This window comes from Camarhynchus parvulus, chromosome 3 (assembly GCF_901933205.1).
Source record: "Camarhynchus parvulus chromosome 3, STF_HiC, whole genome shotgun sequence".
Lineage (NCBI taxonomy): Eukaryota > Metazoa > Chordata > Aves > Passeriformes > Thraupidae > Camarhynchus > Camarhynchus parvulus.
This window is the reverse complement of record NC_044573.1, coordinates 109294466-109433483: the sequence shown is the minus strand read 5'-3', so window position 1 is coordinate 109433483 and position 139018 is coordinate 109294466. Positions and strand designations below refer to the sequence as shown.

The 139018-nt window shown below is 49.8% G+C and overlaps 7 protein-coding genes across 9 annotated transcripts; 4 read left to right on the top strand and 3 right to left on the bottom strand.

The window, feature by feature from the left end:
- Positions 1–24211: 24211 nt before the first annotated feature.
- Positions 24212–26068, bottom strand: LOC115901818 (gallinacin-4-like). Its single transcript, XM_030944786.1, has 2 exons — positions 26011–26068; positions 24212–24348 (listed from the first exon to the last, which is right to left on the bottom strand). Exons 1-2 carry the CDS (start codon positions 26066–26068, stop codon positions 24212–24214), a joined length of 195 nt encoding a protein of 64 aa, XP_030800646.1.
- Positions 26069–30718: 4650 nt separating this feature from the next.
- On the top strand, positions 30719–38133 carry XKR5 (XK related 5). Of its 2 annotated transcripts, XM_030945534.1 has the most exons (7): positions 30719–30823; positions 31613–31796; positions 31898–32073; positions 33092–33301; positions 34038–34207; positions 34736–34847; positions 35559–38133. In XM_030945534.1, the coding sequence occupies exons 1-7, from the start codon at positions 30766–30768 to the stop codon at positions 36611–36613; spliced, it is 1965 nt and encodes a 654-aa protein (XP_030801394.1). In that variant the 5' UTR covers positions 30719–30765; the 3' UTR covers positions 36614–38133. The 2 variants fall into 2 exon arrangements, with proteins under 2 accessions (XP_030801394.1, XP_030801393.1); XM_030945533.1 differs by lacking the exon at positions 30719–30823 and having other exon boundaries at positions 31516–31796.
- A 4883-nt stretch (positions 38134–43016) lies between these two features.
- On the top strand, positions 43017–63218 carry TRAM2 (translocation associated membrane protein 2). Its single transcript, XM_030945692.1, has 11 exons — positions 43017–43220; positions 50475–50538; positions 52692–52801; positions 53020–53136; positions 54682–54740; positions 55290–55374; positions 55458–55528; positions 56201–56305; positions 56432–56590; positions 57989–58161; positions 58783–63218. The coding sequence occupies exons 1-11, from the start codon at positions 43101–43103 to the stop codon at positions 58854–58856; spliced, it is 1137 nt and encodes a 378-aa protein (XP_030801552.1). The 5' UTR covers positions 43017–43100; the 3' UTR covers positions 58857–63218.
- Positions 63219–64820: 1602 nt separating this feature from the next.
- Positions 64821–81949, bottom strand: EFHC1 (EF-hand domain containing 1). The gene is made up of 11 exons (XM_030945805.1): positions 81827–81949; positions 76544–76765; positions 74631–74918; positions 72747–72896; positions 71510–71702; positions 71058–71278; positions 70210–70350; positions 68842–69055; positions 68359–68506; positions 67336–67537; positions 64821–64946 (listed from the first exon to the last, which is right to left on the bottom strand). The coding sequence occupies exons 1-11, from the start codon at positions 81947–81949 to the stop codon at positions 64821–64823; spliced, it is 2028 nt and encodes a 675-aa protein (XP_030801665.1).
- Positions 81950–87085: 5136 nt separating this feature from the next.
- On the bottom strand, positions 87086–102214 carry PAQR8 (progestin and adipoQ receptor family member 8). 2 transcript variants are annotated; one of them, XM_030946574.1, is made up of 2 exons: positions 102152–102214; positions 87086–91863 (listed from the first exon to the last, which is right to left on the bottom strand). In XM_030946574.1, the coding sequence occupies exon 2, from the start codon at positions 91825–91827 to the stop codon at positions 90769–90771; it is 1059 nt and encodes a 352-aa protein (XP_030802434.1). In that variant the 5' UTR covers positions 91828–91863; positions 102152–102214; the 3' UTR covers positions 87086–90768. The 2 variants fall into 2 exon arrangements, with proteins under 2 accessions (XP_030802434.1, XP_030802436.1); XM_030946576.1 differs by having other exon boundaries at positions 87086–91967; positions 102152–102168.
- An 8409-nt stretch (positions 102215–110623) lies between these two features.
- MCM3 (minichromosome maintenance complex component 3) lies at positions 110624–122269 on the top strand. Its single transcript, XM_030946319.1, has 17 exons — positions 110624–110924; positions 111505–111617; positions 112176–112384; positions 112949–113079; positions 113271–113509; positions 114215–114323; positions 114926–115079; positions 116156–116287; positions 117344–117552; positions 118467–118641; positions 118739–118865; positions 119760–119910; positions 120039–120179; positions 120395–120501; positions 120863–120945; positions 121473–121548; positions 121771–122269. Exons 1-17 carry the CDS (start codon positions 110844–110846, stop codon positions 121967–121969), a joined length of 2436 nt encoding a protein of 811 aa, XP_030802179.1. The 5' UTR covers positions 110624–110843; the 3' UTR covers positions 121970–122269.
- A 5134-nt stretch (positions 122270–127403) lies between these two features.
- Positions 127404–130961, top strand: LOC115901817 (interleukin-17F-like). The gene is made up of 3 exons (XM_030944784.1): positions 127404–127427; positions 128330–128550; positions 130724–130961. Exons 1-3 carry the CDS (start codon positions 127404–127406, stop codon positions 130959–130961), a joined length of 483 nt encoding a protein of 160 aa, XP_030800644.1.
- Positions 130962–139018: the final 8057 nt, after the last annotated feature.

Sequence of the window (139018 nt, the reverse complement as noted above, 5' to 3'; positions counted from 1 at the left end):
ATTATTAAGAGTAGAACTTCCTAATATCTTCCTCAATACATTTTTCTGAAGCTTAGGAAGTTATTCTAGCCAAGCATTAATACACAGACAATTGTTATATTTGTCCTTCCTAATTCTCATATAACTTTTCAGCTGAGAACTCTTATGGCGACTGCTTAGCTGTAATTTTAGTTCTCCTGTACCTGAGGACTGCTTTTTACAGCTTTCCCAAAACCCTCTAAATTTAAGGATTCCCACATTGTCAAGATAGAAGGTAGTAACATATATTTCTGAGGAAAAAAAGAGGAAAATATTAATTCAGCCAAGGATCTGGGTCTTTTCTTCTGCAGCACACAAGGCTTCGTGAGCTCTTCCCACTAAACGTGTACCTCAAGGGCAAGAACACTTATAGCAGAATCCCCTCTGTAGTCACCTGCACACAAGTGCATTGCCTGTTCCCATGGGGAAAGACACAGGACACAATTAAAGTAATACCCTGAGAGGTCAGACTGTGCTTATAGACAGGCTGATGCACCCTGGTGCTGGTGCATTTCAGACCAAGAGAAGGGTTTGGATCCCATCCCCCCACAGCCACATCTCCAATTGCAATGTGTCTCACCTGGAAGGTCTCTGTCCCCCTAAACTGGAGGCACAGCAGAGCAGAGAGTAGAAAGGACCAGTGTGAGGTTGAGGAGGAGCCAGGCTGGCTGCCAGCTGCATTCCCACTTCTGCCTGGACCAGCAGAGCTGGCAGACTGGGATTCATCACATTCCACATCCCTGACCCAAAGAATAAGCCAGGATTCTGTTTCCATGGGCTCTGTCCACCCCAAATCAGTGTCCATCTGGAAACTCACTCAGTAAAACCCTTTGACCTCAGTCCCCTGTTACCTTCTCATCATTCCCACAAACACAGTCACTTCCAGGGACACTCAATTCCCACTTCTGGGTGCTCACACTTTCCCCATTTCCTCTCTTCCCCTCTCACCTGCAGCACCCTGGACCAACAGGAGGATCAGGGGGAAGAGCAGGAACAGGATCTTCATGGCTGCTGCTCCTCCTGGGTCTTCACAGAGCTGCAGAGGGGACACCAAGGCAATGGGGGCAGGCAGCACCCTGAGGGGGCAGAATTCCACAGAGAGACCCCACACTCACCTGCCTGAGCAAGGCTTTGGTGTTGAGGCAGCAGCAAAGCCAAGAGGAATGGCTGTGTGCAGATGGCCTTGGGGCCAGGCAATGCTGCAGTGCCCCAAGCAGGCTGGGTTTATAGTGGTGCTGGTGGGTGGGACAAGCCCCAGTTGCTGCTGGCACAAGTGGCCTGGGCCAAGGCGGGAGTGCCCCATGGCTGTGGGGGTGCTGGGGCTGGCCCTGCTCCCTCCCTGCTGCAGGGCCAGAGGCTGAGGGGCCTCCTGGGGCTGTTGCAATCAATGGCACCGTTGTCCCTATGCAACACGTCTTGTGACACCCATGGCACAGCGGCACCGGGCTGTGGGGCCAGCAGGGAAATCATTGGGATGGGCACAGGAACTGGTGGGTGAAGACACCAGGCACGTGTGGGACTGGCAGGAGCAGCACAGGGATCCCAGTTCCTCAGAGGGAACATTTGCAGGGCAGCCCCAGAACAGGCAGCCCAGCCAGCCTGGCCCAGCAGGCAGTGCCAGGCTCAGCGTCCCCAAAGCACGACCAGGCAGGAGCATCCCCAGGGTCACAGGCACTGCTCAGCCCCAGCTCCATGCCCAGGGCCTTCTGCTGCCACCAAGGCAGTGGCAGCCCCAGGGGCAGCAGGCACAGCAGCCCTGCAGCAGCAGGACACACAGACACGGCCCAGCCCTGCAATGCCAAAGTGCTCATCTTTATTCAAGGCAGGAAAAGCAGCCCCTGCCCCAAAGCCAGCGGGGCTGGCACCACAGGGCTGCAGCCCAGCAGCACCCAGCAGGAGCAGCTGCCACTGCTGCTGCCAGCCCAGGTGGGCACGGCACAGCCACTGAGGGCAGGGGACATCAGCAAATGGGGACAGCAGCACATGGGGACATCAGCAGATGGGTCCAGCAGCCAAAAGCCAGTGGCTATGTCCTGCTTGGGAATTTCAGGTTTTCAACCCCAGAGTCTGTAGGAAGAAAGGATGCAAGCACATCAGCTGGTGTAACTTTCCCTGCCACTCTCTCCCCTGCCCTGCAATGGCCACGGTGAGGTGCAGCAGAGTCAGGCTCAGGGGAGGTGAGGTGCAGTCCTTAGTGCAGCCAGGTTGGACCTGGGCTATGTCAGTGCTGGCTGCCCTGGCTCCAGGGCTGTGCAGATGCAGCCAGATCTGGGACATGTTCCTGGTGCTGCCAAAAGATAGGGAATGTTTCCCTCTTTGGTGGCTTTGGTGAGTGGAGAGGCCCTGGCTGACCTGGGCCTGCTGCAGCCAAACTCAGGGCAGCTCCAAACCCATCAAGGACTTTTCCCCTTTTTTTTTTTGGCATTTTTCACAAAGCATAAATGCGGGAGAGTATTTTCAGCTGTTGACAAGAAAGAAATTTGTAATAAATCTTTCTAGGGAAAAAGAAGGAAACTTTCCCCAGCCAGGGTTGCGGAGCTTACCCTCTGCAGCAGATGGTCTGTCCTGTACATCTACCAATGGGCCTTGCAGGGGGGACACATCTCCCAAAGGAACAGTATCCTCTCTGCTGTTTGCATCGAAGTGCACTTCCTATTTCCACAAGGAAAGGCACACATGGAACAATTAAAGCAACAATCAGGGAGAGCAGTGTTGTTATAGTCAGGCTGATGCTCCCCATGCATTTCAGGCCAAGGGCTCAGCTCCAATCCCCCCACAGTCACATCTCCAATTGCAATGTGTCTCACCCTGAAGGTCCCTTTGACCCTAAACTGGAGACACAGTGGAACAGAGAGTGGAAAGGACCAGTGTGAGGTTGAGGAAGAGCCGTGTTGGCTCCAGCTGTGCTCCCACCTCTGCCTGGACCAGCACAGCTGCCAGGCAGGAAGGGACTCCTCACATCCCACATCCCTGTCCTGCCTGTGCCATGATTTGTGTGACCTCTGATATAAAGTCCTTGTCCAACCTTTACAGGGATCATCCCTTGGGGCAATGAGGATTTGGGACACAGTGGATGAACCCCTGGGTAAAAAATGTCACCTCTGTACCCCAGAAAAACCCCCTGTCCAAACATCCCATGGGGCCCTCTGCCATCCCTGTGCAGGGCAAGAGAGCATCCAGAGAGTTCCAAACAGGAACAGCTGGGTGCAGGCTTGGAGCGTGAAACCAAACCCCTTCTCAACCCACAGAACAAGCCAGGATTCTGTCTTCATGGGCTCTCTCCAACCCAAAGTGGTGTCTAGCTGGAAATTAACTTGGAAAACCCCTTTGATCTCAATCCCGTTACCTTCTCATCACCCCCACAAACACAGTCACTTCCAGGGATATTGAATTATCCTGGTGGGTACTCACACTTTCCCCCATTTCCTCTCTTCCCATCTCACCTGCAGCACCCTGGACCAGCAGGAGGATCAGGGGGAAGAGCAGGAACAGGATCTTCATGGCTGCTGCCTCTCCTGGGTCTGCACAGGGCTGCAGAGGGGACACCAATGCAATGGGGTCATGCAGGATCCTGAGTGGGGCAGGAGCCTGTGGCTCAGCAAAGTGCAGAGGGGCGGCCTCCAGCCACATCTGATCATGTTTCCTTTGCTTTTCTCTTTAAAAATGATTCTCACACACAGGGTGTGTGCCTGCCTTCAAACCTTGGGAGTATTCCACTGTCTCAGTCTCTGGGAAATCAATAACCTTCCTCAAATTCAATTACCTTCCTCACAGATCTTCTCAACCCTTTTCCCAGAGCACAGACTGCCAATCTGGCACCCACTGTTGCTGACAAAATCAAAATAAATGGCCAGTGAAATTTGGGAAATGCAGAGATAAAATTGCCATTGAAAGTTATGGCAATACATGGCTGTTCCTCCTTTGGGCTTTATGTGTCAAACACATGCCCCAAACACCCTGACCAATCCCCTCTGCTTCCCTGGGATCACAAAAGTCCTCCCAGCTCAGCTTGGCAATGCCCATCCCCAGTTCCAGAGCATTCTCAGGATTCCTGGCAAGGACATTCCCCAGCCCCCCTCTTGCTGCCCCTGCCCTGGGCAGCACAGACCCAGGGAGCAGCCAGAGGGCAGGGAAATGCCCAGAAATGGGAACAGAAATCAACCTTTGCAGCTACTGAAAGCCTGCAATGGTGGGAAATCTTTGTACTGATTTGGGAGAAGTGCCTTCTCTGTTTTGCTAAGGAAGTCCCCATCCTCCCAACAATGATCTCATCTCCTTCTTGCAGCACAGGCTCCAACCAAGTCTCTCCTGCACTCAGGAAACCAAAATTTATCTTTCCACAAGTTCTGGACTCATAGACTTCTATTAAGACTTATATTCTCTTTCCCAAGCATCTCTGATGGCCAAGTTTTACAACTGGATACTTCCAGCAGTTTGGGCATCAGGAGATTCTGCTCTGCTGGGCTTTGAGCTGAGACCCAGAGTGGGCAGAATTCCAGGGAGAGACCCCACATTCACCTACCTGGAGAAGGTCTGGGTGTTGAGGCAGCAGCAAAGGCAAGAGGAATGGCTGTGTGCAGATGGCCTTGGGGCCAGGCAATGCTGCAGTGCCCCAAGCAGGCTGGGTTTATAGCAGTGCTGGTGGGTGGGACAGGCCCCAGTTGCTGCTGGCACAAGTGGCCTGGGCCAAGGCAGGAGTGCCCCATGGCTGTGGGGGTGCTGGGGCTGGCCCTGCTCCCTCCCTGCTGCAGGGCCAGAGGCTGAGGGGCCTCCTGGGGCTGTTGCAATCAATGGCACCGTTGTCCCCATGCAACACCTCTTGTGACACCCGCGGCACAGCGGCACCGGGCTGTGGGGCCAGCAGGGAAATCCTTGGGATGGGCACAGGCACTGGTGGCTGCAGGCACAGGAACCAGTGCAGTCCTGGGAGAGCAGAATCCTTCTTTCATGGGCTTACAGGATCAACTCTGCAATAGTTTGGTTTGGAAGGTACCTGAAAGATCACCTCCTTCCACTCCCTGCCATGGGCAGGGACACCTCCCACTATCCCAGTTTTCTCCATGCCCCATCCAACCTTGAACAGTTACAGGGATGAGGCAGCCAGAACGTCTCTGGCCAAACTGTGCCTGGGACCATCCACCCTCACAGGGAAGAATTTCTTCCCAATATCCCATCTAACCCTACTCCCTGTCTTTGTGAAACCATTCCCTATTCTCCTGTCCTCTTCCTGTGTTTCTCCTCCTCTGATTGAAGAACCAATTGGCGTGGGATGTGCAAAAACTCACACAATATGGAAAATAACTTTGGACACTGCAAGAACATCTGATTAGACAACAGGTCTGTGCACCTGCCATGTCAGGGGGATAAGCAGGGTGCTCTCTAGTTACTCTTCAGATAAAATGAGAGAAACCCCAGGATAGATGACAAGTTCTGTAAATCAAGGTGATCCAACAAAACTGTGCATATTCCTAATGCCAAGGTCACTGATGGTGGCTTTACTGGGAGGGTTTCTTGAAGGGACTCAGAAAAGTTTCCATTCTATGCCAAAGCAGCAGATTGGTGCTGGTTTGCAGTGAGCAGGGTCTGTGTCTGTGTCCCTGGATGTGTCCCTGTGTCCCTGCATGTGCCCATCAAACCACAGCACCTCAGGGTCCTCACACAAGGCAGGATGACAAAATGCCCTGGGTTGGGAATTCTTGTCTGAGGTGTCACAAGAGGAAACCAAAGCCTCCTTTTCTCTGGTGCAGGGGGAGAAATGGGAAAAGGAACTGTTGGGCTACTGGTGACTCTGGCCTGGCTTCTGTGCTCTTCCCCGCCTGTTGCTGCAAGGAGCAGCAGGAAGAATAAGCATTTCTATCATCAAAAGTATAGAAAGAAGCGGGATTTAAATGATGCTTCAGTGAAACTTTGCTGTGGATACTGAGTATTCCATATGGACATAATACAGATGAAAGAGGACAAAGGAAACCTAGTGGTTCAGGTAATTATTTTACCCCTACCATGCTTGTGAATCACGGGTGCGTTCTCTGTAGGTCTATGTTGTCTTCAGTGACATCCCTCAACACCACATCCTTACTAAGGAATGGCTCCTGCTGCAGGTTTTGCAGCTGGGACTGGAGCTGGGACCTTGGAACAAAGCTGTGTAAATTTTAGGGATGAGGTTTTGCCACTGTGACCACAGTTCCCAGTGCATGTTGTTCTGCCATGGGAGTAGGGTCCAGAGAACAGAATGATATCTGGGCCTATAAACACCAGGACAATGTTCCTGTTCCCCAGAGGGAGCATCTGCAGGGCAGCCCCAGCACAGGCAGCCCAGCCAGCCTGGCCCAACAGGCAGTGCCAAGCTCAGCGTCCCCAAAGCACGGCCAGGCAGGCGCATCCCCCGGGACACGGGCGCTGCTCAGCCCCAGCTCCATGCCCAGGGCCTTCTGCTGCCACCAAGGCAGTGGCAGCCCCAGGGGCAGCAGGCACAGCAGCCCTGCAGCAGCAGGACACACAGACACGGCCCAGCCCTGCAATGCCAAAGTGCTCGTCTTTATTCAAGGCAGGAAAAGCAGCCCCTGTCCCAAAGCCACTGGGGCTGGCACCACAGGGCTGCAGCCCAGCAGCACCCAGCAGGAGCAGCTGCCACTGCTGCTGCCAGCCCAGCTGGGCACGGGACAGGAATGGATGGCACGGGACATCAGGAGAGAGGGACATCAGCAGATGGGGACATCAGCACATGGGTCCAGCAGCCACAAGAGAGGGCCATGTCATGCTTGGCAATTTCAGGGTTTCAAACCAAGTCACTGTAAGGAGAAAGCAAACAAGCACATCAGCTGGTGTAACTTTCCCTGCCACTGTCTCCCCTGCCCTGCAATGGCCAGGGTGAGGTGCAGCAGAGTCAGGCTTAGGGGAGGTGAGGTGCAGTCCTTAGTGCAGCCAGGTTGGGCCTGGGCTATGTCAGTGCTGGCTGCCCTGGCTCCAGGGCTGTGCAGATGCAGCCAGACCTGGATCATGTCCTTAGTGCTGCCCAGGGACAGGGAATGTTTCCCTCTTTGGTGGCTTTGGTGAGTTGGGGATGCCTTGGCTGTACTTTTTCCCCTTCAGCCCCACTCAGGGCAGCTCCAAACCCTCAAAGAAAAGACTTTTCCCTTCCTTCTTGAACATGTCTCTCAAAGCATAAATGCAGGACAATATTTATCATGAATTGTCAAGAAAGAAATATTAAACAGATTCTTCTGTGGGAAAAAGGGAAAACTCTCCTCCGCCAGGAAATCCATATCTCACCTTCTGCAGCACACGGCCATGTCTGAACATCTTCCAATAGTTCTTAGAGGGGGGCGACATCTTACAGAAGAACAAAATCCTCCTCTCTCTTTGCATTGAATTCTACTCCCTGTTTCCATGTGGAAAGACACACACAGAATAATTACAGCAATAATCTGGCAGAGCAGGATGTGCTTACAGTCCTGCCTGTGCCATGATTCATGGGGCCTCTGATGTGTAGTCCTTGTCCAGCCCTTGCAGGGATCATCCCTTGGGGAAATGAGGATTTGGCACACTCAGTGAATCAGCCACCGGATAAGAAGAGTCACTTCTGTGGCCCCCAGAGGACCCCATGGGGCCCTCTGCCATCCCTATGCAGGGCAAGAGACTCCTAAAGAGGAATAGCTGGGTGCAGGCTTGGAGCCTCAAACCAAACCCCTTCTCAACCCACAGAACAAGCCAGGTTTTTTTCCCATGGGGTCTCTCCACCCCATATCAGTGTCCAGTTGAGAACTCACTCAAAAAGAAGCTTTCACCTTGATACCCCATTGCCTTCTCATCTCCCCCACAAACTCAGTCACTTCCAGGGACACTCAATTCCCACTGGTACAGGCTCACACTTTCCCCCATTTCCCCTCTTCCCATCTCACCTGCAGCACCCCGGACCAACAGGAGGAGCAGGGGGAAGAGCAGGAACAGGATCTTCATGGCTGCTGCCTCTCCTGGGTCTTCAGAGAACTGCAGAGGGAACACCAAGGCAATGGGGACAGGCAGGAGCCTGAGCAGGGCAGAAACCTAGGCTCTGTGATTCAACAAACTGTGGCTGCTTCCAGCCACAGCAGATGACATTTCCTCTACCTTTGTCTTTAAACAATTCTTAGGTCTGTGCCACCCTTCAGTACCTGGGGTATTACACTATGTCTTGGTCTATAGGAAATCAATGACCTAAGAGCATTCATTCCCATGACCCTCCTCAGAGTTCTTCCAAAGACCTTTCCCTAAAGCATAGACCTGAGGTCAACAGTTGCCAATTCAAACCAAATAAATGACCAGTGAAATTTGGGAGAGGCAAATAAAATTGCTTTTGGAATTGCTGAAAGCCTGAAATTATGGGAAATCTCTCTACTGCTGTGGGAATAGAATCTCTTTCGTTTCCAAGGGAAAGTCCCCATTCCCCGAGCAATGATTTTGTCTCTCTCTTGCACCATCAAGCCACTATTCCAGTCTCTCCTGTACTTAGGAGACTTCAGGTTCGCTTCCCACAACTTTTGGCCTCTTAGACTCACCTGAAAGCTTTTATTCTCTTTCCAGCGTCACGGTTTAACGAGGTCTGGTTTTCAGTTGGGGCGCGGTCCGTAGGCCACGGGGGTGGTTTCCTGTGGGGACACAGCAGAGCCAATCAGCTGGCTGGTTTTGAAGATTGACATCCAGTTCAACCACTTAAAAGAATTGAACACACCTCCTTGGAGACACATTTTAAAAATGAACAAAGTCCTGGAAAGCTGTTTTGGCTTCCGGCCTTTGAACAGGAAACTGGGCAGGCCTCGTGTGGGGCTGGCCCCATGTGGCCAGGCAGGCTCGGCCCACAGCAGGACGGGGCACAGCTGAGATATCTGCCCTCTGAGGGACGGTGAGTGGCTGCTGAGATTTCTGCCCTCTGAGGGGCGGTGAGCAGGCTGAGATTTCTGCCCTCTGAGGGGCGGTGAGCAGCCTGCTGAGCCCCTCACCAGGGAGCCCTCCAGGCCCTGTCCTGATGGGGCAGCTCAGGCCCCTTCCTAGCGGGGTTGGGCCTCTTTCCCAGTGGTGAAAAACGCCAATCACTTGGTTTTAAAATTTTAAAAGATTGATAGTAATAAAATGGTTATGAAAATAGTAATATAAACAGAGTAATAATAATTTGGACAATTTGGATTAGGACAATATGAGACAATAGAAACAAAGGGTTATGGATGTCTGGGTACCTTTTTTCTGAGCAACATAAGCCCAAAAAAGGACACATATTAACAGAGGATTAACCCTTAAAAACAACAGTCTGTTGCATATTCATACACCTCATACATGATGCATAAATTCCATTCAAACAAAGGATTCTGTCTGGTCAGTGTCAGCTTCTTCCTCTTAATCCTGACAGCATCTTCATGGCTCAGCGAGGCAGGAAGAAATTAGTTTCTTCTTATAAGAGAGCAATAAATTCTCTTTCTTTGAAAGATTTTGGTGTCCTGTGGCTGCTACCTCGCTGTGAGTCCTTTCTTTAAAAAAAAATCTTACATAGAATAGTTTCTATTTTAACATTATGTTATAACCTAAAACTATATTTAACACACTACTTAAGAAAATTAATACTGCATAACTTTCTAACATAACACATATAATATTCATTTGAATATTTGTAAAAAGCTAATCAAAAAATACACATTATTCACACCAGTGGAGCCCCCAGGTCCTTTTTTCCAGCAGCACTGCTGGGCCATGATGGGTGGGGCCTATTGTGGCATTCACATTCTCTGGAAAAATCCTTTCACCCAAGATTTTTCTCCTGGGAAGCTGAGAAGCCTCAGAGAAAATGGAAACAATTCTTATGTCATTTGCTTCTCTTGTGTTGTGCTCACATGTGGAATGTGTTTGGAGATTGTTTACCCACAGGTGATTGTTTCATTGGATTCTGGTGAGTTGTTTTCACTCATTGGCCAATCAGTGCCAATCTGTGTCGGGACTGTGGAGAGAGTCAGGGGGTTTCATTATTATCTTTTTAGCATTCATTCAGTATCCCTTCTGTATTCTTTAGTATAGTATAGTTTAGTATTCTTTAATATAATATAGTATCATAAAGTAATAAATTAGCCTTCTGAGAACATGGAGTCAGATTCATCCTTCCTTCCTTCGTCGGGGATCCCGGCAAATACAAATATAGCAGATAAGCTATACCAGCACTGGGAGCAACCATGCAGCCAGGACTAGCACCTGTAGGGGAATAGAATATAAGTAAATAAAGGTAGTATAGAAAGTAATCTTATCCCCTAAAGAGTTGCAGCTGGGTTAATTATTAAAGATTAGGAGCAGGCCTGACTTTAACAGGCTGCAGCTGTAGCCAATAAGAAGAGTGTTATAAAAGAGTGGATTGGTTGGCTAAGGGGGAGCTGGAGTCAGTTGGCTACTGCAAGAAGAAGGAGGGGTCAGTGCCTAGAGGAGTTGCCTGTGAGAAACATCAAGGAGGTACGAAACTCTAGCAATATGGAACCTTTGCAATATAATGACAACGAGCACCGGCTGCTGTCAGCACTGGGGGCAGCCCCGATGCCAGGCAGAACCAGGACTGGCCACGTATCCACTGCCATCCTGGACTGGTAGCAGCCACATGGCCAGGACTGTGTGGCTAAAATTGGCACAACCAGGACAATGGTGCATGGGCTGTGGCTGCCTCGGCATGGCTCCCAATGAACTTTGTTTAGCTGCTTTTAGCCAACCATGCTGCAGACAGAAGGACTCCTGGAGTCTCTGTGGTCAAGATGACCCGAAGGTGTTAGAAAGTCTCTTTGTCCCAGCCCCGAGATCAATGAAGGAGTCAGGATTCTTCAGCTGTGGTTTTCAAGGTTGTTTATTTTCTGTTATCTGGAACACTCTTTTTCTGACCTGCTGAGGTCTGTATAGCAAGTTGGTCTGTGGCACACTGACCGCCTTCAGGCTGGTGTTATCTTTTCATACTAAAAACTATGTGTACATTATTTACAGTAATTTTCAAATACCTATCACCTATGTTAGGCAGTCGATTTCTACTCTAAACCAATCCAAAAGTTCCACCATCACTCAGAAGACGGAGACTAAGAAGAAAGACAAAGGACAAGGCATGTCCAAATCCCTCCATCTTGGCTTCTGAACCGCCATTCTAAAAACTCCAAAATTTTACTTTTTCCCTCTGTGACAAACTATCATTCTATTTAAACCCTTGTGGCTTGTAAATCTTCACATAAAGTTGGTAATTTTCTCCATGGGTTAAAATCAAAGGCACAGGTGTCTTTGGCCCTGTGCCAATGTTTCTGAGCCCCCGGCCAGGGGCTTGAGCCCTCCAGGGCAGCCAGGGGGATGTATTGGGTTCTTAAAAAGGCCAAAACCGGCAGCAGCAGCTTTTCTTGTTTTTGACATCTCACATGAAGAAAAGCTGAGTAGAGCTGGTGGCCAGCAGGTTCCCAGGGTGTTGGCAGAGACCTCGTGACCAACAGCGAGAGGCACTGTGAGCAATTTCCCCAGTGCAGAGCCTGGATGGGATCAACATTTCAGCGCTGCAGAACTCTATAAAAACTGTTTCAATTGATAAAGCTTGAGAACAAATAAGCCTACGAACACCATTTCTCTGCTGAATCAGGAAAAGGAAAGGGTGAAGACACATTGAGAGAACAATATGAGACACTGAGGTCAGTGAGGAAGGCATTGAATTCTAGATGGAAGGGGACTGAGGAGATGCCTTAGTTTTTGGGCTGAAATTCTCTTGTGGGGCTGTGGTGAAGATATAAATGATATATCAGACTTTGTTTTTTCCCTGTAATTCATGGAATGCACTGGGGAGATGTACCATTCTAACTACAGCTGTGAGCAGAACCACCAGTGTTGAAATAAGCAGATGTTGCAGTAGTTGTGATCCAATGAAAAGCTTCAACAGACACAGATGAGAGAGATGAGAAATCTTGCCCCAGAAATAAAAGAAGAAAACCTCTGTTTTCCCAGAGATGGAGGAAGAGAACTTTTGCTTTTATACTAGAACAGCTCATCCTTAAAATATCACCCCAATAAGTTGACATAGCCTATGAAAGCAGCTGTGGGAGAGCTGCAAGACATTGGGAAGGACTTTCCCACCTTTTCTGGGTGGCTGATTCACTCTGACATTGAAGCCACGAGTGAACTGTTTCTTGTGGAAAGATCTCCATGGCACGGCAAGACAGACTCCTCTCCCTAAGAGAACTGAAGAAAGACTATTTTAGAGGTGGTGAACTGACTGAAGGTCCTGGGTTTTGTCTCGTTACAATGTCACAGGGAAAGAAAAGAAGGTGTGGGGGGAGGAGAAGGGTTCTGAAGTTCTTTTCTGATTTCTTCTTATTTCTTTTAATTCCGTTAATAAATTTTTCTTTATATCTTTTTAAGTTTTAGCAGCAGAAAATGAATAAATAATTCTAGTGGGTGCATGGGCATTTGGCCAGCATTAGACCCACTGTGCCCAGTCACCTCTGATAGCCAAATATTCCACCTGGATGCTTCCAACACTTCATCTTTTCAGAGACTCTGTGGTGCTGGGCTTTGAGCTGAGACCCTGAGTGGAGCAGGATTCCAGAGAGAGACCCCACACTCACCTTGGTGACAAAGGCTTTGGTGTTGAGGCAGCAGCAAAGGCAAGAGGAATGGCTGTGTGCAGATGGCCTTGGGGCCAGGCAATGCTGCAGTGCCCCAAGCAGGCTGGGTTTATAGCAGTGCTGGTGGGTGGGACAGGCCCCAGTTGCTGCTGGCACAAGTGGCCTGGGCCAAGGCAGGAGTGCCCCATGGCTGTGGGGGTGCTGGGGCTGGGCCTGCTCCCTCCCTGCTGCAGGGCCAGAGGCTGAGGGGCCTCCTGGGGCTGTTGCAATCAATGGCACCGTTGTCCCCATGCAACACCTCTTGTGACACCCACAGCACAGCGGCGCCGGGCTGGGATGGCATGGAACAGATCTGCACTGCAGAGGTGAGGGGAGCTTTGGGTGACTGCTGCAGGGTCAGTGCCAGGACAGGTGAGCACAGGGGGAGGAAGGGCCATGGCAGGCAGGGATGGTCTGAACATCCCTCATCAAAATGTCCACTTCTGGAAAATAATGGCAGTGGAAGCCCTTTGAGGGTTTGTGTCTTCTCTAAAGTCACAGTCGAGACCACCCGAGGAAATGGCTCAATTAGCACTAGGGAAGGTTTAGACTGGATATTAGGAACAATTTCTTGGCAGAAAGGGAGGTCAGACACTGGGTCAGGCTGCCCAGGGCACTGAAGGAGTAACCATTGCTGGTAGGATTTAACAGCCATGTAGATGTGGCACTTGGGGACGTGTTAGTGCTGGGGGAACAGTGGGACCCAATGATCTCTAAGGGTTTTCCAAAATTAGTAATAAAAAAACATTATAATACACTACATTACATTAAAATACTTAACATTAAAAAAACATTATAATACAAACATTAGTAGTAAAAAATTCCCCACAGCTCTTGGGAGGGAAAGTCTTCACTGCAACAGGCAGGGACACAAGTTGCTCCCATTAGCATGTGCACCTGGACACACACAGGTATTGAGCCACTCAAATCCTAATGCCTGAGGTTGGCTTTGCAGACATGGACAAGTCACTGCTTTCAATGGAGCAGTGTTGTCACCCCAGACAGCCTGAGATGCGCAGAGAAAATACAACACATTTATTACCTGTGTGTACAATTTTGGACATTTCCGGGCCATGCTCAATTTGGAGCCATTTCACAGGTCACCCTAACCCATGAGCTACAGGAGCTACATGGCCTCCTCCTCCTGCCTGGTGGCATGGGGTGTAGAGCAGCACAGCCACAGCAGGGAGGGCTGTGTCACAGGAACAGGACAAGGCGGAGCAGCAGGGACAGCTCCTGTGGGGCACCATGGCCATGCCCACTCAAAGGACACAGACCCCAGCACAGCTCTGCGCATGGAGCTGAGGCAGCCAGGCACAAGGGACACCCATAACCAGCAGGATCAGGATAAGGATCCTCTCCCCAGAAGGAGCATCTGCAGGGCAGCCCCAGCACAGGCAGCCCAGCCAGCCTGGCCCAGCAGGCAGTGCCAGGCTCAGCGTCCCCAAAGCACGACCAGGCAGGAGCATCCCCAGGGACACAGACGCTGCTCAGCCCCAGCTCCATGCCCAGGGCCTTCTGCTGCCACCAAGGCAGTGGCAGCCCCAGGGGCTGCAGCCCTGCAACAGCAGGACACACAGACACGGCCCAGCCCTGCAATGCCAAAGTGCTCGTCTTTATTCAAGGCGGGAAAAGCAACCCCTGCCCCAAAGCCACTGGGGCTGGCACCACAGGGCTCCAGCCCAGCAGCACCCAGCAGGAGTAGCTGCCACTGCTGCTGTCAGCCCAGCTGGGCACGGCACAGCCACCGAGGGCAGGGGACATCAGCAGATGGGGACATCAGCACATGGGGACATCAGCAGATGGGGACATCAGCACATGGGTCCAGCAGCCACAAGCAAGGGCCATGTCATGCTTGGGAATTTTCAGGGTTTCAGCCCCAGGGCCTGTAAGAAGATAACAGAGAAGAACATCAGCTATTATGACATTCCCTTCCACTCTCTCCCCTGCCCTGCAATGGCCAGGGTGAGGTGCAGCAGAGTCAGGCTCAGGGGAGGTGAGGTGCAATCTTAGTGCATCCAGGTTGGACCTGGGCTATGTCAGTGCCCTGGCTCCAGGCCTGTGCAGATGCAGCCAGACGTGGATCATGTCCTTGGTGCTGCCAAAGGACAGGCAATGTTTCCCTCTTTGGTGGCTTTGGTGAGTTGGGGAGGCCCTGGCTGACGTGAGGCTTCTGCAGTCTGACTCCTAGGGCAGTTCCAAAACCCACAAAGGCTTTTCCCCTCCCTTCTTTGGCATCTCTCCCACAAGGAATAGATAAGGAGTTTATATAGCAGACATTCATAGGAAATACATTTGCTCCATATTTCATTGTGGACAAAAGAGGGAACTGTGCTCAGGCAGGATTCCAGACCTTATCTCTTGCAGCACACACTGTACAGTGTGCATCTTCCAATGGGTCTCGCAGGGAAGTTGCATCTCCCATAAGTGCAGTATCCCCCTCTTCGCCTGCATCCAGCTGTGTTTTGGGTTTCCGTGGGGAAAGAAACATACAGAACAGTTAAAGCAGTCATCTGTAAGAGCAGTGTGTGGTTGCAAAAGGCTGGTGGTGTTTGTGCATTTCTGGCCAGTGGAGGGATTCAGCTCCAACCTCCCCACAGTAAAGGTTACACACAGGGAAAAACAACATTCAGAGGCACCCAAAGAGAAACAGCTGGGTTCAGTGTGGAATTCTGAAACCAAACCCCTTCCTGACCCACCAAAGAAGCCAGTATTCTATTTCCATATGCTCTTCCCACCCCAAGTCTGTGTCCTGTAGAACTATCACTGGAGAAACACCTTTGTCCTCAATCCCCCTTTACCTTTGCATCACTCCCACTAAAGTGGTCACTTCCCAGGACATGGAAAACCCCAGTAATGGAAGATCAGACCTCTCCCCATCTCCCCACTTTGCCTCTCACCTGAAGCCCCCTGGACCAACAGGAGGATCAGAGGGAAGAGCAGGAACAGGATCTTCATGGCTGCTGCCTCTCCTGGGTCTTCACAGAGCTGCAGAGGGGACACCAAGGCTTTGGGGACAGGCAGGACCACAGGTGGGGCAGGAGCCTGGGCTCTGTGGTTCTCCAAACTGCAAAGGTGCTGCCTCCAGCTACAGCAGATGATGTTTCCTCTACTTTCCTCTTATAAACAATTCTTAGTTTTGTGCCACCCTGACAACCTCAGGAGCATTTAATGATGTTTCAGTCTCTGGGAAATCCATTACCTCATCTGATCCTTTTCCAGGAGACCCCACAGCCACCTACCTGATGAAGGTCTGGGTGTTCAGGCAGCCACAAACCCAACAAAAATCGCTGTGTCCAGCAGCCCTTGAGTTCAAGGAGCACTTTTTTTGGTCAAAATACTCTGATTTTATATTGTTGCAAGCCGTGGGGACATTCACTGATTTTTGCTGACGCATCTTCCCTTGGCCAATCATAAAGCCACCCATCCATGTGGTGCTTGTGCTTGGGCTTCTCCTTTTCCCTCTCTGATGCAACAGCAGAGGCTGAGGGGCCTCCTGGGGCTGTTGCAATCAATGTCACCGTTGTCCTCATGCAACACCTCTTGTGACACCCGCGGCACAGAGGCACCCAGGCTGTGGTGGCATGGCATGAACTGCCTGGGATGGACAAAAAACAGGCTTGTGGGTGCAGGCAGAAGTAGGATCCAGTCCCAACCAGTCTCTCCTGTGAGGGTAGTGAGGCCCTGGAGCAGCTTGCCCAGAGTTTGCTGCCTCATCCTGGGAAGTGTCCAAGGCCAGGTTGGACAGGGCTTGGAGCAACCTGGGATAGTGGAAGGTGTCCCTGATCATAGTGGGAGTTGGAACTGGATGACCTTAAAAGCCCCTTCTTCCCCAAACCATTCTGAGATTCTTTGATAAAATAAGTGTTTCTTCCTGTCCTGTCAGCGTGCTTAGGGAGCTGGTGCTGTGTGACACACAGGAACATTCAAAAAATTTTCTTTTCCTTCTCTTTTAACATCACAAGAACAGCTTCATCCTTGCCAAGGTGACCTGCATTCCACCTGCCAGGAAGTGATAAGCCTAAGGATGCCTTTCTGATGTCTACTCAAATAGTCAAGCAGTGCAAAGAGGAAATGCACTCAGGGGAGACCACACCTCAACTCATTCAGTCTGAATCCACTGCTTCTGAAATGCCCTACTTGGTACAAAATCTACAAATGTGGTTCAACAGCAGCAAAATGCTGTATAAAAATGGGCAATCTATGGGACATTAGTGAAGGAAGATGCATAGGGCCTTATCAGGCCTTAGAGGTGTGGACTTGATCGGGAGAATTTATAGGAATTCTGTGGTATTTCAGAAAGATAAAGATCAAGGTGGCTCAAGGAGATCAAGGAGGAAAGAGAAAGAAGCAATGTATCTGTGGCTGCTTCCTGGCCACGCCCCACATCCATCTTATTGCTGGTCCTACATTCCGTGTGAACTTTATTTGTAATCCTTTTTTGTACAGTCTGTGCTGTTTGTACAAAAACAACAGTTTGTGCTGTGTCTCCAGGGTGCTGGTCCATTGCTCAGAGACACCAAAGCTCCTGGAGCTGGATCCTGGAGAGGAGAATGGGGATTGAGGTTGGATACATCAGGGACACAGGGGCTGGTGTCATCTCTCAGAGAGATGCACGGAATCGTGGAATGCTTTGGGTTGGAAGGAACTTTAGAATTCATCTCGTTCCAACCCCTTCCACTATCCCAGGATGCTCCAAGCCCCATCCAACCTGGCCTTGATGCATGATGGGGACATTCCTCAAGCATCAATCTGTAGAAGTAGGACTGGCTGTCTGTTGCTGGGTCCTTGGAATATCCTTGTTCCTGGAGGTTGGAACCAGACTCAGGACCAGCCCAGAGCCAACACAGCCAGGGATTGCTGCTTATGGTGTGGAAATGACTTCTGTAATCCCCACTGCAGGGAGGCCATGGCTGGGGCCAGCCCCTGCCCTGGGAAGCAGGTCTGACCTGGCAATCTTGTGCTCAACCCCATCAGAGCTTCATCTTGGCCTTGCTGATCCAGACCCAGACTTGTACCCACAGCTGGCACCCTGAACTGACCTTCCCTGTACCCACAGCAATGCCCAATACCCCGGGAGAGGCTGCTCCCATTCCTGGCTGCCCTGCTCCATGGAGGGGAGCACTGGGCGTCCCCAGCATCCCCATGGTCACTGCCCCATGACCGTGCAGGGGCCACCCCCATGGCCCCCCTACACTGAGCATCCTGGATCTGCACACCAGTCATCCACAAAGACACACCTGGGCTCCTAACTGAGCCCCCAGGCCTTGAAACCCTCCCAGCACTGACCCCCAACTCCATCCCAAGCTCCTGAGAAGCCCCATGGCACAGCCATCCCTATTTCCTCTGGAGCAGAATGACTTCTCCCACCTCCCAGACACCCCTGGACCCCACAACACCCCCCAGTGCCCCACAACTGGGGATGGATCCAAGGGCACCAGGGCAGTGTGTGTCCCATGGAACAGCCCCACAAGGACCCCTGACCCAGCCTGGGCGCCTGTGGACAGCCAGCAGGTCTCCACTGAAATTAGGGTGGTCACAGCCACCCCTCCACCCTTGTGTGAGAGGTGCTGGGGTCCCCTTGCTGAGCCACAAGACTGGCATTGGAGTGAGTGTCATCGGTGTCCCCACTCCCACCACGGGTGGAGATGCTGGTGTGGCTGAGGACACCATGGAGAGAGGGAGGATGGTGGGACAGTGTTTGTGTGTCCACGTCTGTCAGGAATTCACCCCATCCTCTCTGCCCTTCCCTATGCACAGAGGAAAGAGATGCACACCCAGGATACACATCTTGGCAGTGGCAATGACCACCACCTTGTATTGGGGACGCTGGGGGCTGGGATTCTCATGGGATACAGGTCTGGCTGTGCGGGGTTGCTCCGGGAAGCATCGTCCCAACGGGCTGGTGTCCTGCTCGGAGATCCAGGAGCCCATCAGGGATACCAGCGCCTGTGGGATGGAAAGGTCTGGCAGTGCCTGTCCCACCAGGGCAGCAGTGAGGCTCAGCAGTGCCCTGTACCCTCGGGCTGCACATTCCCCGTTTTTTTCCCCAACAGCCTCACCCCGAACCCCAACAGCAGCAGCAGCCCTGAACTCACATCCGACAGCAGAATTCCCGCTCGGAGCAGAGGCCGATGCGCCCGATCCCCGGCGGGCAGGAGCGGTGGGAGCAGAACCCCCCGCGGCGCTCGCACTCCTGGGCTGATGCTCCAACCGGGGACAGCCCTGCGGGGCACGGAGAGAGGAGACTTTCAGCCGAGATGCTGAGCACAGCCCAGCCCTGCTTGTCCCCTGCCACAGGTGCTGAGCAGGTGCCTGCAGCAGAAATCCTGGTGAGTTTGTGGCACTTGGATGGGAGACAGTCACTACAGTCCTAAGCAGGCTCTGGGCGAGGTCTCCATCGTGCCTGCTGTCTCCTTCCTGGAGCAAGGGAGAACTCCAAGGGTAGAAACAGGATGTCCCTTCCTCCCCCCTCCTCCTCCTCCTCTTCAGCAGGGCTGCTGTGCCCAGTGCTGCTGCCTCAGAAAGGAAAGGTCAGGAGACACGGAGAGGGGTTAAATCCCAGGTTTGGAAGGATGAGAGTTTTAATACAATGCCCCACCTCTGGTCCCAACAGCACAACCTGCAGCTGGAGTCTTTCCTTGAAGGTGTGGGGTCAGAGGAACCCCGGCGGGGATGGCACAGCCACCAGGAGAACTCACACCTGACTCATCAGCTCAGGCAACAAATCCTCCCTAAAAAATCACCGACAGAGGACAAACCCTCCACATTTCTTACCTGTCACTCCCTGGAGCATCAGGAGGAGCAGAGCACAGAGGACGGGCAGGATCCGCATGCCTGGGAGTCGCCAGCAGAGTCGCAGCTCTGTGGAGAAGAGAAAGGAGGCAGAGGTGAGTGGGGCGGTCCCTTCCTACAGGTCGTGCAGCACCTGCCGGGGACTGAACCGAGCAGAGGGGATGTGACCAGTCACTGGTGGGAGGATGCACTCGGCAGCCCGGGATTCAGAGCTTCCTGACACCAACAGCAGCAGTTTGGTCTCTCCACGTGTCACAATATCCCCTGGGATGGCTGAGTCCTCCAAATGTCCAGCCCCAAAGCTCCTTTTTCTGTCCCTTGCCCCGACAGAGAAAAACAAGCAGAGCATGCCTCATCTGACACCTGAGAAGGATTCCCAGGCCTCCAGCCCAGGATCTTGCGTCATCCTGCCTTGCATAAGGGCTGCTCAGTGCTGTGGTTTGCTGGACAGCTCTGGGGACACACACACAGAGCATCGCTGTTCGTTGGGCCTTGGCAAACACTCAGCTTTCACCACACAAAGGAGCTCTGTCCTCCCCCCCACCGCGGGAAGCGAGCTCTCTATGCTTCGCTTGAAAATAACTGGGAAGACGCCACTTGGCATGACATCCACAGACCTAGGAAGGACAAGTTTTAATTGTGGCTTTGTTTGGGGGAGTTTGCTGTGTGTAACCCTTTGCTGTTTGATGGAGCATCTTCATAAACGTTTTCAGCCTTGCTGCAGTTTCATCGAGTGCTATTGTCGGGGTCTCTAGCTGGTCAGAGTGACCCCGAGAAAAGTTAGAAAATCTCTTTTCCCAGTCTGGCGCTTGAAGAAGGAGTCAGGGCTCTTCATTTCTCGGTCTCAAGGTTGTGTATTGTATCTTATCTGTAAAATTCTTTCTCCTGTCCAGCCGAGGTCCACTCAGCAAGACAGTAAGAGGCATTGTGCCTGCCCCCAGGGTGGTGTTATGTCTTTATACTAAAAACTATGTATACAATGTTTACAATTACTGTCCAATACCTATCACCTATGTTAGACAGTGAGCTTCTACTCTAAACCAATCTAAAAGTGCCAACATCACAGCAGAAGATGGAGGCCAAGAAGAAGAAGAAGAAAAAAGGCTGGACATGCCCAGATTCCTCCATCTTGCCCCCCTGAATCCCCATTCTAAAAACCCCAAAATCTACTTTTTCACCTTGTGATAAATTCACTGTCATTCTACTTAATTTGTCAGGGCTTGCAGATTCTTCATCTAAGGTTGGTAAATTGCTCCACGGGTCATAATCAAAACCACAGGCATTTTGGGCTCTATGCCAGGGTCTCTGAGACCCCTTGTGGGGGTCTTGGTCGTCCTGGACAGCCAGAGGGATGTCTTGAATTCCGACATGCTACGTGTGTGGGGATGGATGTTAAAAACACACTCATGAGCGCTTACATGAATCATGGAATCACGAATCATGGAATCACACAATTATTTGGTTTGGAAGGGACCAGGAGTTTCCAGCCAGCTGCCATGGGCAGGGATGCCTTCCAGTAGGTGCTCCAAGCCCCATCCAACCTGTCTTTGAACACTTCCAGGGATGGGGCTGTCGCCACATCTCTCTTCACAGAGAAAAGCAAAGCACAACTTCCCAAAAATATTCTGAGATTCATATTCTCTGGACCTCAGAGAAAAAAACCCCAATCCTTATCACATTTGCTTCGCCTGTGTTGTTCACAAGTAAAATACATTTTAGAAAATTGTTAACCTAAAAAAAATTAGTAATTAAATTCTAGTGTGAGTGTTTTAATTCACAAACCAATTAAATCCAAGTATGTGTGTGATGGGACTGTCAGCTGACAGTCACGAGATACTGTGCAGTTGAGTGCAGTTAAATACTTAACAAATTCAATTTAAATATAATGTAACACAGTGTAATACAGTAAAAACTGTATAATATAATATAATATAATATAATATAATATAATATAATATAATATAATATAATATAATATAATATAATATAATATAATATAATATAATATAATATAATATAATATAATATAATATAATATAATATAATATAATATAAATAACAATTAACCTTCTGATCAAATAGAGTCTTCCTCATCATTCCTTCCTTCATTGGAAATATTTTATTTCTGATATAGGGCAGCCACAGCTCCTCTGGACAATACATTAATATGCCTTTGATCCAAACAACTCACCGTATTTCATTGTTTTGTCACTCCCCAGTGAGAGACATTGTACAAACTATTTGCAGATCTCTACCCAGGGAGATCACTACTACTCTGCCCTGGTAGTCAGAGCACTCAGGACAGCTTGTTATTTCCTTCACCCCTGAAGGAAATCCTGATCCTACAGCTGCAGCCAGAAAAAGGGAAAAGGCCATGGCCCATTTTTTTTTTTTTTATATCTGCTGAGCTGTCTTGGCATCAAAACCCCGGGAATGAAAGGAGTGGGAGCAGCGTGTCCAGTAGTCAGGTTCTTTACAGGGCTTCATTAAGGGGGCAATTAGCTGCATCTCTGTGCTGTTGCTCTTTAGCACAGGCACCAGCTTAATCCCTGGAAGTGTCGAAGGCCAGGCTGGACAGGGCTTGGAGCAATCTGGGATAGTGGAATGTGCTCCTGATCATGGTGGGAGGGTTGGTTCTGTATGATTTTAAGGCCCCTTCCAGCCCAAACCATTTTATGATTCTCTGATTGTATGAGTTTGAATGTGTAGAGTGCTGGGGGGATGGGACTGGGATAAGAAGCAGGGAGGAGATGTGCAGCATGGGTCCTAGCAGGTTTCAGCCTGTTTCACTCCAAACTGGCTCTTGAAGCCATTCCCCATCCATAAAGGCAAGGACAGCTCTTTGTGGTGGTGAGTTAAAGCATGATGGGACTGGATTGTGCATGATGGTGGCTACGGCTAATCTAAGATTACAGGGGCTGAACCCTCCCTGCAAAGCCCTCTGTCCTTGAGCAAAAATCTTGTGCCATTCCAGTTTGTGAAACATTCACCTAGTGTGGATTGTGCAAAAATCTCTTAGGACATCAACTGTAAATTGCTGGTTTGGCTCTACTTGGCAACTTCCTCAGGTTTCCATCCAGGGAGATCCCTTGGAGGAGGCTGTTGGCCCAGCTTCCTGCCCTGCACAAGGCTGTGGTTTCAATGGTGCCAGAAGGCATTTGCAGAAATACCTGCTTTGAACAGGCCAGAGAGTGAGGAGCTGGGCCTGTTCAGTCTGGAGAATACTGAGAGGGGATCTCAACAATCCATATAAATATCTCCAAGGGTGTCAGAGGATGGTGACTCTCTTCAGTGGTGCCCAGCCACAGGATGAGGAGCAATGGCCATAAACTGAAACACAAGAAATTCCACCTCTTCTTGAAAAAAAACTTCTTTATGTTGAGGGTGGCAGAACACTGAACAGCTGCCCAGGGAGGGTGTGGAGTTTCCTCTTTGGAGATTCCAAACCCACCTGGATATGTTCTTGTGCCACCTGCTCCAGGTGACCCTGCCTTGGCAGGGGGGTTGGACTGGATGATCTCCAGGGGCGCCTTCCAACCCTAAAAATTCTGTGGTTCTGTGAAGGGTGGGCAAATGCTTTGCAACAAATGGGCAGCTCAGGGTTTCCAGTCAGTCCCTTGCACTTGGGTTGGTTGCTTCCCTTAAAAACTCAGCCACTACTGCTCCTTCCTTCACAGAAACACAGAATGGTTTGGATTGGAAGGGACCTTAAAGATCATCTCATTCCAACTCCCTGCCATGGGCAGGGACACCTCCCACTATCCGAGGTTGTTCCAAGTCCCATCCAACCTGGCCTTGGACACTTCCAGGGATGGGGCAGCCAGGGTTTCTCTGGGCACCAAGGATTCCTTGTCAGCACAAGGATATTCCTGACTGTGCAGAGACAGGAGCTCTCTGAGCAGCCTGCACCTTCTAGGTTTTCTGTTGTGGTTCAGGGCAGTTCAGGTTGAATCTCTTGGAAGTGAAGGGATCAGAAGCACAGTGGGATTGGCCCCTCACACATTTCTATAATTGCCTCAAGCAATGTCACAGGTCTAACTCTGATCTCCTGATTTGCAACTGCAGCCAATATAAATTTTGCAGATTCAATCCAAATTTATGGCAGACAGAAATGGCAAGGGTAAAATCAGACTTCAGATTACTAATTTGTCCTGCTCAGTGTGACTTTAGTTCCCATAATAAAACAATATACTGTTCCCAGCTCTGAAAGCTCTGGATCAACAGGTGGAAACCCAAAATTTTCAGAGCAGAAGTGCTGTGAAGTGTCACACTGGAGAAGACTTTTGTGCTCCCAGTGGAAATGGTGATTGATGTCAGTCATGACAGAGAATTCCCTAGCAGGCATGTGTGGAGAACTTGCCAGCACTCACTCAATCAGCAGCCCAAGAGGGGTAAATATTTTGGTGAACTACACATTCCTGGCAGGTTTAGATTAATTTCAGAATTCTTGTTTAAAATTCTTAATGGAAATACGACATGGGAAATCAATTACTTTTGGAAATTAATGACAACACCACACAGGGCAGCCATGCAACCTCCCCACATCTTGCTTTTATTGAAAGGAGAATGACAAATCCTTTGTGGCTGCTGCAACAATTCCTTGAATCCAACGATGCCAAAAGCGATCACTCCTGAAGATTCTCCACAATTAGCCACACTACAACCTACAGAAAGGAAAGAATCTTCAGAATTATGATTATGAGGAAAATCCTGCTGCTTGGGATTCAAAAGATGATTTGGGAAATCATCTTTGCCCCAGACAAATCCTAAACTTACCACCTACAGCAACTGTACCCAGAGCGACAGGAGCCCAGGTAATCATTGCCATGAGGGCATTTCCCCCTGTGGCAGAAGGTCCCACGATACCCACACTCCATGTAAGGTCTCCTGGGTCTTGTCAAGCTTCTACCTTAAAAAAGAACAAATAAACAAAGATGGGAGATGTTTTATTTCCAATTTCCTGCAGGGATTTGCATTTTGCTTAACCCCTGTGAGTTGACAAGGACGTGACAGTTCAGTCCTGAGAGGAGGAGGTCTGTGGGCACAACGACCAAGCAAACACTCTAATTCCTTCTTCCCTGCCAAAATAGGATACCCACATTCAAACTGCCTTTTGGGAACAGCCACCAGCCTGTGCTACTCCCAGAACAGGTTTTATCCATGAAGATGCTAATTGTCAGGGATCAAAACAACCCCAGGGAGCAGACCAGCAATTAAGCAGGAGGTTGCCTGGCCCTGTTTGGTCGATTAATAAAGATGCAGCCTGACAGCTGAAATGTTCTGGATGCATCTGACTGAGTGCACATGAACCAATTAATTCCAGTTTCCAGCTCACCCATGGAACATTGCAAAGTATTCAGAGAGAGGGGAGCTTGTTCCAGCAAACAGGGAATAGATATTAAATATGGACAGTGCATCCAGCACATCCCTGGTGGGCTGGATTCCCAGCATGTGAGTAAAGTGATACATACACACCCAGAAAGTCCCAGGGAGTAATAAAGGAGGGGTTTAAAGGGTGAATAAAACACTCCTGGTCTCAAACTAGCAGCCTGTGAGGCATTGTGAGCAGTCTGAGCTCTCAGGAACACTTTTCTTCCCAGATACAGATAAATTTCTGGCTTTAATGTACCCAGAAGGTCCTACTGAAAACAGGCCAAACATCCCCTGTGTGTTAAAAAAGGGCATAAAACAGACCAAAGGAACTCTTTGCCTCTGGGACCTGGCACAGGCAGAGGCCCAGGTGAGAATAACACCAGACAACCACATAAAATCATAGAATCACAGACTCCTTTAGGTTAGAAAAGAACTTTAAGGTCATCAAGTCCAATTGTTAACCCAGCACTGTCAAGCCCACCACTAATCCATGTCCACAGGTAGCCACATCCAGATGGCTTTTAAATCCCTCCAGGGATATATATATATATATATGACACTTTTCCCACCTTTCTGGTCTGCCGCAGTTCTTCACAGTCTTTTCCCATCCTGACATCCCTAGAGGACACTTTCCACCCTGTTCCCACAGAGATCAAAACTCCACCAGCTCCTGCTTGTGCACAGAGCACTCTGCAAATGCGGCTGTGCCATTTTCAGGGCTGATATTAAAATACAATCCCTTTTTCTGGATAATAGAGTTGGTTTGGGGGTCCAGACTCCTTTGCACCCCGTAACAGGCATCATGATTTTGTGCCTCTCCACCTTATGTCCCAGCTCCTAAAGCAAAGGATATTTGAAGAACATGGGGCCAGATTCCTTTTTCGTTTTTTCTGTGTGGTTTAAGAATACTTGATCATGATTTAATTTGTTTGTTGGGTGACTCAGGCAAAGTGATTCAAGTACAAGCCTGCAGGGTTTAATGGGGAAAATGCTGGTGCTGAATGGTGATTTTGGGGTTGCCCCTTTCAAAGTGATGTTTGAAATATTTGCCTACTAATTTCATTTGTCATCTGTAATCTCCAATGAGTTTTGATGATTTTTGTGAGGATTCTTTGCAGGAGGCAGCTTGGTCACATCCCAAAGGGGACAGGAGAGCTTTGCAAGACACCAACACCTTCTCTTTAGTCCCTCACCTTACCTGCAGCTCCCTGAAATGCCACCAAGAGGAGAGCAAGGAGAAAAGGAAGGATTTTCATGGCAGAGGGTGAGCTGGGATCCTGGGTCACTGCAGAGAAAGGAGACCAGGACATTGGTTAGAGCCTTGTCTCTCCATAGTCCCAGAAGTGACACAGAGAAATGTTCTTCAAGACTTGGGAGTTACCTAAAAGAGGTTATTACACATTTTTTTCATGGTCGTGTGTCTATTGTCCTAAGATTTTCCTGGAGCAAGCATAGGATCATGGCATAGGAAAAAAACTTGCATGCAGAAAATTCAATTTTAAATCCCCTTTTAATTAATGCATCAAGTGACCAGCAATTTATCCTGGATTTCTCAATAGCTTGCAATGCAGGGCAATAAATTTGATTTGCCTTATGAAACTTAAAGCTGTTAATTCAGAAAATAAGACAATTTTTGCTAGATTTATACAAAACAACCCCATGGGCTTTCTCAAGCTTTTCTACTTAAAAAAAAAAAAAAAAAGAGCAGAAAAAGCAATTTTCTTCTCAATTAACTCAAAATCCAGTTTCTCTTTATTCTTGCTTGGAGGCTGTTGTTTATTCTTCCCCTCAAGAATGACATTATTTCCAGTATAAATTTTTGAGTATTTGCATTTCCTGCAGCCAACAAAACCTCCTCTCCCTTATCAACATTTGACACCTCTAGAACTGGCTCATGACAGCCTGGAGCCACTGCACAGTTAAGGCTATAAAACAAAATGCAGATAAACATGAAAGACGTGAAGTCTCCATCCCCTTTAAGAAGGACAAAACCTTTTCAGAGGCTGAATAATGAGAATATTTTGGCTGTTACCAGGTAAGAGGAGCTCTAGGCTGGAACAGGTCCAGGATCAGTGTCAGCCACCCGGATGAAGATGAAGGAGCAGAGCGTGGGTTTGTGCTGTTTCTTGAGGGTGCTGAGGGATGTTTGACCTCCTCCTTCTGTGGCCAATGAGGCTTTGGGGAGCTCTGGGGGCACCCAATGAATCCTCTTTGCTGTTGTCCTAAGAGGAACCAAGGTCTGGCTTTCAAACCATTGCAGCATTGCTCAAGAAATATGTTGAGATGAGAAAAACCACCCTGGGCCTCCTCCCTTTGAGCAGCCCTTTGGCCACAGCAGCTCACTCAAGGTCTCTGTTTCCATCTGTTTTCAGAGGTTTTATATTTCCTTACAAGCATGAACAATATATCATCATAGAAGTGAAATAATCATCAGCTGGAATGTTAAAATAAAACCCATCAAACCTATGTTCAATGGGAAGTTAGTTCTTTGGAAATTCAGGAAGAGGGTTAATGGGCTGTCATTAATTCTACATCATTACTCCTGTTGTGAGGGAAAATCTGGACAATTAAGAACATGGAAAAGATCTGCACTAGGGAAGGGTAAGGAAAAAATGAGAGAGGAAAAGAGAAATCTAAGAGTTAAGAATAAAAAAAGCAAAAGTGGTTTGGGATTTTTTCACATTTTTGCACCAAAACATTTTCATTACTAGGTTACCTGCATGACATGTAAGATATTTTATGTCATATCTATTTATGGAAATTATTACAGCCCATGCCCAGCAATTTTAGTTTTATTGTCTTTATTCTCCTGCCATGGATAGAAGAGTTCTCTGAGCACAGCATCCTCCTTTCTCACCAAGGATTCCTCCAATGGCTTCCTGCTTTTTACAGACATTTCTACAAGTTCAGGCGCCTGTTGCAAAGGGATCTTCACTTCTCTTTTATCCCTCTTTGCTCCTTGAATCCGGCCGGCCCCATTCAGTGGGAGGTGCCGTTCTCTGGCTGAGCTCATCCCAGCGAGAGCCTCCCTGGGCTCGCCCTTCGTGCCCCGCAGGGATTTTTCTTAGATCTCTTTGTTTGCTTTCCCAATCAAAACAACTATTTCACGGAGGCTTCCAGCGCAGCCTTGTCAGCAGCTTTCAGGCTGCCCTCAGGCTTCTTGTTTCTCTGGGCTGCTCCTTTGGATGCTTTTCTTTCCTCATTTTTGCTTTTTTTTTTGAAGTCAAATACATGTCGAACGTGCTTGGTTCCACAACGTGGTTGCACATAATTGTGCTGTGGTCACTTTTACACAGCAGCTCCCACAAACAGCTTTGGAATTGGAATTTGCACTTAATCCAGGAAGGCAAATGTTCTTGTGGATGCCAGGACCAGCTGTTCTAAGAATCACCACTGTACAGCAAGAAAAATGTACATTTTACAGGGAAAAAATCTAATGTCTGCACTGCCTGGTATCATCCACATCACCTGTCAGATCTGCTCTGCTGCATCACCTCAGGCAAGGGAAGGACCTGCAGAAGATGTGCCCTGGTCCCCAAATCCTTTAGGGCAGGGCTGTTGCTGAAACCCTTCCCTGAGGTGTTTTTGAGGTGTTTGCAGACAGATGTGCAGCCAAACATCTGGGCTGAAAAATAGCTTAGCACATGAGGAACAGCTGGGTCTGTGTGATGTCACCTGTGGGCAGCTCACCTGGAGCACCAAGTCCAGATCTTGGGGTCCCCAACACAAGAAAGAGTTGGAGCTGCTGGAGGGAGTCCAGAGGAGGCCATGGAGATGCTCCAAGGTCTGGAGCCATGGCCAGGGACAGGTTCCACCAGATCAGATTCCTCCAAGCCCCATCCAGCCTGGACTTGGACACTTCCAGGGATCCAGGGGCAGCCACAGCTTCTCTGTGCACCCTGTGCCAGGGCCTCTCCAGCCTCACGGGGAACAATCCCTTCCCAATATCCCATCTATCCCTGCCCTCTCACAGTGGGAAGCCATTCCCTGTGTCCTGTCCCTCCATCCCTTGTCCCAAATCCTTCTCCAGCTCTCCCTTTAGGCCCTGGAAGAGGCTCTGAGGTCTCCCTGAATCCTTCCTTCTTCAGGATGTCACTTTTTTGGAGACATGAGGAGTTCTTTAGCGAAAGAGGCTCCTGGGTGCTGAAATCCAGCAGAGAAAAGCGCAGCCAAACTGGTGGCTGGGAGGCAGCCAGAGCAACTGGGAGCTGGCAGAGAAGCTGGGGAGGGTGTCTAGCTCTGGGAATATCTTCTGGAAAGCCTTCTGGCTTCCTCCTTCTCTGCCTGGCAAAGCTCCGGGGTGATGATGGCACAGGATTTATTCCTGGCTTGGAACACAGGAGGAGAGCCTGAGGAGAGACAGCTGAGACTCCTCAGGATGGGGGTGATGGTGGTGGAGGGCAGGGGGATGAGATGATGAGGTTCCCATCTTCTGGGGGTGACAAGAAAGGTCACATTGTGCCTGCATGGACCCTGGCAGCATCCTCACTGCTGAATTTGCAAAATTGGTTCTTCCCCATTCCACTCTCAGGTCTGGAAGAGGCTTTGGTGCCCATTAGAGGCTGAGTTGTGCTTTGTGTGCTAAAAATTGGGTTTTCTAGGAATGGGCCACGTGGTATTTGCTGCTGTGGAGGACAGAGACAGCCAAGGGTGAGCTTCACTTGGCTCCAGGGTAATGTAACCCTCATTACACCCCTGACTTTATTAAAACGCTTCACTAGAGCTGGGCCCAGCAGCCCAGCATCATTAATTAATGAAAGAAACACAAATAGGGGCAGGGCAGCGGGACAGGAGGCAAAGTGGTTTGTCCTTTACACCCAAAGGGTCCCCAAAGCCAATCACATGGATTTGAGGCTGCAAAGATGCCAAGTTCCTGGTAAAAAGCAGTGCTGGAGACCCACAGAGAGCCTGGGGATGCTCCCACGAGTAGGGAAACCAGGCAAGGATATTTCTGAGCACTTTGGTGGCTACTGTTACACAGCAGAGCCTGGGCTTTATTGCCCGAGTTGCAAAAAATCCTCAATAAAATTTAAAAACACAACAATAAATGTATGAAAGTCCCAGAACACAGGTACATCCAACAGCCCAGCTGATGTACAAAGTTTTGGGAGCTTCCTGTAGGATATTGCAAAAACCACCAAAACCAGAGGTGATATTTTGCCTTAATTAAACCCCTTTTGGTGGTTTTTCCTGTAGTGACCGGCTGGGAATTTATTCTCTAAAAAGCATCAGCGCTGGAGGCTGCCGGGCTGGAAATTGGGATAAAAAGCAAATGCACACCAGAGGGCTCCTGCAAGCTCCGATGCTCGGGATCCCATTTCACAGCGGTGAGGCGGGAAAACAGCTGGATTAATTGATGGCTCTGTGCGCACCATGTCCCAGCTGCCACCTAGTGTCATCCCCGCGACACGGGGACATCGCACGGGGGACATCGGGGTGGCCGTGCCCCGGTGCACAACAATTTGAGGGACATCGGGGTGGGCTTGTGCCAGAGCACAACAGCACAGGGAGCAATGGGATGGGCTTGAGCCGGTGCTGAAGAACCCAGGGGACATCGGGATGGGCTTGTGCCACCGCACAGGAGCACGGGGAACATCGGGGTGGGCCCGGGGGACATCGGGGCGGGCTTGTGACACCGTCACCGCACAGGAGCCCGGGGGACATCGGGGTGGGCTTGTGCCACCGCACAACAATTTGGGGGGTACGGGATGGGCTTGTGGCAGTGCACAGCAGCTCCAGGGGTCTCGGATAGTGGGCCTCTGTGTCCCCAAGCCCCCGAGGGTGGCGCAAGCACCGTGATGTCACACTGCCCGGGGAGGGGACACTGGGGGAGGTGCCCGGTGAGGGTGGGCGGAGCGGGATCGGCCCCGGCGGCTTCTTCTTCCTCCTTCTCCTCCTCCTCCTCCTCCTCCTCCCTTTCCTCCCACCTCCTCCTCCCCGTCCTGCTCCCAGGATGCGCGGGGCCGTCCCCAGGCTCAGCCTGACGCTGCTGGCGGCGGAGAGCGGTGCCCGTGAGTGAGCGCGCAGAATGCGCGCAGGATGCGCGGGGGCGTGCGGGGCTGCCCTCCGGCGGAGGGGGGGAAGGCGGATGGGATGCTGGAAAGGCGGATGGGATGCTGGCAGTGACGCCTTTGACGCCATCCCGGGGGTCCCGAATCATCTCCGTGTACCGGAGAGGGGGGGTTCATCCCTGCGCCCCGCGCTTGGGGAGATGCGCGGTTCTGCTCCCGGCATCCCCGCGGGCCCGGCCCTCCTCTTGGGTTTTTTTTTCATATTTGAAAAATTGATTTTTCTCCCCTGCTTATTTATTTATTTGTTTATTTTGAAGCCCGAGCTTTTTATCAGAGCCTTCCTTGGGGCCGGGCCCCTCGGTGGCGGTGGCTGCGCCGCAGCTGACAAAGCCACCAGGAGCCGGCAGCTGGAGATAAACCCAGGAGAAGGGCTGGGAGATGGAGTTCTGGCGGGAATGGCTTTAAACTGACAGAGAGCAGGTTTACATTGGATTTTAGGAGGAAATTCTTCCCTCTGAGGGTGGGGAGGCCCTGGCACAGGGTGCCCAGAGCAGCTGTGGCTGCCCCTGGATCCCTGGAAGTGTCCGAGGCCAGGTTGCACAGGGCTTGGAGCAGCCTGGGACAGTGGAAGGTGTCCCTACCAATGGCAGGGGGTGGAATGAGAGGAGCTTTAAGGTCCCTTCCCACCCAAACCATTCTGGGATTCTCTGGTTATGAATGGCACTGCTCAGTTGCTGGGGGGGGTGTGGCTGTGTCATCCTTCATCACCGCCTCTCTGCCCTTCTCCAGGGCTCTGTGCCATCATCCACTACCTTGTCCGGGGGCAGCTGGGCTGGTTCGGGCTGACCATGGCCTGCCTGGTGCCTGGTTATGCCGCTCAGCTCCTCAGCATCCTCTGGTTCCGGGCAGACGGACACGCACCCGGCTGCTGCCTCCTGGCGCTCCACCTCCTGCAGCTGGGCCTCTGGAAGCGGTGAGAGACATTCCCCGCCATCCACCCACCCCCCACAACCCGGCTGCAGCCCCAAATTTCCTCCAGCCAGCACGGGCATCCCGTCACCGTGGCTCTTGCAGGTACTGGGATGTTCTGCGGGCGGCGGCCAAGGCGGGCAGCGGTGCCGGGGAGCTGCTGGCTCAGCTCGGAGATGTTTGTGTGCTGCGGCTCCTGGAGGCCCTGCTGCAGACCCTGCCTCACCTCCTGCTCCAGACCTATGTCGTGGTGGCCGTGGACCCAGCAGGCTTCATCCCAGGTGAGTTCTCAGGGGGATGGTTCAGGGGTGATGGATGTGTGTGCCCTCCCTGGAGGGATGTGCTGCAGAGGGACTGGGAAGCCTCAATGAGAAGCAGCAGGGAAATGCCTGGCTGAAAGATCTGCTGTGGCTGAATGCAAAGGTGGCTGCTTTGCCCCAGAGGTGAATTTTCAGGTGTGCAAAGAGGGAGGCTGCACTGTGGAGTCACGGCATGTGCAAGGTCACAGTCGCTCATGGTCCATCTCTGGTCCGATGGCAGTGACTGGGCTGGAGCTGCCCTGGGGCTGCAGAGCTCTGTCCATGGAGACAGCCTGAGGATATCCACAGGGAGATACTCAGAGGCTACTCTGGATACTCAGAGGGTATCCACAGGGAGATGCTAAGCAGGATTTAGCAGGATTTAATTGAAATGCTCCAGTTTCATCCCTGCGAACATTCAAGTCAGGTTGGACAGTGTTACTGTTGAGTCAGGAATGAAGTGACACATAAACTGTAACTCTCTTCAGCAGGCTAATCCCAAATTTATTGGAAACCCATTATTTTTTATACACTGTTCTGATACAGGTGGACCTGATTGGTCATTTAATCAACACCCCATCACCATTGGCTAATTAAGAAGACACCCTTTGGTAAACATCTTATGAGAAAACAACTGTTCAAAACGCCAGCTGCAAGATTGTTTTAATTCTTTCTCTCAGCCTTCTCAAAAGTCCCCAGAACAATTCCTGGGAAAGTTTATCTGGCTTTCTCTCTCTGAGCAAACTGTCACAACCACAGGACAGGGCTCTGAGGAACCTGGTCTGGTGGAAGGGGTCCCTGCTCATTGCAAGGGACTGGACTAGATGGCCTTTAAGGTCCTTTCTGTCATTCCTTGATTCTGTGATTCACTTATCAGGATCAAGGGGTGTCTGGCTTGTATGAGGGTGCCGTGCTACCAACACCTCCTTAGCACAGAGAATTGGCCCTGCTGTGCATTTGGGCCTCCATCAGAGCCCTGACTGCCCCTGTCCCCACACAGGTGTCAGTGCAGGGCTGTCCCTGCTGTCCCTGGCCTGGGCTTTGGTCTCCTACAGCCACTTCACCTTCCTGCTGAAGCCCGGACACCTGAGCCCACCAGCTGCTGTCATCCTGTGCCTGCTGCTCTGGAGGACAGGGATGTTGGGGACCCGGGTGCTGGCCCTGGTGCTCTTTGCCAGGCTCTATTCCTTCTGGGTTTTTGCTGTGGCAGGTAAGACCTGAGATCCTGTTCCCCACATCCCACCCCAATGTTCTCAGGTTTTGTGTTGCTGGAATGGCTCCTGAGGTATTAAAGAGTCTTTTTTCCCAGCCCTGCGACTAAAGAAGAAGTCGAGATTCCTCAGCTCTGGTTTTCAAGGTTGTTTATTTTCTCTTATCTATTACATTCTTTTTCAGACCTGCTGAGGTCTGTCTGGCAGGTTGGGTTGAGGCACATTGACCACCCTTGGGGTGGTGTTAGCATTTTATACTAAAAACTACATGTACTTTATTTACAATAATTTTCCAATACCTATCACCTATGTTAGACAGTCTGTCTCTACTCTAAACCAATCCAAAAGTGTCACCATCACAGCAGAAGATGGAGGGCAAGAAGAAGGAGAAAGACAGAACATGCCCAGATTCCTCCATCTTGCCTCTTGAACCCGCATTCTAAAAACCCCAAAATGCTACTTTTTCACCCTGTGATAAATTCACTAACATTTTACTCAAACCCTTGTGGCTTGTAAATCTTGCACAAAGGTGGTAACTTTTTCCATGGGTTAAAACCAAAGGCACAGGTGTTTCTGACTCCATGCCAAGGTCTCTGAGCTCCCTGCCAGGGTCTTGAGCCATCCAGGGCAGTCAGAGCAATGTCCTGGGTTCCGACACAATGTCAGCCCTGCCATGCTCCTGTTTGCAGCCTCCCGTGGGCATGGCTTTGCAAATCCAGTCCTTTCTCCCTGCAGGGGTGCACTGGCTGCTCATGTCCTTCTGGCTGGGGGCCCAGCAGACAGATATCGTGGCCCAGCCGTGCCGCTGGAGGCTCTTCAACTGCCTGCTGGGAGCTGTCTACATCTTCTGCTACATCAATGTCCGGCCCGGCCCCTCCAGGACCAGGGTGGCCGTGTTTTATGCAGTGAGTACCTGGAATTGTTTTGTGTCCCACATGGATGAAGCTGCTGGGGATGAACAACAGCTTCAGACTCTCCATTTTCATCTCTCACATCACCACTTGCTCAAAATCCGGAGTTTTGCTGTGTCCTGACAGAGCCGCGTGGTCACCAAGGTGGATGTGCCTTCTGCCCTGGTTTTGATTCCTTAGAGGCAGCCTTGCAATGTCAGTGGTAAAAAGTAGGTGAAGACCTTGCAGAAAGTTCAGTTTGACAGCTTCTATGTTTTAAGAGATAAATTAGGTGCAAAATACAACAGAAAAAGTGCTCAAGGCCAGGTTGGGTGGGGCTGGGAGCAGCCTGGGATGGTGGAAGTTGTCCCTGCTCATGGCAGGAAGTGCAGTTGGATGAGCTTTAAGGTCCATTCCGACCCAAACCATTCTGTGATTCTAAGAATCTCGGAAAATCTAAAAAATGTGTGTTTTCTGTTGTGAGAGGCACATCTAAAGCCATCAGAAGGATATAATGATGACTCTCTTCCCTCTGCCTTGCAGATAATGCTGATGGAGAACACGCTCCTGCTGCTGTTGGGCACCCGGTTCCTGCAGGTAGAGCTGAGGAACAGCCTGACTGTGACTGGGGCTGTCATGTCAGGGTCTTTAATAGGTAAGAACATTGATTTTAGAGCCTGGATCGCACATTTTGAGAGTAGTTTCAGGAAATGAGCATCCAGACTCCTGTCCCAAGTCCCTCTCCAGCTCTCCTGGAGCCCGTTTAGGCCCTGAAGGGGCTCTGAGCTCTCCCTGGATCCTCCTGTTCTCCTGGTGAACACCCCCAGGTCTCAGCCTGGCTCCAGAGCAGAGGGGCTCCAGCCCTTGGAGCATCTTTGTGCCAAGCAGGGTCATATTTTTCCAGTGGGATGGGGGCAGAGAGAAGCTGTGCAACTCCTCAGACCCTCAGGTCAACCATGTTAAAGAAATGTGATGGAAAAGGAGCAATTCCTGTGGTCTTGGATGGGTTTAGGGTATAAATAGGAACCTGTCTTAAAAACTTGCTGGTTTAAAGGCCAGAGGATGGGGATGCTGTGACATGGAAGGTTTCCTTCATCACACACCTCCCTGCTGGGCAACTTTCAGTCTGCAAATTAATCCAGATTAATTTGGGGTTGAGTGTGCATTTCCTTTGCCCAAATCTGCTCAAGTGGGATGCTTGCATCCCTGTAGATGCTGGAAAATGTGCTGCTCATACAGCTGATTCTCAGCAGCATCTTTGCAAAGGTCTTGTTGATCTGGAGGTGCCTCAAGGTCTGGCCTCTTCTCCACAGCTGACCAAAATGCTGCTGGGACTCCTCAGTGACACTTTTCTGCTCCTTTCCAGGTGCCACAGCCCTGGTGATTTACTACAGCCTGCTCCATCCCAAGTCCACAGAGATCTGGCAGGGATTCCTGGAGACAATGTGCAGTTCTGCAGCGGCTGGGGATGAGGAGGGGTCTGGAGAGAGCTCCCAGGCTGGGCAGAGTTCAGGGACTTTGGGAGATGAGGAGTCCTTGCCAGTGGAAGAAGCCAAGACAGAGCCCAAAAAGGAGACCAGCTCATCACTGCTGCAGTCCAAAGGGGGTTTGGAGGACAGCTGGACAGACCATCACCACTGGCTGCTGGTGAAGCTGGCCTTGAAGACAGGAGATGTGTCCGCGATCAACGCAGCTTTTGGAGATGGCGGCGTGGGAGAGGCTTTTCCCGGAGGGTGGATGATGGGGAAACCCCCTGGTGCTGAGCCTGGGGCAAACCTCTCCCTCCCCATGAGGGACATCCATCCCTCTGGACTGGCAGTGGGGAATGGAGGAGGCATCAAAGCCAGTGCTGGTGCTCTGGGAGTGGCACAGGAGGATGGAGCAGGGCAGGAGCCTGATTTTCCCCCATCCACATCCCACCCCAATGGCTTCTCCCCAGATTCCACCGAGAGCTCCTCTGTGTATTTCAGTGCAAGTGCAGGAGGCATCACCTCCCCTGGGACAGGGACAGCCACAAGCATGGCCCTGGTGCAATGGGACAGCAAAGCTCAGCCTCCCTCAGGCTGCCTGGGAGGAGGAGGAGGAGGAGGAAGAGGAGGGGATTTATCCCTTGGGATGCCCAGCATCAGCCCAATCCTGGGCGCTTGTGCCCACAAGTGTCTGCAGAGAAGCTCTTCCTTCAGCAACACGGGCAGCTGTGGGGTGGCAGGTCTCCCCAAAGAGGGCTCAGAGCCCACAGGGACAGAGGGTGCCCTTGTGGGGTGCCATCACCTTTGGGACACCCACCCTTGTGGGCCACAGGGGACTGTGGTGAGGAGCAAGCTCAGGTCACCGTGCTTCACCTCCACCCCCAAGGCTGGCCCTAAATGCTCCCAGCGAGGACTGGGGGAGCTGGGAGAAGGGACAGACCTGTCTGGGTGACCAGAGTGACCCTGTAAATGTCACCTTGGCCCAGCCTTGGGGTGACTGTCTCATCAACAGGGCATGGCAGGAGGTGGTGGGACGAAGACTATCCCCACAGTGCCCCTGCCATGGGGCAGAGTGCCCCTCCATCACTGGGACATCACCTTCCCTCCCAGCACATCTTCTAGAGGCAGTCTTGAAGAACTTCAAAAGCCTTAAAAAGCCCTAAAAGTCCAGGGCTGGTTATTTATTGAGCTTATTTATGTCACAGACCTGCCAGGCATCTGGAGCCTTCTGCCTCTGGTGTATTTGTGACAATGACTTGAGGTGTGTCATTTAACCAGTGCCTGCACAAGCTGCTGGCCTGTCCCAGTGTGGAGATCTGGTTGCTGTCTCCAGGGGCTGCAGTGCAGGCCAAAGCAGTTTTCTCAGGACAAATAAGTGCCTAAATCAGAAAAAATGATGAGTTTTACTCTTGGATGTCCTTCCTTCTGGGCAGAGTAAGGCCTCAAGTAAGGCTCAGCATTGCTTGATTGTTTTTCCCCACCAGGTTTATCTTGAGGCCTTTGCCAACTCCCATTTTTGGGGGTCACATAGGATTGCAGATTCTCTTTCTGCTGCAGATCAGAACCTCAGAACCTGGAATTACAACCAAAAGCCATGTCCTGCTGCTTGCCCACTGTCCTGCCTCCTCAAGTGGTCTTTCTCTCCAGCCTCCTCCTTGTCCCCTTCCAGCTGCAGATCACAGGACCCCAGAATTATTTGGGTTGGAAGGGACCTTAAAGTTCATCCAATTGCAACCCCTGCCACATGCAGGGACACCTTCCACTAGACCAGGTTATCAGGTTATTACCCACATCTGCCTGGATGCTTCCACCTAAACTTAGGCCAAATCCCAAACCAGTTCTATCCCCACCACAAAACCCACAGTGCAGGCAGAGTTTATTTGTGTCAGGAACTAAACCCATCAATACCACGGTCTCAGAAATAGCCAGTGCTTCCCACCAGGCTGGCTGGGCATGGATTTGTGCCCAGGACATGGCTTAACATATTAATTGAGGTGTGATCAGCTGAATTCACCACCAGGCTCCTGAGTGCCAGCTGGAGCACATCTGGCTGCGCTCTCCAGCTGTTGTCCCAATGTGGGCAGGACTCTGCTGCTGCCACAGGGCAGGAAAGGCAGCAGGGAGGGCACAGGCATGTGATGAATTATTTAAAAAAAGCTTCCATGATGCATTCACTGCTCAGGGCTGACTCAGCCAGATGTTCCCTTGGGGCACAGAAAACCCAGTTGGTGCTGAGTATGGAGTGAAGCCACATTCCAAAGGGATGAAGGTTCCCTGTCTCCATCTGGACCCCAGCCCCTGTGCTGTGCCTGTGCTCTGCAGGCAGGAGTAGTTCCAGTGGCTTTTCCAGAGCCCTTCTCATTGTGTGGATCACAGAGAAGGCAGCAGTGCTGCCGGGCCATTGCAGGAATTTTTATCTAGCTTGGTTTTCTACTTTTGATAATATATAATTATGCTTGAAAATACCCCAAACCAGCCTTTGCTGTGTCTGTGTCTCATGTTGGGGGTGAAAATCAGCATGGAGGGGTCTCTCTTCCCAGTCTTGGCTCTTGCAGCCCCAGGATGAGTTGTTTGTCAAGATTTCCAGTGGGAGGGTGAAGAAGGAACCTGGGCAACAGAATCTGGGGGAATGGCAAGAAAATGTGTCAGGGAAGGATAAGGTTGGGTGTTAGAAAAAGATTCAGGAAAAATTTCATTCATGAAAGTCTCACACACAGGCCAGTCAGAAAGGAAACAAGACAATTTTGAGAAAGTAAAGAATACTTTTGCGCACAAGAGTTAGGAATAATGTGGACTTTTGATTTCTCAGAGCACATCCACAGTGCAGGGGTGCACCATGAGCTGATACCTCTGACCTCAGATGAGGTGGTTGTGGAAATCCTGGATAGATCAAGGAATGGCAAAAGAGAAGTGGGGGAATCTGGGGACAGAGGGTGCACAAGGACTGGGTAGGGATGAGGGTGTTTGTGTGAGGGATCTGTTCCCACAGCTTTGCTCCCTGATGGTGAGTTGGTCATTGGTGAGCCATGCTCCACTTTCTCCTTGGGGCAATGTGAAATCAGGTGGGATAATGTGGATTGTCTGTCCTTAAAGGCTTCCGGCCTGTGTGAGAGCCCTGTTGCACCCAGGGTCCAAGTCCTGCCTGCTGGTACAGTCCCAGCACTGAGCCACACGTCTCTGCCTGTAGAAATAACCTGTATTTAATCAGAGAATCCCAGAATGGTTTGGGCTAAGGGACCTTAAAGATCATCTCATTCTAATCCCCTGCCATGGATAGGGACACCTTCCACTATTCCAGGTTGCTCTAAGCCCCATCCATCCTGGCCTGGGACACCTCCAGTGATGGGACAACCACAGCTTCTCTGGGCACCCTGTGCCAGGGCCTCCCCACCTGGGAAGGATCTCTTCCCTATATCCCATCTGAACCTATTCTTTAGTGAATTCTAAAGCCCTGTTTGAAGTAGGAGGACTCCAGCAGCAAATCACAGCTTCAGATTCCCCACCCTTTCCATTTTCTGTGGCCCAATGATCTGGTGCACCTTCAGATTTTTCCCAATGCTGCCAGACTGGGAAAATCACAGTGGGGAGGAGTTTCTCCCCAAAACTTCTTGTCCCTTTGCCACCAGAGGGAGATGCTGCTCAAGCTCCAGATACCCTCCAGTGCCTGTGTTATGGAATCATTAATGTTGGAAAAGCTCTGAGCTCATCCAGTCCAACCATTCCCCAGCAATGCCAAGGCCACCACTAACCCATGTCCCCACGTGCCACATCCACACGACTTTTGAGTCCCTCCAGGGATGATGACTGGAGAGGAGAGGGAGGTGCAGGACTGATGCTGCTGTGGCATTGCCTTGGGAGCCAGTGGGAATGAAATGGGGAGCTCTGGGATACTGGAGGCGGAGTGCACAGCGAGTTCCTGGAGGAATGAGACCATGGCTGTGGGCATCTCCTTTTATTTCCCAGGCATCACTGGCCCATGGGAATGTTTGAAAATCACTGTCAGGGCCTTGCCCTCTTCAGGAGAAGAGTCATTGACCTGTAAATATCCCATGGTGCCTTTATGTCCAAAGGTGTGTGCATGAGGGGAGATGCCCCAGATCACACTGGATGCACAACGGGACCCTGGGGGTTTGGTAGAAGTGGCTCCAGCTGTCACCACCATGGTGCTGAGTCTGGATTTTGGTGCTGTATCCTTGGAGCTGTGCCCAAAGGGTGACCTGGTCACTCCACACTCTGCTCTGTCCTCAGATCAACCCTCAGGATGCACAAATCCCACAAATCCCAGGTCACTGCTCTGTGTGGAGCAACATGGAGGCCTGGGCCAGTCCAAACCCAGGATGGAAAACTGCAGCTGGCAGAGGGGCAATGGACCAACTGCTCCTGGCAACCTGCTGATGTTTATCTTCCAAATGTCCCAAATGCTTGAGGAGACCTGGGCAGATCCTCTGCTCCTTCTGCAGCATCTCCCATGAAGCTGTTTTCAGATGAGGAATGATCCTGAGCTAGACCAGGATCTGCCCAGCTTTTGGGGGTGCTCATCACCAAAGTTTGGGCTTCAACCACCCTCCAGAAGGGCTGGAGCAAGGGGATATCTCCATCGCACTGCACTTGGACAGATTGTCCAGTGCTTTTGCCTGCTCTGGAATAGAAAATTTCTGCTCATTTCCCTCCTGTGAACCTTTTTCTTTTCCATTTTGTTTCTTAAAGAAACCCTCTCCATCACTTTAGAGAGGTGGAGGGTCATGCCCCAGCCCAGGAGAGCTCAATGCCACAGGTGAGAGGAGCTCTCATGGGCAACATGGGAGCAGGAACGAAGCATGAATTTTGACAATGCAGGGAGTGACCCAAGGGCTCCCCAGGAGAACTGGCTGTGCCACTCTGGTGATCTGGAAAAAGGAGCAAACAGGCAGGAACAGAGGCTACGTCCCTAAGAAATTAAACAATACCCAGGCGAGTGCCTGGGCTTGGGAACGTGGCTGTCCTGACTGCTGGCACTGTCCCCTTGGCTTGTCACTTTTGTCCCTCTTTCAAGGTGAAATAAAATAAAGCAGGATGGAGTTGTACCAACAGGGCTTGAGTGTGGGGCAGCAGCCTTGCCCCAGACCTGCTGGGATCTCACCTTCCAGCCACCCAATTTCTGAGCATTGTCCGTGGGTGCCTGGTTTTGTGAAAAACATTCCCTCCAGCTCCAAAATGATGTAACACCACCCCACTCCCCACCCCCCTCATCAAGAAAAGATTTCCCCAGAAAAACCATCTTTTCACTTCCAACAACATTGAACCACAATACTTGGACCTTACAGAAAATAGAATTATTTGCCCTGGGGCTGTTGTTATTTGTCTGGGGTTTTTTCCAAGCTGAAACTTTGGTTATTTTTTTTTTCCCTTTAATTAAATTTGGTTTGCTGCTAATCCCTTTCTGGTGCCTTCAGTGTTCCTCTAAAAGGCAGGGCCCAGGCTGCAGCTCTGTGCCCATGGCTCCAAGGCTAAACAATACCACAGAGGGGGGGAGCAGAGGGTAAGCCCAGCTAATCAGGACTTGCCTAATAGGACTGAGTGCTTAATGAGAACCCAGGGACTGTGCTTCCCCAGCTGGATTTGGCTGGAGGAAAATGCTTTGTGCTCTCAACACCAGGTTTGAGACGGCTCAGCTCTCTCAGATGTGCTGGAGCAGTGTTTTCTCCCTCCTGTGAATCCATCCTTACTGGACACAAGACAGATCTGTGAGGGATCTGTGGGGATTCAGGGATGCTGGAGGAGCTGGACAAGACCCTGGAAGCAAAAGGATCCATGTTTTGATTGAAGGGAGATATTTCAAATCAAAACACTGTTTATACCTTGCTTTTCCTAAGCAAAGACACCAAAGAGCCCTGTCTGCTCCTCTCATGTCCTTGGAGCTCCCTGAGGAGCTTTGGGGGGATTTTAGGGATTGACTTCAATAAATAACACCAAATGTTCCACTGTTTTGCCTTGGAGACCTGCTCAGATTGTCTCTGTCCCCACTGCTACACCCCCAGATCGAGCTGGGGTGTGGTTTTGGGAAAGGGGTGGGATAGGGAAGGCACTTCAGGCCTTTTCCTGGTTAATGAGGGAGATTTGGGGTTCAGCACGGGGACTTTGGGATGCAGAGCAAGGTGTCGGGGTTGCAGGGTGTGCACAGGGGGTGGGTGCTGGGTGCATGGGAGCCCTGATGTGCAGGGCAGGTGGGTGCAGATGTGGGTGCAGATGTGGGAGGCTGTCTGCACACACACAGTTGGTGGGTGCAGATGCAGGTGGGCATCCCCACATTCACAACAGGTGGGTTCAAGCGTGGGTGGCTGTCCAGATGTGCACAGCACCAGGGCACAGATGTGAGGTGGGTGCCAAAACCAGTGTGTGCCTCCACTCACTGTGGAGTGCTAGGGCATACATGGGGCAAGCAGCAGCTGTGACCAGAGCTGGGTTCTCTGTCTGGTGCCGAGCTGGGTCCTGGTTCAATGCCAGGTCCAGGGCTGTGCTGAGCTGGAGCAGGGCTGGATCCAGGTCCAGGTTTGGTCCAGGGAAGGGTCCGTGTCCACGTCCATAGCCAGCGCCAGGTCTCAGCTCTCGGTCTGGGTCCACATCCGAGCTTTCCATCGCGTGCTGCGTCCAGGTCCCGAGGTGGGGCCGGTGCCGGGTCCGTGTCCAGGGCTGGGCTGAGGTCCGGCGCCGGCACTGGGGCTGGGTCCAGGTCTGGTCCAGCTCGGGTCTCGGTTTGGGTGCTGGGTCTTGGTGTGGGTGCGGGTCTGTGGTTGGGTGCGGATCTGGCTCCGTGGCCTGGTCCCGGGCCGGAGCGGCGCCGATGCCGTTCCCGGGGCGGGCCGGGGCGCTGCCGGTGCTGTTGCCGGTGCTGGTCGGTGCCGATGTCGGCCCCGGTCCCGGGGCGGGTCGGAGCGGTGCCGGTGCTGCTGCCGGTGTGGACCGGGGCGGTGCCGGTCCCGGTACTGATCGGAGCAGTGCCGGTGCCGTTCCCGGTGCAGGCTGGGGCGGTGCCAGTGCCGTTCCAAGTGCGGATCGGGGTGGTCCCGGTGCCGTCCCAAGTGCGGATCGGGGTGGTCCCGGTGCCGGTCCCGGTGCAAACCCGGGCGGTGCCGGGTCCGGTCCCGGTACTGATCGGAGCAGTGCCGGTGCCGTTCCCGATGCGGGCCGGGGCGGTGCCAGTGCCGTTCCAAGTGCGGATCGGGGTGGTCCCGGTGCCGGTCCCGGTGCAGACCCGGGCGGTGCCGGGTCCGGTCCCGGTGCGGGCCGGGGCGGTGCCGGGTCCGGTCCCGGTGCGGGCCGGGGCGGGGTCGCCGCCGGGGCCGAGCGGAGCCGGGCGGGCGCGGGGAGGGCTCAGGCGGCGGCGCCTGCGCGGGGCCATCGCGGCGCTCCGCGAAGTTCCGCGGGGCCCGGGGAAGTTTGGGCTCGGCTCGGCCCCGGCCATGGCCTTCCGCCGGCGGGCCAAGAGCCACCCGCTCTTCAGCCAGGAGTTCCTCATCCACAACCACGCCGACATCGGCTTCTGCCTGGTGCTCAGCGTCCTCATCGCCCTCATGTTCGAGGTGAGACGCCCCCGCCATCGCCCCCCGCCGGGACCGGCTGTCCGAATGTCCCCACCCTGTGGACGAGGTGACCCCCCTTGGTCTGCATGGGGTGTCCCCTCCTGGGGCTGTCCCTGCTCGAGAGGGTCCCCACCCGGCCCAGGTGCCCCCATCCCGTACGGGGAGGGGGCTGTGGGGTGCGGGTCCCCTCGGTCTGGGCTCAGAGTGCCGCCCCATTCATTCCCCATCGCTCGCCCAGCACCGGAGCGGTTCCCCACATTGCCACGGGGACCCAGCCTGCTGCTGGCTTTAGGGGTGGCACATCCTTCACATCCTTCTGCCCCCGCTCCAGCTCTGCCGAGGGTCCCTGCCTGGGGAGGGGAAGCACAGGCGGTGTCAAAACCCCTGCCCCGAACCCACCGCAGCTGCCGGGATGTCCCGAGCGCTGAGGGGCACATCGAGCGAGAAGCGAAGCCTTGCGTGATATTCCCAGCTCTTGGAAATGGAAGAAAAATTTTTTGCCTTTTTTTTTCGCCTTTTTTTCTTTAACAGTAGCCCTTTTCCAGGTGTTTTCTCCGCAGCCCGTGGGACGAGCACCGGGGGCTCCCGGGCCTGGGGCAGCGGCTCCCCGGCCTTTCCCATCCCGCTGAGCCACGGGAAGGCATCCCCGGCATTCCTCGCCCTGCCGGGGTGGCCGCAGACCCCCGCAAGGCCGCTGTCCCGCCACCGCCATGCCGAGAACACCGCTCTGTCCCTCCCGCTGCTCCGGCTCCTTCCCTGTCCGCCTGCTTTCCCCGTGCCTGGCTCCGGGCATCCCGCACCGAGCAGCGGGCCCTGGTCAGCGGCACCGCCGGCCGGGACCCCCCCGCCTCCCCCGCTGAACCCTCCCCTTCGGCAGTGCCACGTTTCAAAGCAAATCCGGATGGGAAAGGGGTGGCCGGGGGGCCTGGCGAGGGAGGAAAGGCTCCTTCTGTAGCAAATCGCAGGAGGAGGAAATCCATTTCCTTAATTCCTCCCCGCTGGCACCCCCTTGCTTTTCTATCCCCCTCTTTTTTTTTTTTTTACTGCGAACTCATTGAATGAACAAGTCTCTTACAGCACTCGAACCCTTTTCGACGTCCTTGTGCATGTATGTATATTTATTTAAGGGTTTCAAAACCGACCCAGGAGGGCCAGCTGTATTCCAAAGCCACATGCAAATGCTGCAAAGTTGGCCTCCAAGTTTCATACTCATACTTAAAAAAAAAATGCCACTGAAGTTGTGTCTCTGTCTCAGGGTTTCTCCCTGCAGATGGGTTTGTTTCATACTGGGAGCCCTGTCCTGGTGAGGTGGTACCTGGGCTTGCTGCTGTGGTGTTTTTGGTTGATATGGTGCTGTGAGGGCAGTTCTCAATTATGATGAACCTCCCCCCGTGGAGGTGGCAGCGGGGAGGGGTTTGTGGTGTATCTGTGTCATTTTAATGTATTTTAATTAAATCTCCCTCAGATGCTGAAGGCAGCAGTTTGCTACTCTCCAGCAGACCTCAGGGAGACAGAGCTTGCCGTGCCAGGGTGGCTTCCAGTGCTCCCTGTGGCTGGCAGCATCATCCCTTGGCATGGGGTTTGGGACAGCTCTTGGTCCTTGTGGGTATTTCAGTTTACTTTTATTTTATTATTACATTTATTCCTTCTGCTTTCTTTTGCCCTGGAGGGGAGATCAGCCTCTGCTCTTGCCCAGCCTTCCAAACCATCCGTGCCTGTTTGTGCCACCTCTGTGGTGAGTTTTGGTGGCAGCTCTGATCCCTTGCCATGGTGAGGAGTCCCTGTCACTGTCCCTTCCCCTCCTTCTCCTGTCATCCCTGCTTCCCACCCTGCAGCCAGGTTTGCACCTTCCCCAGTGCCAGTGGCCACAGCCAAGCTCGGGCCCAGCGGAAAAGGCCTGAATCCTGCTCACAATAGGCTGTTTCCTGCAGGGAAGGTTTTTTTGGGAAGACACAAATAAGGTTTTTAACCTTTTCCCAGGCATCCCTCATGAGCTGACTGCTTCCTTGCTCCAGCACCCCGCTTGGGGTGATGCTGTGGGGCTGTCATGGGTCTCCCACTGCTCAAGCACAGCATAACTGCACCTTGAGCATCTTTTTGGGTGCACAAGCTTTCCCCATCCACATGGATTCACCAGTTCCTCTGTGGCAGGGAGCAGATGCTGGTCGTGATGGGATTTGGTGGCATGAGGCTGCTCATTGGTGTTCCAGGTGATTTGATTATTCCAGTGTTGTGTGTGTTTTTGGGGATCATGGCATTGCTCAGGGAGGGAAGCCCCAGGCTTGGAGGGAGTTTCCCCAAAAAGAGCTGTCCTGAGCTGGGCACAACAAAGGCTTTTTATTTCCCAGCCAGCCCTAAACCTTCAGGGTGTGAAAACACACTTGGTTGTGCAGCTGCCTGGTGCCAGAGAGAGATTTTGCCACGTGTGTGTGCCTGCTGGAGCCCAGACAGAAAAACCTCCCCCTTGTTTTTTTTGGTGTAAAACTATTTTTAGTGAGTCTGTATAGAAACGCGAAACAGGTGCTTCCCATCTTCATGCAGAAATTACTTTGCATATCTTTTTCCACCCTGCTTTGCAGAAAAATGAAGCAAAGGCCAGGCTGGGTTTAACCTGTGTCCCACCAGAGGTGGCTCCTGTGACCAGTGTCTAGTCAGGTTTGGGAAAAATTTTCCTGATTTTGGAGAAGTTTCTGTGTTGGATGAGGGCTGCTGTTGTAATCTCTAATGTGGGGAAACTGAGGCTCAGTCTTATGCCTGGGGTGATGAAATAAAGCTATAAACCATTGTTTCAGCAGTGATTCCATGCCTTTGCTGGGCTTTCCCCCTGTGCAGATCGTGGGATGTGAGTCACGGGCTCCCAGGCTCAGAGCTGTGACACTCAGGAGAAGGCAGCTGACAAATGAGCTGCTATTTCCAGGCTTCCTGCTAAATATACTTTCCCCTTCCCAGTCCCCTCCGTAGTACTCTAAAAATTAAGGCCTTTCCATTGTTAATGAGGGAAAACAAAATGCGCTCCTGCCTCCCCTGGTCTTTGCCAGATGTGGGAACCGAGGAATGTGGGGGATGTAAGGGTTGAGTGCTGGGAAGAGTGGAAAAAAGGTAAAAAAGCACAGTATTTAGGTTTACTTTTAAAAAGGGAATAAACAGGAGGGAGGGTGAGGCAGTGGAAATAGTGTCATGCTGGGGGATGAGTTTGTCTGTGGGGGCAGAGGGGCTGCACCGCCCTTGGGAAGGGCTTTTTGTCAAAGCCAGATGTTTACTTTGAAAAGCTTTGGTCCAAAGTTTGGGCTTTAGTTTACATATAGGGCCTGTGTCAATCCATACTGTGCATCAGCAAGTTTGTCTTTCAGTAAACTCTGGGAAAAAGAAACCCAAAGTTGTGAGAAAAGCCTTTGGACAGCATTTTGTCTGTAATTAGTTTGAGTTGTTTTTCAAGCCCTGGAAATATTTTCCCAGCTCAGACTGCAGAAAACTCCCCCAGCCTCCCCTGCCAGAGGTTTGGAGCTGCTGCTTTCCTCCAGAGTGGCTTTAACTCAAGCAGGACCATGGGGATGGTGGCATGCCTCGGGGTTCCTGGCTATGGTGAAGACCAATCCCACTGGGATGAAGCTTTGGAGAAGGGAAATGTGTTTCATAGAATCCTGGAATTGTTCAAGTTGGAAGGGACCTTAAAACTCTTTCCAGCCCTCTGCCATGGGAAGGACAACTTCCACTAGACCAGATTGCTCAGAGCCCTGTCCAGCCTGGCCTTGAACACTGCCAGGGATGGGGAGTCCACAACCAATCTGGGCAAACTGTTCTAGGAGTTTATAGAGTGTGCTGGGGAAAGATGCTCAAAAATTATCCCTCATTCCTGAAAATATTAATGTTTGAGAGTTGCAGTGGGTAATTTCTGGGAGAAGTGCTAAACTGCCTGCATGTGTGTGCTTAGACACCGTTTTAAAAGCCACTTGCACATCTGACCAAGTGGAGTTGGGATTTTGATGTGGAGCATTTCATGGCAGGGGTAAAAAAGGCATCTTCTAAATTGCTGGGTGGGGCTCTGAGCACCTTGGTCTGTGAAAGGTCTCCCTTCCCATGGCAGGGGCTTGGAACACGATCTTTAAGGTTCCTATCAACCCAAACCATTCTGGGACCTAAAAAAGGATGGGAACAGCTTTGCTGCTCTGTATTAGGCCACAATCTCCAGGCTAGGGGGAGTCTGGATTTTTCCAATCACCACATTATCAGGGAGTAAATGCCTGGTGGTAGACAGGAATGTGTGGTAGTGCTGGGATTGCTTGGCTTTATCTTTTGCTCTGCCACCCAGGGCTGCAAGATGGATGTGCTGATTTGGTTTCTGGCCATGAAAAACAATCTCATCCCTGTCCTCGCTGATCCAGGCATCTCAGGAAACCCTGGTCATGGTGGACACATTGAGTTTTGCCTCCTTATCATCCATCTGCACTTTGGTCCTTGAGTTAGTGCCTTTTACCAGTAGAAAGCCACTCATTGCTGAGGATGATGTTCCTTCATGGTGTAGAGAGCTCCCAGGACAATTGCTTCCCAAATTTTCCTGGTTCAGGCACACAGAAACATAAAATCATTAATGTAGGGAAAGCCCTCTAAGGTCATTGAGTCCAACCACTCCCCCAGCACTGCCAAGGCCACCACTAACCCATGTCCCCAAGTGCCACATCCCTCATGTAAGGCAGGATGAGGCTGGGATGAGGAACATCTCCCTCTGCATAAAGGTGCCCTTATTGCAGGTCAGGGAGTGGATGAGAAATAAATATACAGTGTTTGCTACATGGTCCCTGCTCTGTGTGTCCCATGGAGACAAATCCCTCTCCCACCCTCTAAAAGGTTGTGCCAGGAAGGATTAGGTTGGATATGAGGAAAATTTCTTTGCTGAAAAGGCAGTCAGTGGTTGGAACAGGCTGGAAGTTGTGGAGTCACCATCCTAGGAATTGTTCAAAAATTGTGTAGATGTGGCACCTGTGGCCATGGTTTTGTGGTGGGCTTGGCAGTGCTGGGGGAACACTTGGATTCCATGATCTTAGAGGACTTTTCCAAGCTGAATTATTCTATGATTCCATGAATGGTGCCCCTGCCAGTAGCAGTTTAGTGGCAGATCTGGCTCTGCTCTCTGCCCTGCAGGGCAGAAACATGCCCAGCACTTCTTCTCCCATATCAGTATCTTGTTTCAGAGCAAACAGACAGCAAGTCTTGTGCCTCTGAATAATCCTCACATTGCTCTTCCCACACCAAACTTCTGCTTTCCCTGGCTGCCTGTGAAATGCTCAAGGCAGGCTCTGAAGGGTTTTGCCATCCCTGGTGCTCATCCCTATTTCCCAAGCCAAGGAAACCTGATTTTTGCCTTGCAGGTGTCTGCATCTAGGAGGTTACAATATTTTAACAACCAATTTGTCTTTGGTTGTTAAAATATTTCACTGAGGCTTTAGGAAGCAACCTGCTACCCCTTTGTAAGGAGAGGTGGGGAGTGCTGGGATGGCTCCAAAGCTTCTGGTGGTTCTGCAGCCCACAGGAAACAAAGGCAGGTGTGGAGATGGGACAAAGCATTGCTTGTTGGAGGAACCTTCCTACCATGTGCTCTGGGAAAGAAGATCAGGAAAAAGCAAAAGAAGATCAGGATTGGAAACTGTGCTGGGGCTGAGCTCTGTCCAGGCATTGCTTCCCACCCTGGGGATACTCTGGGGCCATTTTCCTGGACTCACAGGTCTGGCCTGTGTCCTCTCCAGCAGGTTAGGAGGCTTCACCTGGAGATGATGTCTTGTTTCCAGCTGTTTATAGCAATGGATGTCAGCCAGGTACTCAGGGAGCTGTAAATCCATCAGTGCCTGCTGCCTTTAGCACGTCCGTGACACGTCCGCCCATCCCTGCAGCACCACAGCCACCACTGGCTCCATGCCTTTGTTTCATGCCCTGTGCCAGCCTGTGGCAAGGTTTGGATGTAAACTCCAGTCCTGGATGTGCTTTATAGCTCTGGGATGAAGCAACTTGGCTTTCCCAGCCAGCAAGGTCTGCAGGAGCCAGAAGTGTCTCCCTCAGCCAGCTTGAGGCCAGGCGATGCACTTTTTCCATTCCCACCCCAAGCTCTGCCCATGGTCTCCATCTCCTGCATCTACTCCTCCACAAACAGAGCACAACATGTGGGATTTCCTTTTTTTTTTTTTTTTTTTTCTCAGTGGAAACAACAATAAAATCCCCAAACATCACAAAAACACACCATGGAGTTTGCTGTCCCCGAGCCGGGGCTGCCTGCGCTGGTTGCTCAATGCTGGTGGTGGCAGGATGGGAACACTTGGCAAAGTCCCCCTGTCTCCCCGACAAGCTGTGGAGCAGTTTCCAGCTGGGATTTTAATATCCTGCAGCTCTGAAGCAGTGGCAGCCATGTCTGTGTGAAATGCAGCTCATCTCTGTCAGTGTTTGAAGGGCACAGGATTTTTCGGGAATGCTTGTGTTTGAGGGTGGGTGCTTGTGAAGCCTTGGAGGGTTGGCTGGGAGCCACTGGAAAGGGAAAATCTGGTGACCTGCTGCCAGTGTGGGGTTGGATGGGATGCAGGCATGCTTGGTGTTGGATGTCTGTGCACTGGATTTTGCTGTGGCCCCAGTTTTGGGGTGTCCTGTGGGGTGGATGCTCTGCCCCATCCCCACAAAGCCTCCTGCTTTGCTGCTGGAGAGGAGCATTCCTTTGAATTAAAAGCAGTTTAGTCAATGACCACATCTGTGGTGATCAGTGACAGAATCAGAGGGAATGCCTGGAGCTATGTCAGAAAAGGTTCTTTCCACCCCTGAGGGTGGCTGGGTACTGAACAGGCTCCCCAGGGAATGGTCACAGCCCCAAGCCTGAAGAAGTTCAGGAAGGGTTTTGACAACATTCTCAGGCACAGGATGGGATTCTTGGGGTGTCCTGTGCAGGGACAGGAGTGGAATTTCAATGATCTTTTTGGTCCCTTACAGCTCAGGATATTCCATGATTCGATTCTGTGATTCAATAAATGAAAAGTGAGCAGTACAGCCCTGGGTTTTGGATGTCCTGATACCTCATCCTAGGCTTTTTTCCTCCTTTTTGGCCATGCACCTGGGATCTTGTGGGTGACCAGTGTGAGGTTCTGTGTTTCTGCAAGTGAAGCTGGTGCTGGCACATATCCCTGTGTGATTTGCCTTTCCCATTGTGATGGGAAAAAAACTGGTCCAGAGGACTGGATTTAACAACTGATTTGCTTCTTCTCCCCTCTGTGTCTTTGACAGGTCACAGCCAAGACTGCCTTCCTGTTCATCTTACCTCAGTACAATGTTAGTGTGCCTACAGCAGGTGAGAGATGCTTCTGCTCCACAAAGAAGCTTAGATTCCTCCCAGGAAGAGGGAGTCTGGTTTGCCCCAAATCCTCACTTCCAGCTGCCTTGGGCTCACTGATCAACTGCTCAGGGTCTTGTCTGGCAGTAAATGCAGTCAGGCAGAGATGTTAAAAATAAGATATTTTGGGAAGAGGCAAACTTTGAGTGGCTCAGAGCACTCTGGTCATGCAGCCAGGGTTGGGAAGAAATGCTTTGCAGGGAGTTTGGGGGTTTCCTCTCTCTTTCTGCCATGGCCAGGACACTCTGTGGTCCCTGCAGGATGAGGATGCTGCTCCAAGCCTGGTCAGGCAGGATCCAGCTGTGTGATTGCCTGCCTGGAGCAGCTTCTATTCCCTCTGGGGAGCAGCAGGGATTTACCACTCTGCCAAGCAGCAGGGGCTGTGCATGTCATCCCTGTCCTGCTGATTTTTGGGGATGGCACCTGGAGAAGAAGGTGTGGAGATGGATGTGGTGCACAGCATCCCTGATTCACAGGGAGTAAATTCCAGGAGGCTCTGAGCTGGTGCAGCTTGGAACCAAATGGACCAGAGGAGGTGTCCCAGCTCCCAGCCAGGAGGCTCAGCCTCTATTATTCCTATTTTGGCTGCTGGCTGCTGCCTTCCTGGCTCAGAGCCCCTCTGGATCTGGCAGGGATCTGGGTACTGGCCTGGAGACAGCAGGAGGTGCTTTGGGTAAAGGCCTGGGCTCAGGATGAGCCAAATGCCCGGGGCACAAAGCCTGGCCTGGTGGCAGAAAACTGCAGTTAATTGGGAGTGTTTGAGTGATCATCCAGAGAAAGAGCAGGGTTGGGATTAGGGGAGCTGCAGAGAGGCAGACATGTGGAAGATAAAAGCTCTGCCCTTAAAGGCTTTGCTTATGGCTGAAGGAATCATCCAGCTTCCAGATTAAATTGTGGTCCCTTCTCCCCTGTGGCACAGTCCAGACAACTTCTGCTGCTGGTTTTTAAGGAATTTATTCTTTCCTGGTATGAGAAGTCCCAGAGGGCACAGAAACACCACAGGACCAGCTATTGGAGTATCAATATAGGGCATGAGCTAGTGGGGAGAGAGATCTTGGTGCAGCAGCTTCTTGGGAGGAATCTAAATTTTTCCAAGGCTTTCCCACATCCCCCACAGCTCCTGCTAGAGCTTCTGAGGTGCCCTGGAGAGAGAAGGCACAGCACATGTACATTATATTATTTTCTTTGGCCTTGAATTGTGTTTTTTACCTTGCTTTGGGATGCAGACACCATTTTTACCTCTGGGTCTGCGCAGCACTGGGGGCTCCTAAGGATGTTTTCATATCCTTGTGCCAGGTGTGTTCATAAATCCTTTTCAAATCTTAGAAATCTGGATTGAAGCTTTCTTTAGGGTAGGCAGGGCTGGTGACAGAGCAGTCTCTTCCCAGCACTGGTATCAGGAGAGGACAGACTGGACCAGGGTGAGGGAGAGCAGCAGCCAGGAGTGGGCTGAGCTTTGTGTGATAATACTTCCTGCTGCCTTCCCAACTCTGCTTCTTCCCATAAGCTTCAGGGCTGAAAATAGTCACCTAAATGCAGATGTCTGGGGTATTTTGGGTGCTGCTGGGTCTCCTGTTGCTCCAGAAGAGCACAGCCCCCTGTGGGTCCTATTTCTAATCCACCAACCCTGTGCTGCTGGCCCAGATCTCTCAATAGCAGAAGGCATCTGCATGTAGGCAGCTGAATCCTGCTCCAGCAGTTTTCAGGGAGGAGTGGGAGATCATTAGGAAGTGTTAAATCATAACTGAGGGGGTGGAAATCCTATCCCAAGCCCTGATATTCCTAGTGGGGCATCCCTGATCCCATCGCTTGCTTCAGCCTCCCGTGTCTTCATCCCTTCAGGTGATAAATTCCCATCTCCACAGTTTGAGCTATCCCCAGTGGCAGGGGGAAGCTTTTAGTGTCCCCAGTGTCCCCTCCCTTGAGGTGTGTATCTGTAAGAGGGGAAACCACCCATGTCTGCCCTGAGCTAGCCCTGGAGAGAGCCCTCTGGCCACTGCCATAGTCATGACCTCTCTCTGGTGTCCCCATCCAAGCTGCTCCCCACTAAGCCCTCACCTGGAAATCCTTTGGGCCACGGGGGTCTGACCCACGCTCTGGTGTCTTTGCAGATGGGGAGCTGGTCCAGTATCACTATGGGCTGAAGGATCTGGTCACCATCCTCTTCTACATCTTCATCGCCATCATCCTGCACGCGGTGGTGCAGGAATACGCCCTGGACGTGAGCACCATTCCCTGTCCTGTGTCCTCAAAATACCTCAAATCCCACAGAGGGCTCTGCATTTAAATGCTCTTCTGGGGGTGGTCTGGGGATGAGGTGGTGATGAGTGAGCCTTCATCTCTGGAGGCTGCTCAGGATGAGGAGGAGGAAGAAGAGAGACAGAGTGGATGATGGCTGATGTTTTCTTGTTGTTTGTCTCTCCCTCTGCTCCTTCCCAGAAAATCAACAGGCGTCTGCATCTCTCCAAGGTCAAGCACAGCAAGTTCAATGAGTCAGGGCAGCTGGTTGCCTTCCACCTCACCTCTGTCATCTGGTGCTTGTACGTCGTGGTGACGGTAAGGCACGGGGCTGCCTGGCATTTGGGTTTACAGGGGGAACTGTGGCTTCTGGAGCACAAAATCCCACTGGCAGCAGAGTCCCCAGCCAGCTTCTGGGCCAAAACAGGCACATTTCAGTCAGTTTTGTTTTCAGCTGTGGTGGATCTTTCTTGAAGGCAGGTTTGGGAGGTCCTTCTCCTGTATTGTACAAGGCACAGGTAAATGGGCTGTGAAATATTTTTGGGCCCCAGAAATCCTGCCTGGCCCCATCATCTCCATCCTCTGCTGCAGGACCTGATGCCTTTCTCAGCTTATTTTCCTCCTTATGTACATTCAGTGCCTTGAGGTTTCTGGGTGCCTTTTGTGGGGTCATGGGGCTTATGGGCAGAATTTTGGGATCCCTCTTTGTGGTTCCTTCCTTGGCAAGCTGATGGTGAGGGAATCTTTGAAAACAAGGAAACCTTGCTGTTCCTTGGGGATGTGTCAACACAAAGAATTCGGAGGGAAAAGTGTCATTTTGGGAAGGAGAGGGGAGGGAAGAACAGGTGGTGTGGGAGAGATCTGACTGTTTTGGCAGGGTGAAATGATGATGCTTTGCTGCCTGCAGCCATTGGGGTCCAGCTGTGGTCTGCAGTGGCTCTGGGGATGGATCTTTGGGGACAGATTCCCTCCCCACTGCTCAGAGGGTCCTGCCAGCCCTTCTTAGAGAGCTACTTTTCCTTTCAAGGCCAGCATTTCTAGAGATCTGCTGGCACTGCCTCTGCCCCATAGGGCTCTGAGGAAGGAAACTTTGGCAGAAGAGTTGATGCTGCTGGTTTTGGGCTCCCCTTGCCCAGTGCCAGACCCATTCCTCAGCAGCTGTGGGGCTGGAGCCTCCTGTACAGCCCACATTGCTGTGATGTGCTCCCCAAACACCCAACATATGCAGAGCAGGTCACCCTTGTGCTTCCCTGGCCTTCTCCAGCTGGAAAAAAGGCTCTTGGGACGGACAGGGAGTGGATGATGGTGACTGGGCAGGACAAAATTCCTGTGCCAGCATCTCCTTGCAAAGCCTAGAGCAGCATCTGTGTGGCAGGAATGGGAAGGGAGTCCCATTCTGTAAGGCAAGAGGTGGAAAATGAAACTATCCAATTCATATCCAGTTATTTTTGTTGGTGTTTTCTATTCCTTTCTCTTCAGAAGCACTTCTTGTTGCTTAAGTGCTGCTGGGGTTGGAAATGCCAGTGGGGAAGAAGCCTCTGGACCATGCACACAGGAATCTCACCCCTACACCTCCAGAGCATTCCAAACCCCAAAATATCCTCTCCTAAGCTTGGGATCCTCTGTGCAACTCACCAAGCAGCTTTCAGCCCCCAAACAAGGGGCCTGGTGAGATTTTAGAAGGGTGCTATAGACCCACAGATGCAGAGCTCAGCCTTGGCCCTCACCGGGAACGTGGTTTTTCCTACAGGCTGTGATGAGACTTGGGTGTCATCTCCAGTTCCTTGTTTCACTGTACCATCAGCCCACCCTCTCATGACCTGTTTTGTTTTGCTGAAGCCTTGCCTCTCTTCTCTTTTTCAGGAAGGATACATTTCAAACCCCCGGAGTCTGTGGGAAAACTACCCGCATGTCTATCTACCGTAAGCACTTGTGAGGGCATTTTGTTCTGAGGCTGGCCACTTCCTTCCTCTCCATGGTTTTGCCTGCTGGGAGTGGGGTGCTGACAGCACAGCACCCTCTGCATGCACCCTCTGCATGCTCTGCTGCAGTGAGACCATGGGAAGTGGGGATATCTCTTTTGTGAGCCTGGGGAGGGGTGTTCCAGAGGGTTTCACGAGGAAGGCCCTGTGGGCTTGGTTACTCATCCTGCCTGTTTCCTGCATCACCTTGGGAAAGTCTCTGTGCTGTTCATTTTTCACAGCAGAAATGTAGTGGGGGACGACCCTTCCTTCTTGGTTTTTAACAAAAGTGAGGTTTGCTGAGAGCACAGAGACCACAGCACAAGCATCTGGATAAACTCCATGTGTGGCTCTCTCAGCTCAACAAATAATTTCAGCCCTGAAATGATTTCTCCTAAATCCCATGGCTCCAGAACAGTGGAGGGATTGCCCAATGCTGCCCTGGCACTTGGATTCTTGGGGTCCTGCCTTGGCCTGGGCTGGCTTACGTGACTCCTCCCTGCATTTCAGGTACCAGGTGAAGTTTTTCTACCTGTGCCAGCTGGCCTACTGGCTGCATGCCCTGCCCGAGCTTTACTTCCAAAAAGTCCGCAAGGTGAGAGCCAGGTGGAGGTTTTGGGAGAGGCAGGGTGGCTGGAGAGGGCTGAGAAGTTGATTTGGCTTTTCTGCCCCTGCCAGGAGGAGATCCCCCGGCAGCTGCGCTGCATCGCGCTCTACCTGCTGCACATCGCCGGCGCCTACCTGCTCAAGTGAGTCCCTGCCCCAGCATCCCCTCCCACACCAGGGGTGGGGCTGGGCAGCTGCTTCTGCCCTGGGGGGCACCTGGGAATCCTCAGTAGGGTGAGGAGCTTGGGAGGAATAAATTGGATTGTGTCAGTGGAGAGTGACTTTTTACCTAGGTAGGTATATAGGACAAGGGGAATGGTTTTAAACGAAAAGAGGAGAGATTTGGATATTGGGAAGAAATTCTTGCCTCTGAGGGTGGTGAGGCACTTGGCACAGGTTGTCCACAGGGTTTCCTATCCCTGGAAGTGTTCAAGGCCAGGTTGGATGGGCATTGGAGCAACCTGGGACAGTGGAGGATGTCCAGGGCAGGGGGTTGGAGTGAGATGATATTTAAGGTCACTTCTCACCCAAACCATTCTCTGCTAAAAAACAGAGCAGCCTTGCCAGCCATAGGGTTTTGTGTTGGATATATCCCAGCTCTGCCAGTGTTCTGGATGTTGTTGATGGTTTGTAGACAGGAATTTTCCCTATTGCAGCCCTACCCCCACAGAGGTCTGGCTTTGGGCTGGTGCTGCCGCTCATGGACAGCAGGGCTGAGGCTGCAGCTGGGTTTGAAGGGTGAAGGTTGAAGGATGAAGGTAGAAGGATGAAGTCTGACCAGTCCAGTGATGCTTTTTTTTCCTCTTCCCTGACAGTTTAACCCGCTTGGGGCTGATCCTCTTGCTGTTGCAGTACTTGGCTGAGTTCTTCTTCCACATGGCGCGGCTGGTTTACTTCACAGACGAGAACAACGAGAAGCTGTAAGCAGGGGAGGTGCCTGTGCCTCCCATCCTCCTCTGGAGCCCAGGAGAGCCTGGATACTGCTCTCAGCTCCTGGGTTGGCACTGGGGCTGCTCCTACCCACACCTCTGCTTGCCCTCCTGCAGGTTTAATGTCTGGGCCGTGGTGTTTGTGGTCACCAGGCTCTTCACCCTCACCTTGTACATCCTGGTCATCGGCTTTGGGCTGCCACGTGTGGAGAGCCAGGCCCTGGACCCTGAGAGAGGGAACTTCTTCAGCTTCCTCTTCAACAATATTCTCTTCAGGTAGGAATGTCCTCTGTGTCTTCCTTGTCTGTGTTATCCCAGCATGGGTTTTTCTGAGTTTGGAAGTCATGGAATACCAGAATGGTGTGGGTTGGAAGGGTCCTTAAAGATCATCTTGTTCTAACCCCTGCTGTGGACATGGATACCATCACTGGACCAGGTTGCTCCAAGCTCCATCCAAATGTGATCCAGACAGTGATGATCTGATCCTGATTCCATTTAGGGAAGGTCTTAGTGACCTGAAGGGGGTGTGAAGGAAGCAAGGAGGGGTTTAAAGGCTACAGAGAGCGAAAACGGAGGGGAAAAGTCTGGAAATTAGGTGTTAATCAAGTGAAGTTATAAAGTGCAAGCCTATCTTGGAGAAATGCTTGCAGGCTTTCCTTCTTGTACCTGTGAGTGCATTTACACTGATGTGGTCAAGAAAAAGGCATTTTCCCTTCTGCTTGGCCATGTTTTGCTGCTTGTTGATGTGGGAAGCAGAGGGTAGAATGGGCTCCTCATGCCTTGCAGTCTGTCAAGTCTGGGAGCCTTTCTGACCCTTGCAGCAGCTGTGGGTTGAGTTCAGAATTTGCCAGGCATGGTCATTTTCAAGCTTTTTGAAGCCAAGGACTGCTGGCACAACTGAGGATTTGAGGGTCTTTCTTAACCTCCCTTCCAGGTGGTAATGATGGATGATCCTGTAGATCATCCAGGGACGTTGTATCTTGACTGTGCCACCTTGTGTTTTGGGCAGTGCTGGTTGAGATGATCCTGTTCATCCTGTGGGAATCTGCAAAATTAGAGGGTTTTGGGAAAGCTGCAAAAGGCAGGCTTCAGAGACAGTAGAACTGTGATTAGAGCTAAGCTAGCAGGCTTACAAGTAGGTATTGTGTTCGAAGTGGGCAAGCATTGTTTTGACCAAAGGTACATGTGCTTATAGTGATTGGATAGAACTACTGTCAATGTGCTTTTGCTTTGTGTGATTGGTCAAAAAACTTATAAAGTAAGTTGTAACATTAAGTTCTTTGTCTGCTGTCGGGGATGTGAGCTGGTGGCATCTTCCCATTGTCGTAACCATGTAAGGAGACTGATGCTGAAAAATAAAACAGCTCAGAGCACGTTCCACAACAGCCCCATCCCGTTTGTAATTTGTACATATACCCCCGACGAGTGATACATCCATTTCTGCCCTAAAGTTGAAGGAATCAATGAATCAAAACCTGAGAGCTTTATGACATGGAGGGAAAGGAAGGTGGCTGCTCTGGGCTCAGGGGTGGCAGAAAGGAGAGGTGGTGGCTGGAGGGACGGCATCTGCCACATGGGGGGACCTCGGCCACCAGCCCCAGCATGGGGGGAAGGCCAGGCTGGGGGTGGCCTCGCTGCTGTGTTCTCAGCCTGCCTCTTCTCCGCCCCTGGCAGAATGAGTGTGCTGCTGTTGGTGTGCCTCTTCCAGGCCTCGGTGATGTGGCGCTTCATCCACTTCCAGCTGCGGCGCTGGAGGGAGTACTGGAACGAGCAGAGCAGTCGGAAGCGAGCCGCCGCTGCCGCTGCTGGCACCAGGCAGCAAACCAAGCTGCTCAAGAGGGACTCGGGTGAGTGCTGGAAGGGTGTCACTGTGGAGGGGTCAGCCCTGGGGTTCAGCATCCCCCCAGCATGCTGCTGCCTGTGCAGGGTGTCCCCAGCAGTGTCCTGATGTCGTGGGGGTTCCCCCATGTCTGGGGGACAGTCGTGAGAGAATAAAGGGTTTGGCTTGTGCAAGGGACAAAGTTTATTTCTCCATAGAATCACAGGATGGTTTGCGTTGGAAAAGACCTCTGAGGTCATGGAGTCCAACCTGTGACCAATCACCACGGTGTCAACCAGACGAGAGCCCTGAGTGCCACGTTAAGTCATTCCTTGGACACCTCCAGGGGTGGTGACTCCAAACTTCTCCAAGCAGCCCATTCCAATGTTTAATCACCCTTTCTGTGAGGAGGTTTCTTCTAATGTCCAACCTGAACCTCCCTTGTGGCAGCCTGAAGCCATTTCATCTTGTCCTGTCCCTTGTTCCTTGGGAGCAAAGCCCCACCTGGCTGCACCCTCCTGTCAGGGACTTGGGGCAAGTGAGAAGGTCCTTCCTGAGCCTCCTTTCCTCCAGGTTAAACGCCCCCAGCTCCCTCAGATTACACTCCAGAGCCCTCACCAGCTCCGTGTCCCTTTGTTGCCACCCCCAGGTTACCATGAAAACGGAGTGGTGAAAGCAGAGAACGGAACCTCACCCCGCACCAAGAAGCTCAAGTCTCCGTAGAAGCCAGGGGTTGTCTCCTGGGGAGGAGGGCGAGATACCAGGACTGAGCAGCCCCTCCTCCTGCTCCTCACGAGCGAGCGGCGTCCCAAAAGGCTCGGGATCATCTTCCCAAGGTGTCTCTCGCTCTCCTCCCTTCCTTTCTTGCTCTCGTGAACCATTTGCAATAAAACCAAAAAGGTCCCATTCCCCTTCTCCCATCCCCCTCATAGGAACCTTCTCCAGCCCTCCTGGTTTTGCCTTCCTCTGATCTTAAACCAGCGTGCAATTTTTTTTTTCTTTTCTATTTTAGTGTTCGGTTATTTTGGTCAAATGGTTACAAATGTATCATAGATGGTTCCGAACAATCCTTTTTTCTCCTACAGCATGTTCCTCCCCTCTCTTCATGGTGCTTCCCTGAGCCCCTGGGACAGGGCCACGACAGCTTGAAGGCACCAAATGTGTGTTATGGGATCAGATTCCTGGGGGAATGTGCTGGGGCTGTGAGATCTGAGGCTCAGGGCTGCTCTCAGGTGAGATGGGGCACAACTGGCCAGCACTCAGCAGGATGGTGATGCTGCAGAGAGAGACCAGGGTCTGATGGAGGAAACTCAACCCTGTCTTGTCTCCTGGTGGACCTCTGGTTAACTGGGGTTTTCTGAACCCTGCTTTTGAGAGTTTTTGAGAGCTGGCCAGCAGAGAAGGGAGAGAACTTCCTTCTTCATATGGAAGGTCCACCTCCCAGCCTCTGCTTGTCCCAGGGGGGTTTCTCTTGGCTGCCCCGTGGTTGTTCTGAGCCCAGGGCTCTGCAGCTCTCAGTGTTTTGTTATGGGGCAGCAGCATCCTCAGTTCCATGTGAATCCTTGAGGCCTGCCCTGCTCTGAGCATTGGCCTGGCTCTTGTCAGTTCAGCCCTTTGCCAGCTTCTCTGTGCCTCGTGGACCTGGTGTTTTTGTTGCTTGTGACCACATCCAAGTGACAGATGGGTTGCTGCAAAGGGTTTTTGCATCAGTGGGACTGTGCCTCTTGTGCTGTCACCTCAGCCTTCCTCATCCCTACCATACCAGTCCAGCCATGCCATCGGCAGCCACCAGCTTCACTCTTTGTTTCCAAAGGATACAGCACTTGTATCCACCCAAGGTGCTATCAAATCCAGGGTTTCTTCCAAAAATCCTAGCCCCTTCATCCCTTTCTGAGCTGTGAATGAGATGACAGGGAAGGAAGGCGAAGGAGGCCAGGACTGCAAGGAGCAGCTTGCATTTTAGGAAAAGCCTGGCTTGTGACATGTAGCTGTTAGCAGATGGAGTTGTCTCAAATCTACCTCAGAGGCCATCTGTTGCTGCAGACCACTTTCCCCTCTTGCTTCTGCCCACTGCCACCTCCACGTGCTGGCAAGAGGTTTTGTGGAAAGCCAGATCCCACCAGCTTCATCCCTTGCTGAGTCTGCTGGGGAGCAGCATCTTGGGATTTTGTAGGTCAGTGCCATCTCTCTGGGCTTCTTTCTGGGGTGCCATGCCAAGCTAGGTTTGGCAGGTGAGCAGTAGTGGCACCTCTGTCCCCACACTGTCCTCTGGGGCAGTTCCTGAGCTGGGCTTTGCTGTTGGTGCCTCTTGTGCAGTGAAGTCGGCCGTAGCTTTAGTTCTGCTTGGCACAGCAGGAGCAGGGGACTCGTGGTGTGTCCCCTTGGCTGGGTGAGGAGAGGGACACAGAGCTGGGCTGCTGTCCATGTGCAGTCCAGGACTGATCCTTGGTGTGCCCCTGGCTCAGCCCTTGGGGGCACCTGAACTCCGGCTCTCTCCAAGTGCAATTCCAGCTTGAGGCTGGTGCTGTTGTCCTTCACACCAGTCGTGTTTTGAGGAATGGGTGACAGTTGATTTTCTGCCCCTCTTTGAGCTGAGTTGGTTTTTTTCCCCATTTATCTGGGTGTCTTTTGTCCTTTCCTCCCCCTCTCCTTGATGAGGAGAAAGAAAACATGCAGGGACATGAGCACAGTTGGTCAAATTCCACTTGTTCCTCAATCCCCATAACATTTGAGTGTCAAGTGAGAGATGCTGGCAGGAGAGGGCTTTCCCTGTTCTCAGGGAATCTGGGGAAGGAGGCTGGAGCACAGCCCCTGGTGGCTCCTTGCCATTGCTCCTTGTAGCCTGTGCTGGGAGGATAAGATGCTTTTTGGCTCAGAGGCAGCAACAGGACCCACAGTGCAGCGTGATCAGGGGGGAAAAGAGCTTTGTGTTGGGGAGGACATGGAAAAGGTTGAGTGTGAGAGGTTTTTCCTTTCTCCTGCCTCTTCCCATCCACTTCCATCCCCTGCCAGTGCCCTCCAGGAGTGACTGCTGGCTGGCACCTCCCCACAGCCTCTGCCAGGCCTTTCTGCAGCGCCGGTGCCTCGCAGCAGCCAAGCTGCTGACTCTGTTAGCAGGTGACACATAGAGCCCCTCAAAAACATGGCTGCTGAATGACTCCTCCTCCTGCCTGCTTGGCTTCAGGCAGCTTTTCCACTTGCACAATCCTATCTGTGTACAGTAGCTGGTGATGCTTTGTATCCCAAGTGCCTTATGTTGTAGCCTCTCTGTGCACTATAGCAGTAGCTGAACACCCTCCTTTGTTACTACGTATGTACAACATATGCTACATTTATGTGTTTTCTGTTTCCTTTTGATAGAGCTACCAGGAAAAGGGACATTTGTTTTTGAAGCATTTCCATGTGTTCTTTTTATGATTTTGGTTTTTTTAAACCTATAGATAATGGGGCTTTGTTTTTTTTCTAGCCCTCCCCTATATTTAGTCCTCAGAAATCCCCATCTTTCTGTTAGACCCAAACCTGGCAGGTTGTTTATTTTTTTAGCTGAGCCTTTGTTGTGAGGCGATATCCACTGTCATCCTGGAGGTTTGCAATTCCCTCTCCATCAGAGGGGCTGCCATGGGCTGCTCCTATCTCTGTGTTGTAGTGCAAGCACAATCCCTGGGCTGCAAGCCTGCAGTAACTGCTGCTGTTGTTCCCGTGTCCGTGTCATTTCTCAGCAGATCCAGCCTTCCTTTCAGCCCAAAGAGCTTTTTCTTGGAGTATTTTCATTGCAAGCCCTTAGTGGTCAGTCTGTCCTTGGCCTCTCTGCCTATGAAATGCCACGAGCTCACTTCCCTTTACTGGATGCTCTTTTCATGCCCCATCTGTGTCATCTGCAGAAAACATCATGGAATTGTTGGGTGAGGTTGGAAAATGCCTCCAAACTCGTCAAAGTCCAACCTTTAATCCAACATCAAGATCCAACCCTGAACAGGAGCTCTTGTCCACCACAGTGCAGAAGGTGATGGAGATTATCCGAAACTTCCAGTGGGATGTGATTCATTGCACTCTTCCCATGGGCTTGAGGCTGCTTTAGTAGTCTGTGTCCATTATCCAACCTAAGGAGGTCAGGAATAGAGTAGTCTGTGGTTTTTGGGGTGAAGTGTAGTGTTTTGCTGTCCTAGCCTAGAAGAGCTGTGAAATACCAGCACTAGTTCTCTTTTCTTGTCTTAGGTAGTTGGAGAATGGGCTTGGGAAGAGAAAGCGGTGGAGGAAAAACAGATGTAGCATTTCACATACAGTTTTTGAGTGACTCTTACATTATGGGGCATTACAGTTGCGTTTTATGTTGTTGTTGTTGTTATTTAGGATTCTTTCTTCTTACTCATCATGTTTGGGTTAGTAGTAGCCAAGTTCCAGTTCCCCTGTAGGTCCCCTTACCTTCAACTCAGTGTTTTACCTTAACAAAAAGGTATTTTTGGTAGGCTTCCTGGTTGGAGGGAAGTATGGTCACTCTGGGACGTCTCCTCCTTGCCTCCCAGTGACTCTGGGAGCTTGGAGCCATCCTGCCTTTGAGGCAGTGCCTGGGGCTTTACAGCAGCCTCAGGCTCTTGCCTTTGGTAGATGGACCCCAGGTTGTGTCAGCAGTGGGTGGAGATGGTGGGGTTTGATTTACAGCCTTTCAGGAAACTTCATGGGGAATGAAAGGTTGGTTTAGAAGGTTTTATGCCCAGCAGTGAGGTAGGTTCCTCCTCCTTGGAGCTGTGTGTGGGGTTTTTCTGGGAAGAATGGCTGTTGGAAAAGCCAGGTAGAGGTGTGTAGTTTTTCCTCTAAAATGTTGAACTCGACTGATCAAACTTCAGCAAAGGAACTCGAGGAAAAATTCTGTTCTTCCATATTTATGCTTTAGTGGAAATTTCCTGATTTTGGAGGGGGTGGGTGGGATTAACAGTCTGATATTTTATCCCGTTTGTTTCATTCTTCCTGTCACTTCAGTTTTTGTACGGATTTTGTTTGTTGTTGTTCGTTGTTCAATGACTTTTGTGATAAACTCAGCAGAAGTATTTTTCTGAAATAAATAAATAAAAGGCATAGATTCTTCCAGTGCTGTTTCCACTGATGCTTTACTATTAAGCTGTGCATGTGGCAGGGGCACCTTTCACTATCCCAGGTTGCTCCAAGCCCTGTCCAGCCTGGCCTTGGACACTTGCAGGAATGGAGCAGCCACAGCTTCTCTGGGCACCCTGTGCCAGAGCCTCACTACCCTCACAGGGAACAATTTTTTTCCCAATATTCAATCTAAATCTGCCCTCTTTCAGTTTAAAGCCATGCCCCCTTACCCTGTTACCCCAAGCCCTTGCAGCTGGGATTCATCTTCCCACATTTCCCATGTCCACAGCACAGGCAGCTGCTCCAGAGTTCATTATTCGTGGCTGCTTTCATCAGAGGGAGTGGAGGCTAAGGGTATTTGTAGGACATGATTTATCTGATGTGGTTTAGGCACATATTTTTGGTGAGCTGTACTGTATATCTTGTGCAGCTGGCCCCAGGCACACGACATCACTTGGCTGAGGGTTAGGTTATGGTTTTGTAGCCTGTGCAGAAAATAGTTTCTGACTTTCTACAGCTCAAGTAATTTCATCTGTAAGTTTTTGGTCTCTTGAAATCTGAGATGGACCAGAGATCCCTGGAATGATCCTTGGTCTGGGTGAGCAGCAGCACAAAACAGGCCCAGAAGGGAAGAGCAGTGACCTTTCCAAACAAGGGGAGCCAGGAGGGAGCTGTCACGTGGAGACTCTCAGCTGTCTGAGGGGAAGTGGGAATCCATGGCACAAAAGCTGATTTAAAGCAGCATTTTGTTCCAGAGAGCTTTGTTCTCTGTGTGTGTGACAGCTGCCTTTTCTGGGTGCTCCATGGCAACACCTGGCAGGTGTCACTTGGGGTGAGAAGGCTCCTGCCTCGTTACCTTCACAGGGAGATGAGTAACGGAGCACAGGTGTCATAGCTATTGCCATGCCAACTGCCCATGTTCCCTTCTCCTTGGAGACCTGTCTGGTGAGATCACAGGTGGATAAGGTGGGTTTAGATGGGATCTCAGTCCTAAAACCATTCTCCCAACTTCCTGTTGAAAAATGCAGAGCTGCTGTCAGCAGATTTGTGTCCAGACCCCTGTTCCCTCTAGATAACTAAACTCACCACCATTAACCCACTCTGAGTAGACCCAGAATGACAATTAGTGGGTTTCCCTCCTCACCCTTATTTTAATACTTAGCTATTCCAGCCATTCTATTTAAAACAGACTTTTGGACACATTTATAGCAACTGCAGTTTTATTGCAATTTTAATAACAAGCTGGCAGTCTTCACTACTTGAAGGTGAAAGGCCCATCTGAGAGAAACCTGGAGTGGTTTTCACTCCAGGCTCCAGAGAGCTTTAGCTCTCTAAGGTACTGCACTAAAAGGTTGAGAAAATAACAGAAGAACCTGACTGTGGTTCTCAGAATTATTTTTTTTCTCTCCTATAAGTTTCATTTCAACATCCAGAGCAGTTGTGGGATTTGAGTTTAGGAGTAGCTAAAAGGACAGGGAGAGGTTAAGAAGGAAAAGAAGTTAACATGAAGGTGGAATCAGCTGGGTCTGTAAAAGGGGGAGGGGGAGAGTGAAGCAAGGGGGAAAACCAGAACATCCTTTTTGAAGTACAATATATTCAAGTCAGCTGAGAATTCAACTGCTGACCCTGTCCTTCAGCTTCTGGGAAGAGATCACTAGGGAAGGCTCGAAGGAAGTCACGGTAGTTTACCTTGTCTTCATCACAGGAACAGTAGTCAATCAGCTGTGGGGACAAAACACACAGCAAACACCATAAAGAGTTGGAAAAGGCTGTAAAATTGGGGTTGTTTTTAAGGGAAACTGCCCAGAGTTCTCCTTGTGTGACAGAGCAGGAGATATTATTCCCCCATGTTGATTTCCCCATGCTGGTAGTCCTAAATCACATGTAAACTTGGAATCATAGAACCATTGAGGATTGAAAAGACCTACAAGATCATTGAGTCCAACCTTTAGATCATCAAGTCCAACCATTTAAGGATTGAACTTGATGATCTAAGGGTTGGACTTGATGATCTAAAGGTTCAAGTCCAGCCTTGAATGCCTATAAGATGACACTAATCTATGCAAGGAGAAAAGATAAAGTGTTTGAGTTTAATCCTGATTTCCTTCTGGGCCTCACCAGAGTGGCAAGAGAGCCACAAAAATACAAAGCATGGCCACAGACTGAGATGGGCCACAGGAAATCTTGCAGAAATCCCTGCCAAAAGTAGGGTGGGAGCAGTGTATGTGAACAGTCACTGTTCCTTGGTGTCACTTCGGTGTATGGCATAAAGGGGAGACACAGATAATTGAGCTTGGTGACAGCCCCACTAATGAGCCAGTTCTGGTGTCCGTGCCTGACCCTGCATTGTGTTACAGAGCCACAGCCTTTGTGTGCTGCAGGGGAAGAAAGAAGGCTTTTGTTTCTTTGATTGCATAACTAATCTCCTTCTGACACCCAGCGAGATGGAAAAGGTCTAATATCACAATTCCTTGAAAGGATTCCTCTTTCCCTTGTCGCCTGGAGACAGATTCTCTGGGGTTTGCGTCTGTGACTGACAGCTGTGCTCCTCTCCAGGCAGGGAACTCTCTGCCATATGTTTAATTTATAGCTCTGCCACACTTCCCAGGGCTCTGGGAACACTGGGATTAAGATTTCAGGAGAGGAGATGGATGTTTTTAGTGCATAGGTCCTAGACTGGGGCCCAAACGTGGGAGTTTAGCTTCAATTGTCACAGGTTCTCCACATAATTTTAGGAATGTTACTTCTCTCCCACCCTCAGAGTGGAGCAGGGATTGTCACCCCACTGTAAATTCCTCAGGGCAGAGTGAGCTCTGATGAACTCTGGTACAGCAAAGCCCTGGGTGCTTGTCAGGACCTTTATTCATCCTACATTCAGAGACACAAATCCCCTGCCCATGCACCTTTCTAACCATGGCTGTGATGCTCACAGTGGACTGCTTTAGAAAAGTTTTTGTTTTAGCAGGGGAAATAACTCCCTCTGATTTCTAGATTTCTCTAAAGTCTGACCCCCTCCTTTTTGACCACTAATCTACAGCCCATCACATGATGCTGAGGAAACATCCTTGCCAGTCATATTCCTCCTCCATCCTCACTGCAGGAATTTTTCCCTCAGTCTCCCTCACAATTTTTAGTTTGCAGACTAGGCAAAGACTGTGATCTCCATGTGCTGCTTGTTGCTCATAGTGCCCAGCAAATGTTAACCAGGGTGTTATGCTTCTAAAATAATAATAATAGTAATAGTAATAGTAATAGTAATAGTAATAATAATAATAAATTATTACATTACATTACATTACATTATATATTATTATATTTTACTATTCATTATATATTGTAACAATTATATTTTTATATATATGATATATATTACAATAATATCATTATTTATTGCCATTTAAATAACAATTATAATTATGAAATATATCTAATAACAAAAATAATATTTCATTATTATATTATTATACATTATATTATATATTATATATTATATATTATATATTATATATTATATATTATATATTATTGTATTATATTATTATATTATTACATTATTATATTACTATGTATTTTTATATATTATAGTTATTAATATTTTTTTTCTTTGAAAATACTTAGTTCTTAGACCAGCAGTTCAGTTGCTGTTGAATCCAGAATGTCTCTAAGCTTTCCTAAGGCAGATTCCTTGAACACCTCAGGGTCTACTCAATCCCAGCTGTGCTTAAGCCATCACAGACACTCCAAGCTCTGCAGGAGCCTGTCCCTGATCTCTGTCATGATTCCTGATCTCTATCATGATGCATGACCTCTCCTACTCATCCAAGACCTGAATCAGCAGGAATTTTCACACATTACAGTGCAGCCAAACATGGGGGGCAACCTGGATAACATTTTTTCCCTTTTCCTTAGAGGACAGCAATTATTATCTCCTCTAAGACACAGGCTCAGTCCAACAGCTCAGGAGTTTTCCTAAACTGGCACTCTCTTGCCCTTTTCTTCAATTTGTTCCCCTTTGAAGGCTAGAGCAGCCGGTTAGGGTTGGTTTTTAGAAGATCTTTTGGAAGAGCCATAGGAGGGGAATTCCACACGCACAGCACCCCTTCCATCTGACCTTTTTAAGAAGAATGGTGCTGGTTGGCACGTTGAACCTGTCACAAAGAGTTAAAAATCTTGTTTTATCCAGGAAGCCAGAGCCCTCTGTGTCACAATGATGAAATGCCTCATGAAACTGCCTGGTGTTAAAGGGCTCTTGGCGTTTCAGTTCTTTCTGAACTTCCACAATTAAATCATCCAGGTCCTTCTTGGGGAAGCCACTGCAGAAGAAAACAATAACAGGATTTCACGTAAAAACTCATTTTGGCAGCCTAACTGTGACACTTGAGTAAAAAAAGAGCATTTCCCTGCATGCTCCACAGTGTCAGAAACTGTGGAAAACTTGTGTTTCAACCAGAGCCATGATATAACTGCCTCCAAACCATGTTCTGAGATAACAGAGTTGTTACTGGGTCACACAGACTGGGTCCAGACAGCTAAAAGGAGGATGTGGTCTAGGCTCTGATGGGCTGATAAGCAAAGAAGGAATAAATGCCCTAAAAAAGACTCCTCCCACCACCTGCTGAGCCTGCAACCATCAAGCAGCTCAAGTTGGCAGCATCTGTTACAGTCAACTGATGCTTTTTTGGGAAAGTATGTGTCCACCATCTGAAAATTATGTCCCCCCACAAAATGAAAGTGTTGAAGTGTTGCTTGGAGCAACCTGAGATAGTGGAAGATGTCCCTGCCCATGGCAGGGGTTGGACTGAGCTGATCTTTAAGGTCCTTCCAAACCAAGCCATTTTGTGGTTCTGTGATTTTGGCTGGCAGTCCAAACACTTCTTGAGCTCAGCCTTGGTGCTGTGACCACTTCTCTGTCTGTGCTGCTGAGCCAGAGCTGTCCCAGGAGGTTTTTGGGCCAGCAACAGCCACAATATTTTACTGTACACACCTCACACCCTCTGGATGTGCCCAAACACAGCCTCTTGGAGCATCAGAACCACCAGCAGAGCAGGAGGCTGGAGCCCAGGGAGGCTGCTGAAAATGCCCTTAGCCTTATTTAGCCTTATTTAGCTCCACCACCCCATTCTTTGTAGCCTACCTGCTGGTAGTCTCCACCACCACCTTCCGTGGGAGGAAATGATCCCTTATGGATTGCACTGTGGCTGCAGGGAAACTCTCTGCATTTCTCTCCAAATAATTAAGCACATATTCATCAGCATCAGTGATAATAAACCTGTGGCCAAACACTAGGGGAGGAACATTAAAGAAGTAGTGTTACTTATGGTTTAGCATGGGTTAAAGTAATTTTGTCATCCAGGAGGGAGCAGGATTCCCCTCCTGTGGCTGGGCTCAGCTTTGAGCCAGCTTTGCTATTTGTTTCACTTCTTGAAGGAAGAATAATTTCAGTGATTGAAAGGCTCAAACATTCACAGTAACAAAGTTATATCAATATACACCAGCTGCTAATATGGAAACTCAAATGTGAGGAGACCCAGAAGCAGCAGATCTTTCAAGTGAAGGAAAAGATATGCAATAAATGACATTTCAGAGCAGAGTATTATAAATCCAGGCTGGATTTTACCTTCAATTGTAGAACCAATGGTGAAGTCAGAGGGCTCATAGTATATGGGATTCTCTGGAGTAGACCCTGGCTTGGTAACTTTGGTCCTTCTTAAGTATTTGCCTCCAGTGATGCCAGAGTTTCTGACTGGGGGTTCATAGATGCTGATAGTGTCATCGGCAAGGAAATAAGAGAGGATGAAACGACGATTTTTGTCCTCAGGCACTGGTGATTCCTAGAGAAAAGGTAGCAGGTTTGGAACAGAGTATTTGAACCAGGTTTTCCTTGCCTGGGGTGCTTAGGAGTACCTAGTAACTCATCCATAAGCACCCAGAGCTTTTTTTACAGCTGACTAAACAAAGCACTTGATGTGCTGACATAGCATAACAAAGCACTAGACAGCACTCAGGATCTGAATTTTCAAAGGTTACTTGCTTTACTCAAGCCACTGAAGCAGAATCTGGGTTGAAGTTACCAAATATATTCAGTGTTTCCACAGCCTGAGTAATCTGAGAGAAATCCTTCCTCTATCCTATATGGAATGATTCATCCCAGAGAGGCTGTAAAATTCAGTTTTAAATTACATTTTTTCATTATGCTGAGTGCCTGAGAGAGGCTGGTGCTGTTTCAGCCCTTAGTCACAGGAAGTCACTCCCCTGACACACCAGTGGATTTACTTGCTTAGCTTAAAGCTAAGTGGATCTTAACTCCTCAGCTGTGACCTTTAGGGAACTCCTGCACAATAGGGAAAAGAAACCAGAGTGTTTGGAGAGGGCAGGCACAAGGCAGCACAGGAAATGCCATCGCTGCTGCTGGATGTGCCAGAGGCTCCTTGCATAAACCAGCTGTAAAGCTGCCACAAAGGCCATGACCTGGGTGCTGTAGTGGGTGGAAAACACCATTCTCATGGATTTTCCAGCTTCTACACCAGCATTGGCTGCGCTGCTAGGACAGCTCCTTGCTGGCTGCTGCATCCAGGACTAGCCTGGAGAAGGACAGGGGCTGGAGCCAGCAGCAGAGACATCAAGAACTGGCTGGTGGCAGTGGTGGCAGGCAGGCAGTGGCACAGTGCCCAGTGCAGGCTGCTTCAGCCAGGGCCATCTGTCATGCAGCACTGGCAGAGGGAGTTTTTCCATAAATGGCTGTGGGTTTGTAGTAGGTCTGGTCTGTACTTTCTGGCCTTATTTTTATTTTTTTTTTCTAGTTTTTTGAGCTATCAATTGTCACAGCAAGCACACAATAACCCCATGGCATCCCCCCAGGGACACTCCTGTTGGCTTGAGGAGCGCTCTTTTCTCACTGACACAAAGGAGAGTTTGCCAACAGCCTTGTCTGGGCAGGCTGCTCCTCCCATCCTCCTGGCACTATTCCACCAAGGGAAACACTTACCAGGGCCACCTGGTACCGCAGGACCTTGAGATTATTCTCCAGCATCTTAATGATATCTTTCCGCGGAGGCTTTGGAAACAGACTAAGGCAGTTCTGGAGAGAGTCTTCAGGGATGCCAAAACCATTGTAGGGAGGAATTACCTGCATCCAGAGGAGATATCAATCACAAGACAGTTGCAACTAAGAACAAGACAAAGTCTACAAGAGTTAGCAAAGCTCATCAGATTTGGAAGGAAATATTCTGCCACCAGGTAGGAAGAGCTGTGACATCCTGCCCAGTAGAGGTGGTTGATACCAGCCTGGCCATGTGCTGTATTTAATGAAAATATAAGAGGATTAAGCAAATCTGAAACTCAGAAAGCCACAGCAAAGTAATTTCTCTGATTTAAGAGGTTATGGCTATATTAAAGAACCATAGAATGGTTTGGGTTGAAAAGGACCTTAAAATCATCCAGTTCCAACTAAACCTTCCTGTGCACAGGAACTCAGCCATCAAATGGTTACACTGGTAACCTAATCCCCATCATGTTTGTGGTCCAAGCCACAACTCCAAACTTCTGGGCTCAGTTTGGGAGGTAACAAGGGCTGTGACCATCCTCAGTAGGCAGTTTGGACTTGGCAATACTGTTCTGAAGAGTGAGGGAGATTTCAGTAGTATGAGTGCAGCCAGACTTTCATTTTTATACCGATTATGACCATTCTTGCCTTGTCTTTTTCAAGTTGATTTTTTTCTTCAAGCTGAACTTGTTTTCTACAGGTTCTTACTAAGCTGAACTTCTACTTTACTATAAGAGCTTACAGCAACTGCTTCCTTTCCTGCCTTCTTTTGAGAAGTTTGTTTGCAGTACCTGTGGAACCTTTTCAAGTGGTTTCTTGTTTACATCCACTGGCTGGAAGTCTGTGATGCCATATTTTTCACGATAGAAGTCCTGGGTGAACTTGTCACAATCATAGATGAAGAAGGTGCGTCCAAGGAGGGTGACAGTTTTGCCAATAGCAAAATCTTTGGGTGAGTACCACTCTTGTACCTCATGGTCCGTGATCTCCAGCACACAGCTTGGGAAGTTCTCTAAGGACAAGGGAGCAGAAGGAAAAATAAATTAATCAGGGAGATGTTAACATTTCCTAATGAAAATGGATATAAAAGCAAGTTGTATAAATAGCTACAGGGAGATGCTACCACTGCTGTCCTGCCACTGTTTCCCAAAAGATAAAGAATTTAGTGACCATCTGAAGAACTGTTTTTTGACCATGAAATAATGACACCTTAGCACAGATGGATGTGTCAATCTAAACTTACTGTTCTTGTCTGCAAAGATTTTGGGCAAGCGCTGGCGTCTCATCAGTACCGGGAACGGGTCCCTCCCATCATTTCTCTTGTGCACTTCCCGAACCTCCACTGTGTCATCTGCCAAGAAGTAATGGATGATGCAGGGATGGTGATCACCAAAGGCACAGTTGGTGTCATCCCATATGGCATAGAAGCGAAGCACCTGGGGTGGAGGAAAAAAAAGCAGACAAACATGGATCAGAATGATCTTTTGCTGCTGCAGAAATCAAACTCATCACACTGAGATACTCAAGAGTTCTCCAAGTTTCAGCTCCTGAAGAAAGAGGAGAGACACAGGGAGAATTTATTCAGAGCAAGGGGCATTTGTGTTTATCTGAAATTGTCTGCTCTGGCAGCTGGCATCAATATTTTGGGGGAGCAGAGGAGTGGATGCAGCAAGACCATTCCTAATAGAAGTGCATCTGGCTGCTAAATTCCAGAGGCAGGTGGCTTATCTCATCCCAACAGAAAGCAAGAGAGTAATGGATGATATTGAGCACAGGCTCTGCAATCCAAAGAGGAGCTGTTTACAAGGCACAAAGCCCAGAAAAAAGCATAAAAGGTTTTGTTTCTCACTAAAGCCAAGAAAGGAGCAAATCTGGAGTCTGTTCAGCAAACTGAGACAATTTAGAATAAGTGAGGTTGCAGACTCTCACAAGACCTGGGTTTCAATAGCACATATTCACTGTAATCACAGGATCTTTTAGGTTGGAAGATCGTTGAGTCCAACCTCTGACTGACCCCCATCCTGTCACCCTGCACAGAGCACTGAGTGCCATTTCTAGTCATTCCTTGGACACCTCCAGGGATGTGGATTCCACCATCTCCCTGGGCAGTCTGTTCCAATGTCTAATTACCCTTTCTGTGAAGAAATTCTTCCTGATTGAACCCAAACCTCCCCTTCCACAACTTGAGGCCACTTCCAGTGCTCTCTCTGGTTGCCCGGGAGAAGATCCTGACCCTCACCTGGCTGTCCCCTCCCATCAGGGAGTTGTGCAGAGCCTGAAAGACCCCCCTTGAGCCTCCTTTCCTCCAGGCTGAGCCCCTTTCCCAGCTCCTGGTGCTCCAGTCCCTTCCCTGGACACACTCCAGCCCCTCAATGTCTTTCCTAAAGTGAAGGACCCAGACCAGGACCAGGACTGGAGGTGCCTCACCAGTGTGATGTGGGTAATTATTCAATAATTTGTGTAATCCCCAGCTCTCTCACCTTTGTGTCATAGGCCAGGAACTGCCTGAAGGGGTCAGGACCTGTGGGCACGATGCGTTTTTGCACAGGCATCTGACGCTGCTCCATGTAAGGATCTGAAACCAACTCCTCTGGAGGGTTCACTACAATTCCTTGGCTCTCCAGGAACACCTAGGAAGGTCATCTGAGGTGTTAGTGCTGGCAGGAGTTCTGAAGGTAAGAGGTGACTAGAGGTTACAGGTGGGCTGGGATGAGTGAGGGCATAATTCTGCAAGTTCAATTCTCACAGAGAATTCTATGGCAACAGCAAAATACAACAGATGACAAATACATTTGTTTAAGCTGCTTCTTATCTTTGCTTACCCTTTAATTAATCAGAGCAGTTCTGTCCTGAACATCCTAACTCAGATTTCACTTGAGCACAGTTTTCCTTGGCCTTAGGGCTTTAAATGGAAGATAGCTGTCAGTTGGTCTCTTTTATGTAAATGGAAAAGATTAAATTGCTGTATAAACACAGATGTAGTCAGCCTGAGTTTGCAATAATTTAGGGTTGTGTCAGATAGTTAGAAGAAGCTAGTGTCTCCCAGAATAGGCACATCAAGACCCTTCAGGCACAAGGAGATGTGTCAGTGACAGCTTCATTCCATCTTTCAGCAGTACTTTTCCCACAGAAAGAGTGCAATCTGCTTGCTTATAAAGGGATTTTTTGCTTACCTTGGACCATGAACAAAATTCAGGGTGCTACTCGTGGACTTGCATCAGTCACCCAAAACAATCTCTGAAGTCAAGGGACTTTGTTCCCTTTTTGGCTTTGGGAAGTGGTCCATGAAAACATTCAGCCCAGGAAGCACCTATGCAAACATCTCCCACAGGAATATGAGATCCCCCTGGAGACTCACAAGGCAAGTTCACACTTTTCACTATTTTCTGGTCTGGAAGATGTCAGTAAATGATAAAGACACTACTGGCCTTGAGATGTAGACCCATGTAGCTCATTCCATGTTTTCCATCAATATTAACATGAGGACCAGCTCTTTATTTGATGTGGGCTGACTTGAACAGTCACCAGTTCCAGCAGAGCTGGCCCCACAGCCACATTTATACCAACATACTACACATGCTTGGGAACATTCCGGGGCGCTGAGGCCAACTGACAAGGAAAAGCCTGGACCTAAACTCTTCCAGCCTCCAGGACAGGGTGACTGCATGTAACCCACCTGCTGGGAATGGTCCCTGGAGCAGTCTAACTCCTGGCCTGGAAGAATAGTAGCTGACCAGGGATGAGATTTTACTGGGGACAATCTAGCAGAATACCAGCATACTGGTAATTCTTATTTCTTGTTATTGGATCATTATTATCTCATTTACTGGTACAGAAATAGCCAGAAATAGAAAAGCAGGCAATGAGTAAGCTTTCTTAGAAAGGTCAGTTCATACCATGATTCTCAACTCATGGATCATGAATTGGCTGTGGATGTGTGCAGAGTTACTGCTTGTATTCCTTTCCACTGTTCCTAGCAGAGGAATATGAAATCAGAAAAGAGTCAGGATCACTAATTTCCCTCTCATGAATGCACAATGTTTCATCTGGACTCCAATCAGTTAAACTGCCCAGACAGGAACTTAGAATTTGTATTGTAAAGAGAAGTCCTGAGGACAAAGGATTGTCTCCCAGCAGTCCTGGGGCAAAAATCCTGAGCACCTTACTTGCCCTCAGCAGTTGTCATACCCTGAAGTCCCCTTTGGCCTGAAAAAAAGAAATCTACACAAAAAGCACAATGAAAGACTGTGAGCACCCATATAACAAAAGCTACAGCTGCAAACTGCTAGACTCTCAGAGGTAATTAAACCCCTGCATTCCCAGGATCTGGGAGTGTTTCTGTCAGTGCTCTCCCTAGCACACACCTTGGTGAAGGAGTCGCAGTTGACCAGGCGGTAGGTCCGGCCGTAGATGGTGAGGTCGATGCCCACGTTCAGATCCTTCCAGTGGTAATAATCCCCATGCACATTCTTGGGCACCCGGTGGCGTCTCATGAGTTTGCCTTGGAGCAGCCCTGAGTTCTTCACCTTGGGCTCGATGATGCACATGCTGTCATCCTCCAGGTAGTAGTAGATGCACACCTGGCGGATCCGGTAATGCTCCTCTGCGGAGATAGCAACTTCCTCCATGAAGTAGGCATCGAACTTCAAAACCTGCCCAAGGCACAACACAGCAAAGGGAGAGAGAAAGAAACAATTTGAACACCATGACTAGTCTATCAAGGCAAATAATTTATTTGTTATTTGCTTTGGTGGTGTAAAATTACTGGATTTGATTCTAAAAGTCTTCAGAGACAACTGTGGCCTAATCTGTGAGCGACAGCAGAGGCACCACGAGTGCTTTTATTAAGATGTGTCTTTTGCAAATTCAGTGTGCCTGAGACAAGTGTAAAAATACAGCCTTTTCCCTACTTTTCAATAACCTGCTGTTTCACCTACTACCAGGTGCTTGGCTGCTGACAGTAATCTACTTTACTGACAGACAGCTTTTTAGCTTTTTTGCCAGCTTTACAGCCCTGATTTAGGGAAGTTATGCACAGATTTTAGTAAAGAGTTCAACCACATCTGAAAGGGGTCATCATTTTAAGGCCAGGTTCTGAGCAACCTGGGATAGCAGAAGGTATCCCTACCCATGGCAGGGAGGCTGGAACAAGATGATCTTTAAGGTCCCTTTCCATGATCTGAAGTCACATCTATTCAGCACTGACAGCAAAAACTGATTTGTGCTGGGGAAACAAGGAAACTAATCAGTCAGTCTCTCTGCTTGCCAGAAGTAGGAGGAATATTCCCTCAAAGATTATTCAATGCCCTTAAGAAGGTGCAGGTGGCCAATCATGCCTTGCATACCCAGCCTACACCAGCCCAGAGGCCAGGATAATTAAGAGATGATAAAGCCAGCAAGTTCCTATCAGTCAGCAAAGTGCCCCACAAGGGATTGTGACATCCCCAGCAGCTCCTGCTGCTCCTGTGGCTTGAAGGAAGGGGCAGAGAAGGATCTGACAGATTAACCAGCAACATTTACATTGCTCTGAAGGAACAGCCTCAGCAATTAACAGAGCACATCTGTTCCCCAGCCTGTGTCAGAGCCAGGCTGAGGGCTGGCTGGCTGCAGACTGCTCTGGCAGGGCTGGCAGCGTGTGGAGCCTGCACGTGCTGAGCTCCCGAGCCCTGCAGCTCCCACTGCAGCAGCTGCTCCATCCCTGGCTGCGGGCTGCAGCTTGGGCCATTGGCACACTGAAAACCAAGGGTCAGCTCAGGGCTGCTCCAAGCAGACACAGAGCCAGCACCCAGTCTGATATGATGACCAAGATGTAACATGGGAAGCACTAATGGAGCAGTTCAGGTTGTGACACGCTGTGGTGACAACACAAGCACCAAGAGACAGACCGTGGTCAAACTGGCTACCAGGGCTCCCACTGCACTGACTTTTCCAGTTAAAACTCAGTTACAACCTCAATATAATTGTGAAAACACAGAACTCCAGGCTGTGGCTTACAGAGCAATACTTTTAAGCTGGAGCTTTCCAGAGCTAATCAAACCTCTTTTCCAACATCTGCTGGAAATGCTCAAGTGTAACTTGCAGGGAATGTCTTACATGGTTTACGTATTATAATCCTCCTCCCGAGCAAAGAAAGCCTCTTTCAGTCTGGGATTCAGCTGTCTCTGACTAAGGGCTCTGGCATCTGAAAACTGCTGTATGCAGTCCTGTGAACCCTGGAGCTGACTGTTTATGTCTCCGAATTTGGCCAGTGATATTCCTGGAATCAGCTTCTTTATACCTTTTTGTCATAAGCCACGAATGCTGGAGTGAAGCGGGAAGGCGCAGGCCTCTTGACTTGCCCATAGGTCAGTGTGGCTCCCTTGGTGCATAAATCATCTAATTCATCTTGAGAGAGTTGATTTGCAAAGAGTGTTTCCCCACCAACCCCCTCTCTTGGCAGCCGGAAAAAGGCATATCCATTTTTGAAGTCCATTGTCTGGCACCGATGAAAAGATGTTTTCTGTTGGAAGGAAATCCAGCTATCAAAATACTGCATGCATTTAGCAGATATAGCTACTGGAAGCACAAAAAAACCCAGTAAGAGAGCGCAATATCAAGAATGTCTCACCCCACACACATCCCCAGCATTTTATTATAAACGACTGCAGCAGTTATTTAAAATCAGATTTTGTACTTAGGGAAAAAAACAGTGGAAAAACCAGGGAGTGGTGGATGAACAAGGCACGAGTGAACTCAGATCGTTGCACTGCCACAGGCTCTGGAAGAACTTAAATCACCGAATTTCCTGACTGCCACCATAGTCAGTGCCTAGAACAGTGTGTCAGCACTTTATCTGCCCTGGTATTTATCTCACCAGCCCTTTGTTCCCTACCCTATTTGTCAGCAGTACAGAGCACCGTGGGACCTCAGTTACTGCCTTATGGTGCTCCCTTCACTCTTGTGCACCCTCTGTGTATTTCATTGTTATTATTTATTTTCTTAACCCTTCCCTGGGCATGATATAAGATTTTCTTTGCTGAGTTAAATCAAGGCATGTCATGCTCAGAGAACTGCAATTATGAAATGTACAAAAGCACAGTAGTTGTTTTATCACCTCTCTACATAGTCATAGACTCATAGAACAGCCTGGGTTGAAAGGGACATTAAAGATTATTCAGTTTCACTCCCTGCCATGGGCAGGGACACCTTCCATTATCTGAGGTTGCTCCAAGCCCCATCCAACCTGGACTTGGCACTTGTGGGGATGAAACAGCCACAGTTTCTCTGGGCAACCTGTGCCAGGCCTCACCACCCTCGTAAAAAACTTCTTCCTTGTATCTAATCTCAATTAAGCCTCTTTGAGTTTAAAACCATCATTCCTGGTCCTGCTGCTACAGGCCCTGCTAAAAAGTTTGTCCCATCTTTCATGAAGCCCCTTTAGGCACTGGAAGGGGCTCTGAGCTCTCCCTGGATCCTTCTCTTCTCCAGGAGATCACCCCCAGTTCTCCCATCCTGGCCCCAGAGCAGAGGGGCTCTGAGCTCTCCCTGGATCCTTCTCTTCTCCAGGAGATCACCCCCAATTCTCCCATCCTGGCCCCAGAGCAGAGGGACTCTGAGGTCTCTTTGGATCTTTCTCCAGGAGAACACCCTCAGCTCCCCCAGCATGGCTCGAGAGCAGAGGGGCCAGCTCTTGGAGCATCTCTGTGGCTTCCTCTGGATTTGCTCCAGCAGCTCCATGTCCTGTTTATGCTGAGGACCCCAGATCTGGAGGCAGCTCTGCAGGTGGGGTCTCACCTGAGAGGGGCAGAGGGGCAGAATCTCCCCTCCCCTGCTGCCCACAGGGGGACCACCCCAGCACATTGTGGGGGTTTCTGGCTTCCAGCCTCTCATCCATCAGCAGCTCCAAGTCCTTCTCCCAGTGCTGCCTTCAACCAGAGCTGTACACAGGACCTGATCTCTGCCAGCCACTCTTGTTCTTCACCACTGAAGAGCAGGGTCAGATTTGAGTGACACCAAAGTGCTCCACTTGCTGCACACTCCAGCACACCTGGCACCTCACCTGCGCTGCAGGAGCCTGCCTGGTGCCACTGGGCTTTCAGCACTTACAGCTCCAGAGAAAGCAGGGGAAATTATGAGTCCCTGATAATAAAACCTCTTGACTTTTGCCAAGTAAAACAGAGTTGTAAGCATTTCTAGTGCTGAGAGAACAAGCTCCAGCTCCTTTTCCAGCCCCAGGCTTGCAGTCAGTCCAACCTCAGGCATGCAAACTGCACTCCCTCCCTTGCCCCTCATGGTTAAGCCTCTAATCTTATTTATACCTTCAAGGCCCCACTCGAATTCCACATAATTCCCTGTTTTCTCTTAAAACTGCTACTATAGATCTTACAATGGAGAGAGCGGTGAGGAAAACAGGTGAAAACGAAGATTTGTCTGAAGACATTTTAGCAGAACATCTCATAAACTGCCACAGAACTGCCACTTCCTTCTGTTAAATAAACACCAAGGGAATGCTGTGGGGAAAAAATATTCAAGGAAAACCAGGAAGTTTGTCTTTAATTTGAGCAATATCAGTGTTTGTCAGAAGTGTGCAGGCTTTTAAGAGCCCACATTTGCCTAAAGAAAGCACCTCATTGGTTCATAAGGCTCCTGAGTGGATAAGCTCTCCCAAAGTGAGCTTGTATGCCAGATAACATCTTCCAGGATTAGGTGACTAATGAAAATTTAAAAGGGAAAACCCAGAATGTAAACTCCTAATCTCAGTTTCTGGCAGTGTTTATCTGAAGAAATTCCACTGAATTAAGTCTTTCTTTTTGCCAAGTCTGTAACACTTCACACAAACACCATTCCCTCTCCCAGTGTCTGTTTCCCTGTCCTGTGAGCACTAAGCAGTAACAACACTTCACTTGAGCACAGAGGTTTTCTTCAGAACTTCTCAGCATTCACTTGCAAACCAAATACTGTGATGCCAGTTTTATGGACCGGAAAACTGCAGATTTCCAAGATGTTATAAATTATTTCAAGGAAATATTATTATCTGATGATAATTCTGAGATAACCTTTATTGCTGGATGGTTATTTGTTATGAACAATTTACTCTATTTACTATTGGAGGACTCAGTTGTCACTGATTTTAGGCCAGGCTGGATGGGCTTGGAGCAATCTGGTGTGTGGAAGGTGTCCCTGCCCATGGCAGATGGTTGGAACAAGATGATCTTTAAGGTCCCTTCCAACCCAAGCCTTTCCATGATTCTGTGACAATGAATTTTCATATAAAAAACTGCATGCAGCCAGGAATGTTTTCTGTTAAAGATGCTCTCCAGGAAGGCTGTAAATTCCTGGTGAGCCCAAACTAGGCATGAAACAACCTCCTTTTTGACTTTTGGGGGGAATTTTTTTAGTATATCAGATAAATAAATGGAAGCATCAGTTCTCTGTGGCACCACTTCTTCAAGAGGACATTGAGAGGATTTGGGGTTATCAGGTCCTTAGGCCCTGGACCATTGGATGGAGAAAAGCAGAGGTTGTTCCTCATTGAGGTATCAGATGCAGAGGATGAGGAGGAGGAAGAGGATGAGATTGCTTTTTCCAGGGAACCTGGGAACAGCTGACAGTGTGTCACTTCCTGGGGATGATCCTGGAAGCTGTGATGACACCAGTTCTGTGGTGGGATACCAGTCCTCTCATCAGGTTATCAGCTTCCAGACCTGCACTGTCAAGGATTCAGTTCTCCAGACAACACCAGGAGAGCAGTTTTGGAAGTATCAGAGCTTTGGAGGAATGGGTATCAGGAAGGTGTTGATTGCCAATGAGACTGGTGACTTCATGTAATAGATAAATTATGTCTGGGAAATAACTATATTGGGATGATTTGGGGGATTAATTCCTAGTGGAGGAATGCTCAAGGTTTGATCAATATTGGTTCTCCTGGCCATATCCAGCTGAGGAGGTATCAGGTGAATTTAAGGAACTTGGTTAAAGACAGTATCAGTATCAGTATCAGTTCAGAGGACTTTGCTTTGGGAAAACTCAGATGGTTCAGAGAAACAGCATTTTTCCTGAGGGAATTGGGTTTCAGGACTGTAAAGTGATTTGGGGATTTCCCCTGGGGTACCTTATGAACTCTGGGGGAATTATTGTATGGATTCAGGGGAACTGAATATCCAAAGGGGTGAGTTTGCAGACAGGAGTTCTGCAGTTATGGAAAGAGCTTTTGGAATTTCAAATGAGGCTCACAAATGAGGGGGAGGAGGGGTGTGTGTGTCTCTCTCCAAAGCTATCAGGACAAATTCAGGGTTATAAGATGGGTACATGATGCAATGGATTCCTTGGGGAGAAGATTAAAAGTACCAAGTCCCCTTGAAGGTTAGTTCAGGGATACTTGATCCCTTGGGAACAGATTGCAAGGTTCAATACCAGTGGAAGAATTATGTGGGTACCAGGTCTGCTGTGGGTGGGATCAGGAGATACCAGCTGGGTACAGAGGGTTCAGATCCCCCAGAAGTGAGTCCAGCAGGTGGCTTTGGGAAACACCAAGTCCCTGGGGGAGAGTTTAGTGGATATTAAATCTTCTGGGGAGCATCAAATGAGTTCACAGAGCACCAGGTTCTTTGGGGGTACTTTGAGGGTCATGTCCAGGTTCTGGTGAGTTTGAGGTTCCCAGGACATGGGTTCAAAGGACACCAAGTTGTCTGGGGGATATTTGGTGAATACAGGATGTACCAGGCCCCGTGTCTGGCAGGGAATTACAGGATGATCCGAGGGAACAGCAGGTTCCCTTGGTTCATATTCCCTGAAGAAACTGTCTCCCCCTATACTTTGCTCTTGTGAAACCCCACCTGCAGTGCTGCATCCAGGCTGGGAGCCCAAAACACAACAAATGCAGGGACCTGTTGGAGCGAGTCCAGAGGAAACCATGGAGATGCTCTGGGGGCTGGAGCCCCTCTGCTCTGGAGCCAGGCTGGGAGAGCTGGGGGTGCTCACATGGAGAAGAGAAGAATCCAGGGACACCTTAGAACCCCTTTTGGTGCCTAAAGGAACTCCAGGAGAGCTGGAGAGGAACATGGGACAAGGGCTGGAGAGACAGGACCAGGGGCAATGGCTTCCCACTATCAGAAGGCAGGGTTGGGTGGGATATTGGGAAGGAATTGTTCCCTGTGAGGGTGGTGAGGCCCTGGCACAGGGTATCCACAGAAGCTGTGTCCGTCCCTGGATCCCTGGAAGTGTCCAAGGTCAGGCCGGATGGGACTTGGAGCAACCTGGGATAGTGGGAGGTGTCCCTGCCCATGGCAGGGGGTGGAATGGGATGAGCTTTAAGGTCTTCTAACCCAAACCATTCCACGATCCTATGAATATTGTTGAGTTCAGGGGTCCCAAGACTCCCGTGGATTTAGAGCAAAGCCTGAGGGAGTACCAGATTCACAGAGAGTGTCTCCAGGGGATACCAGGTACCACCTGAAGCGGGTGCGGGGAGGTGCAGAGGCCCGTTCTGAGGTCACCCCTCAGGGGGCACCCTCCAGGCCAGCCCGCTTTGGTCCGGGGGGGCCTCCCGTGGGAAGGGGGTACAGTGGGCTGGCGCGCTCACCGTGGGGTCCTTGATGGCGCAGCCGGGGAGGAAGGGCAGCCCCGGCTCGGGCACGATCGGGGGCCCTGTGCATGTCCCCGGCTGTATCCCCGGCCCCGGCCCCGGCTCCGGCCCCGAGCTCATGGCGGCGGCGGCGGCGGCGCTGCGGGCCCAGCCTGCCCGACGCGTCTCCGCGGCAACCTCCCGCGTGCCCAGTGCGCATGCGCGGGGTCCTTCGCGCCTCTCGCCGTCTCTCTCTCTCTGCGCCTGCGCACTGAGCGCCGCGGGGCGCGCGGTTAACGAGGCAACGGGGAGGGCTCTGAGGGGCCGAACCGCCCCTCCCCCCCCACCGTGAGGGGAGTGTGGCCCCGCAGTGTGGAAAAAAAGACGTGGAAAGTGTTAATCCTGTTTTATTAGGGATTTTCCCCTTGTGAAAAATGCATGTATTTTATGATTGGCTTTTCGCAAATATTAAAAGGAATACTATATGTGTTGTGTTAGAAAGTAATGCTGTATTAATTCTCTTAAGTAGTGTGTTAAATATAGTTTTAGGTTATAACAAAATGTTAAAATAGAAACTATGCTATGTAGGATACTTTTTTTTTTTTTTTTTTAAAGAAAAGACTTGCAGCAAGATAGCAGTCACAGGACACCTGAATGTTTCAGAGAAAAAGAAGTTATTGCTCTCTTATCAGAAGAAACGAACTTCCTGCCTTGAAGGCGCTGTCAGGATTCAGAGGAAGAAGTCAACGATGACCAGACAGAATCCTGTGTTTGAATGGAATTTATGCATCACATATGGTGTATGAATATGCAATAGGTTATTTTTTTTAAGGGTTAATCCTTTGTTAATGTGTGTCCTTTTTGGGCTCCTGCTGCCCAGAAAAAGGTACCAGAACTCTTTGTCTTTATTGTCTCATATTGTCCTAATTCAAATTGTCCAAATTATTATTACTCTAATTGTATTACTATTTTTATAACCATTTTATTACTATTAAATTTTTAAAATTTTAAAAACAACTGATTGGCATTTTTTACACCCCTCACAGCCCCTCACAGCCCCCTCCTATCTCCCTCGTGGTCCCTCATAACCCCCTCACATTAAAACATCTTGGCCTCCCAAACGGGTGTTGGCATCTGGACTGCTTCTTTTTGGGGTGTTTTCCCTACCCTGTGCAGTGCCCAGGGTGAGGAGCAGCTCTGACGGGACAAATCCATACCTGGAGTGATTGAAATATTTTAACAGAAGTAATGTTGCTGGTTTACGATGTATGTGTAAGTGTATAAAAATGTGTATAGTTGTGAAATAGTGTATTTTTCATATGTAGCACTGATATAATTCCTCTCTTTCAAACATGATTTTTATCTGTGGAGGAAGGGACAAAAAGAAGCATCAATGATATCCTCAAGGAAAAGGTGGCTCTGCAAAAGTCACTCCCAAATGCAAGAGAGAAAACAGCTTAATCCATCACTACGGAAAATAGAAGTTGCTTGTTGCCTATAGATGTTGTGAGTTCCCCAAAAGATGTGGATTCCTCATCCCTGGAGCATTCAGGGCCAGGTTGGACAGGATTTGGGAGAAACCTGGTCTAGTGGAAGGGTGTCCATGGCAAGAGGGTTGGAACAAGATGATCCTGAATGTCCCTTCCAACCCAAACCTTCTAGGATTCCACGAAAAAGGAGTTTTTTGTGCATCTTCGCTTTGTTCTCTTTATCACCACACCAGGCTGTGATTCAAGGGCAGGCGGCAGATCCGAGGGTTTTGTAAGCAGAAGTTAAGCGGGGAGAATTGCAGCCAGACCATCTGTCTGAGCACGGTGTGGGAGAGAGAAAAAAGCCAGACGGTGGGAGATAAAAAATGAGGCTGATGAGCTTAGAAAGGAAAATAATGAACTGAAGGCCAAGCATGGCTAGAAGAGCTGAATCTGGAAGACAGCAAAGCTGCTGGTGTGATGGCTGACTTAGACTCAGGAGCAGGACCCTGATCAAGCCCCTGCTCTGATTTTTCAAGCTGCAATATCCAGGCAGCATTTAACAGGGAATGGGGCCTGTCTCAGAGAAGGAAACTCACCTCCATGTGCCAAGGATCATCCACAAGGACAGCAATTGCAAATTTGTGACAAAGCTGTGTGGCAGAGTGCCTGGTGCACAGCCCGTAAAGATGACAGGCTAGGCATGTTCAGCCTGGAGAAAAGAAGGCTCTGGAAGTCCTTGGAATCCTTTCCAGTGCCTAAAGAGGAATCCAAAAAGGGATTATTTACAAGGGTATGCAGTGACAGGACAAGGGGCAGTGGTTTTAAACTGCCAGAGGGCAGGGTTAGATGGATATTGGGAAGGAATTCATCCCTGTGAGGGTGGGGAGGCCCTGGCACAGGCTGCCCAGAGAAGCTGTGGCTGTTCCTGAATACCTTGAAGTGTCCAAGGCCAGGTTGAGCAAACTTGTTTAATGGAAGGTATCCCTGCTCATGGGTTTGGAATGAGATGATCTTCCAACCCAAACCATTCTGGGATTCCACAGGAGGAAGTCAAAGAAAAGCCATAGCAGAAGGTCTTCAGTAATAGTGACTGTAAAGCAGGAGAAAGGAGAAATGAGGAATTAAAGTGAAGATCTAGATTAATCTTCATCCTTGCCAACTTCTGTACAGACAAGTGTGACTTGCCAAGGTTAAGATGAGCCTTTTTAGCTTCCCACATCCCTGCTATCTACTCATGAAAGGCAAAAGGAATTCTTTATCGGGCTCTGCTTTCGTGGCAGTGAAGGAGGACACAGATGGAGACATCTCGCCCTCTGGTGGGTGAAGACACAACCTGCAGAAGCCTTGGTCTGCGTGGTATATTAAGAAATGATAATTAAAATTACTGGTTATTGGAAGGAAAAATAAATTATATTCTAGCGGTTTTAAGTTCTGAAATTCAGAAAAAATGATGAATTATGTATATGATCACACACAATCCTCCCAGATAAGGTTGATGTGTTGAGGATCTGGAGCAATATGACAGAAAGGCATCAGAAAATCAACCAAACACTGTGATGGAGAAATCTCTAAAACTGGGATCCCTAAATCTGGGAAGTCAGTGTGCTGGGGTGTCTCTCTGGAGTGTGTGTAGAGAACACCAGCAGTGTGGGGACTGACAAGGCAGAGATCTGGGTGCATCTGCAGGGCCATGATCTTGTTGAGAGCAGGAAGGTGTGGTGGATGGCTCCCATAACCGAATATTGCAGTGGAGGGATACAGACAAGCCAAAAAGGTGAGGAGAGGGAGCTGCCCTGTAGTGAGAGAACAGCTGGAGTGCTGGAATTTTGAGTGGATGATGAGCCACTGGAGAGCTTACAGGGGAAAGGTTCAAGGGATAACCAGTTTGGGTGATACTGTACTGGGCCACTTGCCTCTCTGCAGGCCCTGCTCCTCATGGGGGACTTCAGCCACCCTGATACCTGCTGGAAGGTCAAGTAAAGAGGGATGGAGCATCTCTCCTAAGAGGAAATGCCAAGAGAATTGGGATTGTTCATCCTGGAGAAGAGAAGGCTTCAGTGTAACCTAATTGCAATCTTTGAGTACCTGAAGGGAGCCTACAGGAAAGATGGAGAGGGACTATTTACAAAAACATGTAGTGACAGGACAAAGGGGAATGGCTTCAAAGTAAAGCCAGAGAGTAGATTTAGATTTGGTATTAGGAAGAAATTATTTAGTGTGGGGTTGCTGAGGCCTTGGTACTGGTTGTCCAGAGAAGCTATGGATGCCCTGTCCATGGAAACATTCAAGGTCAAGTTGGATGGAGCCCTGAGAAACCTGGTCTAGTAGAAGGTGTCCCTGGCCATGGCAGGGGGTTGGAATGAGATGATCCTTAAGGTCTCTTGCAACCCAAACCCTTCTATGATTCTGTGATTCACAGCCCAGAAGATTTCTGGAATGAAGTGCTGGTAACTCCCTCCTCCAAGTGATGGAGGAGCTGACAAGGAGAGGTGCTTTGCTGGACATCAGACTCACCAGCCATGGTTCACTGGGAATGTGGGGGTCAAAAGCAGAGCTGGCTGGTGGAGTTCAGGATCCTGAAGGAAGGGAGGAAGGCAAACATCAAACACTAGCCTTCAGACTTTGGCCTCTTCAAAGGCCTCTATCCGCTTGGTTGAGTCCCTTGGGATAAGCAGGCCTGGGAGGAGTCCTCTCTAAGCTCAAGAACAATCCATTCCAATGAGCAGGAAGCTGGGGAAAAATGCCAGCAGGCCCTCATGGATTAACAGGCAGCTCCTGGAAAAACTCAAACACAGAAGTAGCAGAGAAAAGGTGAAAGCAAGGACATGGATAGAAAGGAATACTGAGATTATCTGAGTGTGGGGGGATGAGGAAAGGCAAAGTCCAACTGGAATCTGTTTGGCAATGTCAAAGACAACCACAAGGGTTTCTACAAGGTGACAAAAGGGAGAGTAGGGAAAATGTTGTGGACCCATTGCTCAGCAAGATGTGGGAACTGGCTACAGAGAACATAGAAAAGCCTTCTTCACCTCAGTCTTTACCAATGAGATCAGCCTTCAGGAATCCCTGGTGCCGGAGAACAGAGAGAAGGGCTGGAGCAAGGAACATGTACCTGGTGGAAGAGGATCGGGTCAGGCAATATTTAAAGGATTTTATAAGTGTGTATAAATCCCTGAAGGGAGGGTGCAAAGTAGACAGGGCAAGGCTCTGTACCAGGTCCCAGGGCCAGGACCAGAGAGCACAGGCACACACTGGAACACAGGAGGTTCCTCTGAACATCAGGAAGCACTTTTTTACTGTGAGGGTGGCTGAGCACTGGCACAGGTTGCCCAGAGTGATGATGGAGTCGCCATCCTTGACATATTCAAAATCCATCTGGACATGGATCTGGGCAACCAGCTCTGAGTGGTCCTGCTTGAGCTGAGTTGAACCAAGCGGCCCCCAGAGACCTTTTCCAAACTCAACCCTTCTGTGATTGTGGATGATGAACTAAAATTTCTCTAATCAGTGTCAAGGCAGTTGTTCTGCACTTCCCTTGTGGAAAGGGAATGAAATCCAAAAGGTATCATGAAACCTTGGAAGTGCTTTGAGATGCACAGATAAAACCACACCTTATTGTTCATTATTGTAATTATTATCTCTCTAATATATCCTCTCTGTAATTATTATCCCTATTTTTTTCAAATGACTCATAACCTTCTGTAGCTGTGCAGTTGTGCACTTGGGAATTTCACACCACACCAATTGTTTTGCTTTCACAGATTTTTTTTTCCATTAAAGTTTTTAAATAAAGATCAGTACAGTACAAAGCTTAAAATATTGTCAATGTTTTCAACAATACAAAGTCAGCAGGTGGGAGTTGGGAAGGGGATGGTTAATAAGGAACACTCATATCCTTCCCTGTTTCCCAAAGGAAAAAAATACAAACTCTTTTGTACTTCTGTTTAGTAATGAACAGTGCTTAAAAATAATCTTGTCAGTAAAAGATGTAAATTGCAAGGCACATGAGGAACCTGTCCTTGCCTTGTTACACAAATTAGGCATAAATAAAAATTGAAGGCACCTGTCTCCATCCTCCCCTCCTGCTCTGTACATGGAGCAAATCCTGTCAGTGGGAATTGGCTGTTGAGAGCAACCATGGACCATGGAGCAGACAGCAAAGAGGCTGCCCTTGATCCTCAGGTTCCTTCAGGATTAATCCCCAAAAGAAATAGTACAAGGCACATTGGGATGAATTCTCAGGAGCTGTCCTAGTTTGCAAGATCTGAAGGAACACTACATCAGTACCAGAGATTCCTGAGGGAGAGGACTGTGACCTCAGGGATCCCTGAGGGATCTGAGGTGTGCTCAACCCTTGGTGGTCAGCTCTTCACCAAGCCTGGTCACTGGTATGTTCTTCCCAGGCATACCTCCTTAGGAACACCAGGATGGAGGAGACCTGCTCCAAGCAGTGAGCCCAAGGAGAAGCTCCTGGGTGGCTCAGACAAGCTGAGCATTTATCACAGAGGCACTTTGGCTTTTTCCAGATCCAGCCGTGGTGTCCTCTGGATCACTGGCAAAGCCTCCACAGCCACTTCCCAGCTGAGACTGCAGCATGTGGAGTCTGCCCAGGAAGGCAGCCAGGTGCATAAGGCACAAGGATGAAGGAAAGAAAGAAGCTGGTTGGAGGAAGAGGAGGATGGAGACAGGGATGAAGGAAGCTCCAGTGTTGGTGAGCCCCTTGTGACACAAGGGCACATCCTCACAGCAGCACAGATCTGTGTTGTAGATCCCTGCTCACTCCACCCATCATTGTAACCAGGAGTCAGCTCCAGGTGGGAGTGCAGGGCCACACGGAGATGGGCTCGGCTTCACCTGAGGAGTGTGCAAAACCACCTCCACTGTCACACCACTGTTCCACTGTCCACTTCTGCTCAGCCAGGGAGGAGAAGATATGATCAGAAGTACCAGATATGATCCGAAGTACCTTGGAAGAGCCATGTGGTCTCCTCTCCCTGTCCCTGAATAAGACAGAATTACCATACTCACCCTCCTTCAACAAGGGCAGGACATGTAATCTATTTTCAAACCCTCAGAGAAAGCGACACCTGGGTGATCCCTTCCTTTGGTACCTATGTAACTCCAGGTAGCAGCAGAGCAGGTTTGCTATTACCAGCCATGCCCAATCCTTCTTCATTTTATCTCAGAAATGAGCTCTGGACCAGCCCGATTTACCTCTGTTTCTGCACAGGAACCCACTGATACCATCCAGCCAGTTCCACACCCAGAGCCTTGTTCTGCCTTACCCGCCACAAAACCAAGGCAAATTAGGCTGCAAGAAAAAGCTGCTCACACTGGAAGCCTTTTCTCAAACTGGGAGGAGACCCACAAACAAAGCCAGAGGCCATGGAGGGAGCAGTCCATCAGTGCAGCTGAGTGAGCTGAGCAGCCAGCTGCCATGCAAGGAGAAACGGCTGCTGGCCTCCACTCCAGCCCTTCCCTGCCAGCAGCTGCATTGTCCAAGTGAGCTGGCTCAGAATTAAAACCAGCTGAAAATTACTGACATTTTTTCAGTAGGATTGGTTTCCCAAAGGTCCCTCTCCTGGCACTGGCTCACTCTGTGGTGAGATGAACTTCTGTGCATGGGAAGAGGTTGAATGAGGTGCAAGTGGGACCACCCCTGCTTGGCATCTCCCCTGAGGCAGATTTTCTTCTAGGTCAGCATGGCTGTACCATTTGTACCATCAAAAACACCCTATGAAATCAAGTAATTAATTTCTAAGCTCAGACCAGGACTAATGAGAAAGGGTGGAGTTGATGACCTCCTGAAGGCTTTCCTATGACTTCTTCTCCTATACTCCTATACCAAACTTACTTCCCTCTCCCTTTGTATTTAATTTTCTATAGGGCCATGAGTCTCAATTTTACCTACTAAACACAGGACCAGCAAAGTGCCAATCTACAGGTCTGTTTTCCACCACCTATTAACAAATCTGTTGTCCAGCCCACCTTGCTCCTCCAGCAGGACAGCACTGTTTCCTTCAGGTTAATCTTAACCCAGCTAGGAGGCTCTGTGGATATAAAATCCCAAGCCAAAGCCTTTCTGGATAACAAATCCCATGCACATGCATGGAACATGAACACACACACACCTCAAGAGCTGAAACACAGATGAAGTGCAGAAATCAGTACTTGTCCTCACCAACCATATCCCCAACCCTACACTCTGCCTGCTCAGAACCAGCAATCACAATTCATTTGCCTGCCCTTGGGCTCAATGAGACAAATCCGTGGCTGGGATAGATCCCATGGATTCCTTGGTTTTAGCAGGGATTTAATCCTCCTTGGTGGCTCCATGTTCAATATTCCCCCAAGACAAGCACAGAATAGATTCTTCTAGTGGGGGACACAGTAATCCAGCCTTCGTTACCTTGGATAGGAGTGACCCATGGACATTAAGTGACCCTGACCACTATCTTTGCTAGTCCACACAGGAATCACCAAGTCCCAAGGCCAAGCCATCCTGAGGTTGTGCAGGACCCTAATGTTGTCACCCTGCTTTTCCTTTTGCTGTCCCACCCTCATCTAATACTGATAAAAACATGCCAGAACCACAGCCCCACTCATCACAGAACAGCAACCCTGCAGCTCCAAGGTCAGCTTTCCCACAATGCTGACCAAGGACACAAAGCACCATTAAGAGGGGAATAAAGACTCCTTCACCTTCACACCCTTTTGGCCGTGGCCACAGTAGTGTTGTTGGAGGAGCAGAGCCTTTCCTGTATCAAACAGATCCCATCCAAGTTAGTCCACATGTCATGGACATTGCTAGAGGTTGGTCAGGCTCCCTAGACAGATAACACCAACCCAGCTTGTCCCAGAGGACCCCAGGTCAAGCCAGGATCTCCAAAGATGTTTTCCCAAAGCAACCTAAGTGACCTGGCATTGACACCTTTGACAAGGGGAGCTCAGAGAGAACCTGGCTGGAACAGGAAAAGGATTCTAGCAGCCACAGTGCCACATGTGCCCTCACACCCCAACCCTAGAAACACAAACTTCTCGAAACCTTCCTACTGCCTTTGATAGGAACGGTTCTCACACAGATATGGCCAAATCCAGAGAGGTCATCACTTCCAGCTGTGCTCCTCATGGTGTTGTGAGCCCTGGCACACCCTTCTGCAGTCCCACAGCCTCCAGGCTGCCCTCCCTGACCTTCAGCAAGGTCTCACCCACAGCTCTACCAGAATGAACAAGGAACCTCTGCCTATTTCAGCATCCTTGGTTCAGTGACTTGTTCTGGCTTAAAACACTCCATGTCCCCCCCTGGATGGCAAAAGGCAGTCCCTGCTGTGAAAATGCATCCAACATGAAGTGTCCAGCCCTCCATCTGAATCCAGGGTCCTGGTTAGTCACGGCATGTTAGGCAAGTAAGACAGTCATGTCTCTAGTATGTTATGCCCTTTTTCTTGATTTTCTCTGGTGATGTCATGCCTGTCATGTCCGTGACTCTCAGGAGTCCTTTTTAGCCAGGCTAGCCTTGATCCTGCATCGCAGGATGTAAGCTGTGATGGCACTGCAGGCCACCAAGCCAAAAAAAGAGACGCAGGAGAGATAAACGGTGAAAGGCCCATGTCTCTTCAGGAAAATCTCCTGCCTGTTCTTGTAATCCAAAAGAATGGCCTCCAGCTGTGACAGGGTGCAGATGGCCAGGAAGGTGTGGAAGATCTGGTGGGCGTGGCCAACAATATCACAGGAGCCAGGGAAGTATTTCTCAGGGACAGGGCAAGAAAAGAAATAAGCACTGATAAGGAAAAACAGTATCTGGTATGTGTGGTACCAAGCAGCATCCTCCTCACAGCCCCCCAAGTGACACACAACCACCCGGTGAGCCACGGGACTGATATCCAGGATGAAAGCCAGCCCTGCTGGGATCACCTGGCACATCTTCCTCATGATGGGGTAAGGCCGTCGGTACCGGTATTTGGCATAGCAGCAGCCGGCACAGGACAACCAGCCACAGAAAGCTGCTGCTGGCAGGAAGAAAAGCCAGAACTTGTCATACCAGGCTTGGTCAGAGCTGTAGTAGAAATGAGCCAGGGCACTGCCATACTGGTAGATGCTGACTCCAACATAGTCCACGAAGTAGAAGGTGTAGTGGTACAGCTCCGACTTGGACTGCAGCAGGTGGGCCAAGAGGCTGCAGGTCAGGTAGGTGACAGAGGAGAGGACAAAGATGAGCAACGGCAAGGACCACGCATCCACAAGCAACTGCTCGGCCTCCACAAACGTCTTGAACCTCAGCAGCACGGCCAGCGCCGCCAGGAGATGAGTCCACACGTTGACCACCTCGTTGTGCTTCTGGAAGAGGCTGAGGAAGTAGTAGCGCCAGTCCTGGCCGGTGGGGCGGTAGCCGCTGTGGATGTAGGGCTCGCGGAAGAGCTGCGGCACCTCGCACTCCTTCACTGTGCACGGCATCTTGGGGAGGCCATCCTCCAGCAGCCGGGGCAGCCGGCTGAGGTGCTGCCCGCTGAGGGACAGCGTGCTGAGCCGCTCCAGGATGGCTGTCATCCTTCAGCCCCACACCAGGGAACGTCTCTTCCTGCCCTGCGGGGATGGGAGAAAGAGGAAATGTTAAGGGTGGTGCACCTGAGCCGCTCCAGGATGGCTGTCATCCTTCAGCCCCACACCAGGGAACGTCTCTTCCTGCCCTGTGGGGATGGGAGAAAGAAGAAATGTTAATGGTGGTGCATCGGGGAGAAAAGCATGCTGCCATTCCCAGTGAGATTAACCATGGCACCATGGAGATGCTGGTCCTTAGAGCACCTACTAGTGCCTAAAGGAGATCCAGGAGAGCTAGAGAGGGACTTGGGACAAAGGCCTGGAAGGACAGGACAAGGGACAATGCCTTCCCACTGCCAGAGGGCGGGGATGGATGGGATATTGGGAAGGAATTCTTCCCTGTGAGGATGGCAAGTCCCTGGCACAGGGTGCCCAGAGAAGCTGTGTCTGCCCCTGGATCCCTGGAAGTGTCCAAGGTCAGGCTGGACAGGGCTTGGAGCAACCTGGGATAGTGGGAGGTGTCCCTGTCCATGCCAGGGGGTGGAATGGGATGAGCTTTAAGGTCTTCTAACCCAAACCATTCCACGATTCTATGAATATTGTCAAATTTAGGGGTACCAGATCTCCTGGGGAGTTAGAGAAGGGTCTGAGGCAGCACCAGATTGTCAGGATCTCTAGCTGGTCAGAGTGACCCCGAGAAAAGTTAGAAAGTCTCTTTTCCCAGCCCGGTGATTGAAGAAGGAATCAGGGCTTTTCATTTCTCAGTCTCAAGGTTGTTTATTGTTTCTTATCTATAAAATTCTTTCTCCTGTCCAGCCGAGGTCCGCTCAGCACGACAGTCAGAGGCACTCTGCCTGCCGCCAGGGTGGTGTTATGTCTTTATACTAAAAACTATGTATACAATGTTTACAATTACTTCCCAATACCTATCACCTATGTTAGACAGTGAGCTTCTACTCTAAACCAATCTAAAAGTGTCAACATCACAGCAGAAGATGGAGGCCAAGAAGAAGAAGAAGAAAAAAGGCTGGACATGCCCAGATTCCTCCATCTTGTCCCCCTGAATCCCCATTCTAAAAACCCCAAAATCTACTTTTTCACCTTGTGATAAATTCACTATCATTCTACTTAATTTGTCGTGGCTTGCAGATCTTCATCTAAGGCTGGTAACTTGCTCCACGGGTCATAATCAAAACCACAGGCATTTTGGGCTCTATGCCAGGGTCTCTGAGACCCCTTGTGGGGGTCTTGGCTGCTCAGGACAGCCAGAGGGATGTCCTGGGTCATGACACCAGATTCCCAGGGATATTTGTTCCCTGACCTAAATTCAGCACAGAGGGGGATGGCAGAGCCCTGTCCCTGCAGGTCAGCCTCCATCAGATGGGCACAGCAATGTCACAAGCCTGCCCTTCCTCCCCACTTCCTCAGGCACTCAGCTTGGAGTATGTTCAGGAGCCACAAGCTGCCAACAAGGGGCTGCAGGAAGCAGTTAGTTGGCAAGAAAGCATCTGATGATTTATTAAGGTGATTTTTCACTCCTTATCCCAGAACAAAATGCTCAGGGACAAAACTAAGGGATAAACACCATCTAAGGGATAAACAGCCTGTCTGCACATGAGTTAAGAGGGTCTCAACCAAATCATGGAGGCTGCAAAGAAACCCAACCTTCCCTGTCACACAACTTGCCCATGGATTACTGTAGTGAGTATGGCAGAGGGAGAAGTGGAGAAATCCACAGTCCCAAACCTGCAGCCCTCATCCCTCCACAAGTAAGAAGCATCAGGACTGAGAGGGACTGAAGAAATGAGAGGCTTCTACATCCAAGCTGGCTGCAGTTTGGGTACAGCATCAGAGCTTTGGGTGCATACAGAGCCAATGCTGAGGGACTGCCAGAGAAGTCCCTGGATGCTCAGAGCAGCCAAACCCAGTGCTGGGCACTCCTCTGCTGCTCTGCTCCTTGGTAACCTCCAGACTTGGTAAGCTCTGGCTGGCAAGATTCAGATTCAGGGCACAGCAGGATCCTAATGTGTGGAGAACAACCCTTGGCATTAAATTAATTCCCAATACCCCCTGTTTCCCAATAACCTAGATACCTCTCTTCCCTGCTGGTGTTTGTGTCATACAAAATAGAGGAGAATTCATCACAAATGCCCATGTTAAACTGAAATTGGTGCTGATGGGGCCCCACCAGACTGTGAAGGGCTGTGGTTACTCCTGTGAAACAAACACACACAGGTTTTCAGGAGCAGAATCTGTCTCCTAAGCTTATATGCACACAACTGGAGGTGCAGGGGATGGAGGTAGCAAAAAAAAAAAAAAAAAAAAAAAAAAAAGAAAAAAAAAATAAGTATTTTGCCTCAGTGTGAAAAACAGCCAATTTTTCTCTTGCTGCAATTTTTCTCCTACCAGCTGTGTCCAGTGGTGAGACACCAACAGTTTGTGTGGACATCTGGTCTAGTGAAGGTGTCCCTGCCCATGACAGGAGGCTGGAACTAGAGGAGCTTTAAGATCCCTTCCAACCCAAACCAGTCTGTGTTTCCATGATGGGAGACCCCTGCTAGGCTGTGATACAGAGGACAGGACAGTGTTAAACACCATGAGAGAGTTTCTGAAAGCAAGGAGGTGGGACCTGGCAGTCCCAGGATGAGACAGCACAAAGAGCAAAACCAGAGCAGACTCTCAAGCAGGCAGCAAGTCTCACTTCCTGTAGAAACACAAAGCATCTGATAAGAAACATTTTCATGTTGTTTCTGCTTTCTAGCACAGGGGAGCTGTCATAATTAGGTCTCATTTTCCAGAAAATTCTTTCTGCCCTATACTGCCTTGGCTTTCTCTCTTAGCATCTTTCAAGGCTGGAGGTTTGTTTCTCTGTTTGCCACAGGGGACTTTGTCTGCTGTGTTTGATGGAGCTGCCTTAGCCACAGAAGACAAAATGGTCCCTGGAAATGCTGTTTTAGTTTCACATATGTGCAGTGCTGAAGAGAGCACACTTGCTGGGCAGTTAATGCTGTGCACACTCATAAAGACTTTGTTTCTATCCTAAGGGTCTGCAGGGTCCTGATCTATGACTGGACATGCAGTTTATTCAGTAGGTTGTGTACCCCTGTGGAGTTACATGCTAAAATCTAGGGAGGCAAGGCAAATGCTGACTTTGGGGCAGTCCTATGAGGGCAAGGTGTGAACAGGAGGCAACACTCACTCTGCTCTGTTCCAATGCACAGCCAGTCTATTCTGGCTTCTTGTAGCTAGTGGAGTTCATTCATAAATATGGAATTGTGGAGTGTTTCAGGATGGAAGGGATGTTAAAGATCACCTAATTCCAACCTCCTGCCATGGGCAGGGACACCTTCCACTATCCCAGGTTGCTCCAAGCCCCATCCAACCTTGGACACTTCCAGGGATGGAGCAACCACAGCTTCTCTGGGCAACCTGTGTCAGGGCCTCACCACCTTCACAGGGAATATTTTTTTCCTGCCTGTGGCAGAAGAGCTGGAACAAAATGGTCTTTCCAACCCAGACCACTCTGGGATTCTATGATTCAATGATCATGATGGTGAAGCAGAAGAAAGGACATGCTGAAGTTCCTTACATCTTGGAGAACACAGAGTAATGCCAGAGTGAACCCCAGCAGAGCAGGAACTGAAAACCTCCAAGAGGGCACAGCTGCAAGCATAGGGCAAGAGGGCACAGACCTGCAGAGATGCTCATCTCCTGTGGAGAAACCTGCTGAAACTGCACATAAAGAGCAAAGGCAACACATGGGAGGGTGGCAATTGAGCCTGGGAATAGGAATGCATGGGAATGCTGTCCATGGCCTGCCTGCTTTGCATGCTGACAAGGGTGTGAGAGACACAGGCAGCTTCTGTCCCAGGCACAGCCTGGCTCCGGCTTGCACTGCTCGTACTCATGCCGGGATTTTGCCAAGGTCTCTCATCCCCAGAGCTCAGTGCATGCAGCAAGCACTGCCTCAGAGAGCCTGGGCACTGCTCATCTCCCTGACAGCACAGATTATTCCAGGCAGGCTTTCAGAGCTGGAAAATGCCAGTTTTAAACAGGCTGTGAGTGGCAGAGATTTTCAAAATAATAGTCCGAAATCACAAGAAACACATCTGATACTGGGCTGAACAATGCTAAATCAGAAACCTGGTACCCTGCTTATTTCAAACCTTGTGATGTGAGTGAGTGAGAACAAGTTGGCAGCTTCCAGCGATCATGTGATGGGACAAAATGACGAGCAATTAACGTTAGAAAAGAGAGAGAAAGAGAAAAAAAAAAACAACAAAAAACACCAACCCAGAAACCCAAGGTCAGCACTGGCTGTTTCACTTTCACAGAGCCCCTATTCTTTTCCCTTCACGGGGGCGTAGGAGCAGCTGAAAGCCACATTCATCGGCGGGGTGTCTCGTTGAGATTCTGTCCTCACTCCCATCTCCGGGGGATTCAGTTATTTTGGCTGCTCCCAATTAACAGCAACCAAGTATCGTTTGTTCAGGGAGGGAGCTGCAAGGCGAGAAGGAGGGCGTGGATGATGGCCAGGCTGGATCATGACATCCACAATAAAAACTCCCGGCACAGGAGGAGAACGATCCTGTTCCAATTTTTCTCTCCCTTTTGAAGAGGGTAATTGGAAACCCGAGCTTTTTCCCACTCTTTTGCTTTTTGGTCACAGTCTGATGGAAGGGTTTGAATGAGAAAATTTCCTACAGTGTGGTCGATTTTCCCACCAGTCTGGCCCCCGAGTTCACTGTCTGGGATTGAGGCTGGACCAATGTGATAGATTTGCTTGCAGCCTGGTATTCAGGCACCAAAGTTTTACACAAGCTTCCAAAAAGGCAGTAATTCCTGGTAAACAAAGCAGGGAGGACTGGGGGTACTCAGCTTTGGGGAAGTCTTTAATAAATGCATGGCATTTAAAACAGGGAAAAAAAAAAAAAAAGAAGTAGTGGTTGTGGACAGCATGAAAATAACAGCAGTGGCCAACAGAGTGGTTTGGAGAGCTGCAGGTGATTAACGCCTGAACTCCCCTCTTCTGGCAGTTGAGCAAAAGTCCCAGGGGGGACTCGAGGTCATTTTGAAGCTTTTGGGGTTTTATTGTGACCCATTCCTACATGGGGTTAACTGTGGTGTCACAGCTCCCAGTGCACCAGGATGGCAGGGAGCAGTTCAGCTCTGGGAGAGGCTGCACCAGGGCTGCACCCAGCTCAGAGGCACTGGATAATCCCCATCCCAAACCCTGTTGTCTGAAGGCTGGTCCTCCCTGAGCACAAACATCTCCTCCTGTAATTAAACCATTCTGAAAAGCTGGAGAAAACTTTAAAAAACCATCCTGGGAGCACAGGGCCAGCTCCTCCATCCTATTCTTGCCCTGTGTTTTGGAAAGGCCCCTCCAGAGCTGAGAAAACAAGAGACCATGGACTCACTCAAGAAGCAGCTCCTGTGCAGTCTTGGTATTTATTACCTGCTTCCTTCTCCTGCCACAGATTTAGGTGCCAATATTGCTCCAGACTGCAGCAGGAACACTCAGAGCTCAGATCCCTTCTGTGGGGAGTTACTGGGATTTATATGGGATTTACAACCAGCACAGGTTCCCCAGAGGAGCTGTGACTGCCCCTGGATCCCTGCAAGTGTCCAAGGCCAGGTTGAACAAGACTTGGAGCAAGCTGGGATAGGAGAAGGTGTCCCTGCCCATGGCAGGGGGTTGAACTGGGTGAGCTTTAATGTCTCTCCCAACCCAAACTACTTTGTGATGCCATGATTTGATGGTCTGTGCCAGGGACCAGCCCTGCCAGGACAGGCAGCAGAGTGTGAAGGACTTATCTACTCTCCAGCATCAAAGAAGTGGAAATCCCCACAACCAGAGAGGGGCCAGGTGCTTGGGGCTTCTCTAAACTGGGCTTATACTTCCCCATGTAGGAAATGGGGTATCAGTCCTCATCTGCCTGATGGAAACGAGATATTGTGCTCCTAATGCACTGGGCAGTGCTGGGACTACTTTACAGTGAATTGCACGGAAGATTTTATTTCCCTCAAGGCACTTAGGTACCCTGTTAGATCCACATCAGCACAGTTACTCCTCCAACAGGGACCTGCACAGGTTGGGATGCTCTGGAAGGCAAAAGGTGGTGCCATGTGATTTATGGGAGGGCACAACTTAAAACAACCTGATCTCTTCAGAAAAAAAGGTCAAAAATAAAAAAAAAGGCCAAAACCTTGTGGTAAATTTCAAATAAAAGAAGATGGCTCAAATTCTCCCCTTCTCCATACACACACACAGAGTGCAGCCCAAGCAGGGCTTGTCCAAGCTTGTATCCCTCAGGAAACGAGTGTCCTGTGATGCTGGGAGACGAGCCATGAAAGCCAGTGGGAGGTGGCAGGATCCCCCACGGAAGCCACGGCAGTGTCAGCTCCCCTGCAATTCCTGGCCTGGCAGCCAGCTGGGCCAGCAGCCAGCTCAGCCCTGCTGGGCAGCAAGTGCCTCTTGACATGGGCTCAGCATTGCCTGAGCTTTGGGATGGGGCCAGGGGATGAGAGCAGTGGAACCAGCACAGGGAACGCTGTGCTCGGAGGGCACAGAGCAAAAACAAAGCTGCTGGCAAATGCATCCCAACAAGGGGGGCACCCCTGAGGCCCTGTGGTGTTTGGGGGAGCAAAGCAGGGGAATGGAACCCCAAAGAGAGGACACCAAAGATTGGATGAGGCTGGTGGCTTTGTTGTGAGGATCCAAGCATCATGTGCAAGGAGGGGGTTGATTTTCACAACATCAGGTTCTCAGAGATCAGCTGGGCTGGCTTGGCCATTCCTGTGCTGCTGCACCCCTCAAATGGGGGGGCCACACACAAACTGTCAGCCAGGAACAACTCCTGCACTGTGCTATCTCCCAAACCATGCTAGGGAATGGCACAGTTCTGTTGGCTGTGATAGCACAGCTGCAGTTTCCTCACGCCTAACCCGGGTTAGAGCTTGGTGATGCTGCTGATAACACAGCCAATAATTCCCCAAAAGAAAAAATAATTCTCCTGGCTGAGGATTCCCTCCTCTGGCAAATCCACTCCATCTATATAAAAATTTGCTCAAGGGTGAGGTAATATTCTGCAGCTTTTTTTCCTGATCTCACTAATCCTTTGCTGTTTGTGCTTTCCTGATCCCCTCACCGCTTTGTTTTCCCACACATAACCAACACAGCACCCAGTGCTTTGAGGCTGTATTTCAGGTGGCTGTGAAATCCCTGGATGAGTACACCAGGAATCAAACCAGACCAGGACACAGTTCCAAACTGTAACCATCAGGTTGCTGAAGTGTCAGCACACCCCTGGGCGTGGTTTTGGTCCTGCCACCCCCACCAGTCCCTGCCTGCTGTATTCAGCCATCCAGGGATCACTGATGGGCTGGGACTGACCCTTTCCAGAAACTGGAACTGTGCCAGCAAAGTGCCTGGGGGTTTTCCCCCTGCACTGACTGAAAAATGAGCCTGGATTTGTCACAGCAGCATCCCACTTTCACCTCCTTAACTTGCTTTGGCACTAATCTTCCTTCAGTGCAGATCTAGAACTGGGAATTCCTGCTAGCACAGGGAAACCTTGACAAGCCAGCCAATCCCTCCCTGCTCAGATCCATCTGCTGATGGGACAACCCTGGAACCATCTGCCTGTGGCCAGAGCGACCAAACCAAACTGGCCATGTGCTGTTTGTGGGTTCAAATCTGCCCCAAAAAACATCTGCGCTGAGGCTGCTCAGCTTTGCTGTCATCCACAAAAGCCTCTTGCACAAAAACATCATTTTTTTTAAGGCTGCGGATTTTAGAGCTTTGGTCACTCGAAAAAAATGTATATAAATCATGCAGAGCCCTGCGGCTGCTGCGGGCAGAGGAGGCACTGCCAGGGAGAGACTGCAGCCCTGTGCCAACGCCGTGGAGCTGGGAGCTCTCCTCTCCCCTGCACTAAAAGTCTTTGTCTCCAGCCTGGACCTCGTCCCATTTAACCCCATGGCCTCTCCCAGCCAGGTTCTAGGTTTGCAGTGACAGAAGTGATGCCCTTCCTGGAGGCTACAAAGCTCCAAAGAAGAGGCAGATGGCAGATTCTCTCCACAAAAGGCATTCAGGGCTGTGCTGCATTCACTTGCTTAGAACCTACCCAATCCCAAGGATTTGGTGGGGCTTGGAGGGTGGGAAGGAGATGGGAGCAAGCTTCCCCTTACTACCTGGAAGTGTCCAAGGCCAGGTTAGACAGGGCTTGGAGCAACCTGGTCTGGTAGAAGGTGTCCCAGTCCATGGCAGGGAGCTGGAACTGGACTATCTTTAAGGTCCCTTCCAACCCAAACCCTTCCATGATGCTGTGAAGGATGAAGCTTATAAGGTATGGCATCTGTACAGCTGCAGCCTCCAGCAGCCTCCCTGGGTATTTATTCTTCTGAAATTTACTAATGATTAATTGTTTATGCACTTAAAGGGCCACTGGTCTGACCCCATGAGCAAGGGTTACCCCGTAAACTGGCAGATAAAAAATTAAGCTGGTGCCTGACTCAAGATGTGCAAGTAGCTGCAAGCTCATGCACGTGACCTGGTGGTGGCACCTCCCTTGTCCCCAGGCTCCCTGGCACGGCCATCCCTCCCTGCCATCCCTCCCTGCATCCACAGGGACACAGCCCTCAGCTCGGCCACAGGCTGCGGCTGCAGCTTCAGCGTAAACAAATAAAAGCAATTAATGTCCAGGAAACAGAAAATACTGCAGGGTGCAGGGCTGTTAACCCACACCTTCCCCAGCTGCGTGGGAAGGAATGTGCAACTGTGTGGTTTGGCCTGAGGAGCCCTGAGTGGGTTTCTAGGAACTGTTTGCAGCACATATCACCACAGCAGCCCAAGGCAAGAGCACAGTCTGCTGCTAGAATTCAGAATTCATGGCTGCCTGCCATGGCTGTCCCCTCCCTGCCCTGGCAGAGGGCAAAACCAGAATTCAGACCTGCTGGATTCATCCTTTTTCATGACCTTTCTGTAACTTTGCTCTTTTTCAACGACTGTTGCCAGGGGAGCACTACACTCCTCATTCTAATCTGCAGCAAGCCACCCTAGAATCCCAAAATGTTTTGGGTTGGAAATGACCTTAAAGCTCATCTCATTGCAACCCCCCTGCCATGGGCAGGGCACCTTTCACTAGACCAGGTTGCTCCAAGCCTCATCCCACCCAAAAATCCTCCAACTAGCGATATGTAAATAATTTCCCAGCTCTGAAGCTACAATCCCACAACAAGTGCACCTCTCCATCCCAGTAAAAACCTGTGTGCCCCTGTGTGTCGCCTTGGCACAGCTACTGGGATGCTCCAAACCCAACCCTGCTCATGCCAGGGACGAATTGGTTTGGCACCAAACAAATGCCTGTTAAATGTTTACCTGAACTTATATATCTATATATTTGTGCGCAAGAAAACCAGAACACTTTAAGACTGTCCACAATATTTTCCTCCCTGCCCCTAGGGGAAAAAAAAAAAAAAAAAAAAAAGTGAGATGCTTGTGGTGTTTTCAGCCAGGAAAACATCCAAATGAGATATGAGATACAGGGGGGGCATGACCCCGAAGTGTCCTGGAGAAGATCAGCAGGGAACAATCCTTCAGTGACCCTTTGGAGACGCGCCCCAGCTCGTGTCTGCGCAAGGAGCAGGCGGCAGCTCCAAGGCAAACACCGGGAGCTGGTTCTTCTCCCAGCTCACGGCTGAACTATGCATCTCCTTCCCGGGGCCTCCAGAGCTCCCCGGGTGTCAAAGTCGTTAAAGGAAAATCCGCCCACAGCCATTTCAAACAAACACGCAGGAAAACCACTGCCCACCTCTCTCCTTCAGGAAACCCTTGAGATAGCGGTAGCAGGGGAATTTAAGGCAAAATCCGCGTCTCCCTGCTCATCCCTGCCCTCCTTAAGCTCTGCCCCAGCACCCACCTGACCACTGGACCAACCCCAGCTGGATGAACCACAACTGTGCGTGGCACAGAGGGAAGATCCCGCATCCCCCGCATCCCAGGGGTGTCTGCAAGCACCAGGCACCGCACAGCGACCACCCCCGCACCCATCCCGCATCTCGCTTCCCCCGCAGGGAACGATGCTCCCGGCGCGACGGGGATGCAGGAGCGCACCGGGAACTCGCTGGGGACCCTCGGGTGTCCCGGCGGGAGAGGGGGGGACCGCAGGGAGGGGATCGCCCGCAGTGTCCGCTCTCAGTGCCCGCTCTCCATCTCCCGCACTCCGTGTCCACACTCACCCCCTGCACTCAGTGGCCACACTCACCTCCCGCACTCAGTGGCCGCACTCACCCTCTGCACTCAGTGTCGGCTCCCCCGTCCCGCACTCACCGCTCTCGGTGCCCGCTCTCGGTGTCCCCTCGGTGTCCCCTCGGTGTCCGCTGTCCCCTCCCCTGTCCCGCTGCCGCCGCCGAGTCCCGGCGCCGCCGCCTCCGGGAGCCCCCGCGGCCGCCCCGCGCATGCGCGCCCCGCCCCGCCCCGGGGTGGCCCCGCGGGCCGAGCCCAGCCCGGCCCGGCCCAGCCCGGCCCGGCCCGGCCGGACAAAGCGGGGCTCAAACCCGCGGCACCGCCCTGATCCCGTCACCCCAGGGGTAGGTGCAGATCAGAGCTCAGTGACACATCCGTGAGAGGGGTGTAAAGTCACAGACTCACAGAGTCGTTACTCCGAGGTCATCGACTCCAACCTGTGGCCGGTCCCCAGCGCAGAGCACTGAGTGCTCCGTCCTGTTGTTCCTTGGACACCTGCAGGGATGGAGGTTCCAGCACCTCCTGAGCCCCCCCTCAATGCCTGACCACCCCTTCCATGAAGAAGTTCTGCCTCATGTCCAACCTGAACCTCCTCTGGCCACAGCTGGAGGTTCTGTCCCTTTTCCTGTCCCTGTTCCCTGGGGGCAGAGCCCACCCTCCCCTGGCTGTCCCCTCCTGTCAGGGAGTTGTGCAGAGCCACAAGGTCCCCCTGAGCCTCCTTTTCTCCAGGCTGAGCCCCTTTCCCAGCTCCCTCAGCCACTCCTCACAGGATTTCCAAGTCACTGCAAGGTGGTTGGGGATGGGAAGGGACCTTTGGAGGTCACCTGGTTCAGCCCCAGAGACCACTCTCAAAGAGGGAGATTCTACATTTAAAGTAAACATCACAAGACCAGGGGCTATGGGCACCCACTGAAGCACAGAAGATTCCTCTGAACACCAGGAAACACTCTTTTCACTGTGAGGCCAAGAACTGGCACCGGTTGCCCAGCAAGAGGTACCTCCATTCTTTGAGATATTTAAAATCCATCTGGACATGGATCTGGGCAACCTGCTCTGTGGGGCCCTAAATGAGCAAGGGTGCTGGACCAGATGACTTCCATGGAGTGGGGGGAACCCCCTGATTTCAGTGCTGTGGACATGCAGGTGTGGAGGAGCAGATGATTTTCCACAAGATTTCCAGGCTGAAGGCAGTATGGCCTCAAGCCAGCTGCCAGCACCAAAATCTTTGGGCTCCAAAAACCAGGCATTTGCACCCAAATGACCGTTCAGGAGCAGCTCAGGGCTCCTGAGCTATGCCTGGGAAATGTGGATCCTGGATGGAGCTGTGCCAAAGGCACAGTGGTGGGTTCAGCTGTAGGGTCACCGTGACCCTAGGAGCAGGTTAATTTATGAGTTACAGAGTTTGCCCTCTCCAGGCTCTGCCTCAGCTGGTTCATGCAGGTTCTGCTGCTCCAGCCTGTCAGAACCGCTGGTTTTTGATGGGTTTATGAGGAAAACAAGGACTGCTTGTTCTGCAGGGAGAGGATCCACAGAGAGGCAGCCCAGGAATGCAACTTTGTGGCTCTGATAAGATCGCTGCAGCCTGGGTGAAGGTTCAGCACATCCCAGCACAAATCTCACAGCACATGGGAGAGCCACTGCCCCTAAAGTGAGGAGGGAAAACACCTACGGTGAAGTAGGTGGGAAGGAGCCTCAAGTTTTCCCTGTCATTCCATTCAGGGATGTGAATGAGATGCAACTGCCAGTTACCAACCCCCCCCCAGTGACATCTTGCACTCATTTTCTCATTGTCATTGTCCCTCTAAGACATCTCCTGAAGGACCTGTAATACTGCACCATCTTCCTTCTCCATTCCTGAAACTGGGAGGGGATTCTGCTCCTCTGCTTCATTCTGGTGAGACCCCACCTGCAGAGCTGCCTCCAGATCATGGAGGGACCCCCAACAGCAGGAGGACATGGAGCTGCTGGAGAGAGACCAGAGGAGACCACAGAGCTGCTCCAAGGGCTGGAGCCCCTCTGCTCTGGACCCAGGCTGGGAGAGCTGGGGGTGCTCACCTGGAGAAGAGAAGGATCCAGGGAGAGCTCAGAGCCCCTTCCAGTGCCTCAAGTGGCTCCAGGGAGCTGGAGAGGGACTGGGGACAAGGGATGGAGGGACAGAACAAGGGGGAATGGGCAATAGAGGGCATAGGAGGTGGGACATGAAATACAACCCAGGCAGATGGGGATGGTGAGAGGTGATATCCGTGCTGCATCAGGGACACTGCAATGCTGCCAGGCCACCTGTTTTACCCCAGTGAAAGGTTTTTACCTCATTTAACCTCCAGGCATGCCCCAGGGCAGCCATGGAAGGGCAGAGGACAGCTCTGTGTGGGATAACTGCTCTCCTGACAGCCTGTTCTGCACCCCAAGCCTGTGGATGCTGCACAGTGAGAGCTCTTTCATCCCTGCCTCTCAGGTGAGTGGTACCAAGCCATGCTCTGTAGTTCATCTCAAACTTACCCTGCTGTGCTCAAACTCACCCTGCTGTTACTCTCTTCCATTGACATTTTAAACCCTGAAATGAATCACCCAGCTCCCTCCAAGTCAAAACCCAGGTGGGGTTGTGTTTGCCCAGGAGATTAGTCCTACAGTCAAGACTGGGTTGTACCAGGCTGAGCTCTCCCTACCCTCTACAGTCATCTGATGATTCAAACACACTTTGTGCCCTCAAACGTGTCCTGAATGCCTTAATTCCCCACCCAAATGTGCATCATAGAATGGTTTGGGTTGGAAGGGATCTTGAAAGGGACCTGCAAAAGGTTGTCCTGTTATTTTTGGGTGCTCAGAGTTATTACTCAAAAAAAGGATCTTCTTTTGTGGATCAGGGTCTCCCTCCACCAAGAAGCCTCCACACACACCATGTCCACACTGTGCTGCTGAGGAGCAACATAGCAGCTTTGCACCAAAGACAACAGAGGTATTCCAAGCACCAAAGGTAATCCAGGGAGTAGGATAAATTACCTTCTCCCTATATTATTTGCCTGTAATAAAGAATAATGACTTCTAGTGGGGTAAAAGAGAAAAATTTTTGCCCTGTCTGTGCCCATATGGAACTCCTTCCCACTGGGCAAGAATTGATGCTCATCATACATTTGGCAAGTTTTACATAAAAATTCTGCAGGTGCAGAATTAGAACACTAAGAAGACATTAGAACACTAAGGCTTTCTTTAACTAATAATTCACTAAAAAAAATCCATAAAAGCCCTGGGTTACCAAGTTCACCCTCTGCAGTCAGAAATAACATTTGATGGAGTTAATTTCGGCACCATCAGCTGTTCCCCACGTGCTGCACAAGGATTGTGTAGCAATTTGGGGTCGGGACTTTCCTGCCTCCTCGTGGTTTGCCCGCAGCAGTGACAGCCCATTGTGACAGTCTGATGGGGGTTACTAATGTGCCTTACACGGGCGTGCTGCAACTTCCCAGCTCCTCATCAGGGCGGGGAATGGATCCAGAGTAGCCCTGGGGAGAAGGATTTGGGGGTGCTGGTGGGTGAGAGCTGGACATGACCCATCCCTGAAACCCCCCATGTCCTGGGGCAGCAGGGGAAGGGGGGGATTCTGCCCCTCTGCCCCTCTCAGGTGAGACCCCACCTGCAGAGCTGCCCCAGCTCTGTGCTCCAACAGCAGGAGGACGTGGAGCTGCTGGAGAGAGTCCAGAGGAGGCCACAGAGATGATCCAAGGGCTGGAGCCCCTCTGCTCCAGTCAGGCTGGGGGAGCTGGGAGTGTTTCCCTGAAGAGAAGGATCCAGGGAGAGCTCAGAGCCCCTTCCAGTACCTAAAGGGGCTCCAGGAGAGCTGGAGAGGGACTGGGGACAAGGGCCTGGAGGGACAGACAAGGGGGAATGGATGAAAAAGAGCAGGGTTAGATTAGATACTTGGAATAAATTCTTTATAATAAGGATGATGTACATTGGAAGTGTCCAGGATCAGTCGACAGGACTTGGAGCAGCCTGGGATAGTGGAAGGTGTCCCTGCCCATGGTAGAGGGTGGAACTGAATGTTCTTTCAGGTCCCTTCCAGCCCACACAGTTCTGTGATTCTGTGATTCTAAAGCTGGACATCACTTGCTGAAGTGACCAGTGGATCCAGGGCTGAAAGCAGCTCCCAGAGATCCTGAGGAAGAGGCAGAAATGTTTTGCATACAAATGGATGATTTCCAGGCTTGAGGGTGGAGAAAATGAGAGAATAGGAAAAAAAAAGGGAACCAGCTGTCACTGTCTTTAGTAACAGCCAGAAGTCATGAGAGCAGATGAGGAGACCAAAATAGCAACATCAAAACCTCAGTTCTGTGTCTGGGCCCTTCGGATTTCCCTGCAAATGTGGTTGGGTTGCTCCATTCCAGAGCTTTGTTGTTGATTCAGCCACTCCTCTGGTTTGGAATTCAGTTTTCCTTCTGCCCGCAGGCAGGGCCTTTGTGGGTTTGTTTTGGTTTTCTATTAATTGCTGAATTTTCCTCCTGCACAGCAGGAAAACAGGACGAATCCCCTTGGGATCTGGAGTAGCTGCGCATCTCAGGAGGAGGACCACAACAAGATTTTATGTTCCCATCACTGTGCTAGGGCCATGCTAGAGGCATCTGGGAGGAAAAACAAATCCATATGCTCTGGGCTCCTACTCTGGGAAGAAAGGAAGGTGGTTACAGCCCATCCAAACACTGAAGGTCAGACCTTTAACTCCTTACCCACTTTCCTCTGCTCTCCTGGTGAGATACCAGCAGCTGCCTGTGCCTTTCAGTAAAGAAATTCCATCTATACACCCTGATAGTAGTTTTCCATGATATTCTTCTCCACAATTAGGAAAAAACCGCAAGAGCTAGAACTGCTTAAAGATTTACCAGAGTGTGTGTGGGAATAGCAAATACTTCAAGTTATGTCAGAAATGCCTGAGCTCGGTAAAGATACAATGGGGTGAAATTCTCCAGCCTATGTTAGGGAAAAGGTCAGGAGAGAGGATTAAGAAGGGTTTCTTCAGCATTAAATTATTTGTGATGAGAGTCAGGACAACACTCTGCTTGTGAGAGTGAATTCACTCCCTGGTTAGGGTTCAGCTCCTGCAACTGCAACTTCAGGACAGCCCAGGAAATAGAAATCCCTTTAATCCCCTGGAAAATGTAGAATTTACCCTGATAAAAACATCTCATAGGTGATCTCACTTCTCCACATAATTTCAGTTCTAAAAAGTGACTTTTTTCCATTCCAAACATTGTATTCCATGTTATTATCCTTATTTTTTATTACAAATAGATTTGAAACCTCCACTGTGTTGCTTGATGATCTGGTGACGCCCCATCGAATTTGGGATACTCTCCCCCCCTTTTTGGAACTGTGAATGAGCCACAAGCCTCTCCCCTGCCCTTCCTGAGTGAGGCAAGGCTACTCAGCAGCCAGGAAAATGAATAGATGACATCTTGATAATTGAACTGTGGCTTGAAAATTGACATTTAGTTGAACTAAGAGGAAAAAAAACCCAACAAAAACGACAGCAGCAACAACAACAAAACCCCACGACATCCCAGAATCTCAGAAGGATCACAGGGTACCTTTAAACCTCAGAAACCAAGTACAGGTGGATGCTGACACACAGAGGTGCGAGGAAGGGATGAGAAAATCCACGCTGAGTGCTGTTAAAGAGCTCCATGTGCAATTCACCCATGGATGCTCCTGCATCCACCCTTGATCCTTCTGTTTCTCCCTTCTGCAAGCCCTCCAGACCCAGCCCTCTGTATGCTAAGTGCTTAATTCCTGTTTTTTCCAGTGGATAGGAAGTGCTAAATGTCCCAGTGAGCTTGTGCTGCCTTTTCACCCCATAACCTCCAGAATGCAGCAGGGAGGTGAACCCAGGGAGACCTTGGGCACAATCCTGGGGAGTAGGGAAGGCTTCTTGCTTCTTCCCAGCCTTCTTCACCTCTCTCCATCGCTCTGTCCTCCTCGGGCTGCCCTGCTGCATGAATTATTCAGGCAGCAGTTGCTATAGGTGCTGTCATGAATAACAACAGCGCTATTTTTATCCCTCACTCCTGGGCCAGGAGCGGGTGGGGCCCTGCCAGCTCCCTCAGGAGGAAAACTGCAGCCATCCACAACGTGTCCATGGGCTGGGATTCCTTCTGACCACCCAAATGTAGGTGAGGTCTTGTGCATAGATGTGCCTGAATCCCACCCTGGTACCTGCTCTGTGTTGTACTCACAGGGAGCTTTGCACCCACAATTTATTTTTTCCTCCTATATTTTACCTATATTTCCTATTTCCACCTCTATTTATATTTTAATTAGCACACAAAGTGGTCATTTCTGGATTTAATATCCTGCCTGCTGCAGAGAGAGAGAAAAAGCATCTCAGAAGTGAAATCTTGAAGCGGGTTCTGGCAATTTATATGGAATAAATCATATTTCCTTTAGGGACTTACATGGATTCCTTCAGCCAGTTTAGATCCTCAGTGGATAATGTGCCCATTAAAAAAAAAACCAACAAAACAACCAAATACAAATATCAAAAATTATAAGTACAAAACATTATAAATATAAATATAAATATTTTCTAAATATAGACATGACCTTATAAATATAAATATTAAACATTATAAATGTAAATATAAGTATAGATATAAATATAAAATGTTATGAATATGAATATGAATATGACTATAAATATATAAATATATAAGTAAAAATAGAAGTAGAAATACAAATAGAAATAGAAGTGCCAAGGGCACACCAAAGGTTTTCTCTGTTCATTCTTTGTGCTTTCTCTGCTCATGAAAACAAGAAATGTCCAACAAGTCAGAGGGAAGGGGTGGATTTGAGGGGCAGCTGGAGGGAAATGGGTCCTGCTGAGTGTGCAGAAGCAGGGAAGCTATTCCAGCTGCAGGGACACATCTCTGGAGCTAGCAGGGCAGCCTGGAAGATTAAAGGGGAAAAAAAGAAAAATAGGAAGGAAAAAGAAAAGAAATGAAAACAAAAAGGAAAAGGAAAAGAAGAAAAAAGTAAGAAAAGGCAATAAAGCAGAAGATCCTTTATTTATACCAACGTACCAAACTGAATACTGCATCAAATTATTCCAGAAAGGGGCTAAAAGGCCTAAAAATGAAACTCTGAACTTTCACTTTGACACAGAGCAATGTGAAAAAAATCTCTCAGGAGCAGGACAAGTATCCAGGACTTGGGCTGCACGTATCCCAAGCCACAGAGTTGCCAGGCATTTCCAGGGAGGGATCTGATCCAGGCACGCAAGCAGAAAATGGGAAACGGGGCAAAGGCTGTTTCCTGCTCCTCTTCCGAAGCACCAATCGCAGCTGCTCCCTCTGGAGAGATCAGGCAGCTGGAAATTCTGTGCCTCGGGGTTTGCACAGCCCAGCAGACCCCGGGGTGAATATTTATTCCCAGGATTATCCTGGAAAAACTGCTGTGAGCTACAGTATCCAGGGGACACGGCCAACTTTGTGTGCACGGTATGCCCTGCTGAACAAAATAGTTTTGTCATGCTTTTTATTCTTTTTCTATTTTTAAACAGAGTTTAGATAAATATTTTTAAGGGATGCTGTGATCATTTTTTAAGGGGGAGCAGCAGGTTTCACTGTGGGCAGCGGCACCTTTTGATTCCTGCCTACAACAGGAATTTCTTCCTCCTCTTAGGAAACTTAAAGGAGGCTTGGAAAAAAGAGGGAAAGGGAGTTTTTACACAAGCAGATAGTGACAGGACAAGGGGGACTGGTTTTTAATTTGCCAATGGGTGGGGTTAGGTGAAATATTAGGGAAAAAATCCTTCCCTGTGAGGGTGGGGAGGCCCTGGCACAGGGTGCCCAGAGAAGCTGTGGCTGCCCCTGGATCGCTGGAAGTGTCCCAGGCCAGGCTGGATGGGCTTGGAGCAATCTGGGATAATGGAAGGTGTCCTTGCCCATGGCAGGGGGTGGAATGGGATGGGCTTTAAGGTCCCTTCCAACCCAAACCTTTATTCTGGGATTCTAAGACACATCCAAACCTGCCTTTTCCATCCTAAATACCACAGGACCTGTCGATTTTCTGCGGTCACCCACAAACTGCTGGAATCACACCGGGGCCACATTAAAGGAAAAAGCAACGCCCAGACAGCCTGTACGGGGTGGAAACACCCGGAAACGGGGCTCCCCGAAATACAACATAAAAAACAAAACCCTAAATTAGTTTTTAATTAGTTTTTAATTAGTTTTTAATTAGTTTCTCATAAGTTTTTCATTAGATTTTGTTGGGTTCTTCTTTGTTTGGGATTCTATCTGGGTTGCCTTGTGTTGTTTTCGTGTTTGCTTTTCAAAACACCTTTTTTCCCTAAAGCGGCATTTTCAGCCCTCTGACTTCCAAGAGCCGGAACCAAGGTCAAATCCGATCCCTGATACCCCGCCATGGCCCCGCCCCCTGCACCGCCCCTGCACTTTGATTGGCTGAACGTCCTATCTATCACTACTTCGCCGTCCCATTGGCTGGCTCTGGGATGTGCAGACCAATAAGCAGCGCCAAGGGGCGGGACGGGGGCGGGTTTCCCGCGCTGTGGCGGGAAAGGAGCCGCGTTTGGCGCGAAACGGGAGCGCGACGGGGGCGGATCGCGGGGCCTGACCGGATCGCGGGACCTGACCGGATCGCGGGGTCTGATCTGATTGCGGGGTCTGATCTGATTGCGGAGCCAGCCCGGCTTCCCTCGGCTCTCACTGCCTTCCCCGGCAGCAGCGGCAGCAGCGGCAGAGGGATCCGTCCCCGGGCGGTCGGCAGAATGGCGGCGCCGGCGGGCGGGCTGGAGGACGCGGAGCTGCGGGAAGCGCAGCGCGATTACCTCGATTTCCTGGACGATGAGGTGAGACGAGCTGGGAGGCGCGGGTGCTGCGTCCCCTGCATGCCCCTCGGGGTTGGGGGACACCTGATCTGTGTCCCTATGTCCCCTCCCCCCTGTATCCTGGGGGTTTGGGGAGCATCTCATGCCCCGTGTCTACTCCCGAAGTTCGGGAACACTCGGTCCCTGTGTCCGTCTGTCCCTTCTAATCCATGCTCCCGGGAATTGGGAGCTATCTCATCCTCCCCGCCTTGTACCCCAGGTGGCTGCGAGCCCCTAGTCCCTGTGTCCCCCCATTCCTGCCAGGCTTTAGGGAGCACCTGGTCCCTGTGTCCCCCCCTCCATTCCTACCAGGGTTTATGGAGCACCTGGTGCCTTTGTCCCCCCTATTCCTGCCCGGGTTTAGGGAGCACCTGGTCCCTTTGTCCCCCCCCATTCCTATCAAGGTTTAGGGAGCACCTGGTCCCTGTGTTGCCCCTTCCTGCTTAGCCGGTGGGATAACAGGGATCCAGCTCTGCAGGAATAGGCCCCTGGGGGCTTTTTCGCACAGGCAGACATGCAAAGTGAGTTGCTTTTTGGTTGTCTTTTCCACTTCCACTTGCAGGAAGACCAAGGGATTTACCAGAGTAAGGTCCGGGACATGATCAGTGAGAACCAATATCGGCTCATCGTCAACATCAACGACCTGCGGCGCAAGAACGAGAAGAGAGCCAGCAGGTGGGTGTGGGGCATCTGGGGACACCTGGGGCACTGGGCTTCAGAGGGGTTTCAAAGGTCCAGCCCTGGTTCTGCGGGCCATTTGTCACAAGAAAGCACCAAACCTTCTCCTCTGGTGAAAGCCAGGGCCTCCCCACCCTCACAGGGAACAATTCCTTCCCAATATCCCATCTAACCCTTCCCTCTGGAAGCATGAAGCCATTCCCCCTTGTCCTCTCCTTCCATGCCCTTGTCCCAGGTCCCTATCCAGCTGTCTTGGAGTCCCTTTAGGCACTGGCAGGTCTTCTCTTCACCAGGCTGAGCAACTCCACTTCTCTCAGTCTTTTTGAGGATGCTCAGGGATACTTTGGACCAGTCTGGCCAGGGTCATGTAAGGCTTTCTAGATGTGCTTGGAATTGTTCTCCTCCTGGCTGTTGGTGCCCGTGCACCTCACACAGAGCTGTGAGAGACTTCATTTTTTTTCACCTCCTGATAAACTTGTGAAGCAAGCAGGAGTGTGGGAAAAAGCATTGATGAGGAAGGGGTTGATGCTCTTTTGTGACCTCCCTGTGCTGCAGGCTCCTGAGCAATGCCTTTGAGGAGCTGATTGCCTTCCAGCGTGCCCTGAAGGATTTTGTTGCCTCCGTCGATGCCACCTATGCCAAGCAGTACGAGGACTTCTACATCGGGCTGGAGGGCAGCTTTGGCTCCAAGCACGTGTCCCCACGGACACTGACGGCCTGTTTCCTCAGCTGCATAGTCTGCGTGGAGGGCATCGTGACAAAGTGTGAGACTGGGGGATATGGAGGGGCTGGGGGTTTGGTGTGCAGGAGCTGGAGCCCTCCAGTAGCTGTGGTGTGGAGAGGGACTTGGGACAAGGGTCTGGAGGGACAGGACAAGAGGATAAGTGGGAGTGGTTTTACACTGACAGGGAGTAGGATTAGATGGGATATTGGGGAGGAATTCTTGGCTGTGAGGGTGGGGAGGTCCTGGCACAGGTTGCCCAGAGAAGCTGTGGCTGCCCCTGAATCCCTGGAAGTGTCCAAGGCCAAGTTGGATGGGGCTTGAAGCAGTCTGGGATTGTGGAAGGTGTCCCTGGCCGTGGCAGGGAGTGAAACATGATCTGTAATGTTCCTTCCAATTCAAATGTTCCTTCCCTGGCAACCTGGGCCAGGGAGCTTGGCTGGAGGTCTTGAGTGTTGGGATGGTCTTTAAAATCAGCCAGTCCTGCCCATGTTTGACAGTGAGTTGTGACCCAAATAATTTTAATGTTGGAGACCCTTTTGGGGGCTGTCTGCTGACAGAGGGGTGGGACATCCCAGCCCCTAACTCCTCTCTTTTCCAACCCCAGGCTCTCTGGTGCGTCCCAAAGTCGTCCGGAGTGTCCATTATTGCCCAGCTACCAAGAAAACAATTGAGCGCCGATATGCAGACATGACCTCCCTGGATGCTTTCCCATCCAGCTCCATCTACCCTACAAAGGTGAGGTGAAGCAGCAGCAGGTTCCTCTAGGGAGAACGTGCCAGCTTCAGTATGGAGCTGCTGAGCCCCAGCCTCCAGTCCTGCTGAACAACCCTTTCCAGCAGCCCTGGGCAGGGTGGGTGATGCACCCTGTGTCCTTCCTTCTCTCCGGAAAAATTGTGCTCATCTTTTAATTTGGGTTCCTGCTTTAGGATGAAGAGAACAACCCGCTGGAGACAGAGTTTGGCCTCTCTGTCTACAAAGACCACCAGACCATCACCATCCAGGAGATGCCTGAGAAGGCCCCAGCAGGGCAGCTGCCACGCTCAGTGGACGTGGTACTGGATGATGACCTAGTGGACAAGGTGAAGCCTGGGGACCGCATCCAGGTGGTGGGGACGTACCGCTGCCTGCCAGGGAAGAAAGGGGGCTACACTTCAGGCACTTTCAGGTGGGTCTTCCTGGGGCTTCAGTCCTCTCACCCTGTTTGAATGGGTCTCTGGAAGGTGAGATCTGGCAGGTGGCCATCAGAGGATTGGGTCAAACAGTGGCTTAAAATCACTTGGAAGTGGTTTGCACCTCGATCCTGTTTACGAGATATGCTGAGTTGGAAAGGACCTACAAGGATCATCGAGTCCAGTTCCTGACCCTGCACAGGACACCCCAGCAGTGCCACCCTGTGCCGCACTGACAGTGTTGTTCAAACTCTTCTGAGCTCTGGCAGCTTTGGGGCCCTGTCCAATCCTTGGGAAGCCTGGTCAGTGCCTGACCACCCTCTGGTGGAAGAACCTTTCCCTGATATCCAAAACAAACTTCCCCTGACCTAGCTCCAGCCTTTCCCTTGGGTCCTGTCGCTGGTCACCAGAGCACCCAATTGGTGCCATTTCTCCACATCCCCTCGGGAGGAAGCTCTAAACTGTGATGAGCCCTCTCCTCACAATATGCAGCTGTGACTTCCAGTGGTGCCCAGAAGGGTTTGGATGCTTTTAAAAGATGCTCCACTGATGGTCCAGCACAGTCAGATTGAGGATGCCACAGCTGTCAAAGCTTCCCACCCCCTTCCAGGGTTTTCTAGAGGAAGTGATGGCCCTGTGGAAGTTTCTGCTGTGTCTCTGTGGGGTTTGCAGAGCTGACCACAGCTGTGTCCCTTCTCCAGGACCATCCTCATTGCCTGCCATGTGAAGCAGATGAGCAAAGACCTCCGGCCTCTCTACTCTGCTTCAGACGTGGCCAAGATCAAGAGATTCAGCAAGAGCCGCTCCAAGGTATCCAAGTATTGTGTTCAGGCATGAAGTTTCAGCTTGGCATGAGGGCTAAGGAGGTTCTTGTTGGGTTGCAAGTAGCTTTTCAAGTCTCTCAGCAGGTTGTTGGATTATCTAACTAATTTTCTTGGAATTTTCTGCTTAGACTATGATCAGGCCCTGTTGTTTTTCTTGCTGCTTCTGTACTGTTTGCTGAGCATCTTTCCTCCTGGCAGCTCTGCTGTGTCTTGACCTTACCAGCAGGTTTCCAGGGAATTTGCTCTGCAGGAGAAACACCTCTTTTGTTGCCCCAGGCTGAGGTAATGGGGTTTTGCCCCAGCCTCTCATGCTCAGAGCTTTCCTTTGTAGCACAGAGAGTAGCAAGCCTTGCTCTCACTGCTTCCAGTGCATTTTTTTGGGTGACAGTGACAAGATGGTCCTGGACTTCAGATAAATCTCACTGTGAAAGAAAACTCTGGCCAACAGTCTTCTCATTTCCAAATAATTTTCATCCATGTGGCTCTGTGATAGAAATAAGCTGAAATTTGGGCTGAAGTGCTATTTGGAAGTATTACTTGTTCTTGCTTACTCCATGTGACAGGCCATGCTCTGCCTCTTCTGCCTAGGATATCTTTGACCAGCTGGCCAGATCCCTGGCTCCCAGCATCCATGGGCATGAGTACATCAAGAAGGCCATTCTCTGCATGCTGCTGGGAGGGGTGGAGAAGATCCTGGACAACGGGAGCCGCATCCGAGGAGACATCAACGTCTTGCTGATAGGTCTGGGAGGGCTGGGCAGAGGCACCCTTGGTTGGTGTTGTTGGGGGTGAAGGAAGGTTCTGGATTTAGTTTTGTGGAGTAGCTGAGGTTAGAAAGGACATCTGGAGGTTCCTGGTCCAGGGATGTGTGCAGGGCTGAGCTGGTGTCACTGGTGGGTCAGGTTGTTCTGGGATTTGTCCAGTTGTTTTTGAACATGTCCAGGGATGGAGATGTGTTCAGATGTGGAGTCATCAGCTCAAGAAAAGTGTGGACCTGTTAGAAGGAGTGCAGGGAAACCTTGGACAGAAGTGCACGAGTGGACCTCCCCTGCTCTGGAGCCAGGCTGAGAGAGCTGGGGCTGTTCAGCCTGGAGAAATCTCCAGGGAAACCTTGTAGCCCCTTCCAGTGCCTAAAGGGGCTTCAGGAGAGCTGGAGAGGAGGGACTTGGAGCAAGGGCCTGGAAGGACAGGACAAGGGGGAATGGCTTCCCACTGCCAGAGGGCAATGTTGGGTGGGATATTGGGAAGGAAGTGTTCCCTGTCAGGGTGGGAAGGCCCTGGCACAGAGTGCCCAGAGAAACTGTGGCTGACCCTGGATCCCTGATAGTGTCCAAGGCCAGGCTGGATGGGGCTTGGAGCAACCTGGGATAGTGGAAGGTGTCCCTGTGTATGGCAGGGGGTTGGAGCAAGGTGACCTTTAATGTCCCTCCAACCCAAACCATTCCATAGTTCTAGGGGATTCCATGACCTCTGTGAGCCTTTATCCCAGTGTTTGCCCATGGTCAAGGAGACTTTTTTTTCTGTTTCTGATGTCCCATTGGAGTTTCCTATATTCTGAATTGTCCCCATTGCTTCTTGTCCCATCCCCATCACCTCAAGTCTCTTATCTCCATCTTCCCTATTTCCTCCCAGGGGTTTATTGATGACAGTGGGAAGATCATCTGCTTACCTTATTTTATGAAGCCTGAGCAAAACCCTTCCGTCCCCTTTCCCCTCCACCTCCCCCTGCTCTGAACACCCCCAAACCAGACACAGGGTGGTGGTACAGTTGGTATCCAGGGAATGAGTTATTCCTAAACGTGCCGTTCTCCATCCCAGGAGACCCTTCTGTGGCCAAGTCCCAGCTGCTGAGGTACGTGCTGAGCACAGCACCCCGGGCCATCCCCACCACCGGCCGCGGCTCCTCTGGCGTCGGCCTCACTGCTGCCGTCACCACGGACCAGGAGACAGGTGAGGAGCACTGGGGTGGTGGCTGTCAGCTCCTGGCAGGGACTCTGACATCCAAGGCTGCTCATCTCAATGATCTGGGAGGTCTTGTCCAACCTTAGTGATTTTGTGGTGTTGGTTCTGCAGTGACACTTGCAGGGCCTGCTCCACCAGAAGCTTTATGTTTATGATTATTTGGATCATGGGGTCCCATGTTTTGGGATATTTTTCCACTTCTCTTAGGTGGTGGTTTTCTTTACTCTTCTTCCACTTGGTGCCACATCTGAGGGCTAGTGTGGAAACCCAGGGCACTGGGAATATTTCTCTGTCTGCTCTGGGGTGCCCTGACCCCCAGGGGAGCACTGACTTTGACCCTCATTCATGGAGAAAGTTTCCTGGATTTCAAGATAGACTAGAATCCACAAAAGTGTGAAATAGATTATAGAAGTGTATCACTAGGTGAGAAATTCAGGTTTTGGGATTTTTAGTATGTAGTGGATGGAAGCAAGATGGAGAGCACAGGGTGTCATCCTGGGTTTCTTCTTCATGCTTCCTTCTTCTTCATGGGTTTGGGTGGCATTTTGTAATTGGGTGGAAAAATCGACATTGCAGCTCTTTGGGATCAGTTATTGGGTTAAAAGGGAAAATAATCCAGGTGTCAGTTCTTAATTGGATAGTTTAGTCTTAAAAGACCTTGTAACAAGAGATTGTTGGCCATTTTGTGCCTTCTAATGAAAAGCTGCCGAACTCACAGTAATGAGACTGTTTTACTGATAAGAAGTATTAAACACGAGTCTGAAGACGAATTACTGGTACAAATGCCTTCAATCCAGACCCAGAAAAACCAAAGACTGGTACCCCCACAGGCTAGCAGCAGCCTTCCTCATGGGAACACATTCCTAACCCTGATCCTTTCCCTAAGCATTCTCTGCTGTACAGTTGGGTCAGACAGCAACCATGAAGGATTCTGCTGCACTTTGAGGTTCACTCCCATCCCAGGGGTGATGGTTGTGGCAGGACAGGAGATGTGTAGGGCCAGTGGGGGATATCTGACCCTGTTTTTCCCCCATCCCATCCCAGGGGAGCGGCGGCTGGAAGCGGGAGCCATGGTGTTGGCTGACCGGGGCGTGGTGTGCATCGACGAGTTCGACAAGATGTCCGACATCGACCGCACGGCCATCCACGAGGTGATGGAGCAGGGAAGGGTCACCATTGCCAAGGCTGGCATCCAGGCCCGCCTCAACTCCCGCTGCAGCGTCCTGGCTGCTGCCAACCCCGTCTATGGCCGGGTGAGTGCTGCTGTTACCCTTCCCTGGAGAAGGGAGGAGGCAGCTGGTCAATTCCAAAAGATCCCCCATGTTCTAATAGCCTCCTCGAGCTGGGTCTAATAAGCTCTTGGAGAACTATAACACACCCAAGATAGCTCAGCTACCCTTGGAGGCATAAAAATCAGCAGGATGGCTTCTGTTGCAGTGTTGGAAACAAAAAGGTTTAATAAAAGGTGGAATAACAAATAGAGAAAAACTGAGCCAGGTGCAGGAGGTCTTTGCTCCTTGTAAAACACCTCACAAAAGCAGTTAGTCTCTTTGTTCACTCCTTTTTCTAGTTAATTGCCCAGGCAGGACTTTTTGGCTTCTGTCCAATTAGCTCCCCTTAAGTTTGAGATGAAGTCCCTAAGGTCCTATGAGGTGTCTTTTCACCTAATTGAGGAGAGAAACTTCTGGCCTTCTTTCCTTTTTGAGGGGACAAAGGATACTTTTGTCACTCTGTCAACAGGGGGCACATTCCTATACCCCCAAACAAGTGACTTGGATGTGTGGCACAACGAAAACCTTGTTGGTTTGGTGTCTGTTGTGGTCATGGCTTTGCTGGAGGAGAGAGGAACTCCTGGGGTTTCTCACCATGTTTTGGGTGCTTGGGCAGCCCAGTGGACCCTCATGCTGGTGATGAGCCTCAGACTTGGTGTCTGATCAGGGATCACAAAAAATACTTGTTTTCCTTGGAAATAAGAGCCTTGCAGGAGGGGAAAAGTGGCTGTACTGCTGCAGCAGGCTGGGTTTGGTGTGGTATCCATCCATCCATCCGTCCGTCCGTCCATCCATCCATCCTTTTAGGCCTGGCCCAAGGAGGTCCTCCCAACCTCCCTGGCAGCAGGACTCTCCTGTGAGGCTCTCCTGTAACCCCTCACGTTATCCTTCCCCAGTATGACCAGTACAAGACCCCCATGGAGAACATTGGCCTGCAGGACTCCCTGCTCTCCCGTTTTGACCTGCTCTTCATCGTGCTGGACCAGATGGACCCCGAGCAGGACAAGGAGATCTCTGACCACGTCCTGCGGATGCACCGCTACCGCAACCCCAACGAGCAGGATGGGGATGGTGAGTCCCACCCCTCCTCGGCCAAGGGATGAGCCCCTTGGTGGCAGCTCTTGCTTCAGAGGGTAAAATCCTGTTCTCTGCACATTCCCCTTTCCAGCCATGCCCCTGGGCAGTGCCGTGGAGATGCTGGCTACGGATGACCCTGACTTCATGCAGGAGGAGGAGCAGGAGCTGCAGGTCTATGAGAAACACGATGACCTCCTGCATGGGCCCAATCGCCGCAAGTGAGTCCTTCATCCCCTGGAGCTCCCTGAGGGTGTCCAGCACTGTGGGTTCATGGGTTTGGCCTGAGTATCCAGACAGTGCCAGCGATGCTGCAGCTGATCCATGGGTCGGATGCTGTCACGATCCGTCCTTACGAGCGGGTTTCGTGATAGTTCATGGATTGATCTCAGGGTGCAAAAAAAACCAACACGGTACAAGGGGGGTTTGCAGTGATGATCAAAACAAATATACCTTTATTGAGTGACCACAGCAAAATGCGATAGAGGGATTAAGGGAGAGAAAAAGATAGAGGAAGAGAGAGAGAGAGGGATATAGCTACCAAACATAGAGACAAAGTCCTTTGGCCCAGTCCAGCCAAGGATCCACCTGTTACGTCGGTGAGATCTCAAAATCTCTAGCTAACTCAGAGGTTTTTATTATGATAACTCTATTGAAAATTGCAAGGTGGGGGGAAACAGATACAATAAGAAATAGATGTAACAGGTAGTCCATGTTCTCAGCAGTAAGCGAGAGCCATTGTCTTCTTGGTCCAGTGGTCACAACCTGCAGGCAAACATCTCAGTTTGGTCAGCTTGCCTCCCCCACCACAACTCCCCCAGGTTAGGGGTTTCAGTCCCAGTCCTTGGAAGGAGGAGAGGGGCCTTTTCACATGGGAGTTTCATGTCTCAGTCCTTGATGGAGAGGCTTCTTACATCTCTGTCTGTCACGGTAGTTGTAGACAAGGGACAGACTCTCACAGATGCTAAGGGAGCCTTGCTTGATCTCTTGTGCCAGGCAGGTGGGGAACATCTGGAGCTGAATTCCCTACACGCCTGGATGCCCCTGGAGGGGTGTAAATGGATGGGAAGCCCATCCTCACTGTGGATAATATGGATGTACATGCATTCCTGCAGGGAGAAGGTTGTCAGCATGGAGTTCATGAGGAAGTACATCCATGTAGCAAAGATGATCAAGCCCGTGCTGACTGAGGAGGCGGCGAGCTACATTGCCGAGGAGTATTCCCGCCTGCGCAGCCAGAGCCAGATGAACTCGGACGTGGCCAGGGTGAGCCCTGGGAGCAGCTCCTTCTTGGGCCAGGAGGAGAGAAACTGAGGCACAGGCCTCTCTTCCTATGGGTGTTTTCCACCTTGGCCTTGTGAGGGTCACACAAACACCTCTCTCTGTCCCCCCAGACCTCCCCCATCACAGCCCGGACCCTGGAGACCCTGATCCGCCTCTCCACAGCCCACGCCAAGGCCAGGATGAACAAGACTGTGGATATGCAGGATGCTGAGGCAGCTCTGGAGCTGGTGCAGTTTGCCTACTTCAAAAAGGTGAGGGGAAAAGTGTCCCTCTGTTCCCAGGGGATCCTGAGATTGGAAAAGGTTGGGGTTGGTGCAAGCTGAGCACTCTGGGCTGCTGGTGTGAACTTTCCTGGACACAGTCTGGGATCAGGCCACCACTTTGGGATTTTGGGTGCTTGGGGTTGGTCTCTAAAAGTAGCTTGAGTGAAAATGAGGTCTGAGTCCATCCTGCCTTTGCCACACAGGTGCTGGAGAAGGAGAAAAAGCGCAGGAAGCCGGCGGAGGATGACTCAGAGACTGAGAAAGAGGAAGATCAGGAGTCACAGGACAAGGAGGAACGCAGGACAAGGAGGTAGGAGCCACAGCAAGGGAGTGGGAGGGACATGGTGCAAAGGTCACCAGCCTCTTCTGAGATTGCCATGGAGAAATACTTCATGTTTTGCTCAGCCAGGTGATTTGTCCCACCCCATTTATAGTAGAGGAACTCATAATTTAATGGACAAAGAGCTAGCTGGATAGCACTGGCACAGGTTGCCCAGAGAAGCTGTGGGTGCCCCTAAATCCCTGGCAGTGTCCAAGGCCAGGCTGGACAGGAGTTAGAGCAACATGGGATAGAGGAAAGTGTCCCTGCCCATAGCAGAGGGTGGGACAGGATGATCCTTAAGGTCCCTTCCAACCCAAACCCTTGGGTGACCTCTCTTTTCCCCTCCCAGAAGGAAGAAGGCACGGACAGAAGGTGAGGAGGGCTCCTACGACCCGTATGACTTCAGTGATGCTGAGGAGGAGATGCCACAGGGTGAGTTCCTGGATTTGGTGACACCTGGCTCCTTGAGGGTGCTGCTGGGTCTGCAGAGCCTGGGGAGCAGCAATGCTGCTCTCCCCTGTGGTCCCTGGTGTGGTACAGTACCATTCAGAGCCACAGATCTGTATGGGACAGGGTTAGATGGGATATTAGGAAGTAATTCTTGGCTGTGAGGGTGGTGAGGCCCTGGCACAGGTTCCTGAAGAAGCTGTGGCTGCCCCTGAATCCATGGAAGTGTCCAAGGCCAGGTGGGACGGGCTTTGGAAGAACCTTGGATAGTGGCAGGTGTCCCTGCCCATGACAGGGGTTGGACCTGGATGATCTTTAAAGTCCCTTCCCACCCAAACCATTTTGTGATTCTATTGCTGATTCATTTTTTTTCATCCACCTCCAAACCACAGCATAAATAACAGTATAGGGAGGCAGTTTGGCATCACCCCCCATCCTTAGCCCAGTATTTTTGCTCTCTGGGTACTTGGTCACTAGGCACAGGGTGAAGGTAACTCTTCCTTCTGCTCCAGTTCAGGCACACCCTCCGAAAACACCTGAAGCTTCAGGAGATGGTGAAGGGAAGAAGGTGGAATTGTCTGAGCCAAGGTGAGTGGGGGCTGTCCCTGTGTGTCCACCTCCCCCAGTGGCTCCAGGCTGTTGTCCCATGCTGGAGATGCCTCTGTGGTGCTCCCAGCTCCAGCTTTAGCCTTTCCTAATGAATGCTGCTGCTGGAATGGGGAAGGGCTGAGGCATCCTAGGCTGGGAACAGGTGGAAGGATTTGTGTCTATTCTCCAATCTCCAAGGGTGATTCCTATTCTTCTGACCAGGTTGAAGGCATTCAAGGCTGCTCTCCTGGAGGTGTTCAAAGCCTCCCACGCCCAGTCTGTGGGCATGAAGAACGTGATGGAATCCATCAACCGCGACAACCCCGAGCCCTTCTCGGCCGCCGAGGTGAAGGTGGCTCTGGCCCACATGCAGGATGACAACCAGATCATGGTGTCTGATGACATTATCTTCTTAATCTGAGCCTCTGGGTGGAGCAACCCGAGTTTTTCGTGGACTCTCAGCCTGGAGACTCTTTGGTTTTTGAATGCTTCATGTGGCTGAGCTGGATTTTGGGAGGCTCAAGTCTGTGCACTTCCTTGCTGTGCATTTCTGGCCAGGAGCTCTGGAAGTTCTTGCTGTCTTCAGAATGGAGGGAAGAGGTTTCTTCAAGGAGACGAAAGGAAAAACCTAGGAGCAAATTGTCAGTGTTTTTAATGTATTGTTTTTTTGCTTTGGTGTTAAGAGTTCCAGCTTTTAAATAAAAAAATCTGGGTTTAGGAATCCAGCATTCAGTAGTGGTGATAAGAAGCAATATGAGAGTTCCACTGTTAGTGAAGCTTTTATTTCCCCCTTTGTTTTTCCATTTTGCCCCTATTACATAGCCTAGATCTGCATGTCTCACAGGGAAAGGTGCCTAAAGCCTGTCCTGTTGGTTCTGCCCTTCCCACCCGTCTTGTGGAGGATGATTCCTGACAATGGAGGGCCAGGTGTAGTCTGATCTGTTCCACTCCCCATGGGCCAGCTTGAATTTCCAGATTTTACACCCCTGATGGAGGTTTTGCCCCCAGGGAAGGAACCTGGAAGGTCTCAGAGGTGCCCAGGGAATGTGTCCCTGGCACAGATGGATTCCATATCCTCCTGCTCCTGCCTTTAGCTTGGGAACATGTCCTGGGGATGGCAAACTTTCAAGAAAAGCTGAACACACAATCAGACCAGTTCTGGCTGCTTGTGGTCCAGAGCTGCTGAAGGTTTGGATTTTTCTTTAGTTTCTTTTTCTTTTGTCTTTCTGAGTTTGAGCTTTGGAGGAAGCCCTGAACAGGTTTGCTGTTGTCACTGCCTATCTGGACACTTGCACAGCTCCCTTCTTTCTGGGTGCCATAAGTCTTTATTTGGGTTATAAAAATGTCTCTGTTGTTCACCCCATGAGTGGCTTTTCAGGGGCATGTAGAATTCCCATTTGTGGAGATACAGCTGCATTTACACACGTGGGATTTGTGCTGCTGTGGAAGGACTTCAGCTGCCTGGTGAGCTCTAAATGCCAGATTTCGGAGCTCCTCTCGTGCAACACAGCCATGACAGCAGAGTTGGAGGGGATTTTGCATGTTTGCAGCCTGTAAATCTCTGGGTGGGTGTATTGTGCTGTACAGAGCAACCTTGGACCCTCAGCCAAGGTCTGGCTCAAAACTGCAAAAACGGGTGAAAGCTAAACACAGATCCTCTTCTCTGGAGATGGGATGGGAGAGCTGGGATTGTTCAGCCTGGAGAGACTTAAGAGCCCCTTCCAGTGCCTAAAGGGCCTCCAGGAGAGCTGGAGAGGGACTTGGGACAGAGGATGGAGGGACAGAACAAGGGGAATGGCTTCTCCCTGCCAGAGGGCAGGGATAGATGGGATACTGGGAAGAATTTTTTTCCTGTGAGGGTGGGGAGGCCCCTGAATCCCTGGAAGTGTCCAAGGCCAGGCTGGATGGACCTTGGAACAACCTGGGATGGTGGAAGGTGTCCCTGCCCATTCCATAATTCCATGATTTTGTGTTTTCCCTGCCCTTACAGCTGGGGAACCAATACTGAATTTCCCCTGAGAGGACACCAGGAGGAGCTCCAGGGCAGAGAAATCCAGTTAATTCCCTATCCTGTAGCCCAGGGCTGGCTATAGGCTGTGGGTGACTCCCATCCCCCGTGTGGTGGTGGCCACTTCGGTAAATCCTTCACAATAGGGAAAGAAGTCTTTGTTTACTAGGGAAAAACTGCCACAGGTGGCTGGAGAGGCAGGAGCAATCCGCTGGAAATACAAGCCTTGTCCTGTGCTGCAGCTGAAATTTTTATTTGACCCTGTCATTGGAGATTTTGGAGGCTGTGATTTCAGCCTTTAGCTGCTGCAGGCTGTGGAAGCTCCTCTGAGCACCTGGCCTTGTGGAAGGTGTCCCTGCCCATGGCAGGGGGTGGGACTGGATGGTCTGTAAGGCTCTTTCCAACCCATATTATTCTGTGATTTAATCATCCATGAAAACCTGAACCTAAGTGTGTAACATCCTGCAGTGCTGTTTCCTTATAGGAACTCAAGAGTAGAAGAGTCCATGTAAGTGGAATTAAAATACTCTTTTATCTTCAAGTCCCCATCCCTGCTCCAAGCCCTTGATGTGGGAGAGGGAAAAGCTTTTTGAGATAACTTTATATTCCTATCTATGAGGAAAAAAATCTTCCCTGTGAGGGTGGTGAGGCCCTGGCACAGGGTGCCCAGAGAAGCTGTGGCTGCCCTTGGATCCCTGGAAGTGTCCAAGGCCAGGGTTTGGAGCAGCCTGGGATAGTGGAATGTGTCCCTGCCCATGGCAGAGGATTGGAACTGTATGATCTTTAATGTCCCTTCCCACCAGAGTCATTCTGTGATTCTAGGAATAAAAACATTTTTCCTCCCTTGTGATGATTCATGGTGGCCTCTTTTTGATGAAATTTTGGTGGCCTGTTTTTGATGAATTTTTTTTAGCAAACTTCAACTCATACTGATCAAGACAAGTTCAGTTGTAGGAAATTCTGGGTCAAAGAGGGAATCCCTGCTGAAATTAGAAGCTGCTGAAGACAAGAGAAGTGAGTGGAAAGTGGTGGTGGAGGTTCATAACCTGGTGTTTGGTGTGACAACGTCATTGCTTTGTCACACATAACCATTTCCACTCCACCCCGTTCCTGCACAATCCAGCCCATTTTCATGGCAGCGCCCTTTCCTTTCACGGTGAACACTCAGGGGGAAAAAAAGGAGGTCAGCTTCAGGGCTAAAAAAAAGTGGATTTCTGGTAATTCTACCCTCTCTTGCTCCTCCACGCTCTGTGTCGCATCTCAGTAGATGCGCTGCTGGATATTTGGGACAGTCAGAATAGGAGCAGAATGTGTCACAGCAGTGGTGTTGCCTCAGGTGGATTGGGTAACATGAAATGTGATAAATGTACAGGAGGAGAGTGGCTGGGCTCTGAGCTGTCGGTTGAACCAGACCACAAAGTCATGACAACATCCTGCAGTGATGTAAAGCATCAGTCACTGGAGATTTCTGCTGCTGTGATTCAAGAGAAGTGACAGAGCAGGCACCATCAATCCCTTCTCCTTGGAAAGTTCTGTGAATTTGTAAGAGGTTTCTGATTTTTTTTTTTTTTTTTGGTAGGACTGAAAATGTCATCCAAAAATCTGTTGATTTCCTGGATGACTGAAGATGAATTTGTGTGAAGAGTCCTACACTTTAGTCCTTTCCTTCCAGCTTGGCTACATAGCTTTGGGAAAGGTTTCTCTCAGGACTTTTCTCCACAAATAAGCTTCATCAAGTCGTTATGTGTTGGTTTTTTTTTGGTTGTTTTCTTTTTTTTTTTCTGCCATAAAAATAGCTTTTACTCCCAAAGAGACTGGCTGGTGCTCCAGGGAAACACCACATGCACCAGCTTTCCAGTTGGTGGCTGCTCCTTTCTGGATCACAGGCTGTAGAATCCTATTTCCATTTCCATGCCTGCCTCTCCTATTAATTATTAAGTGAGGATTGTGTGATTGAGAGGGATTAAATCTTCCATGAACACAAAGGAACAGGACCAGGTGGAGGGATTCAAATGAAGCTTCCTGACCCAGCTCTTTCAGGGCTGTTCAAGGATGATGGTCAACTCAAGTCCCACCATATCCCACGTGAGTCCCACCAGACAAATCAGGAGAGGCTTTCCTCACACCACCTTGCTGGCTACAGGCCCATGGGACTTATTAGAGTGTTTTGGAATTGTGCAAGTTTTATGGGATGAGCAGGAGCAAAGTTTGCAGAGGAAAGGATAAAGGTGGATCAGTAAGAAACTGTGTGTGTCAGAGTGCTAAAGTCTCGGGGGTCTCTGTGGTCATGATGACCCCGAGATGTGTTAGAGAGGCTTTTTTCCCAGCCCAGCAGCTGAAGAAGGAGTCAGTATTCTTCTGTTCTCATTCTCAAGGTTGTTTATTGTTTCTTATCTATAACATTTTTTCTCTGGCCTGCTGAGGTCTGTCTGGCAGGTTGGTCTGTGGCACACGGGCTGCCCTCGTGGCGGTGTTATCATTTTATACTAAAAACTACGTGTACATTATTTACAATAATTTCCCAATACCTATCACCTATGTTAGGCAGCAAATTTCTACTCTAAACCAATCCAAAAGTGCCAACATCACCCAGAAGATGGAGGCCAAAAAGAAGAAGGAGAAAGACAGGACACGCCCAGATTCCTCCATCTTGCCCCCTGAACCCCCATTCTAAAACCACCAACATTCTACTTTTTCACCCTGTGATAAATTCACCAACATTCTACTCAAACTCTTGTGGCTTGTAACTCTTCGCACAAAGTTGTTAATTGTTTCCATCGGTTAAAATCAAAGGCACAGGTGTTTTTGATTCTGTGCCAAGGTCTCTGAGCTCCCTGCCAGGGTCTCGAGTCCTCCAGAGCAGCCAGAGGAATGTCCTGGGTTCTGACACTAAAGATATCAAAGTGGACCAGCTCCAGATTATTCCAGAAATCTGGGCCCCTCCTTGTGCTCCAGCTCCATTCACCACCATGTATGTCCAAGGAGCCCAACGGGAGAAATGCTGCTCCAAGTCCACCCAGTTTACAGGGCCAGAGAAAGGATAGAAGACCAATATCCAACAGCACAGCTCAGGCAGGGACTGGGAGTCAAAGCTGAGCCAGAATGGGGCTCCTGGTGAAGGTGGTCAGGGCATGTATGACTGTTCAGAATGCTCCACAATTTGTCACCACAGCAGGGAAGGCATCCCAGCTCCTGGTGCCCTGATATCCCCCAGCAGGAATTCCCCATGGCACTTATTCTTCCCCTGCCCAGTCCCCGCAGGACACAGGGATCCCTAAGACGAGGTGGGTGTGGATTGTGCAGTTGAAGGGAGGTTAAATGGTGAAGTTCCATGTCCTGCCCTCATTTTGAAGTCCCTGCTGGGTGCCTGACTTTGCAGCTCTCTGATCTCTGCTGTTGGGCTTGTTTGAGGCACATGGAAGTGCATCCACATGAGTTTGTGGTGAAAGAACTCTATTATTAGAAAGAAGGGAGTGGAAAGGAGTGAAAAAAACCCCAAAACACCTGTCTAAACAATTTGGTGTTTTTTTCCTTTCCTTATCTCTTGATCTGGCTAAATAAATGCTATTGGCTGATTTGGGATGGTGGTGGTGGTAGTAGTATATGCCCTTCTCTTTTTTGGAGGTAGATGGGAGGAAGTGGGCTAAAAATTGCAATATCAGCTCCTAACCTCGGGTCAGGTAAGCCAGCTGTGCTGTAATGGAAAGGGTGGCAGTGCCTCAGCTTTGTTATAAAATGGAGAGCACAACTGGCTTTGAGACACAAGCAGGGTTGAAAGGGTCTCACACAAGGAGAATTCTCTTGTCCTGTCATCCTAACATCCACCCAAAGCAGCAGGGGGGTTACCATGGCTTTCAGCAGCTCTGCTGGGGTAAGTACTTACATCTAAAACAAAGGATAAGATGTACTTGCTGCAAGAGAGAAAAGCAGGGTGCAGATCCCTTGATTTGTGCAGGAAACCCTTTTAATCTTGCTGGGAGCTGAATGGGATGCTGGGTGTGTCTGATGCAGCTGCTTGATGCTTGAGTGACAAGGGTGTGATGGACTTATTTATTTATCTATCACTCATTATTTATTTATCTCTCACTCATCAGCACTGCTGAGGTGGGATTGGCAGAGTCCTTTTTGCAGACAACATGTTATCAAAACTGCTGAAATTTCACTGTGGATGCCTATGCACTTGAATTTCAGCCTGGGTAGCATTTGCAGCACTGCCAGCTCCTGTGATTTTCTTAAAAGCCCTGCATTTATTTTGTCTTCTTTTTAGGAACTGAGCTTAATGATCCTTGTGGTTCCCTTTCCGTTTAGGATATTCTGTGATTCTATTATTTACTAAAACTCTGCCTAATGGAAATGGCCCAAGAATCCCAGATTTTCTTGGGAAAAGGGCTATTTCCAGCAGATGGCTGTGGGTGGCCAGTTTTTATTGTCCTGAGAAAGCTGTGGCTGGGCAAGGTTTTAAGCTTAGGGATCAGCTGAGTCCTTGCTCCAGTTTTTAGATGAAAAGATGGTGCTGTGTGACCACAGAGTAGGATTTTCATAGCTTGTTGGACAGATGATTTTCTTGATGCAGAATCAACTATGAACCAGAATTTAAATCAGAGTTTAGCATCAGTTGTGATGAGTTTTATTAGCTTTATTTTGCTATTTGCTCATCTTGGCCCATTTCACACAAACATAAGTATGAAGGTGGTCCAGTCTAACCAGGACTTGGCTCTTTGTGCTCTCTCTTTCCTGACTGGGCAGAACTAACGACACCTTTCTCTCTCCCAGTTCAGATCACTGTTTTTGGTGCTGCTTTTAGCCCTCACTGTGAGGAGCTCACCCCACAGAAAGGCTGGTGCCTTTGCCAGGCTGAGGGAAGGTTGCCTGAACCAAAAGGATCCCAAATTCCCCACAACTGTGAACGTTGACATCCGGATCAGCAACTCAGATCATGCCTTTGGGATGGTCCATGATATCAGGAACCGATCTCTCGCTCCTTGGGATTACAGGTAACTGTTCTGGTGTTCTCTAAATTGTGAGGGCTGTGCCACACCACAGATGGCTTTTTGTGGTGACTGTGGTTCATTCTCAGAGTATGCCCAGAGTCCCATGAATATGGTTCTGATGTTGGTTAAGACTTCTTCAAGAGAAACTGTTTGCAGTGCACGGGGCTCTCACTGGAATGGTTTTTAACCATCTTGTCAGTCTTTATCAATCACAGAATCATTTGGGCTGGAAAAGCCCTCTGAGGCCTTTGAGTCCAACTATTCCCCAGCACTGCCAAGGCCACCACTGACCCATGTCCCCAAGTGCCACACACACATGGCTTTTAAAGCCCTCCAGGGATGGTGATTCCACCACTTCCCTGGGCAGTTGTGCCATGCCTTAACAACCATTTCAGGGAAGAAATTTTTCTTAATATCCAATCTAAGCCTCCCCTGGAGCAACTTGAGGCTATTTCCTCTTGTCCCTTGTTCCCTGGGAGTAGAGCCTGACGCCCCTGGCTGTCCCCTCCTGTCAGGGAGTTGTGAGAGCCACAAGGTCCCCCTGAGCCTCCTTTTCTCCAGGCTGAGCCCCTTTCTCAGCTCCTTCATCTGCTTTTTGTGCTCCAGACCCTTCCCCAGCTCCTCTGAGCAGCTTTCTAACCCCTCTGCCCCCAGCTTGTAGTGCTGCATGGCGTTGAAATAATAATGAAATTAATTATTCCTCTAGGAAAAGAATAATGTGAGTACATTGACATTTCACATTTTCCTAACAGAAAGAAACATCCAAATGCTGAAATTAAAACCAAACAAAAATGGATAGGCCAGTTGTGAGTTCTGTATTATTTAACCCAGCCCCACTCCATTCATCAGCTCCTAAAGAGTGGTACAGCAATATTACCCTGCCAGTGCTGAATCCATTTCTAGGAAATCATTGTGAAACCACTGAGGATAAGGAAATCCTTTGTGTCTCACAGTGAGAAAGCACAGGTTAAATAGGATGATGGAGATATAAACTAGAAGATCCTACCAAATTGCATGTGTGGTATTTTTGGAGTTCCCCATTGTGGGGAGGAAAGATGAATTTGACTTTATGTTTTTAGAAGGCTAATTTATTATTTTATGGTATAATATATAATATATAATATATAATATATAATATATAATATATAATATATAATATATAATATATTATATATTATATATTATATATTATATATTATATTATGCTATACTAAAACAATACTAAAGAATAGAGGAAGGATACTTACAGAAGGCTTAAAAAGATACTAATCAAAAACTTGTGACTCTCTAGAACGTTGACACACCTGGCTGTGATTGGCTATTTTGTCAAAACAATTCACATGTTGGATAAACAATCTCCAACCAGATTCCAAAGCAGCAAAACACAGGAGAAGGGAATATTTGTCTTGGTTTCAAAAGACAGGTGTTTGCTAAGGAGGGCAGGAGCCTCCCCTGAAATGGAAAATGTAAACCCCCCCCTCCGCCTCCCCTTTTCCAAATTGCTATAAATTTTAAATTAAGGGGTTCTCGGGCAAAAAACAGGGAATAACAGTTCTTTAACAGAGAAGAAAATAAAAAGATAAACAATGCAGTAAATCAAAACAACACAGAGTCAGAACACAACCTGACGCCCTGTTGGTCAGGGTGTTGGTAGCAGTTCAATTGGAATTGTGGCTGCAGCCCTCCTGGAGTGTCAGGTGTGGATCTGCTGGAGCAGGGATTCTGTAGAAAAGGGTGTAGTCTTCCTCTGAAGATCCAATGGAAGAGGCAGCTGCTGTTCCTCTGGGAAATCCAGTAGAGAAAAGCCATGCTGGTGTTCCAGAATCTCCAGATTATATCCAGGTAGGAATGCTTGGCTCCTCCCTCTGGGTGGAGCATCTCACAATAGGATGGTGTAGTCCTTATCAGTCATGCAGTGACATCCACTACCCTGTTATCAGCAGATGTCTCCCCAGTTGTGGAAGAGATAAGGAAAACTGCCTGCTTAACAGAAGACAACTGCCATAGAGATGGAAAATAGAATACAATTTGCTTGACAATCCAGGACAATATTTTTTTCCTTTTTTATCTGAGGCTTCTCAGCTTCCCCGGAGAAAAAATCCCAGCAAAGAAATTTTTCCAGAAATATATAACAGTAACACAAGTGCTTAAATCAGTTTTGTGTCCCTGTTCACAGGCTGGATGAGGATCCCAACCGCTTCCCGCGGGTGATTGCTGATGCCCAGTGCCGCCTGTTGGGCTGTGTGACCCCCCTGGGGCAGGAGGACCACAGCCTCAACTCGGTGCCCATCCAGCAGCAGATCCTGGTGCTGCGGCGGGAGCAGCGCGGCTGCGTCCCCTCCTACCGCCTGGAGAAGAGAATCATCACCGTGGGCTGCACCTGTGTCACCCCCGTCATCCAGCACCAGTCCTAGCAGCAGCCATCATCAGGGCAGGCAGCATTGGGAAGAGGGGGTAAATCCCATAAAAATCCCTCTGGTGGAATCCCACAGCTGCCTGCCTCACACTCCAGGAATTCCCCTTCCAAACACATCATTCCCCTCCCAAATCTGAGCGAATTGTCTCCTGAAAGTCATGATTCTTGCTGTTGTTCATTTATGGATTTCAGGATGGGGATCGTTGGTAGCTGATGGTGGAGGGGAGGAAAAGTTTTGTTTGTGGCCCCAAGCAGTGAGAGGGGAAAGCAGTGCTTTTTAAAAATTTATTTTTCATTATGGTTTATATCAGTTTGGTGAATCAAACTAATTGTCGTTTCCAAAGTTGTCCTTGGCAGTAAATTGCCCTAATTGAATACCTGTCCACCAGCACTGCCACAGAAAATTCCTCTTCCTGCACCTTTCTCCCTCTCTTCTTCATCCCTATCCCATTTCCCTTCTCTGGCCATCCCTGCTCACTGGGATATTACTGATGTCAGTCAGATATTAGTGCCACCAGGCCTGGTTGTCACCATAGTCTGGGTTTATGTCACTGCTGCAATTGATTTATTGCAAAACATTTTGGGAGGTAATTGATTCTACTTGTTGAGTGCTAAAATGGTAAAGAACCAACAGATATCTCTATTTCTATTTATGTCTTCTATTTATGGCTGTATTTATGATGCTGTGTGTGCTCAGAGTATAAAAAATATCGATAAATTTTACCTGTATTTATTCAATAACTTATCTGCTGAATAAAAATAATATTTTATTTTAAAAAATGGTTTTTTGTGGTAGTTCAGAATGACAACAGACACAGAGAAGGGGTTTGTGCTGCAGTAGCACTGGGAAATTTCAGCACAGATCAGGTATTTTCCTGGGCAGTGAGATGAGTAAGAGGGAGCAGAAGAGAACTTGCAGCCTAAATAGATGAAAAGACACAAAGAAGAGGCTGAAAGCAGTGAAGTTCTGCAGGCACTGTGGCAATGGAATGAGGTTTTTTAGACCTCTGGGATGTTCTCTAGGGATGGTTGGAAAAGACACAGGAGATGTCACATTCCAGGGCTGCAGCCAGAATTTGAGATGGTTCATTAGCGCTGGGAAAGGTCTGTCCTACCCTCCTCCAGGCAAGCTTTCACCCCTATAAACAACCCTCTCCTCCCCCAGCTGAATGGTTGGCTGAGCAGGAATGCAGGGAGATGTCAGAGGGCTCCATCTCACTGCTCCCCAGCCAGGTAATTCACAGGTGCTGGATGGGATTAAAATGGTGGATGAGGATCCCTCACATCCAGGAACCAGGAGCTGGACCTGCAGGGTGTGGTTTGCTGTTGGGCTGAGGGGTCCTGCCTTAGGAAATGAGGAATTGCCCTTTCCCTCCCTGAGCTGCACAAGGAGCACAGCCTGGCACAGCCTCACTTCTCAGGAGCTGGACTGGGTGATCCTTTCGTGTCCCTCAGGATATTCCATGATCCTATAACTCTCTACTATTTTATCAAATTTCTGCAATATTGCTTTTTTTGACATTGCTCCTCTTTCATGCAGAGCTGAGCCAGGCTCTCACACCTCTGAGTTTGGTTTCTGCTGCAGGAGGTTTTCAGCCTGCATTTCCTTTTACATTTAAATCAGGCCAAACCCATGCAAGCGTTTTAGTATTTCATTTTGACTGCACAGAAACCACTTCAAATCAGATCCAGCTGGTGCAGGTAGACCCTGGGTCTCCTCCCCAGGGTGGGCCAGGTGACTCGTTGGGTTTAAATGAATCAAGGCCAGGTTGGGTGGGGCTTTGAGCCACCTGGGATTGCAGAAGGTGGCAGGGATGGAATGAGATGGTCTTTGAGTTCTCTCCCTACCCAAAAAATTCCACAATTTTGTGATTCTACAATTCTCTGATGTCTCCACTTGTTGGGATGGATGAAACTTTGACAAGAAAGTTTAACAGATATGTATGCTTGGCAGAAAGATTTTTTTGAATGTAGAATCTGAAGAAGGAATAGAAATGAAAGCAAGTTTTGATATAGAAGAAAAGAATTGCTGGGCCAGTCTTACTGGATAACCAAGGAGGCAAAGGGTATGTTAGTTAGAAGGGGCTTTTATGGCTTGGAGCAAAGGATAAACCCACCCCAAACAGATGTTTTTACCAAGCAAAAAGACTCCACAGCCAAACAAGTCTGACAATGTTGCAAGTAGAAAAAAGGTCTCAGAATTTTCCACTGCAAGGAAACTGAAAAACAACTTTTAGCTTAAACTGTAACATACTAACATTTTGTGATTGGAGAATAGTAACATTAATATGGTAATTATAGTAGTTATGATAGGCTATAGGTAGAAGTAGAGATATAGATTGGTTCTTCTGTATTAAGATGTTCAGCAAAGAAAAGTATATAGTGCATTGTAACCAAAATTAAAGGGTCTTCAGGCTTGTCGGCAGCTGGAGCTGACAGCTGTAGGCACAGGCTCTGTCACCCATCACCCTGGACTGCTGGAACACCTTGGATACAGCAAACTGCATTTTGAATTCCCCCATCTCTCACCCAGGCTCTCACATCCTCTGGCGCTCTTTGTTGAGTCGGGTGTGTTCTGTGCCCCGTGGGTCACTGGGAGCCTCTCCAACCATCCGTGGGTGCCCTTCTCACTCAGTTAGGAGCATCTGCCCCCGTTTGTGGCAGCAGCTGTTTCATTATGACCACTGAGCTCTTGTGGCGCAGAGCCAGTCCAGGGAGGAGTCTTCTGCTCCCCTCTCTCAGTAACCACTGACCAGGAAATCGCAACCTGCTTCTTACTCTTGACATACATCTCTCCACAAACCTGCCTCCTGGGGCTGCCCTCACTTGTTTTTCAGGGAGAAAACTACTCTACATCTCTCCTCTCAGTCGTAATTACTTTGACACTGGGTTCGTGGCATCATCCTGTGCTGGTGCTCCTAAACACCCACCAGCTTACCCTAAGAGTGGTCCTAACTGGATGGATAATGTAGTAGCTAATTAGGAAAATACATAGATAGCTAATTAAAGAAGTTTCACCCATGGGTCATGAAGTTTTGCAGGCAGAGCTCTCAACTGCAAACCACCCACCACTCAGGGAGGCATTGCTTGTACGTGGGGTTTGATGGCATCATTCTTAGAGAGCAGCAGCTTGTAAATACAAGGCTGGTTGTTTTTTGGGCGCTGGTTTTTGCTGCCAGCAATCTATTAATTTGGGGGTTGGATCTAGATGATCTTAAGGTCCTTTCCAACATAAACCACCCTGTAATTCTATGAATCAGCGAACATGGCAAACAAATTTTATCTTCTTATAAACAGCACAGTCATATCAGCACTGAGAGTAAGTGCAATTCACAGCCTTTGCTAAAGGCTTGGCTTGGTTTGCTCTCTTTGCAGCAGTGGCTCCAAATCCTGGCTGCCCAGCTGGGCATCTCTGGCTCTGCAATGGGGCTTGGAGCATCCTCCAGGGGCTGGGATGTTTGACCAGGAGGAGGAGAAGACACAGCTGGACGTGTAGCAGCAATGCCACCCTGTCTTGTAACCTGCTGGGCTAAGCAGCCTCCAGTCACAGTTTGGTATCTGAGCCTCGTGGCCTTTCCCATTCCTTTTCTCTTCTGATTTCCTCTCCCTAACCTCCTACCTTTGTTTTTGGCTCACTGCCCCCCTTGGCCGTGTGTTCTGGCAGCTGATCCTGGTGTGGCAGCTCCTGTGGGATGTTGGGCAGAGCACAGGGCAGAGCCCCCTGCATTACCACGGGCTGGGGGGCACAGAAGTGACCCAGCACAGGTAGATGTCTCCTCCCAGAGCTGTTCTGTGACCTGTGGATGTGTTGACCAGAAAGTATCTCAGGCCTCTTTAGACCCCTGACCGCCGGCAGGTGCTCCTGGGAGTGTTCAAAGGGACTGCAGGTCATAGCAACCTATTCCACCAAAATAACTGCTTTGGAAAATGTTACAAAATTAAATATGTAAAGAATGCAAAGGTTGCAAGCTAAAAGGTTGGAAAAAACCACAAGAATTATCTGGTAAGGCAGAGGTTTAATGGCTGGAAAGCTGATGTGGTTTATTGGGTGTTTGACATTACAGGCAAAATTTTAGGGTGATGAGCAATTTTCTGATCAGTCCAGAAATTCTGTGGAGGAGCAATTTTCTGATCAGTCCTGTGGGGATCTATGGGTTGGTGCCAACATGATGGGTACAGATGATAGGATGAGTTTCTGTATCAGCCGCAGGTTCTGGAGATGGCCCAAGAGACCAGACCAGAAACCTGGTGGCTCTCGTGGCACCATCACCTCCAAAACAGGAGACTTTCCTTCACCTTCCCTGTGAGGGTGGTGAGGCTGTGGCAGAGAGAGGCTGTGGCTGTTCCATCCCTGGAAGTGTCCAGGCCAGTTTGGATGGGGCTTGGAGCAACCTGGGATAGTGGAAGGTGTCCCTGCCCATGGCAGGAGGATGGAATGAGATGATCTTTAATGTCCAACCCAAACCATTCTATAATACCACAATCTCCTTTTGTTTCCATCTCCTTCTCCCTTTTCCTGCTTTGATATTATTTTTAACCTCGTGCTCGAGTAGAATGAGTGGGCTGATTCTGCATTTCCTGCAGCACTGTTGCAAGGCAGTGACCAAAAAAAATCCCAAACCTGCTTAAAATGTCTGTGATTGTCTGGTACCACTCAGCAGAGCCAGAGCTGTTGGTGGGGATGGGATGTGCTGGTGCTGGCTGTCAGGAGCTGAGAAGATGCCAGCCAGGCTCAGCACCAGACACAAACTACACTTTCTGCCTTTGCTACTCCCAAAGAGGAGTTCCAGGAGCTGGACTTCAGTGATCCTTCTGGCTCCCTTCCAACTCAGGATATTCTAGGATTAAAAACATTTTTCATATTTTCCAATTTTCTCCATACTTCCATAGATAGGGGCAGTAGGTTCAGGTCCTCAGCTCTTCAGCGAAATCTCTTCTTGCTTTTGGTGTAATTGTTTATTTATTCTTCCTTCAGAAAAGTGGCTCAGCTTTTCTACCTTTCTTCTGTGACTTCAACAAAATATTAAAAATATGTTTGATGCACTTTGGGGCTCACAGACTGACAAAATGCTGTTTTCTGGGCACAGCTTTCTATGAGTGAGTAAAATCAGTACAAACCATCATGTTTCTGTTTATCTGCATTCTTAGTAAGCACAGTATATTTGTATCATGATCAAGATTCCCAGTTCTGGTAAATGAGTAGAGATGGTTTATCTCCTCACTAACTTGACCCTGTAACTTTTCAGGGTGGCTTTTTATTTCAGACTTCTGAAACTTGTGTTCTTGGCTCTCATTGCAGCTGAATCTGCAGCACCTTTTAGAAGAATCTGGTTTCCATCCAGATTGCTTTGATAAGTGGCAATGATGAGCGTGATTATCTGCAAAAATCCAATTTCAAACTTCCCTTCCTGCTGGGTTTTACTCACAGGCTGCCAAGACACTGCTGCTAAGGTTTTGCAAACTGACATGAAACTGAGATGGGGAGCAGTGCTGAACTGGAAACTTTTATGTTGGAGAGGGTTTTGCAGCAATTCCGCCCTGCTCCCTCCAATGACAATATCACTTAAGAGCATCAAATTAGCAGAAATTTGCATTGAAACTTTTGAAAACAAGGAGGAACAATCCTTACCTGTTGAACCTCAAACTGATAAGAGCTGTGCATGGGTGAAATAGGAGCTCCACTCTCTTTGGTGTCTCATTGTGTCATTATTGACTGTAGAAAAATAAGGACGCTGATGAGGTCACCCTTGTCAGGATGCATTGGTTTTGGATTATTCTGCACCTTTCCAACTGAACACAGCAAGGAAGGAAATCAGGAGGGAAAAATCTCTTGGCTCATGGTGCCAGGAGTTAGGAGAGAGCTTGCAGTAGGAAAGAAAACAGTCCTTTGGCCCTATAAATCCATCTTGTTAATAAACCTATTAAATGCTTTTGCAGGAGCATGTAGAACACCCAATCAGCCCGTAGGTGTGAGCACAGAGTTGTCCAAATAAATAAAAGTGGTTCTGTCCTAAGGCTCAGATTTAGCTGGGTTGGTAAATGGTTCACCAAAAATCATGCTGGATTTTTGCAAGGGAGTGTATCTTCACTAAGGCCAGTTTGGATGGGGCTTGGAGAAACCTGGGGTAGTGGAAGGTGTCCCTGGCCGTGGCAGGGGGGTTGGAACTAAATGACCTTTAAGGTCCTTCCAACTCAAATCATTCCATGATGATGACACTGATCTGCGAGGTTTGTCAGCAGAAAGCTGTTGGCTTTTCCATGCTCCGGCTGTGTCAGCTCTTTCTGACCTGGTTCTGAGGTTTTCCACCTCAGCATAGCTCTCTCAGCATTTTCCAGTCCCCACTACACATGCGCCAACTCCAGCTAGTGGCACATGACTTCCAGGGAAGAAAGGATTGGACTTTCTGTGATTTTAACTGTTGGAAGTTACTTGGGCTAATTGCAGATCATTTGACAAAACTCCTTCTAGGAGTGGTAGGACATTAAAAGATTATCTAAACGACAAGGAAGTCAGTTCTGTTTCAGTCTTCCTGGACTGATATTTATATAAATCTTTGAAAACCTTGAAGGATGAGTGTTCCTTGATGTTTTTTGGTTTAGGTTTGTTATTTTTTGGTGTTTTTTTTTCTTTTTTTTTTAAGTCCATTCTTGGTTAATACTTGTGGGACAGTCAGCTGGGTTAAACTTCAGGACCTACAGGAGACCTTAAGGAAGAATAACTGGAGATAAGGTCAGAAACTAGCTAAATTAGGATCACACACACTCCTAGATTACTCTGTTCAGGCAAAGTTTTATCAGTGTTTGAAGGTAACTGAAGGTGTGGACAGGAGTCCATTGCTGTGATTGTAGGTGCTGTGGTCAGCCTGAGTTAATCAGTGTTTCCTTGGCCCAGTGTTTATCTGCCAGGTCAGGGAATGGTGTGGCTATGCTGTGGGTTTGGGTTACAGGAGCTGACCCACCTGGAGTAGGTTAGGGAGGGTTTGGGCTCACTGGAATAGCTGGAGGGAGTAATTCTCAGCAGCAAAAGTTGGGATGATCACAGCTGGATCTGGAGGAGATGCTTTCACCTGAGAGGACCTTTCCTGTCATTAGAGACTCTCGGCCCTGAGCTCTGTGTCTCTAATAAGAACTCTAATGAGTTCTTTATTTGCTGTTGCATTTGACAGTGCTTCAGCAGGACCACACCTCCCCGAGACAGCAGCAAACAAAACATCCACATCTTCACCAGCCATCCTTGCCCTCTGAACCCCAGAACATGTTCACTGGGGCACTTTTAACCCAAGTGTGCTTTAAATAAATCCACCGGCTGTGCCAGACACCCACCCACGCAAGCGCCATCCAGCCGTGGCTCAAGTGCTGTGTCAGCGTGCTCCACATTTGAAGTGCTGAAAACGTGCTGAAAACATGAACACAGAGAATAATCATGATTGCAATCTGCCAGATGTGGTTAATTGCTTCAGTCACCCACCTGACTCTCGTGAACTTCTCCCAGTGTACGCAGGTGGTGTCTGCTCCACGGAAAGTGGGCTGGGCTGAGATTCACAGGTGATTTTGGAGTGTAGTTAAAGCTCAGCAGTGGAAATGAACTCCCTGTTTTAGGGGAGGGAGTTTCCTTTCCCCCCAAAGAAGCATTCAAAGTGTTGTGTTGAACCCATCTTTACAAATCCTTTTCCCATTGGATAATTAGGTGGATAACTGGGTAATTACCCAGCAGAAATTTCTTTTTTTGCTTGTCAGTCTTTAATGTGAATCTCTTTGATGACACTTTATAAATAATTTTCCTCCAGGTGTCTTAGCTTCTCTATTGGCAAAATGGTGTTTTCCCTATTTTTTTTCCCTCATGGGCTTTACATTCTACTGCTGCAGAGGTAGATGTTATCAAGAGAGTTGGAAGATATAACGTAATGTAAATCTCTTTTATGGTCATGATACAGTGATTTTTTGCTTTATCAGGAACACTTCTTTAGAAAGAAAGGAGAATACCAAAGAGATTTTCACTGATTTTTTTTTATTACCCAAAGATAAATAAAAATTACCTTAATAATTAAAAAAATA

Excerpts from the sequence above, each read along its gene's own strand:
- LOC115901818 (XM_030944786.1), bottom strand. The coding sequence starts at position 26,068 with ATGAAAATCCTTCCTTTTCTCCTTGCTCTCCTCTTGGTGGCATTTCAG. Across the intron at positions 24,349-26,010 it reads GGCATTTCAGGGAGCTGCAG|GTAGAAGCTTGACAAGACCC; the intron begins GTAAGGTGAGGG and ends TTCTTTTTTAAG.
- XKR5 (XM_030945533.1), top strand. The coding sequence starts at position 31,537 with ATGAATGGCACTGCTCAGTTGCTGGGGGGGGTGTGGCTGTGTCATCCT. Across the intron at positions 31,797-31,897 it reads CAGCTGGGCCTCTGGAAGCG|GTACTGGGATGTTCTGCGGG; the intron begins GTGAGAGACATT and ends TGGCTCTTGCAG. Across the intron at positions 33,302-34,037 it reads CTGGGTTTTTGCTGTGGCAG|GGGTGCACTGGCTGCTCATG; the intron begins GTAAGACCTGAG and ends TTCTCCCTGCAG.
- TRAM2 (XM_030945692.1), top strand. The coding sequence starts at position 43,101 with ATGGCCTTCCGCCGGCGGGCCAAGAGCCACCCGCTCTTCAGCCAGGAG. Across the intron at positions 53,137-54,681 it reads GCTTGTACGTCGTGGTGACG|GAAGGATACATTTCAAACCC; the intron begins GTAAGGCACGGG and ends TCTCTTTTTCAG. Across the intron at positions 56,306-56,431 it reads GACGAGAACAACGAGAAGCT|GTTTAATGTCTGGGCCGTGG; the intron begins GTAAGCAGGGGA and ends GCCCTCCTGCAG.
- EFHC1 (XM_030945805.1), bottom strand. The coding sequence starts at position 81,949 with ATGAGCTCGGGGCCGGAGCCGGGGCCGGGGCCGGGGATACAGCCGGGG. Across the intron at positions 76,766-81,826 it reads GCGCCATCAAGGACCCCACG|AAAACATCTTTTCATCGGTG; the intron begins GTGAGCGCGCCA and ends TCCTTCCAACAG. Across the intron at positions 74,919-76,543 it reads TCGTGGCTTATGACAAAAAG|GTTTTGAAGTTCGATGCCTA; the intron begins GTATAAAGAAGC and ends TGCCTTGGGCAG.
- PAQR8 (XM_030946574.1), bottom strand. The coding sequence starts at position 91,827 with ATGACAGCCATCCTGGAGCGGCTCAGCACGCTGTCCCTCAGCGGGCAG.
- MCM3 (XM_030946319.1), top strand. The coding sequence starts at position 110,844 with ATGGCGGCGCCGGCGGGCGGGCTGGAGGACGCGGAGCTGCGGGAAGCG. Across the intron at positions 115,080-116,155 it reads CATCAACGTCTTGCTGATAG|GAGACCCTTCTGTGGCCAAG; the intron begins GTCTGGGAGGGC and ends TCTCCATCCCAG. Across the intron at positions 121,549-121,770 it reads GTGGAATTGTCTGAGCCAAG|GTTGAAGGCATTCAAGGCTG; the intron begins GTGAGTGGGGGC and ends TCTTCTGACCAG.
- LOC115901817 (XM_030944784.1), top strand. The coding sequence starts at position 127,404 with ATGGCTTTCAGCAGCTCTGCTGGG. Across the intron at positions 127,428-128,329 it reads CTTTCAGCAGCTCTGCTGGG|TTCAGATCACTGTTTTTGGT; the intron begins GTAAGTACTTAC and ends TCTCTCTCCCAG. Across the intron at positions 128,551-130,723 it reads CTCGCTCCTTGGGATTACAG|GCTGGATGAGGATCCCAACC; the intron begins GTAACTGTTCTG and ends CCCTGTTCACAG.